At 42.8% G+C, this 141,577-nt stretch overlaps 14 protein-coding genes across 18 annotated transcripts; 3 read left to right on the forward strand and 11 right to left on the reverse strand.

Annotated features, from left to right (window-relative positions):
• LOC8079445 (protein STRUBBELIG-RECEPTOR FAMILY 8) lies at nt 26,228-32,860 on the forward strand. Its single transcript, XM_002451651.2, has 16 exons — nt 26,228-26,941; nt 27,085-27,217; nt 27,750-27,821; nt 27,904-27,969; nt 28,042-28,113; nt 28,218-28,289; nt 29,323-29,394; nt 29,482-29,547; nt 29,621-29,686; nt 29,768-30,096; nt 30,582-30,832; nt 31,140-31,411; nt 31,485-31,620; nt 31,727-31,866; nt 31,947-32,103; nt 32,345-32,860. Exons 1-16 carry the CDS (start codon nt 26,854-26,856, stop codon nt 32,501-32,503), a joined length of 2,151 nt encoding a protein of 716 aa, XP_002451696.1. The 5' UTR covers nt 26,228-26,853; the 3' UTR covers nt 32,504-32,860.
• Nucleotides 33,093-34,999, reverse strand: LOC8077659 (lycopene beta cyclase, chloroplastic). Its single transcript, XM_002453403.2, has one exon. The coding sequence runs from the start codon at nt 34,832-34,834 to the stop codon at nt 33,356-33,358; it is 1,479 nt and encodes a 492-aa protein (XP_002453448.1). The 5' UTR covers nt 34,835-34,999; the 3' UTR covers nt 33,093-33,355.
• Nucleotides 36,774-38,675, reverse strand: LOC110434583. The gene is made up of 2 exons (XM_021458885.1): nt 38,282-38,675; nt 36,774-38,176 (listed from the first exon to the last, which is right to left on the reverse strand). The coding sequence occupies exons 1-2, from the start codon at nt 38,370-38,372 to the stop codon at nt 37,896-37,898; spliced, it is 372 nt and encodes a 123-aa protein (XP_021314560.1). The 5' UTR covers nt 38,373-38,675; the 3' UTR covers nt 36,774-37,895.
• Nucleotides 40,761-46,544, reverse strand: LOC8079446 (protein ABHD17C). Its single transcript, XM_002453404.2, has 7 exons — nt 45,937-46,544; nt 43,824-43,860; nt 43,495-43,731; nt 43,376-43,423; nt 41,887-42,338; nt 41,623-41,740; nt 40,761-41,298 (listed from the first exon to the last, which is right to left on the reverse strand). Exons 1-6 carry the CDS (start codon nt 46,314-46,316, stop codon nt 41,665-41,667), a joined length of 1,230 nt encoding a protein of 409 aa, XP_002453449.1. The 5' UTR covers nt 46,317-46,544; the 3' UTR covers nt 40,761-41,298; nt 41,623-41,664.
• On the reverse strand, nt 48,213-51,714 carry LOC8079447 (biogenesis of lysosome-related organelles complex 1 subunit 2). The gene is made up of 2 exons (XM_002453405.2): nt 51,515-51,714; nt 48,213-49,109 (listed from the first exon to the last, which is right to left on the reverse strand). The coding sequence occupies exons 1-2, from the start codon at nt 51,626-51,628 to the stop codon at nt 48,840-48,842; spliced, it is 384 nt and encodes a 127-aa protein (XP_002453450.1). The 5' UTR covers nt 51,629-51,714; the 3' UTR covers nt 48,213-48,839.
• LOC8079448 (disease resistance protein RPM1) lies at nt 52,294-55,692 on the reverse strand. The gene has a single exon (XM_002453406.2). It carries the CDS (start codon nt 55,683-55,685, stop codon nt 52,992-52,994), a length of 2,694 nt encoding a protein of 897 aa, XP_002453451.2. The 5' UTR covers nt 55,686-55,692; the 3' UTR covers nt 52,294-52,991.
• Nucleotides 57,635-61,397, reverse strand: LOC110434582 (sodium-coupled neutral amino acid transporter 1-like). Its single transcript, XM_021458884.1, has 6 exons — nt 60,620-61,397; nt 59,699-60,123; nt 59,051-59,203; nt 58,765-58,968; nt 58,216-58,681; nt 57,635-58,098 (listed from the first exon to the last, which is right to left on the reverse strand). The coding sequence occupies exons 2-6, from the start codon at nt 60,108-60,110 to the stop codon at nt 57,966-57,968; spliced, it is 1,368 nt and encodes a 455-aa protein (XP_021314559.1). The 5' UTR covers nt 60,111-60,123; nt 60,620-61,397; the 3' UTR covers nt 57,635-57,965.
• On the forward strand, nt 63,060-66,089 carry LOC8079449 (E3 ubiquitin-protein ligase AIP2). Its single transcript, XM_002451652.2, has 2 exons — nt 63,060-64,198; nt 65,549-66,089. Exons 1-2 carry the CDS (start codon nt 63,134-63,136, stop codon nt 65,645-65,647), a joined length of 1,164 nt encoding a protein of 387 aa, XP_002451697.1. The 5' UTR covers nt 63,060-63,133; the 3' UTR covers nt 65,648-66,089.
• LOC8071063 (basic leucine zipper 8) lies at nt 67,423-68,378 on the reverse strand. The gene has a single exon (XM_002453407.2). The coding sequence runs from the start codon at nt 68,148-68,150 to the stop codon at nt 67,617-67,619; it is 534 nt and encodes a 177-aa protein (XP_002453452.1). The 5' UTR covers nt 68,151-68,378; the 3' UTR covers nt 67,423-67,616.
• Nucleotides 72,919-77,950, reverse strand: LOC8079450 (serine/threonine protein phosphatase 2A regulatory subunit B''beta). 2 transcript variants are annotated; one of them, XM_002453408.2, is made up of 11 exons: nt 76,720-77,382; nt 76,496-76,601; nt 76,192-76,291; nt 76,005-76,110; nt 75,777-75,867; nt 75,544-75,685; nt 75,259-75,406; nt 75,048-75,157; nt 73,980-74,136; nt 73,776-73,901; nt 72,919-73,676 (listed from the first exon to the last, which is right to left on the reverse strand). In XM_002453408.2, exons 1-11 carry the CDS (start codon nt 77,122-77,124, stop codon nt 73,536-73,538), a joined length of 1,632 nt encoding a protein of 543 aa, XP_002453453.1. In that variant the 5' UTR covers nt 77,125-77,382; the 3' UTR covers nt 72,919-73,535. The 2 variants fall into 2 exon arrangements, with proteins under 2 accessions (XP_002453453.1, XP_021316251.1); XM_021460576.1 differs by lacking the exons at nt 72,919-73,676; nt 73,776-73,901 and adding an exon at nt 77,887-77,950 and having other exon boundaries at nt 73,929-74,136.
• Nucleotides 82,312-83,224, reverse strand: LOC8079451 (protein GLUTAMINE DUMPER 2). Its single transcript, XM_002453409.2, has one exon. The coding sequence runs from the start codon at nt 83,106-83,108 to the stop codon at nt 82,611-82,613; it is 498 nt and encodes a 165-aa protein (XP_002453454.1). The 5' UTR covers nt 83,109-83,224; the 3' UTR covers nt 82,312-82,610.
• Nucleotides 102,761-103,496, reverse strand: LOC110435032. The gene has a single exon (XM_021460321.1). It carries the CDS (start codon nt 103,349-103,351, stop codon nt 103,106-103,108), a length of 246 nt encoding a protein of 81 aa, XP_021315996.1. The 5' UTR covers nt 103,352-103,496; the 3' UTR covers nt 102,761-103,105.
• LOC8079453 (protein FLX-like 2) lies at nt 108,657-112,706 on the reverse strand. 2 transcript variants are annotated; one of them, XM_002453411.2, is made up of 5 exons: nt 112,498-112,706; nt 111,618-112,386; nt 111,379-111,521; nt 111,166-111,263; nt 108,724-109,522 (listed from the first exon to the last, which is right to left on the reverse strand). In XM_002453411.2, the coding sequence occupies exons 2-5, from the start codon at nt 112,250-112,252 to the stop codon at nt 108,899-108,901; spliced, it is 1,500 nt and encodes a 499-aa protein (XP_002453456.1). In that variant the 5' UTR covers nt 112,253-112,386; nt 112,498-112,706; the 3' UTR covers nt 108,724-108,898. The 2 variants fall into 2 exon arrangements, with proteins under 2 accessions (XP_021315812.1, XP_002453456.1); XM_021460137.1 differs by lacking the exon at nt 112,498-112,706 and having other exon boundaries at nt 108,657-109,522; nt 111,618-112,363.
• On the forward strand, nt 120,484-122,176 carry LOC110434530 (zinc finger MYM-type protein 1-like). 3 transcript variants are annotated; one of them, XM_021458699.1, is made up of 4 exons: nt 120,484-120,820; nt 120,937-121,099; nt 121,192-121,335; nt 121,894-122,176. In XM_021458699.1, the coding sequence occupies exons 1-4, from the start codon at nt 120,545-120,547 to the stop codon at nt 122,115-122,117; spliced, it is 807 nt and encodes a 268-aa protein (XP_021314374.1). In that variant the 5' UTR covers nt 120,484-120,544; the 3' UTR covers nt 122,118-122,176. The 3 variants fall into 3 exon arrangements, with proteins under 3 accessions (XP_021314374.1, XP_021314372.1, XP_021314373.1); XM_021458697.1 differs by having other exon boundaries at nt 120,496-120,820; nt 121,192-122,176; XM_021458698.1 differs by having other exon boundaries at nt 120,680-120,820; nt 120,931-121,099; nt 121,192-122,176.

The following is a 141,577-nucleotide window of genomic DNA, read 5'->3' on the forward strand; positions in this document are numbered from 1 at the left end:
TCTTTTTCCTGCTCAAAATTTCATTTGGAAAATTTGGTATAAAAAATAAATGGAAGTTGGAATTCCCCCCTCCCTTTCGGCCTTTGGCCCAGAAACCTCCACCCGCGCCCCTTGCTTCTTCTTGGGCAAGGCCCAGCCGGCCTCCTCCTCCTTCCCCTCTCTCTCACCCGCTGACAGGCCGGGCCTGCCTGTCAGCTTCACCTTCTCCAACCTGCCGCCCCGCTCTCCCCTCTCTCTCTCCCTGGAACCACCCAAGCCGACGCCCGCTCCCCCACGATCCCCTCTCCCCCCGCGCTTCGGACGTTTTGAAGAGCCCCCGCGTGCGAGCCGCCTCTCTTCTCCCCATTTCCCATCTCTCCTCGGCTCTGCTCTCGCCCCTGAGCGCGCAAGAGCTCGCCGAAATCCTCAGTGAACCGCCGCGCGTCGTCCCTTCGATTGAGCCGTTTTCGCCGATCCTTGTCACGTTGGTGAGCTTCCCCTCCCCTCCCGCTCTCTCCCCGTCCTTTTTCCGAGAAAAACGAGGTCCCCTAGCATCCCAGCCGCGCTCGCCGGAGAAGTTCTCCGCCGTCGGCCATGGCGCGGCCGCTCGGGCGCTTCCCCGGTCGCTCCGAGGCCGGGAACGTGTTCCCCTCGCCCTCCTCTCCCTCCCTGTGCAAACCGATTTGAAAACCGAGCCTCGTAGCAGCCGCATGAGAAGCGCCGACGAGCTTCTCGCCGCCGACAATGGCCGCCGCCACCCCCTCCTTCAACTCCGGCCGCTGGCGCCCTCTCTCTCCCGTTCCATCTATTCTTGGCCATCGGTTTCGAATCCAACGGTTGAGGATGTCCCGTACCCCTTCGTGGGCCATTTTGCTAAAGAGTCCCCCAAAGATATTGATTTTGCCCCGCAGCCCTCTCGGCCAGAGAGAAAATCAAGAAATTTCTGTATTTATTTAAATTCGTTTAAATCAGGCTTTATTTACAGAATTGCCACTGTATTGTTTTGGCCATAAAATATTCGTTTTAACTCCGATTTGACCCGTTCAAATTGCGTTAGATTAGTAATCACAAGATCTACGTGTTAGTAATCTTGGTTCATCAGTTTGAAACATTTTAATTTAGTGACCCTATTTAATTAATTACTTTTCTAAAGAAAATGTTAGAAAATTCATATCTTCTCCGTTTTAGCTCCGATTCGATCCGTTCAAGTTGCGTTAGTTTTATAATTTCATAAGCTTCGCGTTGGTACCTTTGTTATCTAGGTTCACCACTGTTAGGTTTCCTAGATAAATACAAGTCCGTAGATAGCCTTTGTAGTCCCGTTTAATGCGTAGATTTCGCGTCGTAACTCCGTTTTGCGTGAATTTTGCGTTGACGTGATCGTAGCAGCGTGTAGATAATTTTGGAAAACTTTTATTTACATTTATTTACTGCTGGTATACTGTTCTAATTGTAATCTTGTTTGCTTCGTGTATGTCTGTCTCCGATTGTTTGTGTGTTGATGATCGATGATCGAGAGTAGACGGTGAGCTTTACTTCAGTGATCAAGATCAAAGTCTTGGAAGCAAGTAAGATCAGCAGGACTAGCATGAGCAATTGGATCAAGGCAAGTATAGCATTTGGATTTTAATTCTATGACTATGATCTTGTGACTAGATTAATATAAAGCAACAAATGATAATAATGACTTTTTAGCAACTTGAGGATTTATTCGTAAGTGATAACCGGGATGAAAGTGCAACCATGAGGGCTATAATGGCTCTGGCTTTAGTCAAGTATGAGTAACTTTTCTAGCTTGTTAGAGGTTACCCGTGTGGCGCAAATGGGGGATAGCAGACCGTGGATCCCCTGCGGGGTAGAATCACATGGACTGACTACCGAAACCAAGCGGCCCTAACTTGTTAGACGAACCTTTGAAAGACTTCATAGTGATCCCTACCGACCTACCTTGGTAGTGGGTTACGAGGCTGATCACCTCAGGCGAAAGGGTAAATCATGACTCATGGGTAAAGATGTACAACCTCTGCAGAGTGTTAAAAACTGGTATACTAGCCGTGCTCACGGTCACGAGCGGCCTTGGGAACTCTTACATTAAGGGTGATGAATCTTGTGTTAAGAAACTCATTGATTATTGTTTAATGCTCTATATTATTTATGTCACATTGATCATGAGATTGTGGGATCTATGCAATCTAGTTGTTATACTTGCGGAGTTCGTCATGGATTCACTCTTGCTATCTCCCCTACACCTCAGGAGAAGTATTGGGCTTGTGATCAACCAGTCAGTTGGATCCTGTAGAGTGAGGTTAACACCCGAAGTTTGGAGTTCTATTTCGTGGTTTGCTGTCTAAGGTTGTTTCTGATTTATTATGTACGCTATATAATTTTTGCGTTGTCCTTTGATATTACCCCTTATTTGTAGCTATATGGGAGGTTTGTCTTCTAAAACTCACATATGATGCATATCTGATTTTTGTTACAAAGATGAATGAACAAATTAAACAATCATAAGGCTCCGTTCGGTACAGCTCTACTTTTTCAACTTCACCTCTCTACATTCCTCTGTCACTCTGTGAGAGCATAATAAAAGGCGCTTCATCCATATGAGCTGTTTTGAAAAGAGATGTTACTTTCACGAAAAACAGCTCATAACAGTTGTGACAAACAGGCCATAAATGTTTAAATCCACCTAGGTCGTCTAGCACAAACCATTATTAGCCAATGGATTAAGCAAAAATAACATATCTATAACTCTTATAAAGCTAAACCTCACTAGATGAATTCTCTCTTCATGCAAGGTGTCCACATCATTCCCCACAAAGTCCATGCCATCCCATATTAATTACAAAAAATGACCATGTCATCTATATCATGTGAAATACTTTAAATCTTGAATCTATTAATATACAAGTCATGTACATATATTATTTGTTTCATCACCAATTAATTCCTCTATAATGTAACCACATATTAGTTTTTGTTTTATTAGCTTAGCAATTTTTTACTAGATCTAATACAATAAAATACATGCAAGTCAAATTTATATGTATACATATATAATAGACTGAATATCATATAGTAATGCTATGTATATAATTATTTATTTTTAAGAAAATCCTGCAGAACGCGCGGGGAATTCACCTAGTTACCTACAAAAAGAAAGGACTAACAGTTAGCTGCCAAGGAATATGTACTGCGAGTACCAAACATTATATATTATAATAAATATTCAAAGTTAAAGGCTTTCAATTTGGAAAATGGCATATATTCAAATTCGATGCACAAACTCATGTTCGTGTAGTGTATTAGGCCATGTTTATTTCGTGAAAGAAAAAATTTTGCGACACTGTAGTATTTTCGTTTGTTTGTGTTAATTATTGTCCAACCATGGACTAACTAGGCTCAAAAGATTTGTCTCGTAAATTCCGACCAAACTGTACAATTAGTTTTTATTTTCGTCTATATTTAATACTCTATGCATGCGTCTAAAGATTCGATGTGACGGAAAATCTTGAAAAATTTTGGATTTTGGGTGGAAGTAAACAAGGGCCTAGTGTTTCCCTATTGGGAATATTGTCACAGACTTCCCTGTACTGTAGCATGTTGTCATCATTATGTGTGTGTGGTTTCATATATATACTGTTAGTGTTTGGTCTTTAATTTTATGCGTATTCTTTGCTTTACAATAATAATAGATAGATATATGCTCCAATCAACCTGATATATATATGATCGATTCCTTTCGCACTATATTTTCTTTAGGTTACAACAATTGCTACTCCCTTTAGAACGAATACAATGAATTTTCAGTTGCCATATAAGTTTGATCAAGTTTGTAAAAATGAATAGATAATAAAATTTAGGATAACAAATTTCAGTAATGTCTTGATTACTTCTTTGATGCGATAAATGTTACTACTCTTATCTTTAAAGATTATCAAACTTATTAGGATGACTTGACTTAGGACAAAATCCATTATTATATTATATTATATTTTAATTAGGAATCCAACAATTAGTTCATGGCATTGGCACATGATTCATAAAAGATGAGATTATTCTCATACATAAGGCATAGAATCCGTTGTTGATGTCAATGAAAAAGACCACAGATAGAATTATGATAGTGTGAGGGATTGATTAGAATACACCCTTTTCGCTGAAAATGAATGCCAAAAACCTTTAGAGACTACAAGGTCGTGTGCATTATATTTGTTCGATTGCATCCGTTTGTGACAGAATATATATATGCAATGCTTGTTCAAGCTAGATTACAAAAGGACTTTAGCATCTGATTGTGCTAGGAAACTAATCGAATAATAGGACAATGCATCACCAACTCACAAATTAGCTGCCTCTCTGTCGCGGATCTCCTTTTCGTTTGTTGTTCCAAGAAGATCGCGCGAGTTTAATTAGTTTGAACATGTCTACAATGCAGAAATGGGTTCTTGATTTTCACAATCTCCTATATACATATACAATTTGACAACATTATTTTAAAATGCTACTTATGTTGTAACTAAGCATGCATGATTCACAAATCAGTCAAACTAGCTGTTTTCTAAACGAAGTTCTATATTGCTTCATGTGTAGTGCCGACATCTGTATGGTGCATGTTGTTTATTATTTGATCATCAGATGCACACAGCTGGCTAATCAAACAGATCGACTGAATAACCCTTTTCGATCACATGAACAGTGTATATATACATATCCGTGACACGCCATGCGATGCGTATCCTCGTGATTAGAGGACGAGCAATCATACATTAGCCAACTTATTAATTCCAGAAGCAGAGACAATGCAATCTGTTAATTAACTACACCCGCTGAGTAAAGCCAGTTCGTAGAACATGGATTTGTTGCACCGGTTACAGGGGTAGCAGTAGCACACATGTGTAACCAATCCAACGGGACCATGAAGATTACCGTGCACGTTAGAAGATCGAATATACAGTACTTCCTTCAAGCATGAATAAATTTAATTTCTAGAGCTATTTTTAAGTTATTTTTTAAAGTTCAATGTTAAAATTTGGTTCCACCTGTCCAAAAAATTAGGTATTACCTGTCGAATGGGAACAGTCATGAACGAGACTCTTTCTGAAACAACTAGGCTTTTTTTTGCCTGGCACGTATCAGACCTGGCCAGCAAAATACTCAGGTCTAGTTAACCCCTAATTTATAGAAAGAAGTGCCAAAATTTATAATATTAAATTGGCAAAGGCTTTATGCTGGACGTGTATTCGTTTGATGCAGTGTATCACGCACCCAGCCATCCATGCCCCCACCTTCACCACTTTCTCCTCTCACACACTTTATCCTTTCATGTGGACCATTTTTTCTTCCTTTCGCTCACCCTTCATTTCTCCTCTCTCTCTCTCTCTCTCTCTCTCTCTCTCTCTCTTCTTCCCCAACTCCGACAGCGTTCACTTGTGATGCAGCAACGACAGTGGCATGGCACGGAGGGGTGTAGGATCCATTGTGTTGCCATCTTCCCTCTTGCAGTTAATGGCAATCCACCACCACCGCCCTCAACCCTACCAGGGATGGCAAAATGTGGCGCGCCGTCTTCTCCTCTCTCTCTCTCTCTCTCTCTCTCTCTCTCTCTCTCTTCTTATTCATCTTCATCTTCTTCTTTCTTTTTTTCCAGATTAATACCAGAATATAACATGACAAACTCATAAACTAGCATGTAGAGCCCTAACGTTAGATTGGACCACATTAATAGCAACATAACAAAGATATTTATGATCAACACAGTAGGCAAACGATTGTAATAGATTTAATAACATGGCATGTATCTTTCATTTGCAGTGGAAGACGACATTGCTGGTGATGAAGATGTGAAGGGGATCACTGCTGGTGATGCGAAATCATTGATGAGCGGTGGAGGAAGAGCTTGGAGCAGCTGACGATGAATACGTCGGGACATATCCGCCTATCTTGGATGGAAGATGACCTGTCGTAAATGTTGGGAGCAGTCACGCAAAGAGCACTTCCTAAAAACCTTAATCATCCCCTCCCAATGCAGGGTCGCATGAACGAGGGTTCCATCCTAATCGCCAGTGCACGCAAGCGATTGGAATTGAGAGACTACGGCGGCAGTGCAATAGTGAGAAGAAGCAAAACCCCTAGCTCAATTGAATGTGTTTTGGCATGGCAGGTTTGCTGTTTATATGTCATGTCCAAGCTGATCTCATGTCATGATCACGATTTAAACCATTTAGGACTCGTATTTGCAAAACTTGAAAGCCAAGAAACCAAACTGAAGACTGCGAAAAGAGGTCATGCTCCCGCATTCCACTGGACCATTCACATAGGTGGCGCGCGCCCTCCACCCGGACCGGTGAGGCGAGCGAGTGCGCGTGTGGGATTTCTTTCTCCTCCTCACACTAGACTTAGAGGATGTAGAGAAGACTTCCATATTTAAACGAAGTTACCTCCACTTTCCCAAGTAAGGTGGGACCAAAAGTTCTCATAATGTGTTCATTTGTTGTAAATATTTGCATTTTTTCTTAAATGTGGTAAGATATAAAAGAAGTATAACTTAAGACAATTTTAGAAACTAGTTTACTCAGACACTGAGGTAGTACTTTTTTCAAAGAATAACAGCAAGTCTCAGCAAATATGCTTAACACTACAGGATTCTGAGACTTTGTCGAGTACTCGGGCACTCGGCAAAGGCTTTGCCGAGCACGACAAAGGGATTCTTTGCCGAGTGCCATGTGTCAGACACTCGGCAAAGCCTTTGCTGAGTGCCACATCAGTACTTGGCAAAGACAAAAATAAAAAAAAAACCCAAAATAGGGAAAAAATTGTTTTTAGGGGGAGGGCTGCCATCAGCTATAGCACCTCCCCACTTTTTTGTCAACGTTTTTCCAACAAAATTTTTAACTTTGCCGCAGCCAAGATTCAAACCTAGAACATCTCTCACGAGCACCTTAGTCCTTATCCACTGCACTACACCATCACTTGTGTCTATATTCCGTTTTGTTTCCTCATATATTATACCAAATCACATGTAAATTGATTATTTGAGCCTCTAAACGATTTTAAATCAAAAAGTTGTTAACTACAAAGTTTCATAAATTTTTGAGATCTATAATTTTCATTTAGGAAGTTTCTCCATCTGAGGTCGTTTATAAAATTTGAATTTCAAATTTGAGAAATTTAAACGTAGTTTTTGCATGATAAGATGATTTCAAATCAAAAAGTTATCAATTATAAAGTTTCATAACTTTTCAAGACCTACAAAGTTTATTTAGGCAGTTTTTTCATCTGAGGTAATTACAGAAAATCAAATTTAAAAATTTTCAAATAAAGACGCAGTTTGGAATGACAAGATAAACTCAAATCAAAAAGTTGTTAACTATAAAATTTCATAACTTGACAAGATCTTCAAAGTTTATTTTTGTTGTTTGGTCATTTGCTCATCTGACACGGTAATTCTAATATTTTTTCATAAATCTTATATATCTCTGTAAAATTTATGAACAAATTTATTTTCATTTTGACAAATGAAGAAATGGCCAAAATAAATAATATAGATCTTGAGAAGTTATACAACTTTGTAGTTCAAAACTTTTTAATTTGAATTTGTTTAGGGTTTCAAAAAAAGCACTCGGCAAAGAAAGTTTTTGACGAGTGTCTGACGCGGCACTCGGCAAAGGCCAGTCTTTGCCGAGTGCCTATCCCCTGGCACTCGACAAAGGGTCGGGTGCTCGGCAAAGCGCGAGTTTCATGTAGTGTAAGCTAGCAGTTCGCTACTATATGGGATCCAATGTTGCCGACTTTTACTAGCTATCTCCCTATATTCATACGTGAACTGGAGTTAACCAAAGTGGTTTTGTTTCTTGTGATGGAATTTAATCACCTAGGCTTAAGTTCTCGAATGGAAGTGGGTGCTCATATTTTTTAATTGATTTTAGAACATAACAATGTTGTTTTTTTTCCAGTGACAGGCAATATGCCTATCGATGTCTATGGTGACTTTTCCAACTTTAAGAGATATGTTGGTCCATTGTTTCGAAGTTCCCATAAGTGTAAGGTGGTGCTCATAGGGGTCTATGTCTCTACTATATTTCGAAATATTCTTCTTATATTCAATATAACTATATAATGGAAATAGAAAATGTTAATGCTTTTATCATTTTTTTGTTGCATGGGGGGAGATATATATTGTTTTAGAAATACTGGTAAATCAAATACAAGACTTGGATATAACAACAAAATATTATCAAAGTGCAACAATGTTTATCAAAGTACAAGACTTGATTACAAAGGCCGCTCTAGCCCCAAAGCTACGACTATGGACGGCAGGTGCTGCATGCATATATAGTCGTGGACCGTGACTTGATTACAAAGACCGCTCTAGTCCCTCTCCTCTCCATGACTCCATGATCATATACATACTAGCTCCCCAAGTGAGCCTCCTACCTGCGTGCCATGTTTATTTTAAGGTACAGCCTCACTTGAAAACAGTGCACACAGTTTAGTAAGTGCATCATTTTAAAAACAAGTGGCAGCTGGGAATGCATGATGTATATGCGTTGACATGTCTAGAAGTTTAGATGCAGACCACTGAATATAAATATCACTACAGATTAACTTACATACGTAGCAAATAAAGAAATTTAACCAAATAAACAACTAGCATGAGACAACTAGCTAGCGGCTATGAGCGTCTGCAGCCTGTATGCGGTTTTACAGTATGTGTATATCATGGATATATTATATACTCCAGACGCAGTGTCATGCATGACATAAGTCGACATCCTACTATATTGACTTGTCCTTCTAGAAACATCTATATATCGACCTGTCCTAAATGATCCTCGCATGCCATTACCTTTTATTTTATTTTATTTGAGCAATCGCAAAGCCATTATCTGTTAAACAAAATATATATAAGATGCAACTTGATTGTGTTGATTCCAAGATTACACTTTAACCGCTAATTTTTCTTATATAATATAGTTTATCTATAGCAACAAAAAGTTTGATCATTAGAAAGTATTTCTAAATAGACATATAATTTAGCCACCTTTGTAGCTAGTATAAACTTTTCATATGATTAGATTACTTATTCATAAAAGATAACAAATTAAAATTTGAAATATGCGTGTGTCTATATTTTCAGACGGAGAGAGTATCACAATAATCAATACACCAACTTACACTACACTAAAAAGCATCATTCCTCGTCCCCGAGCAGTGTCCATCCGTAGATAGATCATCCATGCATGCTGGGCTCATATATGAAGGGGAGTGTGGTGGAGTGGCAAGAATAATAATATGTCCATGCCGGCTACAAATAACATCAATACTAACTATTTAAGCTATGAGTACCATGTTTTGAAAAAAAGAAAGGGTATATACATAGGCAAATTCTCAAGCTATATAGCTGGTAGTATATAAACTTAATTTATTTTTTAAAATAAACCGAGCATGAGAGTTGTCGATTATATTAATAAACAAGAAGATTTAAAAGTAGTACTTAGGCATCTTTCATGTTAAATTTAGTCTAGAAAAAACATAGCAAATTGGTGACAACATGTATGTGCCACATATGTGATATTACTACTTGCATTAGTAGTAGATATGAACATGAACAACATACAAACCATAGCGAAAGAGATATTGAATTTAACAAATTCAAGGAAAGGATTATACCCAGCAGAGAGACCCATGTTCAAGGCATGGGTGGCCCCATTCACATGAGACATTAATTGTGTGTTGCTTGAAGCAGTGGATCACAATTCATATAAGAAGAGGTTCGCAGTGCTGCCCCTCGAGCGTCCACCAGAAAGAAGACGCACCGAGGAGGAGGAAGATGAAGACGTCGGCACCCACCAAGAAGAAGATGATCCTAGGAAGTTAGCAAGTGGTCGCGAAGATGATCCTAGCTAGTTAGCAAGCAAGTGTCGCTACGTGGATGGCAGTTCCGGGGTCCTGCTCATCCAACTCTCCATACACACGTAGAGGATTGGTTCATGTGCGTGAGAGACTAGAGAAAGACTAAATGTTGAAGCGGGTCTTGCTTTTATCACGTAGACAGGAAGCCAAGCGCGGGTGCATAGGAGATCAAGAGTCAGGAGTAGAAGAGACGCTCACGAAAGAAACTTTTGTCATTATAAGCGAAAACTTAATTAGGTGTAGAGAAACTCTTGGAACTCCATCATTTAGGAAATGAAACTCATGTAACTCTCGCTCACATTTAGGAATAGAAACTCCTGCCCATAATTGGCTTGAGTGGCAAAAGCAATTCATGCACTGCACCACATTGCGTCATGTCGGGCTTAGAACAGTCACGGTGACGACGGTCGTGTACATCATGTGGCTCACTCTTATCTTTTCTCAATTTGTCAATATAGGCAAACATAGTCCGTATATATAAGTTGAGTCATATCTATTCAAAATTTCATAGAGAATTAAACTATGCACCGTAGCATATAATATGGTCCTAGAATTTATTTGATTTAATTAAGTTAAATATGAGTCAAGCGCATGCTAAATATAAACATAAACTGAGCAAAGGATAACCCGAGAAAGCCGCTGACAACATGAACAAAAACAATCACAACAACGCAAACTCCTATGGCACCTAACGAAGAGGCAAAGAGGGCACAATCACAAAGTCCAAAAGGCAGGAACCTTTTATATCGTGGAGACTATTCTGGCTAGCGCCGCATCTGAAATTCCAAAAATGAGAAAATAAGGATTATATACTCTCTCTCCATGTTTCTATTCTCTGGAGGGTAGGACACAATAGCTTGCCGATCGATGAAAACCAATATAAAGCGGCGGAACATTGATCTTGTCACATCATGCCCGGTTTGTAGACGCTTTGATGAGGATGGTGGTCATTGCTTTCTGAAGTGTAAGGGTGTACGCCAATGTTGGCGAGGTTTACAGCTAGAGGAGGTCCGCTTAAGTTTATTGGCAGGCCGAACATCAATAGAGTTCATAAGGGAGGTGCTGAATCTGAAACCCAAGATACGCATGACCGTGGTCTTGCTGCTGTGGAAATGGTGGGATGTCCGCAACAAAGTGAATGCTGGTGAGAAAATCTTGACGACTGATTCAGTGCTACGGGTTGCCATTAGCATGTCTGAAAATTGTCAGAAGGAGCACTCACCGAGAGAAGCAGTCCTAGTGTCCTCCTGTGCAACAAGCAGTGAAGTTAAATATCGACGAAGCGTTCTCACCATCTTCGAATGTGGGGGCATGGAGGTTCATAATCCGTGATGAAGATGGAGGTGTCGCATTAGCTGGAGCTGGAAATATGGGACAGGCGTATGACGCTCTAATGGTTGAAGCAACAGCCTGTCTCAAGGCGCTGGAACTTGCTGATCAATATGACATCTTTCGTATTGAGTTGGAACTTGCTGATTCAAAACAGTTGGAGGAAGCTATCAGAACTCCTTCTAGAAATCTTGGCCCTAGCGGAATGATCTTCAAAGCCATTCGTCAGCTCCTATTTTTGCGTTTTAATTTTTTGTCCTTAAAGCATGTTCCTCGCTTGTGTAACTCGTCTGCGCACGAGGCTGCTCAGTTAGCTAGAGTATGGGATCCGGGTCGGGTGCATGTATGGATGGATGACCTTCCTACTCGTGTAAGTGTTGCTGTAGCTCACGATTTAGTTGAGCTATCGTTGATTAATATAAGGCCATAGAGTCGAGGAGTGTGATAAAAAAAATCGTTTTGACAAGACTTGGGAATATAGATCATGAATAGCATTTAAGTTGTTGAGTTTGAAGATGTGAAAACTATATAGATAAATTTATCTTGAAAAAATATTTATATAAAAATATACATATATCTCTTTTCAATAATTTCTTTTTTATAAAAATAAAAAGTCAAAATTATGTCCTGGGGATCATGTCGTGGTACAAAACGACTTCTTTTAAAACCTAGAGTATATATCTAGCAATTGCGTCTGAATCTGAATGGTATCTGGTGTGTTTGTTAACTGGGGCGCCGATACGGAGGTTGACACCTGTGGTCCTGAGGATGAAATAAAGCACGCACAAGCTCGGCACAACACGGCACAAGCATGCATGAATAATGCTGCGCCGCCGCGCGCTTTTGGCAATTGCAGGCCTGCCTACCACCACCACTGCAGACAGAGAGGCCCTTGCAGCTTGCTAGGCAGTCCAAAGAGATGGGATGGGGCAGAGGCTGACCTGAAAGCAGTGGCACACACCCGGACACCATGATTGCATGCGATCTCCATCGGCATGCTGCATGCATGCGGCCGGCCGGCTTGCCGACCCACAACGCATGCAAGTGATGTCCCTCTCTTTAGATGCGCATCTATCTTCCTTCTTGCAGTGTGCACTAGCTAGCTGCGCGAGATGCGTTGTATTGACGTTGGTCCAATGCAAGATGGCGATCGATGTTGTCGAGATCGAACACAGAGAGGAGCACTGATATGATAGTGACCTATCCATAGGGTTAGGACCTCTGCCGGTCATTCCGTAATATTTTTTTCTCTTATAATAAATTAACGAACAATATTTTTAATTATAATTTTTTAGACAAGTGAACAAACTCATCACACCCGTTGACCACTATCCCGGCCTGTCTGACTCCGCCGGCCGCCGCCCCGCCGGAGCTATCGCGCGCCACCGACGACCACTGCCTCCGCGGTCCCCCTGCGGCCTTTTCGTCCGGCCGCCCCGCCAGGGCTGCCATCACCATGAGGTTGTGTTCGAGAGCTAGAGCGGGCGAGGAGGGGAAGAGAAGGTGCTTGCACCGTTGCACGGCGCACTTCACTTGGGGAGGATACGGAAAAACTTCAGGTGCTTTGCTTTCGTTGCACACGATTGATTCACTTCAGTGCCGGTGGCGAATGAGACCCATTAGTTCAGTGCCGACGTTTGCGAACGTGATGTCCTCATACCTGGGCCGGGCTACATTCCGTGTAATATTGTTTTTCTTTTAGGGAAGGGAATTCCGTGTAATGTGGGATAGTTGGCCCAGTTGTGCGTCGGTGTAACAAAAAGGGCTTCAGTGTCAATCGAATCCCAAGTTCTGCGTTTGCGAACGTGATGGCTAACTACCAGAACCCTTGTGCCTAGTTAAATTTAGCGCTAAATGGGATACGAAGAAAGAAAGAAAGAAAGAAAGAAAGAAAGAAACCTAAAATGTGGTCTAGTAGCTAGCTAGTATAAATCCATAATAATAATCAACAGTGCTTCAGCTCCTAATTAACAACTATGATCTCTGTACTTTATATGCGCATGAGAAAAAGAACAAAAAAATAAGAGTCATTTACCTAAAAAATACATCTTCCTTACATGGCTCCTTTTGTTTTGAACTTTACCTATATGGCTCTAAAATGAAATTTTCTTTTTTCTATGGTCTTCCATCCGTTTTTGGTATTTGACAATGTTAAGTCAAGAGTAAAATAATTATTTTACCCCTAACAAAAAATAAAATATAGAGTTTTATTTGTCTATTGGAGATGTGAATTGGACTTTTTCCTTGTGGTTTTGGCAGCGTCTTTTGCTCACGTTCGCATTTTGGGCTCATATGTATACAAAGGCACCCGTTGATTATGTCGGATTTGAGAGAGAAATTCTTATGCATTTTCTATTAGATATGGCTTCTATAGTTTACAACATTTGATCAATATAGCAGCAATATAAGATGGACAGGCGAGATGGTATGGGGACGCAAACCAACCAGCCATACGCATGATACATGATAAAATTTAATAGTTTAGATATCGTCTCCCACCTCGTCGTGTCCTCCGCGCAGGAGCCGGTGGTGCGGGATCTCCACTGCAGGCGCTGCATCGCTGTAAGCGAGAACTTGGTGCAGTACGTGGAGATCACCCTCAGCCCCAACAAAGCGGCGACTGTTAACATGTGGTATCGAGACTTGGAGGAAAATTTATGGTGATGGCAAACAAACTATAGCGAAAGCTTCGAGGACATCTAGGAACACGAAAGATACACCTAGACCGCACTGCCACTGAACCCTCTCATGCTCGTGAGCATCTCCCCGTGAACTCCAATGTGGTCTACTTCTCCCTCAACCAGCGACTCTTCTGTGTCAATGTGCCGGAGCACATGGTGGTAGACTATGAGCAATATGATCCGCTGAGAAGGTGCTTGCATGATGATGGAGAATGCAGTTATCTACTTATCTTGGTGGTTCTCTGTTGATTAGTAGTGGTGTCCATTTTTTTCTCTGTGAATACAGTTTGTGATCACATTTATGTTTATGCAAATAACTTGATTGTGCCAATGTTAGTGTGATCTTATTTGCTTATCGGAATCCCGAACTTATTATTGTCGATAAATATTTCACATTCAGATAATGTTAGATAGTTCAGTGCTACAACACACATTCTCTGAATAGTTAGTTTCTTTACGGTCCATACTTTATTTATCCAAAATTAGATATTCTATCAATTCAATTAGGTGCCTACTACATCATTTACAGTTTTACTCAAATGATCAAATGGTACACTATAATTCTCTAAACTCCACATTCTCAAGAGAGTTAGGCTAGGAGTGACACCACAAAGAGAAATGACCTCCTAGATGGGGTTGGGGTGCCCTTATATAGGCCAAGGTGGAGTAGAAGCCAATGAACTGCCACATTATCGATCTGTGTCATCTCCCTTGATCACTGTTGGATACACCGACTTAAAACTGCCTTAAATCAATGGTGTAGATCTAAAGAAACATGTACGAGGCGGCGGAGGGCGACTGGGCTTTGTGGCAGGGTAGGCCGTCCTAGGGCATGGACCGGTTGGACCACTATTTTGGCCAATGGGCCTCCCATTCAGTGAGTTGTTTTATGGATGCTTGAGTATTCCTACGTTGGTTTCGTCGTGGATTTGATGTTTTTTGATTTCAGACTCTAAATATAGCAAACAATATATTTATTTTGATTGTCTCGACGAGCTCTTCATGATGGTGCTTCCCAATTCATCATTTGAGATAGTTTTATTCGGTGAAAAATTAAATATCCTGCAAAACATATGAAAACACCAAAACTCATGGAACTTGTTATTAGTTCAAAACACTTTACCTACATTGGTGACAGTATTTAAGCATGTGTGTATAGTAAAATGATGGTTTATGTTTGACATTCACGACCATCAACATATATCTATCTCTACTCTATCTACACTAAAAAAACCTATTGTTATCGTCGTATTGTCCCGCTAATCGCTCCGTGCGCAAACTAATCGCCCTACTCGCCCCGCTCCGTTAGCCCGCTCTATGTTCGAAGAGGATTGATCTCTCCATCCCAAATTGTAAGTCATTTCAAGAATCTTGAAGAGTCAAAGCATCTCAAGTTTGACCAAATTTATATAGTAGGATAATAACATTTATGATATAAATTAAGTATTATTAAATTCTTAGTATATCTATTTGATGCCATAAAATTTTATAATTTTTTATATAAATTTGGTTAAACTTGAGATACTTTGACTCTCCAAAATTCTTAGACGAGGGAGCAGTATGTATCAACCAACCGCAACCTGGTGAGTGGTGACTGCTAGGCTGCCTTCTGCGACGAGCACATTGTTCATGATATCCACGACCACCTCCACGGCAGCGACCCGCGACAGCTCATTCAACGCGCATCGCTTCAAAGGTGCGGCACCACCTTCAATTCACTATCGCCCCTAGTCCGCATTAGCTCATCTGACGAGGCATCCAGGTCCATGCATCAACAACAACATATGACCTCGTGCGTATAGTAGACTCCAGCAACAAGCTCGGCAAGTACTAGGCATTGGTGACCTGGTGCGTGGTGGCCGACGTCCATGCATACATGGCCACGTTGACGTGAGGATATGTGACGTCAACGTAGCGACTCATTTTCCGTTACAAAATAACTGAACAAATATGACCGTATACGTACATATGTACCTATAGAAAATACTGGAGTCAGCTCATTGTCTCGTTCAATTTGTGACCCCGTTCAAACAGATATATATATCAAGTATTCAAAATTTTTGAAGTAGTACATTTTATCAAGATGTTGAAATATGTTTGAAATGTTGAAATACTTTCTTAGTCATGATATCTTCTAGTGTACCTAAATAGGACAACCCCATTAGCATATTTTTTTTCTACGATTTTATAAAGCCATATCACGCCAAAGAAGTTCTTCTGCACTGTTTCCAAAATATAGTTATGTTAAAAACTGGGTCATGAAACCCCATTGAGGATGACCTAACTAATATGGCTTCATTGAATTCCTCCCGCCCCTAGCATCCTCATCAAATCATCGAACCAAATGAGTTGGGTTGTTAGCCTTTCACTTGCAAAAGGTACATACTACTTCAACATCGATCCATCTACTTATTTCCTTGGTTAATCAATTTATTTTGTATATATAAAAAAATATCTCCCTATATACCATATAAATACTCAACAACAAAAGTTACTGCTTTCCTCCTACTTCCATGCGTATGTGTACTTTTTATACTTCACCATTTTTAGATGTCTTGATGTTAGCAATGATGTTTAGTTCAATTTGTCTAAGGTTCTTGGTGAACCAGTTACTCACAACAAGCAGGCTCATCAGGGAATGGTGAAAGGTCCTAATATGGCTAGAGGGGGGGTGAATAGCCTATTTAAAAAATTCTACAAACTCACTAGAGCAAAAGGTTAGTAAATAACAAAGCGAAGCTTTTTGCTCTAGCTCTAAAGGGGTGTTTGCAAGCCACCTACCCAACAATTCTAGTTGCTAAGATCTCTATGCACACAAGAACTAAGACTTTACAAGTTACACTAGAGAACTAAGCTACACAAGTCAAAGTAAACAACTAAACTAATTACACTAGTTTGCAGTAAGTAAAGATAAGATGAGATATTTATACCGCCGTGTAGGGGATGAACCAATCACCAATATAAACAATTAAGCACCAGGAGAATGCCAATCAAATACAATTGAGACACCGATTTTTCTCCCGAGGTTCACGTGCTTGCCGGCACGCTACGTCCCCGTTGTGTCGACCAACACTTGGTGGTTCGGTGGCTAAGAGGTGTAGCACGAACCTCGTCCTCACTAGGACACCACAAGTGAGGTAGCTCAATGACACGAGCAATCCACTAATGTTGCCTTTGGCTCTCCGCCGAGGTAGGCACAAACCTCTCACAATCACCGGGAGATGGCCACGAACAATCACCAACTCGTGCCAATCCTCCTCCGCTGCTCCAAGCCGTCTAGGTGGCGGCAACCACCAAGAGTAACAAGAAAACCGCAGCCAAATCGATCCCCAAGTGCCACTAGATGCAATCACTCAAGCAAATGCACTTGGAACCACTCCCAATCTCACAAAGATGTATAATCTAAGAAGGAGATGAGTGGGAGGTGTTTGCTTAGGCTCACAAGGATGTCAAGTATGTTAGAATGCCAAGAGTGTGAGCCCCAAGCCAGCCAAACACGTATTTATAGCCCCTCAAACAAATAGAGCCATTGGCTCTTTCACTGGGCAAAACTCGGGGTCACCGGACGCTCTTAAAGGGGCACCGGACGCTCAACACCAGCGTCCGGTGCTCCAACAACAGCCGCGTGTCAGAGTCTAACGGTAACCTGCAGAGCACCGAACGATGGGCACCGGACGGTCCGGTGCTCACCGGACTCGTGCGCAGAGAGTTTGTCAAACTCGCGACCTCACCGCACGCTAGGCACCGGACGGTCCGGTGCTCACCGGACTCGTGCGCAGAGAGGGTTGCAAAAACCCCTCACACCGGACGCTAACCACCGGACGCTCTCAGAGTGCGTCCGGTGCTTAACCCTAGCAGGGTCAAGCTCACCGGACGCTGAGGCCAGCGTCCGGTGCCTCCGCACTCAGCGTCCGGTGAGTGTTTCTCAGTGAGAAAACACTCCCACGACTTCTCTAAATTTCCCACCGGCGCAATAGAAAATATGCACTTCATTTTCTCGAAAAGCGCCGAATCCCGCCTCGCAAGCTCGGCGGGAGGGAGAGAGGAACCCATCCTCTCTCAACCCTTCAAACTTCAACCCCTTCTCAAAGTGTGCCAACACCACAATGTGTAAACCAACATGTGCACGAGTGTTAGCATTTTCACAATCATTTTCTTCGAAGGAGTTAAGTTAGCTCACTAGGTTCTAAATGCATGCACATGAACAATGACACCTAGTGGCACTTGATAACCGCTTAGCCAAAGAATTCCCCTCTTTATAGTACGGCTATCTATCCTAAATGTGATCACACCCTCTATGGTGTATTGATCACTAAAACCAAAACCCTAAGCAATACCTTTGCCTTGATCTTCATAGGGTTTGTTTTTCTCTTTCTTCTTTTCTAAGTTGAGCACTTGATCATCTTGTGGTCATCAAAATTATCACCATGATCATCACTTGCTCCATCACTTGGCATGTACCAACCTTATTAAGTCTACACACACTTAGTATAGAGGTTAGTACTTAGGGTTTCATCAATTATCCAAAACCAAACTAGGGCTTTCAAATGGGAATGGAGAGACAATGCAACAATTGCTGCATGGAAGGCTCTAACAAAAATAAGAGATTTTCTTTCATGATTTCACTATTTGTGACTTTAACTAACTCAAGTCAACGCACGGGTTATCATCTAGTGACTATAATGGCGGAGTGAGCAGGGGAAGGGGAACATTTTTTTTACCTTAACATATCATCAGTTGGATTGATTATCAATAGGCCGAAGAAGAAGGGGCCATGTAGCTTGTTTAATTTGTTACCAGTTCCTCATTTCTAAACTATAGTTTAGTGTTGATCTAAGTCAAATATCTGTGTAACTTTGACAATTTTAGGAAAAATATATTAACCCTACAAGTTCAAATAAAATGCACTATCAAAATATTTTCATTGAGAATTCAATGAAACTAATTCGACATCATATATGATTTTGGTGCATTTTTTATAAAATTAGATAAAGTTAAAGAAGTTTGATAAAATAAAAGTAATCTATGATTTGAAATGGAGGGAGTAATTTACTACTACTTCTATGTAACCCATTGAAACATGTATTGTCTGAGTTGCAGCTGGCATGCATCCAACTTTAACTTGGACTAAAGTGGTTTATTTGGATGCTCTTTTTATTAGTTCCGTTTGGTTTTCAGAAAACTGCATGCTTTTTTTAAGATAAAGACAGGAGCTCTACCGCTCAGTTAAGAAGGAAACAAAGTTTTATGTACAATGGCGGCACCTTCGGTTCTGAAAACTGCATGTTGCTGCAGTTCTGAAAATGATGTGAGCTGAACTTAATTTGCATTGTGCCTGTATTATTTTTTCTGTTCCAGTAATTTTCATGTGACCCAAGTGTTGTTGATAGCATGCTGTGAATATTCTAAGCATGTAGCTTCTATACATTCTTCTAAAAACTGATTGTCACTGCTCAAGCTGTGACTTGACTGTGCAAATCTCAGTCTGAACTTACTTGCTTCCGTGCATCCCAAACTTATTCTTGTTGGAAAATGTTTCACAATTAGCCTACATATTGCCATTCAGCCTTATGTATCCTTCATCCCAGCCTTATGTTTTACAATTTTATTGAAATGATCAGATCATACACTATAATTCTATGAACTACATATTATTTTTTTTGAAATAATAGCAGGAGCTCTGCCTTTCAATTCTGAGCTACACATTCTCAAAAATAATTTTCTGAACTTCACATTAGAATTTAGAGAATTGATACATACAATTATGTCACCTCTACTGCGTGTGATCTGGCAACAGCAACGACTTCAGAGGAGCAACAGAGAAGCAGGGGAACTGCTCGCTCCGGTACTCCTCCTAAAAATGTTCCGATTTTGCTTTTCCCATGGTTACTGGATTCTTGCTCAAAACTACAACAGATTTGTTATCCACCAACAGTTTTACCTCAGGCACCTTCCTTCCAAGCATTTCACTGAGTAGTCTACTAAGCCAAATGCCCCTGACATGTTGCATTTGCACTTGCAATATATTCAGCTTCACATGATTTGGGTGCAAGCTCCCATGTTCTGTTGGACTGAATGGACTCCATTTTAGTCTTCACTGCCTCATGCTAACACTGTTCTTCCAGTGCATAGAAACACAACCCACTGCAAACGAATTCCTAAACTTCACCACTTGTGTCGTTCAGATTCTACATGGTGCACAACCTGAGCGGCGCTCCTTCTGAATCAATGGCTTCTTCAGTCGGCGGTGTAGCATGTTCTATTGCTGGAGTAGCTTGTATTGGACAAGGGTTAATGGAGAGGATTTGTGATGATGGCGGTATTGATGAAGTACCTTCTGGATTTGCCAGAAAGCACGGCGAAGACTGATCCAAGCCTGTTCACGAGTGTGCTGGAGGATCTTCAGTTACTGTACCCAGCCCGGCAATGGTGTAAAACTCGAGCACCGCTGCAGGGACCATGGCGTTGCGTTGCTTTCATGTGAGATGTTCATCAAACACACACCACATGGCGTGTGACTTGCAGCTTCTTGGCCACCTTTCGTACCTGACTGGATTTTATATGATTATAAACCAAATTTTAGAATTTTTTAAATTGTATTATTTTTCATGAAAAAATATTTGGATATGTTCTTAAAAACTTATTATTATGCTTTTTGGATTTGTTAAAAATATTCTTAGTCCGGTTTATACTTTCCTGAACTTCCAGTTCAGTTGTAGCCTCTCTGAGTCTGACTGGTACCACATCAACAAAACCACCGAAAGTTGCAGAAGCAAACGTATTTAAATAGAAGGTTGGAAAGGGTAGGAAAACTTTTTTTTTTTGAATCCGGGTACCTCTTTCATTACTCCGCTAACAAATCGTTAGCAACAATAACAGCAATGTTTTCGGGCACAGAGCTGGATATCAACTCTTCACCCTCATTACACAGATTACCCAACACAGCCAGCTCATGAGCGGCTCTATTACAAATTCTACTGATGAACACACACTTCCAGGAAAGAAAATTTGAAGCAAGCAAGAACTTAGTCTCGTCTATCAGGTGTCCTACCACAGAATCATCATATGTGCAGGACTTTAGGGCCTTCACCACCTCTTGAGCCTTAGTCTCGTCTATCAGGTGTCCTACCACAGAAAACTTTTTTTGTTGTGAAGGATAAATCAGAATTTTTTCCCTATCGCAAAAGGCACGGCCCTTGCGTGGCCAATGCTTGCGAACGTGATGCCTCCTAGTCCTACCTGGGCCGGGCTATTCCCTTCGTAAATTTGTTGTACATAGACATGGGGCTGTACGATAGTTGGGCCCAGCTCCGCGTTGGGGTAACAAATGGGCTTGTGTTAGTCCGATCGGACATCTTATTTGTTTAGAAAAGGAAAAGGTCCAATTTAGATCCCTTAACTTTCACAAAAGTCTGATTTTTATCTCTAAACTATAAAATCAGATAAAATACATCTCTCAACTTTTAAAACTGTGCACATTACATCTCTGACCTGTTTTAGTATAAAGTTTTTTTGTTGTAGCTTTAGATATATGGTTTTTGTAATTAATTTATAGCTGCAGTTTCTATTGTCTAAGTGTGGTGAAATTTTATGGTGGTCTAATTACTGTATGATTTAGCTGTAGTAAAAAAATTATACTCGCTTATATTTTACATATTTTTAACTATTTTGAAACTATTTAACAAGCATAAAAATAAATAAAATCTATAACTCAGTTATATATGATCCAATGAACAATGAAGTTTTTATTGCAATTCAACCATATAATATTTAGCCCACCATAAAAGGTTCACCATAATTGGACTATAGAACTCAGGATTTGAATTAAAAACTAAAAATCATAGAAATAAAACTATAGCAAAAACTTTATACTAAAGTATACCATATTTATATTCACTATATATCTACTCACGTGGACAAGAGTTCTTATTTAACGATTTTCTGTGATTTACTATACTTTTTCAAAAAAAAACAACCGAAATAAATAAAAAAGACAAAAGACAGAACCGCCTTTGAAAATCAACTATAATCGGGTCAGCGAGATAAAATGAACGGTTTTAAAAGTTAAGAAAGATAGTTTATCTAGTTTTGAAGTTCAGGGAGGAAAACTATAGTTCATGGAGGTAAAATTGACTTTTTTTCCTATTTGTTTTAGGGAAGTCATCTGGGCTCTATTACAACCTCAGTAGAGCAAATAATAAAATTACAAAAAATGGAAACGTCGATTTGCCTAGGCAAATGGCATTCAGCATGTCTGCACAGCTGCACTGCACGAGCACATGCGCGCTCAATGGATTCTCGATTTTGGCTTGACATCCTTGACCTCGCATTCCCGCGGTCCCGCCCATGCTAAGGCCCTTGTTTACTTCCACCGAAAAACCTAAAATTTTCTAAGATTTTTCGTCACATCGAATATTTAGACGCATGCATGAAGTATTAAATATAGACAAAAATAAAAACTAATTGCACAGTTTGATCGAAATTTACGAGATGAATCTTTTGAGCCTAGTTAGTCTATAATTGGACAATAATTACCACAAACAAATGAAAGTACTACAGTGTCATAAATTTTTTTTCATTCGGGAAGTAAACACGGCCTAACCTTTGGGCTTGGGGCCACCTGTCTCTGACTGATTGGCCTTCTTGATCCATGGGCATCCCGTGGAGTAGTACTACCTCCATACCTTCCTGCTACTCCAAAGGATCCTCTGCTCAAAAAAAAAAAAAAAAAAAAAAAACCCACACACACCTCCATACCTTCGTAGCTGCTACAAGGATCCTCTGCTCAAAACACACACAGGCACGCACGCACGCAGCAGCAGCTAGTTTAGTTTCCAAAATATTTTGCAAAATTTTTCATATTCTTCGTCACATCGATTCTTATGTCACATGCATAAAGCACTAAATATACATACAAGAAATAATTAATTACACAGTTTATCTGTAATTTACGAGACGAATCTTTTGAACTTAGTTCATAATTGGACAATATTTACCAAATACAAACGAAAGTGCTATTATTCTTATTTTGGCCTTGTTTAGTTTGTAAAAATTTTCGAGATTCCCCGTCAAATCAAATCTTTGGTCGCATGCATGGAGCATTAAATATAGATAAAAATAAAAACTAATTATACAGTTTACCTGTAATTTGTGAGATAAATCTTTTGAGCCTAGTTACTCCTTAATCGGACAATGTTTGTCAAATAAAAACGAAAGTGCTACAGTAGCCAAAATCCAAAAATTTTACGAACTAAACAAGGTCTTTGCAAAAAAAAATTAAAAGTAAACAAGGCCTGTCCGGCGCAAAATTGAGATAGCAGCGGGTTGGAATGGTTTTGATACGATACGTTGGCCAGGCCGTGCAGTTGTTTGTTACCACAGTCCACACGTCGCCACCGTGTATCATGTATCGCATCAACAGACTCGTACGTTTGCACTCCCCATATGTCTCCATGTGCATGGGACGTCCATGCATGATGGTACAATATAAACCAACAACAAGGTGTCAGTGCTGGATCATATCGGCCATTGGATCCGCAGAGGGACCAGCACTGAGCATCGTGGATCGGGTTCATCTCATGAACAACCCCAGATGCCCATCCGATCCCCAGTTGCATCGCATGCATGTTGGACTGTTGCTGTTGCTGTTGCTCCGTGTCTGGATCCATGTTCATCTCAATAACTGCCCTACCATCTGCGTGCCAGTGTAGTCCAGTACCATCATCACCATCATCATCATGATGGATGAGGATGATCTCCAGCTCCAATCTCATTTGTATCGCTTGCATACACACTTGCAGTCTTAATTATCCCAACTGCACCGGAACTGAACATAATGATCGAGGGATTCAGAAACAACGACGATCACCTGCTGGACCTGGTACAACCAAAAACAAAAAAAAAGGTAGGTGAGCGTTGCATCTGCATCTGCATCTTGCGTCCCTTCTTATTGGCTTCCAGCATCCAAATGATCCAAATGAGACTTCTGAGGTGAGAGTTATCTGCACATCTCAAGTGATCGATTACCATGCATCAATGCATGCATGCACTATAGAAAAACTGAGCTTTGACGACTGCTAAAATCCTTTGCCACCTGCCAAAAGAAGGGCAGTCGGCAAACATTTTCTTTGCCGACCGCTCCCAATTATCCTAGCAGGTGGCAAAGAAAAGCAGTCGATAAAGACGTCCTTTGCCGAGCACAAACTGGCTGCCTGGACACCGTACGTAGGCTGGATATGCATGCATGAAGGAGAGAAGGTTGCAGCTGCAGAGCGAGCAGCTGGACCTGGACTGGACGACTCGCCAGTCTGGAAAACACTACTAGCGGAGTACGTAGTACACAGTCTAGCTGCGTGCGAACGCACGAACGAGCCGAAAGAGAGCACGGCAGCAGAACAGATCGAGCACACACTAGTTGTTGGTTGGTGAGCAGATCGAGCAGGAGGGTCCAGCCTCTGGATCGATCGATCACCAGCTCCCTCCATGCATCATGGAAGCCACGGCGTCACATCATCACATGCTGCTCGTGCTCCCTGGCGTAGTGGAACTGCATGCATGCATGCAGACGATCGATCCGCTTTGTTTGTTTGCTCGTTATTATCAACACATGAATCTGTGCAAAAACTGAGCCATGTCAGCTTTGAGTACTGGACTGCAATTACATAGGCCTTGTTTAGTCTTTTAGCACATGCATGAAGCATTAAATATAGACGAAAAAAACTAATTACACTTGATCTTAGTTATTCTATAATTGGACAATATTTGCCACAAACAAACGAAAGTGCTACAGTAGCGAAATCCAAATTTTTTTCCTATCTTTAGTTTAAAAAAATTATATAATTTTTCAAATTCTGTCACATCGAATCGTGTGGCACATGCATAAAATATTAAATATAGATAAAAATAATTAATCGCATAATTTGTCTGTAATTTAACAAATGAATCTTTTGAGCCTAATTAGGTCATAATTGGACAATATTTGTCAAATACAAACGAAAGTGTTACAGTATCTATTTTGCAAAAAAAATTGGAAGTAAATAAGAACTACATACAGTGTACAACAACTTAAGAATGATGACAAGCTAGCGGTCCAGCATGAATGCATGATCCATTTATTCGCCAAAAAAAAGAAAGAAAATAATGCATGATCCATTATTCCAGTGGTACGTCAACCGTCAATGAAAAACATGCTGACGACGCCTCGTTGACTTACTCAGATCGCCTTTGACTTTCAATTTCTCCCCCACCCCCATTCCATGTAGGCAATGTCAATGTAGCTGTCGAAGGCCGTATCATGCTCGTCAGCAAATTCCCATTAATCCCCTGGACTGAAGGAGATGGACCGAGCTAGATCGAGTACAAATCTAGTGCGGTACTACTTCATCAGCCCAGCCCCAGCACAGCAGCACGGCGTCCTACGTACACCCTTGAATCAATCCCAACCACATGAAATCAATCACTCACCACATGCATTCCTGCAGCAGGCAAGACCTCTGACTAGTTTAGTGCTTCTATGCTACTCGCACACATGCATGTTCGTTAAGTGCCACGGGAACAGGCCAGCCTGATCACGGATTAGGAGCATCATAAATTTTAAAATACGGTTAGATCGGTTCTACTACTACTACTACAGTACTGTATTTACCAATTTGTAACGGGCAGCTCAGATGCTAGTAGTAGTAGTAGTAGTAGTAGTAGTAGTAGTAGTAGTAGTAGTAGTAGTAGTAGTAGTAGTAGTAGTAGTAGTTATTTAACTAGTTGTGTTTAGGCTTAGTCAACGCCCAACTCGCCGTTCGATTGGCGTGACCCATGAATGATCTGCCAAACCAAGCAGAAACAGATTTGCAAAGCACAGATAAGTCAAAGACACATGTCCTGAGCATGAACGTTAGCCTAATTTTGATCTGCCGATTTGCCGGGGGTAGCACAGCTGCATCTGCATGCAGGTTTGTAGTAGTGGCCACAATTATTCCAACTTTCCAAGGTAGCTGATGTGACATGTAACGAAGTGCTATTCTGCTATAGTACCTGGATCTGGATCTTAAACAAGCTTAATTAATACTCAGAAAGACAAAAGGGGACGCGCGCGTCCCTGGTTCTAGAATACAACTTCTTGCAAAAGGAAACGCGTCTGAACGTTAATCAGATCTACTATTTTCATGCCTCCATGGCATCCAATCCAGCAATAAAAAATAGTTTATACTTTAGGGAATGTAGCACTAGCTAGATTAGAAACATGAAACTAGTGGAAAGTTAGAATCAAGTAAAGTAGTGTGTTTCAGGTGAGGAGGAAGATGGAACATGCAATGCAATGGTGAAAACTTTGTCTTGCTCAGTCAAACAACAGCTCATCGTTGGTTGACTGTACTGGTACAAACCTTTGTCCACAGTCCACCATTAGCAAAAGCATCAATCAGCGTAGTATCTTTCTTGCTGCTGGCCTCTGCAGGTTCTGCTCGGCCTTCATCACACTTTCACCTACTCCCATTGCTCCCCCATTAATTTTTTACCGGATCAAAAGCAACTTCCTTCCTGTCCTGTGCATCGAGGAGGAGAGAGAGAGAAAGAGTGTGTGAGAGAGAGCGAGAGTCAAGAACAGCAAGCAGCCCTGAACCCAACAAACATTTAAGAGGGGGGAGCTAAAAAAAGTTGCAGTCTTTACCGGCACCATCCCTACAACGCCGCATCCAAGCAGCCGTGGCATCCGCCCGTTTCTTGCGTGCTTCCTTACTAGTAGCTGTCATCCTTGGTAGTGAACCAGCGGAGAAGAGAGAGAGAGAGAGAGAGGTGAACCGGCCGCCGTGCGGTCGACCCATGGTGATCCCCGTGCTGGACACCATGGCCGTGTCCTCCTGGTAGGGGATAAGCGGCCGAGGAAAGCAGCAATCTTCCGCTGCGCGGAGGGAGAAGGGTCAAGAGGGAGGGAGAGTGTGTGGGGACCAGACCAAGCATGGAGGCACTGGCCGCCGCATTCGCCGCCGGCCTTCTCCTTGCCCTCGCGGCGGCGCCAGCGGGGGCCGAAACCGACTCCGCCGACGGTAAGTAAGAGCCCTGGGTGGGCGGCGCTCCCGGCTCCGGACGGCTGGGGTTCTTGGCTTCTTGGGGGTGGCGTGGTGTGGGTTTTCCTTTCGTTCTTGTTTTGCTTGTGTGCGATTAATAATGGTTTGGTTCCTTGTTGCAGCCGCGGCGCTGGGGAATCTCTACACCTCCTGGAACAGCCCGTCCCAGCTGGCTGGGTGGTCGGCCAGCGGCGGCGACCCCTGCGGCGCGGCGTGGCAGGGCGTCACCTGCTCCGGCGCCGGCGTCACCGAAATGTAAGATCCCGTGAACGCCCACATCCAAGGAACCTTGTTGATAGGTATCTTGCATCACCGTGTTGTAGATTGATTGCCTTTTCATTTCCATGATGATGATGGGTTTAGTGATGTAAATGACCATAGCTTTTTGGCTGGCTTCCAAGTCTTCGATCCTTGGTGTACTTTTAAGTTTTTGGCTTGTGGGAGTTGGTAGGGATGGGAGCACCTGATGTAATGATGTTGTCTGCGCTAGTCTGAAGTAGTTTAGAGGGTACTGCAAGACAATCGAACTACTAGCATTATGATGTTTTTACAACTTTATTTGTTCGTCTCTGCATTCATGCTATGTAGACAATTTGGGATTAGTAAGCTGTGATACAATCCAAATTGATGTTTCTCAACATCTTTGCTACTTCACTTGCTTCTTTCTTCGATTTTTTCGTTCATTGGTGTCTCGACTCATTTATTTACCTGTGTGGCTATGGAGATTCCTAGACATGAAAAGACATCATGCTCATCAATTCTGCATTTCTTCTGTCATAATATGCAGCAAGCTTCCAGGGGTAGGGCTGGATGGTTCTCTGGGATACCAACTCTCCAACCTGTTCTCTTTGAAAACACTGTGAGAGCTACAACTTGTCTGTAGTATTTTTTCCCTATATAGGAGTAATCACCATTTTGATCCACAATTTCATAACATGCAGAGATTTGAGCAATAACAACTTGCATGGTTCAATACCTTACCAGCTGCCACCTAATCTCACTAATCTGTATGTGCCTTATGTCCCTCCTAGTATATTTGTTCTGTAGTATCTGTTGTTTGACTGTGATTGGTGATGCAGGAATCTGGGTGGCAACAATTTCAATGGCAACCTTCCATACTCTATATCAAATATGGCTTCGATTCAATACCTGTAAGCTGCTAACCAGCGCAACCTTACCTTGTTGCGTTTTTATTTGCACAATATACTGTTAGATCATGCTGGAAAAGTGTAATTCACTGGAACTTTTGATGCAGCAATCTCAGCCACAACTCACTTTCTCAGCAACTGGGTGATCTATTTGGAAGTCTCAATTCACTTTCAGAGTTGTAAGATTTTCTGACCCTTTCTTCATTACAAGACTTAACTTTACCTCATGAATTTCTGACACCACCCCTCTTTCATCCCAATGCCCATGAGCAGATGAATTGTGTTCTGTAAAACGTAGCATTAGGAATGACATCGCCTTTTATTGAAATCCTAAGACATTGACTAAGAATGAATGTGCTTACCATATGGAAACACAGAATGGAAAGAACTGAGTGTACACTAGTGCATCCACAGTGGTTGCATACTTGCATCGGACAATTGTTCACCCACATGACATGTATACCTAAAGTTCCTTATACAGCCAAACTGATTCATCCCTCCTGCAGCGAATGAGTAGACTAACAGACCAAGAACAAATAAAAGAAATTGGTTGCAGGGACCACACCCATGATGTGCACTGCTGCAGCTCTGCCAGCCAGTGAATGGATCCATTCCACGGTTTAATGTCCTCTAGTGATTGAATTGACTCATTGCCTTGCCACACAGGATGATATATCGCTTTACACTCCTCACTGGAGATGGCCTTAGGCAATCTTGCCATTATCACACTTTTGAGATACCTTTTGCAACATTAATTTTTGACTTGCTTTCATATAAACCATCTGGTGCAACTTTTTTCTTCTTCAGATCTTTGTGTAAACTCCATAGAATGCAAGTTTGCTTCGCAGTCCATATGGAGAACTAAGATGTAGAAGTTGATCAGTAGATGAAAACATGACCAATTTACATGGCTGTTAGAACTGGAGTTTCAGATAGTTTCATGTTTCTTGTACCGCACAAAATCAACATCCCTATATCAGATGGATCATATTCTTTTTTTCATAACTTGAAATTTTTGAAGGATCTGAATTACTTTGTAAAGTATAAAGACAGTCTCCCAATAAAGACTTAAGACTAGGAGTAAATGCAATTGTTCCTTGAAAAATTTAACATTTATAATGGTCATAAGAAGGACATTTTACTTGACACAATAAAACGTACTGTCCACTTGGTTTCTATAATCTATCTTATACAATTTGTACTCCTTGACAGAGATGTGTCTTTCAACAAATTGACAGGGAATCTTCCCAATTCTATTGGTTCTTTATCAAATCTTTCAAGTCTGTAAGTATTAAACAATCTCTTCAAAGAAAGCTTCTAATTTGCATTAGCTTTTCAATGATGATCGATTCATGTTTACCCACTTTGCAGTTATATACAAAACAATCAGTTAACGGGTTCTGTCAATGTTCTCCGTGGGCTAAGCCTTACTACATTGTAAGTGAACTGTCAGACAATAGTTCGACTTCTATTCATGCTTGCTTGATAACTAATAACTTTTTTTAAACAGAAACATAGCAAACAACAATTTCAGTGGTTGGATACCAAAAGAATTCAGCTCCATTCCAGATCTAACGTATGTTCCAAGTCTTACTTAACTTCTCTATGGAAATTGTCATTGCTGGGCTCTAATGACTTGCTGTACATGCAATCGCAGACTTGACGGAAACTCATTTGCCAATGGACCTGCTCCTCCACCTCCACCTTTTATGCCACCGCCCCCTCAAAGGCCACGGAATCGTCCTAAGCAACCTCAGGGGCCAGGAGATGCACCTAAAGCTTCAGAAAGCCCCACCATTCAAAGTAACAAGAAGCAAGGCCTTGGGACAGGTCCGCTTGTGGGCATAATTGCTGGATCGATAGTTGCTGTTTTATGTGTGTTTTTGCTTTTGGTATGCTGCATGTGCAATGCTCGGAAAAGAACTGATGATGCCAGCAGTGAATCAAAAGATTTTGTTGGACCTCTAACAGTAAACATTGAGAGAGGTATGACACTGTTTATGCTGTAGATTGTCATGTTGCAGTACACTTCTTGATTGATGCTAGATAAATATAGATTATTCAGTTAACTAAGATGCTATTTTGTTAGAGGTACCTTTGACTGGACCACTGCTTGATTGATCTGGAAACCACTAATTGAAGACACTGGTGATGATTAAGCATTTATTGTAGTTGAATTATGACCAGAGCTTGAACAATTGAAATTCGCTCCCTTTGCATGCACTCTTCAATCTCAAGATCAGTATAGCTGTGTAATATAGTTTGGTAGTTAGGACAGACATAATACAATGGCAGAAAATGGGAAAACATAGGATTTTTATGAATATATCTAATGGCCTCATTTAGCTATAACTATATCAGGTTTCTTGTTCAGAAGATTACAACGAGAAGAGAGCACAATTACATAACTCTGATATTCCGGTCCCTTGATAGTTGATATCCTCACTATTCACTTTGTTTTTGTTTCTTAGCTTCTAGCAGGGAAATCCCAGAGCAGATTGAAGATACGTCTATAGCAACTGCGAAATTCCCACCTGAGAAAATGACTCCTGAGAGAGTTTACGGTAAAAATGGTTCTATGAGAAAGACAAAAGTGCCCATAACCGCAACACCTTATACTGTTGCTTCTCTCCAAGTTGCTACTAATAGTTTCTGCCAAGATTCTCTTCTGGGTGAGGGTTCACTTGGTCGTGTTTATAAGGCTGATTTCCCAAATGGAAAGGTACAGTGTGCTTCTAGTAAAATCAAAATCTATATATTTGGTGTATTTTATCGCAACCCTTCTTGCTATTACTCGACTACAGACTATTCTACTGCATTATATGAATCTGTGTATTGTCATTTATCAATAGATTAGGCTTGTTACATTCTTTATAAATGATATAGCTATGAGGCGAAGTCCTCGTGCTTTTGTTGTTTATTTAGGTAGTGGTCTATGAAATACATGGTTTTTCAAACCCTCTGCACGACAGTTGTTTGTTATCTTGTGTACTGCACCTGAGTTGTGTGTTACTGTGTTATGATTACAGGTTCTCGCTGTTAAAAAGATAGATAGCGCCGCGCTTTCTTTACAGGAAGAAGACAATTTCCTTGAGGCTGTATCGAGCATGTCACGGCTAAGGCATCCAAACATCGTGCCATTGACAGGATATTGTGCTGAACATGGACAAAGGCTTCTTGTCTATGAGTACATTGGAAATGGAACACTGCATGATATGTTGCACTTCTCTGATGAAATGAGCAGGAAGCTTACATGGAACATCCGTGTAAGGATAGCACTAGGCACTGCTCGAGCACTTGAGTAAGTTTGAACCATACTGCCCTCTGTCGGATATGGCAGAGGATGCATATAATGTCTGCATATTTTCTTGTAGGTACCTGCATGAGGTGTGCTTGCCATCTGTTGTTCATAGAAATTTTAAGTCTTCAAACATTCTACTAGATGAGGAGCATAATCCACACCTATCTGACTGTGGACTTGCTGCCTTGACTCCAAATACTGAAAGACAGGCAAGTAACACACATCTTTCTACTGAATTTGTTTTCAAATACCCATTTTTTGGAATCTATAGTTTCTACTTGGTCCATGGATTAACTAATTGGCATGTCACTACAGGTTTCAACTGAAGTATTTGGATCATTTGGCTATAGTGCCCCAGAGTTTGCCATGTCTGGCATTTATACTGTAAAGAGTGATGTGTACAGTTTTGGAGTGGTAATGTTAGAGCTATTGACAGGGCGGAAGCCACTAGACAGGTATGTGATCTAGCTTATGTGCAATCCTGGTTCATTGCATCTTGTAAGAAATTGAAATAGCTTTCGGATGGTTATTGCAGTTCCAGAGAGAGGTCCGAACAGTCTCTTGTTAGATGGGCTACCCCTCAGCTTCATGATATTGATGCACTTGCTAGGATGGTTGATCCAGCATTAAATGGAATGTACCCAGCTAAATCACTCTCTCGTTTTGCAGACATAATTGCACTCTGTGTTCAGGTACATTCTTGCTTTGTGAATTGTGACACATGTTTAGTATTGATCTGTACTGGCCAAGCTCTCATGGTGGCCTTAGAAACTTCGAAAAACCATTCGTGGAGAACTGTCTCGCAGACTAGTGCCAAATTTGTTAATATTTCAAGTCTGCTACTGTGACCATAAAGTTTTATTGGTTTATTTGGGCTCCTATTTTCCCTTATGGAGACATACTAAGAACGTTTTTTGTCTTTTGTTTCTGCAGCCTGAACCAGAGTTCCGTCCACCAATGTCAGAGGTTGTCCAGCAACTTGTGCGCTTGATGCAGAGGGCTAGCATAGTAAGGCGGCAATCAGGAGAAGAGCTAGGGTTTTCATACAGAGCTCCAGAACGAGAAGGAGACCTGAGAGACCTTTCCTTCTAAGCAAGTGCTTCCATGATACAAGCGCAAAGCAGTTGGGAGGCTCAATTTGCAAGGAAAATATCCAAAACACTCGTATAGTCATATGACTTGGAGGTCTTGGGGAACTCGAGCTGATCGCAACAATTCAGGATCGAATGAGTTTGAGAAGATAGTTTTGGTACCTATTGTTCAACTTTGTTCATTCTTCTACATTCGTCCCATTTTCCAGTCAGTATACTTGCTGCTGTATCAAAACTGAGGGTCTGAGGCTCAAATCTTTGGTGGTGTATAGCTGATTATTGGTAGAAAAGAAGGAACAGAAATGTAACATGATTGATGCTCTGTTAAGTTTTAATGACATAAATATCTTAGACCCCACTACAGCCATTCACATATACTGGATAGATTGCTTTGGTTTCCAACCAATATGGTATAAAGCCTCTCAGTCCAGTCCGGTTCCTACCTCATATTCTTAGGTTTGTCCCTGGAACAAGAACAGTGTGCCCAATTCCTATCTCCCGTTCTTCCTATGTTCCTGAAACATGAAGAACGGGGTATCATAATGCACAAATGCCAGTTTCATGTTTTGTCGGAAATTTGGCCCTTTATATGAAGACCATGATAATGTGGATTGTCACAACATCCCTCAATGCGCAATTGCAACTATACAGCTCTCAAGTATGACTGTAATCACCATACTAAAGTAGCGTTGCAGCAGCAATTCCTACATCTGACAGGTGGTCCTAAACTGCTGTTGCTAACTGTTGTGTGTTTGTGAATCCATGTTTGCAAATCGTAAATACACTGAGCATCATCGATGCCAAAATCAGAGATCAGATCTTCAGGTGAGAAATGCAGGCATACATACCCTCCTCACCCATCTCTGTCCTGTATCAAGTTGCCAATCATCTTGCCAAGAGGCACGGTGCCCTTGGCCATGATCTCCAGCCTCGACGTGTTGGAGGCGTTCCCGAACAGTGCGAGGCCGAACATCAAGAGCTCCGGCAGGAACAGTCTGGATGACAGGAAACCGTGCCAGTAGTGCGGCTCCAGGTCGAAGAAGGCGTCGAAGAACCGGCGCGTTCCCTCGAGGTCCAGCTTGAGCAGGATGTCCATGCCGAAGCAGAAGAACTCCCTCTGCCGCCGCCTGTTGGCTGGCCACAGCTGCTTCCACACCTCGGCGGAGAGCGCGTCCCCTGCCAGGCCGCCCATGCCGTTGCCGGTGTCGAGGAACCTCACGATGGCGTCCGCCACGATGGGCGCGGTGGCAAGCGTGCGCGCCACCATGTAGCCCGTTGACGGGTGCACCATCCCGGCCGTGCCGCCGATGCCGACCACCCTCTGCGGCAGGACGGGCAGCGGCCCTCCCATCGGGATGACGCAGCGCTCGTCCTCCTCGACGCTCCGGACGCGTATCCCCAGGTGCCTGAGGCGCGCGGCCATGCGCTCCTGGATGTCGTCCATGGCGAGCCCCGGGCGCGCGACCAGGGACGTCTCCTCGAGGAAGATCCTGGTGGGGGAGAAGGGCATGGCGTAGAGGAACGTGGGGATGCGGCGGTTGCGCTCCCTGATCTCCGTCCCCTCGGGGAGGTGGGAGTCGCGCCAGTCCATGAAGAGCATCTTGTCGATGTCGAACGGGTGGCCGTCCACCTCGGCGAGGATGCCGTAGGCGACCTGGTACCCCGGGTTGTACGGCTTGTCGTACTGCACGAGGCAGCGCGAGAAGCCCGTGGCGTCGAGCACGACGCTGGCCGGGACGGCGACGCCGTCGTCGCAGATGAGGAGGGAGGAGGCGTCGTAGTGGACGGCCTTGGCGACCTTGGCCTGGTGGAAGACGACGCCGTTGGCGACGCAGCGGTCCATCATGGTGGACTTGAGCTTGCGGCGCGCGACGCGGGCGTAGGGGCGGTCGAGCGACTTGGCGCGGCCGTCGCCGATGAAGACGGAGGCGGAGGGCCAGACGGTGTCGAGGCAGTGGGAGAGGCCCATGGCCTCGAACTCGTCCACCCACACGCCGTAGTTGTTGGGCCACACCACCGCGGGTGACGGGTCGATGGCGCACACCGACAGGCCCGCCTCCGCCACGCGCTGCGCCACGGCGAGGCCCGCGGGCCCGCCGCCCACCACGGCGAGGTCCACGGGGCGGGCGCGCGCCGGGTCGTAGCGGGGCAGGTCGAGGGACAGCAGCTCCGGCCGCGTGGGCGGGGCCAGGGACCGCAGCGCCGCCGCCGACGCCGGCCCCGCCGTCCCCGCCGCGGCGCGGCAGAGTACGGATGCGCGCGGCACGGGCGGCGGCGGCGGCTTGCAGGGCTGGTGGTGGGTGCGGAGGAATTCGAGCGCGGTGGCGGCCATGGTGGTGGTGGTGGGAGGTGGGGGGAATTCGAGCGCGGTGGAGCCGTGCAATCCTGAGCCTGAGGCGGTGGTGATAAGCCGCAGCTACTTTCAGTGGGGGCACCACTGTCGAAGTGTCGATGTGGCATTCTTCACCCCAGCACCTCAAATGTTTTGTGAATGTTATGTTTAGCCTTAAATGTGGTACATCTTCCATATGCGTAACCTATTGTAGACGGTACCATAAATAAATGCACATATCATTTTTTAAAAAGTCAATTTTTTTTAAGTTTAACTAGAAATATATTAAATAATATTAATGTTTGTATCTACAAATAAGTATATTATAAAAATATATTTCATGATCAAACTAATGATACATATTATATATGATAAATATCAGTATATTTTTATATATATTTGGTCAAACTTAAAAAGTTTTGACTTCTAAGAAAACGAGATGTGCATTTATTCGTGGACGGATGGAGTAATTCTACACCTCACTAAGGGTGTGTTTGGTTGTGTGGTTCTAGTTAGCCTGGCTAGAAAGATAAGCCAGGTTTAAGTTAGCCTGTCCAAGTTAAGCCACCCTAGTAGTGTTTGGTTGTCATGTGCTAGCTAAGCCTGGCTAAGTAAGTTTTTGTTTGGTTGGTTGGATTAGCTGGTACTACTACATCTTTCTCTACAATGGTGATCTTACCTCCTTTACCTTGTTCATCTCGACGGCAACGAGCGCAGCGCATCCCCACCGAGAGCGCCTCCACCCCACCAACCCCCTGCGGCCACCGCACTGCGCCGTCATCGTCCCCAGCCGGTGCGTACCGCGCCGTCATCCGCACCGCGTCGTCATCCGCAGCGCGCCGCCATCCGCACCTCCGAATCCCAGCGCCGGTGCGCGCAGGCACCGCAAGGCGCGGCGCAAACATGGGCGTGGAGTGCATCTCCCTCCGGCGAAGTCATGGGTGCGGCGCAGGCAACGCAGGACGCGGCGCAGACCACGGCCATCTCGCCTCCCGCTCCACCCCGCCCACCTCCCATCCTCGGCCGCGCGTTCCCCAAGGTGAATGTCGGGGGCGGCGGGACGGGCCCGGCGGGAACGGGAGCGGCGGGGGCATCCTCGGCCGCGCGTTCCCCAAGGTGAATGTCGGGGGCGGCGTGACGGGCCCGGTGGGAACGGGAGCGGCGGGGGCAGCGAGCGCAGCAGGAGCAGGCGGGGGGCCGCCGGCGACCAGCGTGCACGAGCGCAGCAGGAGCAGGCGGCGGCGGAAGAGGGCGAGCGCGACGATTCAGGAGGTGACGAGAACTTTGGTCGGAGCTTAGCCAAGCCAGGCCAGCAAAAAACTGACCCCCACCTCGTTTTCCTGGAGCCAGGCTAGGACCTCTAAAGTGGCTTATTTGGGTCTGGCTATGGGCTGTTTACAAGGAACCAAACAGCTAGAAAGGTGGCTATCTAGAGCCTGGTTGGGAGTTAGCCACCCAACCAAACAGACCCTAAGTGTTGGAACACTCGATTCGTCTTCTTCTCAGCCTTAGAAGAAATTTTTGTGGAGGGAGGCAAGCAGACCAAGTGGTGGGGCTGGGGGAGGCATCGACGAGGTGGAGGCTGCGGTGACGTTGTGTCAGAGCGGGCGACAGAGGAGGTGGCTGGGGCAAGTTAGGGCGGACGGGGGGAGGAGGTCGTTGTGGACGTGGTAGGGTAGTGGATAGTAGGCGGCGTCGGCGGCAACGCATCAGGAGGAGGAAGAAGAACTTTTGAAGGAGCTTTTGCTCTATCTAACCCCATTTGACAAGAAACAACTTTTGAAAGGTGTCGGAGAAGCCGTGTCAAACATAGTGTTACCATTATGTTCGATCAATCCATGCAATATTTAAATGTCGCAAAATGGTTTCGTAAAATCTGATCAAGAACCGTTCTTTATAAATGCTACCTAACCTGAAACTACAAAATTATGCTCCCTCTATTTTAAATTGTAATAAATCGTTCCAGCTAGATACATAATTTTTGTCGTAACGTATGTGAAAACTCAAAACCACTCAGTTTGGAACTTAGCTATTCAAATTGTGTAGCTAGGGACGTTCTCATTGTGCCATTCATGGAACTGGATCACACCGGCCGTTACATGAATACAAGGAAAGGTGAAGGGCAAGTCCGCGAAAGCGTTGTGTTGCCGATTCTACCGATAGATCCTGCGCCGGCCTTCGCAGGTAAGAGACAAAGACAACACAATAACAGGTGGAGCGAAGGAAGACATGGATGGGTTCCACAACCACCACGAGCACAGCATCGAAGCTTACCCCCACTACTTGTCACCTTCCAAACCGTCCAAATTCGAGTAGCAATATACCGTATTGCCAATGTCCCCCATGTTTATTCAGGCCTGACGTCTCACGAGGAGACGTGTCCTGTCTGTGTGTGGGACTATATACCGTATTGCTAAACTGGCCAGCAGTCGGTGTCAAGAACATGAAGGCAGGCATCGGCATCAACATATAGACGGCAGCAAAGAATAATCTTCACATCATTCACAAATAGTATGTGCAAATTGCATGTAAAGTCGACATATAATTAACAACAACGCGACCATGAGCTAGCTAGAGAGAACAAGAGAGCATGGTGTCATAAACCCCACTTGTCAGTACACACATACAGAAGATGAGGGAAGCCGAAGAGAACATCCATCCATCATCAGCAATGGTCCCTGCTGTCCCTCTGACGAGAGCTCACACTGATGACTACATGTTCAGACAAAATGGCCCCAACATATACAATACAGCTTGCGTACCTATTATACTAGCTATATATCGTTGCTAATTAAAGAAGTAACTAAACCTAAAAAAATTTAGAGTAAAATACAGCTTCCACACGTAGTATATATGCCACTACTACTAAAGATCCAAACCTAAAAATAAAAGCTATAAAAAACTAATAAACTGGTGCTACTATTCAGTAATATTCAGAGACAGACAGGAGAACTCTTTTTTTCCTTTTCTTTTCTTTGACGAAGACAGGTAGGAGAACTCCTTACGGCGGTTATTAGTTGCTGAACAGGAAGGAGGCTGGCGTGCTAGCTACCTGCCAGTTCTAGTTGTGCGTGGGCGGGTGCCTGTGGACGGAGTGGTAGTCGGCGGTGAAGGGTATCCGGCCACCACCGAAGTTGAACTGCGGCGAAGCAGCAGGCATCTGCTTCCCGCTGCTGCTGCTGCTGCTGGTTCTTCTGAAACGGCGCCTGCTGTTCTTCACCGCCTCCTCGTCCCTCCTCCTGACGATCACCACCTCCGCCCCTCCCTCTGCCGTCGCAGTTCCTGATGAGCTGCTCACGTCTTGCCGCCCTTCGTCGCCGGTGGCCGCCATTAGCGGCAGCTCTGCAAAAATGGAAGAGGTGTGCATGCATATATCAAGCACCAGCCACATTGTGCAAACAAAAAGAACTGTCTGAACTCTGAAGTGCGTGTGTTTGTTTGGTTTACCTCTGCGCGCGGTGGCGACGACGACGACGACGGGGCTGAGCGCCGCCAGGAGGAGGCTCAGCAGGACGACGCACTTCAACTGCCGCCGCATAACTGCCCTGTTGCTACCTCTGCCTGCTGCGAACCGGCCTCTGAAAGAAGGTAGCGTGAATACGACCGACTGACTGACTCAACACTGAAGTCTGAAAGGGAAAGGAGAGGAGAACAAATTGGAAAGGCTGGCATGCAGAGATGTTTTAAAGGGGGGGGGGGTTAGTTCAGGTTCAGAGGCTCGCACACGTACACACACACACCATTGGTCAAAGCTTTGGACTCCATGCCGCCATGCATGCAAGCAATGGTGTGCTGTCTGTCCCTGTAGTACTTTTAAACCCCTTGGTGCATGGGGCTCAGCGACCTGATTAACCGAGCTGGTCATTGGGCCTGATGGCCAGTTTTTGTCCCCTGTCCCTTGTCAAGCTGCTTGCTTCTTCCGATGGTGCGTCTGAGTTGTTGTAAAAAAGTATAAAACAACTTGGATCGAGGCCTCCGCCATTGCTTGGGGTTGAAGGTCGATGTTGATGCCGTGCATGCATGGGCCCAGTGCAAGCCAACGTGAGCGTCCGTGCGTCCAAGACGACGACGACGACGCCGTGCGCGCGCCCGTGCCGCTGCCGCGCCATGGTATTGCGTGAGCGGCGACACGGGCGGATGGCTTTGGTGGCCTCCTCGTCTTCAGACTAGCTTGCAGGCGTGGCTCTTCGCGCCAATCATGGCGGCATGATTTCCGAAAGCTGCGACGACCTGCGTGCCATGGCTTCGACAACCGACACCGGAGACGTGCTGCGTGTTTATTCCTGCTGGTTACGAGGAGAGGGTGTCCATCTCCGTCCTCCACCGGATCTATCTGCTCCCAAACTGAACGGCTACTACACTAGTATTACAACGAACCGCGCGCCAGATTTTTTTTTGTTTTGTTTAAAAAAAAAGATCCAATCAGACAGTCAACTCGGTCTTTTTTGAAGGGAGATCCCGGTCTCATGCATCTTTGCTTCATGCTGCCGTGGCAATGTCATGCATGGGGGCTGTGTATCCTCCACTGCGAAAGGGCATGATCTCGCTCTCAAACTCGGAGCCGCCCAAAAGTTCTTTAATAATTGATCGTTCTGCATTAATAATTTTGCTAAACTTTATTTTTTTTCTTCTTTCGTTAGTTTTGTTGCACTCTTGTAAGAAACTCTTAAGAAATATGCACCGTCGATTTTGATGTCAATTTATATTATCTCCTCAGAAGTAATATGACAAATACAGAAAATATCTTGATATTATATATATTGTGTATTTTTACGCGCTATAGGCACTGTGATAGCACTGTGCACATGCACATATACACCCGGCCTATTTCTATAAACACCTTTAAAAGGTTGGGTCGGTAGGTCTCAAGATTAGGCCTCAAGATTGATGAAGTTGTCGTAGAAGTGCATATACAATGATTCAGAAATTGTACACAAATAAGGGGTTTTAGGGGACATATAAAACCAATATTCACCTAAATGCTAAATGATAAACAGCTGGACACCTAGTGTTTATCATTTATTTGAGCTACACAACCAGTTAAACAGGCTACACGATCAATTAAAAAGGATAAATATCCAATTAAATGGACACAGTAAGGTGCATAGAACTCTATCTTGAAGGTGCTTAGATCTAACAAAAGGGCGAAAGGTGTGTAGTTATTCACAGTTCTGATGATGACTTGGAGGTAGGAATGAAATTGGCATACTTTTTTTAAAACTTTTTTTTGTCATATCCTTTACTTTAGTATTCAAACTTATTTTAAGTGAGAGCAACAAGAAATATTTATCCACGTGCAAACCTATGTGCACTCACATCACGGGGACCAAACAAAGTAGGGGTAGGGGGGATTCTTTTTATTTACATATACAATCGTGTCAATGCAAACAAGGAAGGCAGGGACAAAAAGTTTTTTTTTTTAGAAAATTATTGGCGTGAGGAATGATGGGATCCTAGAAATTTCTTTATTCAGAGTATATAATCGTTTCATCTTTAAAGGATGTGATTTCTTTAAGATCTTTATATCTTAGAATGAAACTGAAGTTACCATAGCAAGGCCCACACTCTATAGGACAATAAACAACCGTTGAACCTGTTTGGATCCAATAGCAATAACAGTTAACTGCTAATGAAATTTTATGTGCATCTAAACAAACACAGATTACCATTTGGAAACATCTCATTAGCTGACCAAATATAGCTAATGGCAACTAATAGATTGTCAAAATGAATACCCTCCTTCCACTACTCCCATATCCCTTTCTAACAGTCTCACTAGACAATAAAGGCATGTACATTCTAGAGAAATTCAACATTTCAACCATTTGTTGCCCGATGGGCGATGGGGTCCAAATACTATAGTAAGCTATTATATATTCTATTAACCAGCTAGCTATTTCTAGCTCCTAACGAATCCCAACAGGCCACAGGACGCCTAGTTTTTATTTTAATAATAAAATTTCATGCCTAAGTTGTAAACTTATCTTGCATATAACTATTTATGGACAAATCTATCATGACAACTTCTCAACATGACTTGTTCGTTACAACTTTTACGGGAGAAAGCGTTGTCATGGTTAAACTGTGTTTTAGATCAGAGTCGCTAGCTGTTACCCGGCTCACGACTCGGACCGACACAGCAACGAGCAGCAAAGGGGGAGAAGGCAGCGGGCAGGGTAGGAGCGGGACCGCCGCAACGCAGGCCACCCGGACCCGGGCGTGTGAAGGCGCGCCCCGCCAGGAACAGGAGTGCGTGCGTGCGCGACTGCGATCTGCGCGACGTGTTCGTCCTCCGCTCGACGTGCGGTGCTCGGGGGACACGAGGGCGTGCGCGGCGACCCAAAAGTCCGCTCGGTTTCCCCACACCTCACGTCCTCGCCGTCGGTCGCCGCGCTCGAGGCCTGCGGCGGTGTCCATGTCCGCCCGCCACCACCATAAAACGTCGTGAAAACACAGACACGGGCCTGCAAAAAAAAAAAAAAAATCACCAAGCTGCACCTACGTGCCTCCATTGCAGCTCGCAAGCATTCAGCTGAAACCGTCTCTTTATCAACAAAATTATTATTATTATTATTATTTCATCTCATGTTAAAAAAAAAGAACAATCCAACGGAAACATCACAGAGCCCAGCCCCTCATTGTATTGTATATGAGGCAGAAAAAAAGAAAGAAAACAAAAACACGCCTCCTACTACAGCCAAACCAATCACCCAATTGAATAAGTTACACAAAGGGAAGAAGAAGAAGAAGAAGAAGAAGAATACATACAGACGGCTCCCAACACTAACCTTTCCTGTTATTACTATCCATATCCTTTCCTTTAATTCTCTTCAGCTCCCAGAGGTTGCTGTCACTTTGAAGCAGTCGATATTGCACAGCCTCACCGACTTCATCATGCCTCCAAACCTGTTTTGTACACAAAAGTCACAACAACACACGCCATTTCATCAACAAAACCTTTACGGTGATCGTGCGCAATATATATAATACAATGCATCCTACTGATGACTTGAAAAAAATATGGCAGGTTGGTAAAGGGTAAACGGCGGTACCGGTCGATGCTTTTCCTCGGCCGATCCGACTGATCGACGCTAGCCCGCGGCTTGTCGGGATGGTCCACGCTCTTCCTCGTCTTGTCCCGCCTATCCGTGCTGCCCCTCGGCTTCTCCCGCCGGTCCGTGCTGTGTCTCTGGTCGATGCTCGGCCGTGTTTTGTCCCTGCAGTCCGTGCTCTTCCTTGATGAGTCCTCCGATGAATTACATTCGGGCTCCGTCGTCACGGTGCGGCCCGACGGGCCTGAACTCTCTGTGGACTCATCGATTGGAGGTGGGGGTGGCGATCTCTCTATGGCTCCGACAAACTTCTTCAGGTGTTTGATGTATTCCGGGTACAGTTCTAGGTTGCAGTGGTTTCCGCCTTTGATCCACAGCGGCTCGTACTTCACTTCCGCGAGCTCCCACAGTGACCGCCCGTGGGAACAGTCAACAACCTCATCAGCTGTACCCTGAGATAAGATATCGTATTAAAATCTCGAGCATGTGCATGCTGCTTCTACATCTTGACTAGAATGAACAGGCTGGACATCTGGAAAAAACTTTTAGCAACTTTATTCCAACGATGACTACATGTATAGTAGGAAATTGTAGTATAAATCATGACAAAGTTGATCCTACTAACAAACTAATCGTCCCATGTTTCCATAAAACACTTAGCATTCAATTGTGATTCATCTTTCTAGTCACCAAACCTAGAAAACTTTTACCATCTAATTAAGACTTCATGCCAGAAACTATAGCTTTGATGATGTCTACGAAAGTCTTCCTGCCAGAAATTATAGCTTCGATGATGTCTATGCAAGTAAGTCTTCCTGCCAGAAACTATAGCTTTGATAGCCCTACGTATAGTGCTCACATGAGGATTGTTTCACTAGAAGGTTAACCAAAACTTAATTAACATGATGCATTGCCAAAAAGTAATCATACATTTATAAGCAAGCGATTACACTTGGTAAAGCCCCAATTGGATAGTGTGAACTGCTCGCGGTAATGTGTGATACAACTGTAGATGTCATAAAGGATAATGTGCAGTGTATCATATAGTAAATACTGATAACACTTTTTTCAGAAACTAAAATGTAACAAATTCTGGTGAAAAAAAGAACAGGTCTTAAAACAAATACACAATACCTAAACCAGAAATGTAGGTTCGTGTAAACAGGGGCCTGTTTAGACAGCGAGTTTGGGTCAAATTCTTCCTAAAATTTCCTGGAGCTATCCCCTCATTACAACCCCCAGGTAGGACTGGAGTCTAGGGCTTGCCATAAATTAACCACAACAAACATTCCAAATAATGGATGTTTATGGACATTCCCTCCATTATAAGAAGCCTAAATGCCATAACGCTTATCTACAAGTTCATGGAAGTAACATTAAAGTGCATCAAAGCAACAAAAAATCCACATGCATGTGCTAATGAAAAATTCAAGAAAGAGTGAAAACATGCATGTCCTTATAAGGTTTGCTATAGAAGAAGAATACTCACATGTATCACTAGCACGGGACACCTGACTAATGGAATTTTGTCGATGTTCTGCGAATACAAGGCAAATTTAGATGTGGTTAAGCGATTAATAAGATCAAGGACATCGGCATATTAATTACCTTGTATATGTCAAACCAGTATGTATGTTTTACAGGATACATAACTCTTAATCCAGACAAAATTGGGCTATGTAGAACAACCGCTCTCAAACGAGTTAATCGGGATGCTAAATCCAAAGTAGGACCACTGCCCACTGATTGACCATAAAGAATGATATTATCCTCAGCAGCTCCATAGGTTTCTATGAGGCATCTGTATACAGCTTCTATGTCAGCATAAGTGTTTTGTTCACTAGGCTGCAGTATCAGATAAAGATAAAGGTTTAGCATTATGAACATTAATGATACTAAGAAAAAGTTAGAAGTTACCAACAAATAAAGGTGTGTACCTTCCCAGTGGATTGCCCATAACCAGAATAGTCATAGCTGCATAGTAATGGTAGACAAGGTATTAATACTTCATATGGATTAAACAATCACTTTGAAGTTCTGCACACCTATAGTATTATCCAGCAGCTAATGGTTAGGATAGGTTAATAAGCATGAACATGTTTCTCTATAAGACAACCTGGCCCTTAATGTGGTTATTCATTACTTGCTCTTTGGTCAAAAAAAGCTAGTTCTCTGAGTCACTTTCAGCTGTTAGTCTTGGAATCACAACTCATATTCGTCCGCTTTTTCAATTGATGAGAAAAAAATGAAAGTCAGCTGATAGCGTATCTAGGTTGCAAAGACATTTCAGTTTGCTAAGTTGTATTCTGGGAACATGCATCAGTAGTCACAGGTAATGAAAACTGATGCCTGAGTTATGAATGGTATCTAGTAATCATGCAAGAAATTTAAGTATAACAGAGGTCCCAAGGTAGCGACAAAAGCCCTATGGACCATGTCAGAAGCAGTCCTAAGTGATGTTGAAGTTACATTACTCAACCAAACACAATCAACTAGTTAAAGTAACCACACAGCATGATGGTATGTGGCAAAATGCATGGCTACGGAGACAAAAAGTAGGTTCAAAGGACAGAGCAATAAGAAAAAGGATGAAAGGAATGCCGATTATATTAGCAAACAACATAACAAAAGCAAGAAAAAGCTTGGCTTAAAGAAAAGGAGCAGAGGACAAACCAACAGACAATTCTTTCTAACCAGAGAATTTTAAATTGGCTACAGCTGCTAGATTCACTGGATCAATCAATGATTCTCACTTCAACAATCAACCACCAGACCACCAATCACCAGGCACATTCGACCAAGAATTGCTTTAATAGCTTTATTTCCCCCCTGAAACATGGAACTTAAAGTAGGGTAGAATGGAAATTTAAAAACAAAGTTTCCTCATTTCCTGAGCTATTTCACCAAACCAAACACGGAGAGCAAGAACAAATGGGCTAAAAAGAATCTTTAAAGGAAGAGTGCTCAAAAGAAAGTGCCAGAACGGTCGAGCTAGAAAGCTACACAATTTCTATTTAAAGAACAATAATACTAAGAATTGTGTTTCCTAACTTCCACTTATGGAGAGTTACCAACTGCCAATAATTAATTTAACCATTTGAACACTTCCTCGGATAGTAAATAACAGAAGATTTGAAAAATTATTCCCCAACTGAAGCTTTTGACCAGCAATTTTTGGTATTAGAACTTTACAAGCACTACCAAACAGACAAACTGCATGAATCTATGTATCAATTTCATGCTCCTGCAAGCACGTGCTATTTCAGCGCACTGCTACCAAAAAAAAATATTTTGTTTGCACCACACTCCATTGGTGAACAGTTCCAATTGAACCATGAAATGTAGTAACATCTAACAATCAAAATCTATGCAAACAAACAAGAACCAAGCACCATGCCACCTCACATAGAATCAAGTCAGTCACAAAATAACCTATAGCAATTAGGAACTAAAAATCTTAATGTTGTTTTTGCTATCTAAGATTAAGTAAATTACATAGATTGAAGAGCAATCGCCACCCAAACAGACATGGCCAGGTTTATTGCAATCATAAAATGAATCAGCCTCACAGAAAAATCAAAATGATGACAACCACAAATCAGCTAACGTAACAGTGTCAAACATAGGATTTCAGTGCCAAGATAGAGTGTATACAACCACCAGCAAACAAGGTCAGGGATCAACACTTATACGAAGATAGTGAACTTGGAGTATTAAAAAAAAAGTGAACTTGTAGTTAGTAAGGTTGCATATGTCATCCAAGCTAGGAGGCAGCAACCCCACTGATCCGCCCCCGAGTCCAACATTTCTTCCGAACGAACACGAGCGGCATTCTAACTCGAGATAAGATTGCAGTGGTAGCTCCGATCCAGAGACACACGATCAGGAAGATCCAATCCAAGGCTACACTTGAAACCCACGGTGGTCCCAATGGCACACAGAATTGCAAGGAGGGGGAGCACCGAATCGCATCGCAACCTGAGCCAATGCAACTCAATCGGGGCGAGAGAGAGCGCGTGGAAGTGGAACGGAACGGAACGGGACGCGTACCCCATGAGGTTGACGTTGAGGTGGGCGCTGAGCTCGACGAAGAGCTCGTACATCTGGCCGAGGTCGGCGGCGTTGCCGTGGGAGTAGAGCAGCGTGAGCTTGGCCCCCGCCTGGCGCACGTGCATCGCGACCACCTCCGTGCCCCGCTTCGTCCGCAGCCGCCGCGCCTCCACGTTGCCCCTCCGCGGGACGCCCGTCAGCTCCACCACCGCGCCTCCTCCGCCCTTCTCCTCCCCCGCCTTCGGCGCCGGCTCGGGGGCGGCAGAGGCCGGGGCCGGCGCCGGCGGTTGTGGCGGCTGCGGCAGCTCCACCCCGTACGACGGCGGGCTCGGCGGGAAGAAGGCGAAGCGCGCCGCGACCGTCGAGGTGACGGCGCCCATCTAGGGTTAGGGTTTGCCGCTGCCCGCTGGGCTGGGAGGCGGGAGCGGAGGGGGAGGGGGAAGGGGAGGGTGGACGGAGCGCGTCGATGGTTTTCAGTTTCGTCTGGCGTTGCCGTGGAACGAGGGGAGGGAGGGGACGCAGAGACAGGAGAGGAGCGGAGAGGAAACTTGGAATTGTCAATTCTGGGTGTGAATTGAATTGTGATGGTGATTTGGGTGGTTTTTGCACGGCAGGCAAGGGGGAGGCTCGGCAAGGCACGGCAGTTGTTTGAAGGAGAAGAGGTCTGCAACAACCTCGGTTGAGCAGTTTGGGGGAAAAGAGAAAATTTTAAAAAGGAACGATAGTGACGTGCAAATACCATTATGATTTTTTGGCGAATATGTACTAATTTGATTGATAGGAGTACTATATATTTGGATAGTATTGGCAGTACTTTGATACAAGTCTTCGACCTATATTTGGATAGTATTGTGATGAAATTTGGGCAATTGGCGGGACATGGACCTTTGTGTGGTGGTTACGTTGTCAAATCTATCTATATAGTACAATGCTACATGTTGACACGTACAATTATCACATGTATAGAACACCACTGTTATGATGGTACTTTATTTATTTTGATTTTGATTTTTTTTTCTATTTTTACTTACTTGGAACATATGCGTCAATAATTGTTTTTTTGCAATCTTTCTAAGCAATCATTTAGTACAAACAGAGTTGTTTTAAATTCGTGACATCTCTAATCTATAGTTAAGATAACATGTGTTGCTTCAAACACGAATTAAACACTGATCCATCGGTACCTTTTTTTCATTTAACAATCCATTGGTTTAATCTATTCCCATTTTCTTGCCCTCCATATGTCATACCAAAGTCTTTGGCGTTAGTAAAATCAGAAATAAAGCATGTTTGTTTGTCTGAAAAACCATGACTGAAAATATTATTTGCTAATTTGTTGTGAGAAAAAAATACTATTAAATAGCTGACAGATTCGTCATATAAGCTCAAGCAAACATGCCCAAAAACATTTCAAACGATAAAACACATAAACTTGTACCACCCTCAGCATATACAACCAATTCTTGCCATCAAAAGAAAAGGGGGTTAATTAAATCATAATTTTTGCATTTTAGAAGCCATTTATGTGGCCATACGCATCAGCAAAAAGGCCGACATCACCATGAACCATCACGCAATATCCCAAAAGTCCAGGAACCGGTGCCTGCCCTGCAGCAACCAAACCAGCCTTGAACTCGACGGCGACGAGCTGGATGGAAGCTTAAAACCAGCCGAGGTCATATGGGCCCATGCCACAACGAAATGAGGACGCCATTATTTTGGACTGACAGGTGCTCTCCCATCTCTCGCTCACTGCCACCGCTGCCCTGCACCCTCTGACTGTGGGCCCGGCCCCACCGCACAGTGGCTGCGGGCGCATGCAGGATCTGATGATACCCAGCGTGGCAGCTGCCGATGGAGCTGTCACGTACATTAGGCGGCTAAACCAAACCAATCGCTGTCCTCTTTGTTGACTAATAGCTTAATTTAACTTGTCGCGAGGGCAAGTGTCGCTGTTCCAAGAATGGTCACTCTCATCACTCTCACTGCGTTCTCAAGGAAAACCTGTTCGAATCGAATATATAAAAAGTCCCTTTTGCAACTTGTGACGTCTGGGCAGGGAGCACGAGGTCAAGTCCACGGGTTTCCCGGTGCAATGCAAACGGTGGTCAAATCTGCCTGTGTCCCACTGAGACGTCATTGATCCCATCAAGGCAAAAGACGGCCAGATTTTGCTCGAAATTCATGCAGTTTGAAAAGGCATCCGAACGATCAAATTCCGCTGAAAAAAAAAGGAAGTGTAGTTCAGCACCATGTACTAGTAGAAGAGCATGAACTGAGAACCAACACAAAACCAGCAACTTTTTTTTTTTATCAAACAAAACCAGCAATTGGTAGTCAGTACAGGCAGCACGACGGCAATGATAAGTATATATAAAAGAAGCATGAGATGCCAAGCTGCATCTGCATGTGAAATCATCCAGCTCAAGAATTTTTGGTACCAGAGGATTCAGCTCCAGAGCCTCCACATGTCATTGACCAGTCTCCTGCAGCCTACTATTTCATAGACCGAAGATCTGCAGGAATCTTGGTAGCATGCGCGTACACTGCAAGATGCAGTTCGCCCATTGATCCAGAAATTACTATACACAACAGGGACATGTTTCTTGTGCAACAGTAGGCAATGATTTAAGGCCCCGTGAATCCGGCACCCATGCATCAATTTCCTGGCACTAATACCCTACTACTACTGTGAGGGACAAAACCCCAACTGCTGGCTAATCTGTCTGAAAGTTACTACAGCAGTAAAGCACAACTTGCAATCTGATTGCATCATTGCAATGGTGGAAACTTAGCAACTACAGCGCTGTCTGTTCATTCATCCAGAATATAATATGTTCCTTGGATAAGCTCAAGTGTCGGCAAAAGAAACTGCGTAGACCATAGTGGTTTGTGGATGGGAATCATTGGGTAGAAGAAATGTGATAGGCCGATTTTACTTTCTTTTCCAAGAGGGCAACGTGCTTGTCGAGCATGGACACCACTGCCTCGAACTCAGTCACCTGTTGGTCTATCGCATCGATCTGCGACACGTAATCATCGAAGCCTCGGCTTTTCTCGTTCAGCTGCTCTACAAAGACTCGCAGGCCAGCGGCAATGTCACCATAGTTGCTGTATTCCTGCGCTACGCGGTCATTCATCTTCTCAAGCAGAGCCATCTGATTGTTAGTCCCCTGAAAGCAATGGCAACAATGACAGACATTTTAATTAAATTAAATTAAATAAGAAAGTTGCTTGTAACTGCAAATGTCAGCTTACAACATAACCAATACCCTCTCTATTCCAAATTATAGTTCACTTTCCTATCAACAAAAAAAAATTATAGTTCACTTCAGCTTTGGCCTACATCAAACATCTCAAACATTGACTAGCTTTTTGGAAAATATATTAACATCTAAAAGTTCAAATCAATGCATTATGAATACATATTTCATGGAGAATTTTAATGAAACTAAAGTTTGACTTAGGACAAAGCTCAAGTGGACTATAATTTGGTACAGAGGGAGTACATGCTACTTAACCTTACCAAGGAACATTAATAAGGGTTCAACTTTAATACCACATAGGAAAACAAACTGCCTTTCACTTCAAGGGCCAGATTCTCCTAAATTTTAATGACTATATTTATTTTAGAGTTATTTTTACCCTAATCTGCCCAGAATGTTCTTTTATCACAAGCCTAAATTTTTATCGCTCAAAAGGACGGAGCAGTTTCTCGGCAAATTTGAAAATAATAATATCAGTACTCGGTAGCCACAAAAGGAAGTGTCATATATAGACCAGTACTCATGCCAATAACAGAACACACCATGATAACAAGTTAGCCTCCATGCCAATAATACTGTGCATCCACTTATGTTTTTTTGAACTTACGATCTAGCATAGTAGCATGTCAATAAAAAGAAAATCAATGTTTAGTGAATGGTGACAATCTAGTGTAGCCACTGAGCTACTCACACAGTTATTAGCCGTTCCTTGCCATGTCAAGGGAAATGATTAGCCTCCTGTTGTGTAAAGTACTACTAAAGTTGTAACTAGTGAGCTAGGTCAATGTAAGGATCTGTTGCAATTTCAATCTACAAAAGTTGGGTGTGGACCACATGTCCTAGTTTCCCAAATCCCAAATCCATACTCGTGCAGTCGTGCTCAGTAGTCAGTACTCACCACCTTAACCTGGTATCCTTTTCAGGCCAATTTCAAGCAAAAAATGGGGGTGAGATAATTGAGCTGTTTTCTTCTTTTCTGTAAATATAAATCAATGCTAGAAACTACTCAGTAATCAGTGCTCACAACTCACAACTCAGAACTAGCTGCTACAACTACTGGTCTGAAGAAATTCATTCACCAGGAGTTCATTTAGATACAGCAGCACTGCAAATAGCATAGCATCTTTAACATCTAAACTGTAGATACTTCCATTTGCAACAGATGTTTGAGGAGAAATTTGCTATTATAGGATCCCAAACGTGTAGGTTTCGCTATAATAGGATTTCAAATATCTGCTTCGCTATAACGACTCTCGAAACATTGACACTTTACTATTATAACATCATGGCCTTCAAATAAACAAATTAAACTCAAATCTCTTTAAATTCAAATATTTTCATTTAATCACAGATCATGATGTTATAATAGATTTTAATTAGAAGTGAAAGGTCCCGTCTTATAATAGCAGTGACTAATTTTCTTTGATTTGCGTGCATGATAATGGTGGTGCAAACCGTGAGCTCAAGTGCTGCTACAAGGCCACCGTGGACGGCTTCAGCGCAACGGACTTCCACCGGCGGTGCGACTTCAAGGCCCCTGCGTCGTCGTCACCTACACCGGCGGTGGCTTCTGGTTTGGCGGGTTCAGCCCGGAGGGGTACCACAGCACCCAGCACGGACGACTACTACGACAAGCTGGACGCTTTCCTCTTCTACTGGCCCGACCAGCTTGCTGCGCCGGCGGAAGCTGCCACGGAGGCTTCACCGCCGCCGCCCGTGGTGCTGCCGAAGGTGGGCGAGAGCGGCGCGACGCTGTTCGACTATTTGAATTTGAAGAGATTTGAGTTTAATTTGTTTATTTGAAGGTCATGATGTTATAATAGCAAAGTGTCAATGTTTCGAGAGTCATTATAGCGAAGCAGATATTTGAAATCCTATTATAGCGAAACCCACACGTTTGCAATCCTACAATAGCAAATTTCTCATGTTTGAGAGGTTTGGAGAAGCAGAGCTACTACTACCACCCCATCATGTGAACCCAACATATGGGAGCACAGCAAATGGAAAAAGAAAAAAAAAACTGAATGCATCGAAATTCAGCAAACATCCAGCTAGAGAAATACACGCAATCATCTTCCTAACTACTACGAATTTGAAGCTAGGGTTACGGCGTGATTTGCCGCCTTGCCTTACCAAATCATCACCAAGAATTAGCAGTTGACTACGCGCACTTAACATCACTCCCCTCGTAGAATCGATAACCGGGAATGGAGCATAATCATCCAGCTCATCTAAATTCAGGAAAGTGAGCACGCGGCTGTAATAGCGCGACCGACCTTCGAAGGCTTCGAATTAGAGTCGAGAGAAGAAACCTGGAGCTCGCCGCGGACCATGAGGGAGACGTTGGTGAAGAGCTCAGCCAGCGACTCCGACAGCTCGTCCCGCCGCCCCGCCGCCTCCGCCTCCGCCGGGTTCGCACTCGCCATCGCCGGCGCTGGGCTTCCTCCGAACAGCCGAGTCGCTGACCGCTCCGTGCTGCCGCCTTGGATCGCAACGACGCCTAGCCTCTTTTGGTCTGATGCCGTGGCAAGGATCAGCCCACGATATTAGGCCCATAAGGCCCACTACGTGGTTGGTGGTGATGGGCCGATGGCGTCTGGTTCTCTGGGTTCCTCCGCCTCTGCGGTTTAACGGCGCTGCTATTGTTAGAAAAACAGTAGCTACCGAGAACCGAGCAGATCAGCAGAGGACATCTTCCGGCGGCGGCCGGCTGGTAGAAGCTCCGAAGGACGCAGCAGGAGGCAGCCCGGGGACCCCCTGCAGCCGCAACCGGGAGGGGGGGGGGGGGGGGGGGCGCCGCCCAGGTTGGCCGATGGGTAGCTCCTCCAGTGTGGCTAGGTATTAGTTTTATTTCTGTTTCCAATAGCCTCTTCTCCATCTGAGCGCTTATTCCACTTTGCGACTACGGTTTTAGTAGTCTTCCTTTTAATCCATTGCTATGCTTAGCCATTTTCTTATGAAAGTTGGCTAAATAGCTGGCCCTTAATCTATTCTTTTTTAAGATAATAAAGGAGCATAATCCTTTTTCTTTTTATTGATATTTCTTTGGCTTAATGGGTAATTATTTGTTATCATTGGGGGCATTGCTTCTTCCAATCTAGAGGGTTGAATTTGCACCAAAGGAAACCATAAATTTCATATACAATAGAAATCATTGTCAAGCAAGGAAATGCAATGTGGTTGGGTGTTTGGATCTGTGGCAACGGCAACTCTGTGATGGCAAGAATTTTCCTTGCTATATGAGGCTAGCCAATTTGGCTCTCCCACCCTGGCAAGGTAATGCTAGCCTGGCGAGGCGAGGCAAGCTAAGGAACTAAACTGGGCCTTATTATCTTGGAAATATTTGGGGGAAAGACAATGGTATGGTAAGGTTAGCAAGATTGATGAAAATTGACTTGTGGAGATAAAATTTTATAATGTGAATGCTACATTATAGTTTTCCTGTGGGAAACTCAAGTGGCATGGACATTGAGCAGGTTCTCTTTAGGGATTGGGATGAGATGTTTCATACTTACAGCAAATGAACAACTACTACAATATACTGTATATAGACAAACAATATTCTCACAACAAATGCACAGCTATAATATACTGTGGTAACAAACAATATTTTGGCACCTCATTGTCAGCACTACATGAACAAACTATATAAAACAAAATTCCTGTATATATGAGCATTGAGATTTGGAGGAAACATAACAGACAAGAATAAGTACATATCTTAGCTGGTAAATATCAGTAATACCATGACTAGCAGTAACTAATGACTGATCAACCAATTACTTTTTCTCACACGCGTATTTCTTTGACATGGTGCAGCTTCATCCTCCAATTGTCTCTTTCCCACTCTACCTTGAATTCAGGGGGCTGCATCGAGACATTAAGCTTTCTGAGGGATGAAACAAGCTCCAAACCTTTAGGAACTTCCTTGAGAGACGTTAGAGACAAGAGAAGCAGCACTTCAAGCCTGACAAGCGCACCTTCCTCAATAAATAGCCTCTTTACTCGATCCAGGTTCTCCATGTAAAGGGTTTTTAGCTGAGGAAACCATCCCGCATGTAGTATTATATCCTCAGCCCAGCATTCCTTGCGGATGCTCAAGAATATCAGATTTGGCATGCTCAAGGAGATTGAGGACAGTGGATCGGCATTATTTTTGCAGAAGCTTAGTGTCAGATATTTGATGTTGATACCATACTCACAGAACACGGGTCCCCTGAAGGCCTCATTGTCCCAGCATCCTCTGATAATGAGTTTTTCTAATTGTGTATGTCTAGGATTGAAAGCATCAAAATTCAGAGGTTCATCTAGATTGTTGGCGCTGATGAGCAAGTTATACAGGTGGTGCATGTTTGAGATAGATGCAAACAGTGTTGCACAGTCAGCACGCCGCACATTCTCAACACATAGAAGCCTCAACTCAGGTAGTTGTTTCAATAGCTCCACTGATTTCTTGGTTGCTTCAACAGTCTTGAGAGTTTGCAGCTCTACCAAATCAAAAATTCCGTCTGGAAACTTCACACCTTGAAAGTAGCGTAAATGCTGCTGTTTTGTATCAGCCAATTTCTCAGCAAATATGTGCCTCAGTTTCTTGAGCCTGGATACTTCTCTTGGCAGAGTTTCAATGCCAGTTGACTTCAGGTCCAGAGTTTCCAAATTCGAAAGCCTTTTAATTGATCTTGGAAGGGACTTAACACGCGTTCTCCTCAGGCAAAGGTAGCGCAAGTTGAACAAATCCCCAATATTATCTGGGATCTTGTCAATGTGTGAGTCTCGCATCTCCAGAACAGAAAGGTATTTATACTTGGAAATCAGTAAGCACAGCAACTGGTCATTTGCTACTGCACTGGTTGCGATGAATGTTCGAAGGTGTGGAAGATCCATTCTTGATCTAATCAGCTGATTCACCTGATTTGAGTTTGACAATAATAATCGACGAACATCGTCCTTGTTCTCATGTACCAGATTGGTTATTTCTGCCAGACCAAATCTTTCCTTCCTAGAAAATGAGAGAGCCAATTCTCGCACAATGCCATGCATCCTGCAGGTTACTACTCTGCCAATCTCATCGTTCTCCACAAGTTGCAGCATGCTTTGATGGATCAACTCAGTGAAGTAGCCATCTGCAACCTCCTCCAATGTACTTTGCCCTCTGTGTGAAACAAAACCCTCGACTATCCATAGCTTGACAAGCTGCTCACGTGTGAAAAGATAATCTTGTGGGAACATGCTGCAATACAAAAAACAGTTCTTGAGGTGTCTTGGCAGGTACGTGAAGCTTATGCTTAGTGCACTTCTTACTTTGCCTAGGCTAGGGTTGTCCTCCAACTCACATTTAAACTGATTATCCATTCTTCTCCATGTTATCTCGTCTGGTTCTTGTACAGTTAGTACATTTCCTATTGCATTAATTGCAAGTGGCAAGCCTCCACACTTGCTCACAATCTGCCTAGATAATTCATTGAGATGAGAAGGGCACTCCATGTTGCTATTCTGAAAAGTCCTTCTACAAAATAGTTCAAATGCATCATCACTGCTGAGTGGCTTAAGCTTCATCTTGTACATTTCTTGAGCCAGTGAAGCAACATCATTATTCCTAGTTGTGATAATTATCCGACTGCCTTTGTGGTCATCCATTAATAGGTCAGACAACTCGTTAAAAGCTCTTGTATCCCAAACATCATCGAGTACAATCAAGTACCTCTTATTTGACAACACTCCCCTTAATGTATCATTGAGCTTGTTATAGTGCATAGTGCCAAGGTCGGCAGGAATTTTGCCTTGGTCCTCATTTAACTCCTGAATCAACTGCCTCAATGTAACAATAATGCCATAGTTATGTGATATTGCAATCCATGCATAACAATCAAAACTTTTTCGTTCCATCTCCAAATCATATACCTTCCTGACAAGGGTAGTTTTGCCTAGTCCACCAAAACCCCACACTGATATTACTACAAGATTGGTTTCCTTGGGATCTAGCCATTCGCGCAGCAGTTCCATGTCTTCCTTCATGCCAACAATGCCCTCTACTTTAATGGCATGAGGGTTCTCACTATTTGTTGGGGATTGAACTTGAGTGTTGTTACTTGTGTTATCAAGTAACTCATTGAACATTTCTCTGTAGTCTCTTTTGAGCTGTGACAGGTGTTTGATCTCTTCCTCAATGTCTTTCATTCCTGAAGCAATGCCGTGAAAAATATTTGCATAGTAGGTTGTGTGTACCACCCTCTTGAAATAGCCTTCTTCCTGTAAGAGAGTGATGTTATAACAGTAGTCATCTATTATGTCCTCAACACAATATGCAACCTTCCGCACCCTCACTATCCAGCCTTCAAGAACTTTATTGCTGTAGATTTTTGACCCAACTTGGCTTAAGAAATGATGAATCATGTCCAATTCCCTCTCGATGCGTTTTGCAGTCCGTGTTAAATCTGGCGATGGTGTGGCTTCTTTCTTTACGAGAGACTGCAGTGATGCCATTCCAAAAGAGGTAACAAGTTTGCTAAGAGCTAGGACTACTGCTGCCTCTGCCATATTTTGTCTTCTTCACTAATGATGTGGTCTTTTGGATATGCTAGTTTACTCAACCAGATTTCACCTTCATTTATGTTCTTCACTGATCCTGTCGAATACAATATAAATTTCAGCTTTTGAGTGCATTAGTGACCGACTATCCATATTGAATGTATGTTATCACTTATTCCAACTTACCCCCAGCTAGATATCCATATTGAATGTATTTTATCACTTATTCTAACTTACCCCACGCCATATGTAATATATCATAAGCTTGTTAGATGAACTTTAGATCTTCAGGTGAAGGAAGGACACTAAATTGTGTCTATTATAAATTCACATAGCATGCTACATAATGATATGCATGCGATACATAACTTAACATGTGAGTTGCCATCAACATTAGGAGATATAGAATAATTTTAACTTGTTAAACATGGTAGTGTTTGTAAATCTTGTAGGAGTAAAGCTCTACTCTGGAATAATTCAGGGTCATGTTTAGTTCCATTCAAAATGCAGAATTTATTGCCCTCATGAGGGCCTCATGAGGCTCTTTTGGGTTTTTTTGGCCTCTTGAGGCCAAAATCCAAAATGGAGAATAACTACCTTTTTGCCAAAAAAAATTGCATGGTGTTTAGTTCCATTTTGCAAAATAATGAACCAAAACCTAATTTTTTTTTGGAATATGAAGGGAACTAAACACCCACTATGTTTACTGCAAAGTTTTGTTTTCGCATAAGTAACTTGATGCTACAACTATATCAAAGCAAGGTACCTGGTGATAGCATTTCAGTTATATAATGCCTTAGCTGCTTTTATTTTGTATTTATCGATGATGATATCTTCAATGCATTTGCAAAAGCGAAGGCAGATGAACTAAAATCATGTTGTATGCCTCACACACAGATTGAGATGTTCCCCGCGACCACGAAATAAATAGACAAGGAACACAACTGAATCCTGCATACATCTTGAATGAGATTGCGCACCTTACGTGATGGAAGATCCCGAAGGGAAGAGCACAGAGCTAAAGACGAAATTCAGTGGCGTGTTGTGAATTTTCGAGTTCAGTACTGGACCCATGAAGAAATATATACAAGCATCAGGTATTCAAGTCAAGGCATCCTTCTATGCGTTGGAGGTTCGGAACAGAAGAAAAAAAAACGTGTTACGTGTTTACAGATACAGAATGATCGAACCAACATAGACTCAGTCAATCAGGACCGTTTGGAAACTTTGAACGGTTATTTATTCCTTCCGTCGTGACGTTTGGGCAGGAAACACGAGGTCTAAGGTCAAATTTGCGTGTTCTGTAGGACACGGCGACGTCTGAAAAGAGGCCTTTCCATCAAGGGGGTGAGTCACGACCAGATTTTGCATAAATCATTTTTGGAAGAGATGGTTGATTAGCAACGATTGAAGAAAAAAAAAATGAAATTGAGTTAGGGCTCGTTCGGTTAGAATGGAACAGTATGGGCTGAGCCTTTACAGGTGCCACCGAACCAACAACTTAGCAACATCGTGTTCGTCCTCTCAAAACAACAGATTCTTAAATCACTTTATTCTTGCCCACTGCGAATTCCATTCTTTGCAAGAATCTGCCAAACACACGCAAGTAGGTAACTTTGATTAGCTAAATGGTCCCTCCCGGCAGATATAAAAGTCTCCATGTTAAAGTTAGACCCTGAGACATTCTTGCTTCAAAGCTATTCAGATGCAGGATTACACGTTTATGATCGTCTGACCATCCAGTTGATGTCTCCAAATTGACGTGAGTTTCAGTTTTATATATATATCGGGAGTACTTGTTTCAGTTTGCTACTGCATCAGCTGATATAAAGCTGGATGATAGTGTCGCCAGCTGTTAGGACATTTTCTTCTCCATCTACCATGATCAACATAGTAAATTTAAATAGAAAAACAAAACACAAAAGCAGGGAACTATCCGTTATATATATACAGCATTTTTAGTCATCCATTACAAGATGACTGAATGAACAACCACGTGAAAAAAAAAATGTTCCACAGGTGATCATAGCACAAGTGGGCCATCCAGATGTGGAGGCGGTTTATGTTCAGAAGACTAACAAATATTTGCAACAAACCAGGTTTCTTTCAAGTGACCAAACAAAAAATATTGACCACCATGAAATCTCGTGGCACTGCTGCTCAGTAGTAGCTTAAAAAGGTCAACAATCACTCTAGACCTGTATAAAGAACTTTTCCCCTGAGGTATGATGGACTCTAGGCCTCCTGCTTCCTGTAGAAGATGTTGAGCGCATCGCTGTACAGGGCCACAGAATTGGACACCACAGCAAGCACAATCATTGTTACCGCCAAAACCTTGTCACGCTTGGTGGAAACACCATATGGATCCCTATAGAAATAAAGTAAATCAGCAAAAATACTATTAGGTCTTAAACAGCATAACTCAAGTATACCCAAAAAGCAGGGATACATAGTTATATATCACTCGATGAGGATAGCAAGTTACCTGAGTATAATCATGGCAGGAAAGATGAAACCAATAAGCACAGCAGCTGTGGCGCCAGTGAATTGGAACGCATCCCAGATGCTCGGTACGAAGATAGCAGCAAGATAAATTACAGCAATGAGCGAGATGGTGATAATGGTGAACCTCTTGTTGTCATGGGAAATGTGCCTTGCGGTGGGAAAGAGTAATCCATCCAGGTTGAGCCTAAGGGCAAAGAAGACTATAGGAAAGACAAGCATGATATGGACAACATAGCTCACTCTCACTATGTCATTGAAGACAGAGCTGAATGGAATGCGAAGGTCAGAATCGAAATTGGCAAGCACATCAGCCAAGGTAGCCTCGCCGAAGAGGAGATATGCAAAGAAGCTTGTTGCAATGTAAACACTTGAGCAGAGTCCCAGTGAAGTTTGTACAATTGGTTTAATTTGGGTCTTGTCCTCCAGCTCATTATCAATGCTGTGAACTGTAAAATCACAAAAAACATACATTTAGTAATACAGAAACAAATGACAAACAGAAAACCAAGTGGACAGTAGGAGGACGCACCATTGTAGTGGCAGATGTAGGCAGTGACAAGAACAGGCACAGCTGTAAACAGTTTCCAGACAGAACTAACTCCATCTATCTCAGGAAAGAGTTTGGGGATCTCCACAGTTCCTTGGATGAGTCTGACAATAGCAACCCCAGCAGTGATTACAACAAAAACCACAGCAAGAGCAACTGATAGTGCAGATGTGTATCTCAATGAATCTGTGGCCAAAGAAGTAACAGTAAGTAAAGGGGTCCCATAAGTAAAAATGGCATATTTTTGGTCAATGGACAACATGCTTACCCAGACGCTTAAAGCTCACCAATGGAGCAAATACAACAAGAGTTGTAGTGAGGAGTACAATGGGACGAGAATTCCACATATGAGGTCCAAACCACCCCTCAAATACACCACTGTGATGAACACCTGTTGATGATGTTCCTGATAGGACATCGCCTAGATAAAAAAATGAACGAACAGTATCAGTAGTAGTCCACATGGTCTGATCCAGGGGATAATAAGTAATTCCTAAAGGAACAGTGGCCACTTCATACACTTTATTCTCATGAGCATAATCATGAAAATCAGATCGTTACAACGTTTGGAGATATAAATGAACAATTATATTAGCATGGTATAAACAAAGAAAACCAAACTCAACAGAGAAAAAGGTAACTTAAAAATTAAGCCAAACGAAGATGAAGAATAGATTGTAATATATTTTCATTTCAAAGCAGGGGATCAACCTAATAAACATAGTTATTGTCATAACTCATAAGCTTTTTGTTCAACATGCATAGCTGTGGAACTCATGAGATTTCAAATAATTCTAGATTACACACGTTTGAGTAGCAACTTGTAGTAGTACCGAAACATACACTCCCAGGCACCGGCATTTAATATTCGAGACCACACCAAAGTAAGCATAAATGATTATGTTCAGATGCATACCAATAATAATCATGTATACAATCAATACGCCGACATTGTTTATCACCACTGATGCTTGTAGGGCAATTCTCCCCCACTGACCAAAAGTGTCACCCATCAACCACCCGTAGGATGTAATCTTGCCCTGGTGGCTGCACCTGACCAGCATGTCAATGGATGCCTCGGTGAGCAACGCCACAAGGATGATCATTAGAATACCAGGGATAAGGCCTAGCATCTTGATACTCGCAGGCAGAGCCATGATTCCAGCCCCTACAATGGTCGTCGACAGATTGAAGACCGCACCAGAGAAAGAAGCTCCATCGAACTCGTGAACCACGTCCTCCTCAGCTTTGATCGGGAGAAGCGGCGTGGTCTCATCTTGCATCGCTTTGTGCGACACATTGCTTGATGATCCATTCCCAATACCCATTTGTTTCACTCACCTGTATGTGATAAACTTCAATTAGCACATTAGAACCTTGACCTCGAATTGACATATCCTTTGCTAGTCATCTTCAACCATTATTCCTTGACTAGTTCTACATTAGATGATCAACTCCGATGTGATTTCCTATGGATTAGGGAACAGTAGTAACAATCACACAGGAAGTTTCAGTGATTTTCACATCACTATGGAGTGCTAATTTGACCTTAGAGCCATGCACATGATAACTCACAGAATTAAGGTGTGCTAAAATCTAGCTTTTCTAATTCATACAGCCACTTGCTAATAAGACATTGCTACACATCATCTAGAAATGATCTTATTATCCCCTTAACCCAAACAGGTTCACTAAATTTCTCTTCCGCAAAAAGGAAAATGCTGGGATCGGCTCTTAGGCAGATAACCCAAATGCCAAGCAGCGAATTCCAACAGTAGCACGATTTCACATCAAGCGCTCTAATAGATGGACACACGAGAGGGAGGAAAGAACATACCTTTCAAGAACCCCAAATCTTTTTTCCTCAACTCAAGACCAAAAGCCTGAACAAATCCAGCAGCGCAAACTAAACTAAACCAAAGAGAGGACAACTTGTACTTGCACAGAGAGGAAGCTCCCTCCTCCTCGCCTCCGGTCTTCTTATAGGCGAACGCCGGACCGGGTAGGTGAATGATATCAGACAGTATTATTATTATGATACAATATCTCTCCTCCGCCTTGCCGCCCCGGTTCGCCGCGGCCCCGTCCCTTTCCGAGGAAAAGGCCCAACTTTCCAGCTCAGGTTGCGTCCCTGTCTTGGCTTCCTTCCTTCCCTCCGCAGGGCAGGATCAATGCCGCCGCCGCGGTGCCGGTTGACGCGGCCGGTCTTTACTTGCCCTTTTCTATTAATTTCCTTTTGCTTGCCGGATTGGATTGCTCCTGGCTGGCCGGTTGCGTGCGGCGCTGCCTTTCTTGGACGGAAAAAAAATGCCTGTCCGGCCGGACTGGCCTGGCCTTATCCACGGTGAGAGGCGGGCGGCGGCGGTGGGCGACCGGTGGCCTAGATAACGACGAGCGCGGTATGTGGTGTGGCTGAGAGCGATGGATCTGCGGCAGAGGTCGGTGGAGACTGTTGTTGAGGATGATGGTGATTATGGGTGGATGATTCTGTTGGCGGTGGGTTTTATCCCAAGAGAGACGAAACGGGAGCGATGGGGATTCTGTTTGAGAATTCACCGGAGTCGGAGCCATTATTCCAAAGCAGTCCGTGGATGGTGGAACCGTGGAACGGTGCAAGTAAATAATAATCCCATGGAAATCTGTAATGACATCTCACCTTCACGTACTAGCCCATGCGTCTTCTTCGGCTTTCATCGAGTACAAATGCTTATTGATAAAATGATTCTCCTCTGTTATTATCCTCCGCGGGCGTTTGGGATCCGAGTGTTTCTCCTCAGCCTCCTTGCGTGCACGCTGAAATGACGATTGAATTATTTATCTATTATTAAAAAATTATTTAAAGCGCAGTCAATATTAGACACAATTGTTAATAATAAAGTCCTAATAAACACTAATTGTATTTGGTCTAGCAAGCCAAGCAAACCTATACTAAACTACCCCCTCCGTCCACAAAAGAATATAATTCTTGCTTTTTGAGAAATCAAACAATTCGAACTTTGATTTTAAATTTATAAGAAAAAATAATAATCTTTACAATACAAAATAAGTATTGTTATATTAGTTATCGAATATTTTTTTTGTAATAAATTCATTTGAATATAGAAATATTAATACTATTTATTATCAGTTAAACTTGAGTCAATTTGACTAACATGTATCTCATAATTGTATTCTTTTTGCGTAAGAAAAAAGGTAGAATTTAAGCTAACAAACAAAGCACCCTAAAGCATAACAAGAACGGCGCGACAAGCAAGCTACTACACAGTCTAGAAAGTAGAAGCTAGAACATCTAAACTACTCACTAACACTAGCAATTAACAAAACTAGGAGCACAAGAGATACTCAACACACACAAAGGCAAACGATCTAGAGAGCTGAGTAACTTACACAAGCATCTCACCTAGAGTGACGTAACAAACTTTTTCCCCATGGTTTGGTTGTTTGCTAGCAACCAGTGCGCGGAGCATGGGGATTAAACAAGTAGGGGCTAGATTGTTTTGTACAAATTAATGTATAGGAAAATTTTTGTTGCTTTAGTTTGTTTTATTATTATCTTGTCTTACTTAAAATTAGTGGTTGCGTATAGCAAAGAAAAGATTAGCATTCTATCAAATATCAACCTTTGTTTCTACTTTAATTAGCATATCTATATTGTAGAATAACTACTGCATGGTAAAGTGTTGCAAATAGGGGGGGGCAATGGCCCAGTTTCGCCTCTGAGGCGCTCCGCCAGTGCTAGCAACCTAACTTACATACCTGTTGTGGCATGTTTAATGATCGCTGCTCCTCCACTAACTCAATACATCCTTTGAAATCGGTTCTGATGTGGGTGCAAGTATATAAACCGTCTCGATCGCGAGGTACACTAACATCCACGAATCCATTATAATCACTCTTTGCTAATCTTCGATGTGATGAGTGTAAGAACCCCTCACAAATCCTCCATCGGAGTTCCAATACAACCTCCACGCGATGCTCGATAGTGCAACCAACCGATCTAGGTGACGGCAACCACCTATAGTTAATAGTAACGGTTAAAGATAAAACAAACACCTATCCAAGCACCAATATGCACGTCTTGCACGACCGTAGGTAGGCCAGGCGGCAAACGACCGATTTTTTTTTCGGCGTATCATTCTCTGCAGGCTGACTCGCTCGCTCCTTTTGCGTCACCGGGGCCAAGCACAAATGGGCTCGAGTCGGCCCACTTACCAAGGCCAGGCGGCCCAGGCCCATTCCAACTTTCCTATGTCTCAAAAGCAACCGGTTCTCACACCCTTTTTCATCTCAAGAGAGAGAGAGAGAGAAAAAACTAACAAAAAAGGTCTCTTCCGCCATCGCCTCCTTGCCAATGGCGGGTTTCACCGGCGACGACCCCTTCGGCTTCGACTACGACTTCGGGGACGACGGCGACAACGGCCCGTTCTGCTACGACCCATTCGAAGACTACGGTGTCGGTGGGGACGAAGGCGAGGGGCTAATCGGCGGCCCCTTCGCGCTCGACTACGGAGACGGCGGGGAGTACTGCATCTCAGGTTTCGCCTTACGCGACGGCGATGAAGACGACGGAGGCCACGTCCTCGTGGGAGAGGAACAGGGGCAGGCGCGCCTGTCCTCCCACGACGAACCCATTCTCGAAACCCTAGGCCGCTCATTCGACTCCGACGGAGGCCTCAGCCAATTCTACCCCCACCTTGTTTCCGCATTGGAACTCGTCGAGGATACCTCCGAGGAGGAGGAGGAGGAGGCGATGATCTCCGGAAATGCCCGGGGCGGTGGAGGGTCTGAATTCGAGCGGGGGGCGGTCGTTGAGGAGCCTGCCGACGACGACGACGGTGGGATCGGGCTCGTGCTTGGCCGCCTGGGCGGGTTGACCCTCGATCCGCGGCCGGTCGTTGGTGGCTTCGAGGGCCTGGTGGACGCCGTTGAGGAGGCCACCAGCGAGGACGACATGGGCGAGGTGGGTCATGTGGGTGGGCTCATGCTCAGCGGGTTCGACCTCGTCGCGCCACAGGCCGTCACGCGGCCCTTCCGGATGGTGGTGGGTGGCGAGGACACCGACTCTGACGACGCCGACTGGAACCTCGTCGATGTGCTCGCGGGGCGCGTCGGGGAGGCTGCACGGCGGCTGCCGGCATCCCGTGCGGTGGTGGACGGCTTACCGGAGGTTGCGCTCAGCGATGAGGAGGCCTCGCACGGCTGCGCTGTGTGCAAGGATGGCATTGCTGCGGGGCAGAGTGTCCTCAGGCTCCCCTGCAGGCACTACTTCCATGGAGAGTGCATCCGCCCGTGGCTTGCCATCAGGAACACTTGCCCTGTGTGCCGATTTGAGCTCCCAACGGGTGATGCTGATCATGATTGGCGACGGAGCAGGACTGGTGTGGTGTCTGTGGCGCAACAGAGCGCACCAGCGCAGGTATGTTCGTAAGTCATGCATTTCTTAGTAATATGATCTACTGACTCACTTATTGGCTTGCTTGTTCCAAACGAATGCTTCTAGTTCAGGAAGTAACTATCCACTAAAAAACGGAGGGGGCAACAATATGGTCATATGGATTCTGATTATTTCCATGTCCAAAATTAAAATGTACAAGCTATGACCTTTTCATAGCAGTGCAGTGCGTATAAGGCCACCAAAAGCTCATATAGGAACTGGGTAAAGCACAAAAAAGAACTTTATAAGGAACCAAGGATTCAGAAAGCTTATGCATGAGCAGCAAAACCACAATTGTTATCAAACCACCTAGCAAAAGGTGAGCATGAGTTCCTGTGGTGGTTACTGTATGCTTGCAGGCAGACTTTTCTACAGTGCGTCTTGTAATTGAAAGGGGGTTTGAAGGAACGGGTGACAATTTGTATGCCTATGCAGTTGGAAACTCATGGTTGCTGCATCTGCTAGAGAAACAATCATTACTGTTGTTTCAAGCTCCATCTGCTTGAGAGCATCCTAAAGTCTTAACTTAAATCACCTAGCTTTTAGGTTGAAAATTATCACATCACCAAACAGTCACTTTTGATTTATCTATTCAGCTTCAGCAGCTTTTTTGAGGTCCTCAATGCCATCAGTGCTATCTTTATTGGGATATGATGAGCCTTTTAGTTCCCTTTGTACTGTTCTCTGCTTTCCCAATGGACCAATTTTGAATAATTAGATCATGTACCATGTTAAGGACTGTGGTCAATAGTTTATTCTCCCATCATTTTATCCCTTGATTTCTAGCGGTATGACCCAAGAAGCAGAGACAACTGAGCATCACTTATTTGCATGTCGGTACTGTCACGGTGCTATTTCAAGAGACGTGGAATCATGATCGCATCATGTCAGCCGATCCCATTTGGCTTTTCTGCATCAGGATTCTGCATTGACACTCTGCAGCAAAATATCAGCATTGTGCATTTTCTAATTTTGTACATATCTAATTGTTGTAATACATATTTATCTTATTTGGATTTCATCTTGCAAGTTTTGAAATGGCTAGAGTTGAATATGTGCAGACAGTCAAACATGATGTGGTGTGTCGTGTTACAGGGAATTTTTTGTTAGGCATTTAGTGTTTTTTTTGGGCTAAATCTTACCAAGGCGAGTATTTTGCTGCTCCCTTGCAGCACTGGGGTAGATTTCAAAATATTCTATCCAATATGGTGCCTATGTTGATTTCATCACTTGTAGTCAGTTCTGTCTTCCACATTTGCTAAGGCTCCTTTGATGATTTAATTAATTAATTTTTACTACGGTGCTGTGATCTGACGAATCTTATATTGATAGAGTGGAGGCCCAGGCGCTGGCAGTGGATCCACAGTAGGTGCAGGAGATGATGCAACTGAATGCTCGGGAGAAAATCGACCTGAGCAAGGCACATCTTGATGAGGCGGCAGACTGACTGATGCCGGCAAACAGGATTGCAAACTAACCAACTGAAGGCGACTTCCTGTCAGCGGCACTAAGAAGATAACGTGCCAGTGTTTAACATCTGGCCACTGATCATTAACTTGTTTTTATGGCAGTGTTGTGAATTTGTTCAACCTCTGTAGCTTTGATCTACTCAGTTTCTAGTCCAAATTCAGTAGCCTTTTCACCTTCTCTTAATTTATGTTTGGAATGCTGTGCTCTAATGGGATGGGATGGGATCCCCCGGTGATGCCAGTGCCCAGTAGGCTCTGCAGAACTGAGTGAGAGATCTCTCATAAGGGAGTAGGAGCCTCCCATCATCTCAGACTCTTCATGGCATCCAATGAACTGATAAATTTCTGGAGTTTCAATTGTATAAACTCAGCCCATTCAGGTTTTGCATGCTTTTTTTTCCACATCTTTTTTCTTGTGTGAAATGTATCCGTTCACCCTTTGCCAATGTACAATAACTTGGAAACAAGAAGCATGTTATGCTGAGGAATGGCCGAATGGGAATAAAGAAAAAGCGCCGGACCAGGATGACCAGGCGCTTTTCCTCGTACTGACTCTATACAGCCCCACACAGCTTTATCTGGCCAGTGACCACGGTCAAAAGCATATGGCGGGCACATCCTAATCATCACGGGTAACCCGCGGCTTCCCAGGGCGGCGCCGCCGCCAGTGCTCGCCGGCATCGGCATCTGTGCAGCCGATTTCGCCGTGGGAGAAGCAACTGCACGGTGAACTTTGGACCTCTGGACCATGGCGCACTCGTTCCCTTCAGTTGGTGAGTTGCGGGACTAGAGTGATGACATTGGGTCTTCCTGAGGCCTGTTTGGTTCCCTTGCTAAATTTTATAGCTAAATTATTTTAGCTACTCTTGGGTGATTAAACTATTTTAGCTTCTTTTAGTCGACGTGTTTGGAACTTTAGCTACTAAAGCAACTAAAGTTTAGCTAGCTAAAATTTAGTAAAAGGAACCAAACAAAGCCTTAGGCCCTGTTTGGTTCCACCAACTAAATATTAGCTAGCTAAATTTTAGTCACTTTAGTAGCTAAAGTTCCAAACACATTGACTAAAAAAAGCTAAAATAGTTTAGTTCTATTAGTCACCCAAGAGTAGCTAAAATAATTTTAGCTAGCTAAACTTTAGTCACTTTAGTAGCTAAAGTTCCAAACACATTGACTAAAAGGAGCTAAAATAGTTTAGTTCCATTAGTCATCCAAGAGTAGCTAAAATAATTTTAGCTAGCTAAAATTTAGCAAGGGGAACCAAACAGGCCCTTAGTAGGTAAACTTTCATTTTAGTAGCTAAACTTTCAAATACACTGACTAAAAATAAACTAAAATAGTTTAGTCCTACTGATCATTCAAGAGTAGCTAAAATAATTTTAGTTAATTAAAATTTAGTAAGGGAAACCAAACAAGCCTATAATTTCTTGGTTTTCCAAATGATTTTTAGTCATATTGCCCATTTGGACTAAGAGATTGTAATGCTGAGTGGTTGAGCAGGGCCTTTCTTTCTATCGTGGGCTTATCCGTTATTTGTAACTGCACTATGCACACCAACACAGACAAAGATTGAATCGGCAGAAATTCTGGTAAACAGGCCACCCTGTCGACAAAGCTACCCAATGATGCCCAGTGAAAGTGCTGTTAGGAACTGCCTTGAAATGCCCCAAATCAACTCGCCAGATTTATACTAAAGGACAAAAAAAAAACATTCTTTGCCATGTTGCAGCTAGAGCTCCATTTTAGATTTTACCAACTCATATTAGTAAAAGAAAAGGCTCCATGAAAGAATATGGATACAGCAAGTAATAATCTCCTATGTACTCATATGCTCCTTCTTGCACAAATGGAGTACCGTAATTAGTAAGTAGTATTTATCTACGTATACTCAACAGTACTATACTACAAGGCTACTAGGCACGGTATTTCTCAAACTAAGCCATCTCAGGTGTCCCTGCTCCAGCTCCAGCTCCAGCTTCAGCTTCTCCCACTCCTCCCACTTCCATCTCGCTGAGCTTTCTCTGCAGGCCAGCAGCTTCGTCTCTGAGCTTGGCGTTCTCACGAACCACGGCAGCATGCTTGGCGATCACGTGGTTGAGCTCAACAAGAAGCCTGTGGTTGGTGCCCAGGAGCTCGGCGACCTGCAATGAGAGCTCGTCCAGGCGCCTCTGCTTCCTCACGCGCGACCTCCGCGCGGACTCACGGTTCGACGCTAGCCGTCTCTTCTTCCTCTCGTCGTTGCCACGCCTCTCCTGGTGGTCGTCCGCCGCCGCCGCCGCGGCAGAAACCGAGCTCACGGTGGTGGCGACGCTGCCATTGCAGCTGTATGTGTATGGGTATGGATCGAGATCGACCATGTCGAACGAGCTGAAATCATAGATAGGATCATTCTGAATCTGTGGTAGGAAAAGGCTGGCCAAGTCGAAGCCAGGGAGGCATGCTAAATTGGCTGCACAGTTTTGCTGCATGTCTGATGAAACTCTGAAGGAGTAGGCGTAGGCTTGGATGCTTGTTTCTTGGTGGTTTGCAATGTGGAGAAGGAAGGAGACAGTGGTGGTTTTACTGCAATTGCGAAAGAGTGTGTTGGTTGGATGAATGGAGGGGGAAGGATGAGCAGGGAAGTGTTCCTTTTAAATCGCCAAGAAAACCAGCCCAGCCCCTAAAGGAGAAGACACTGACCCACCTGTGCTGTTGTAAGCAAAATGTGCTTTTCTAACTTTGTGGCTGTTTGAGATTATCATCTTCATTTATCAGATACAGAGCCATTTGGCATTTTGTTGTAAATGTGTCAGCGTCATGAGGAAAGGCTAGGACTTTCTCAGAAACGCCTTTGCGATGCGGAAATTCTGTCGAAAGTTACAACTATTTTGCCCTGTTGTAGTTCTAGGTACAATATGCAAAGCACCAGCAGTTAAATCTTCCTGTGGGATCATGTCATGACGTCAAACATTGCCTGTAATGAAAAAAGCAAATGGCTAGGTTAGAAGTATTACATGAACACATACTTTGTTCATGCATTTGCAAATCTAAACACAGGGAGCTTAAATTCTGAATCGAAAAGAACCGCGGCAACCATTTAGGACTTCTATGCCCTTTCATGAATATATACATCGATATCCTCTGTTAATGCATTTACAGTGAACAATAATGTATTGCAATCATACAGCCATGTATTGCGTGCTTTGGCCAATCTGTTTCTTGTGACCAAGTAAAGGCGCGATTGCCTCCTATGCCCTTTCAAGTCGAGATTGTGACAACAATATCTTTGGCAAGGCAGCTAACGAGTTAAATGAGGAGCAATTGTTTCGTCCACTACAGCGCATTGTTGCGTATGACTTGAGAACTGTAGCTTTTTCTAGATTCACAGCGAGCTGTTGCTTAAAACTGTAGGGGAGACGTGCTGTCATTTCTGAATGCCATAATTGATATCACGCTTTTACTAAGCAGTTGTGATTCTTTGGTAAGCTCTAGAATGGAGTTACAAAGCAGTTTTAGTTTTGTTGGACACAACCACATATGGACAGTTGCCTAAAAAACAAACACACACATATGGACCCAATCTTATTCTATACATAATATGGTATGGATATACTAGGTAGCCTTGGAATATTATTGAAAGCTTTTCATACTAATAAACCACTTAAAGTGGCAATGATTGTTTCATCAGAACATTTCAAATTCTTACGAAAACATGCGTGTGTGTCTAATTGTCGATAGCAGAACTAGTTTTTATTCGGACCGACTATAACAGTCATATATATTATGTTGCTGTCAACCAAAAGGCAATGATTAGTGACTTTTGTTGACCATCTTCTTTTGGTGCACCATTCTTTTCTTTTCATATAGCTATCAGGAACACGGAAGATTAGCTGCATTTCTCTCCTGATAAAACACTCTGCTTCATATGCTCTTCATATAAACAAGCGGTACTTAATTTTGTCTTCATGCAGAAAACAACAGCAGTGAATTATGTTCATTAACTTTGATCCTGAATGTCTGTTTTGCATATGTATATATACCTTGTCACTGTCTATTCTGTTACTTTTGTTTTGGTTGTGGTGACATCTTTAGGTTTAGGTTGTTCTCCTTGAAATGAAAGTATACTTTTACCGCACTGGAATTTGTTGGCCAGAACAGGGACTTGGATTGGTCAGGTCCTAGTCGGCTAGTGCACATCTCCTACAAGGCTAAGCATCTTGCTTCTTGCGTGAGGAAACTAGAGACCATTAGCATACGCAAGGCCTGTCCTCACATTGCAATTTTTGAGCACCTCAGCGCCCTAAAGGAGGCGACTAAAAGCGCTTTTACGATGACGCCACTAGGTCCTTTAAGCTATTTGCACAATCATTTAATTATACAATGATATTGGAGGATAGGGATGTGATTTGTGGGCTACGTACCTTTGCCACCACAGTAGTTAGTGCCTTGAACTTTAGATGCACCTGTCTCTTTGCTACAATTGCAAATTAGTATATATGTAACTCGAATGTGCAACATTTTGTTCCCTCAGAAAAAAGTGCAGCATTTTGTATTGTTGTATACCACCATTACACCATACAATGGTTTTGATTTGTGGATTCTAGAAAAGGAACGGGATGCATATATAATCGCTGATAGGATCGCGATGCTGAATACTGTCATTGTCCTTATGATTAATTTAACTAAAGTATCACTTTAGTGAAAAAAATGTTGGTGGGTACTTGAAGGCAGTGAGCCTTGGATGCAGTCCAAAGCAGTATATTTTTCCACAAGCTTCTTATTTTCTGGTAGCCAGTAATGGTTCAAGAGCCCCAAATAAAAGGATCAGTAGGTTGACTCCATTCTTTGTTTTTAAAAAATTCTATGTGCATGTGAGAGAGGAGCCCTTTATTCTTTAACTTAAAAAGAGAATTCTTTAATTGGGATCTGTATCAACTCCACATGATGTTTAGTTTGGATTCATACAATCTGTCATAGAGGACAAATACGATGCATGTGCTTGTTTGTAGCTGATCAACTTTGGATCTCCAGGAACCCATGAGTGACATTCAGTCAGTGTACAAGAAGATATTACCCACATTTTTATTTGGTCCCACCTAGCGTACTGGCATTGTTTTGATACGGTTCTTAGCACCATGGCCCATGGGAGATCGAAGTGCTAGACTGTTCACATCAGCCAAAGCATATTGTGTATCTTGATTCTCATCAGCCCTGTTGTTCCATCTCAGTAGGTAGTGTTTTGCTGTCCATGGCCCTTATCTTCCTAGCTAGAGCCATAGAGGGTGCCTAGTAGTTGTATAAACCTAGCTCCCTTCCACCGTTGTCGGAAAGATGACTGAATGATCCGTCCTTTATTTTGCTTAGAAAGAAGGCCAGGAGGACAGTATGCTCTTCCTTTCCATGCTTCCCTCTCTTGCCCCGGATGTTCATTCCAGCGGTAGGCAATCATTGGTGGAGCAACCAAAGCAAAGGCATGATCTTTGCAGGTAGCCCAGCCTATCAGACCGCCCGGCGTCTTTTTCGACATCGGTCCTTCTCCCTGAAAATACAATGAACCACTGATGTAAAGATGCAAAATGTCTACAAATTAATAAGCCATCTAGCAAAAGCTTTGCTTAGGCTAAGGCTGATAATGTGTCTACTAAAGGAGGAGGTAGTTAAGAAAAGCTTTTGATTCTGCCCAAAAGCTGGTCAAGATGTACCGCTTGATTTGCCTGCTGGTCAAAATGTACCGGTTGATTTGCCTACTCCAGTGCTGCTGGATGTAGCATTGCTTTAGCCTAGACTATCAGAGACAGTTTTGCACTTTTGATTCGAAGTTCCATTTTTGTTCCTACACGATTCCACATCCTTTCAGCTGAAAAAATGGTTTGAAATTGCGTTGATCTCATATGTATGTTACTATTCAGTATTAATATCATAGTACTAACATTTGCACAAGATCATTCTATTTGAATCCTTTAAGGACGTCCGATTAATCACGACTAATCGTCCTGGACGGTTGGAGCTACTCGACCAAAGCTCTAACTCGGCCAGACCGACTAGGAAACTGGTCGTCCGATTAATCATCGTCCAATTGTGATTAATCGTCCGTCCAGGTTGTTTAGGCGTCCAAGTCAGTTAGGTGGGCTACATCTTAAAGTTGGGCTTAGCTAACTGCCTTATATTTTTGCCCAAGCCCATTAGGGTTTATGTTATTTTCTATCCCTCACTCACTCATTTCATTTCAGCAGAACACACTCACTCTCACCTCTCCCGTCCACTCACTCTCACCTCTCTCGTCCAGCAGCAGCCGCCACCTCCATTGTTGCCCTCCCCTCCTCTCCTCTCCTCTCCTCTCTTTCGGTTCCCAGCTGCTCCTCCCTTGTAGCTGCCCTCCTCTCTTCCTTGCGGCTGCTGCTACAAGCGCGCAGACCTGCAGATCTAGTAGGTGCACATGTCCAACTGTGCAAGGGAGGAGGACTGCACGACAAAGATGAGTTCGTCCTCCTTAGTTCAGTCATCAGTCGTCACCTCCTCGCTCAAGCTTGATGCTCTCCCTGTGCTTGAGCTTGATGCTATGTTTCTCTGTGTACTTGTGTAGATCTAGATCGACAATGGAAGCGTGCAGTGGGAGTGTACATGCCTAAGGTCATTCAAGGAGAAGTTGGTTCTGCTCCAACCTCCTCAGTTGCATTAGGTTCACCTGTTGCTTGTTCAGCATCCGTAGGTGCTCCAGATCGGGCTACAGGGGGTGATTCAAGAGGAGGTTGAAGCCTGGTGCTTGGCTGGCTATAGGCAGCTGACGGCGCTTGTCGTGTCCTTCTAGGTGTGCTGCCTGCGTCACGTTTTACACTGTTGTTTTATGTAATCACAACCACATGTCTGCTTCTTTTGGAGTTTCGTGGGATTACCGTCACCCCAACGCTATGTAACAAAACTCCATTCTACTTAATGAAAAACATGCTTAGGCATGATCGCTAAAAAAAGTTGCTCCAGATCTTGCATCTCTTGTTGAGAAGGTCCTATCGAAGCTACCTCCAGAAATGGCTGCTGAAGGCAAAGATCCCAAGAGTAAGGGATAATATGTGATAAAATGTATATTGTATATAACTACATAATATATATGATATATATCAGTCCCATACCCATATGTAGGGGACGACCAAGGGACTCGTCCAGGGTCGATTAATCGTCTTGGACGACGACTAATCATCCTAGATGTCCTGGACGGTCCCCCGACATCCAGGCACGACCAGCCGTCTTGAAAATATTGTGTATTACATCTAAATACAATAGTGTGTGTGAAAAATGACAACAAACCTGTGATATATAGTATTTCAGCTCATTGTTCATGTGACTACAAACTAAATAAAGTACAGAATACACAAGTAAATGGCCGGCCTTCTTGATGACCTTATTCAACAAAGAAAGAATACTTTGACAGATAGCTAATCGAGACACTATGAGAATAAAAATTGTGGATGCCAACTATTCACTATCCACCATATGAAGATTGCATCCGCTGCAAGGACCCCTGCTCATCTTCTTATTGTCTGCCTTTGGAATAATCACAAGGTGCTGTTCTCTTGTTGCTGCCATGAATCAATCAGTTGAAGTTTTGGCAGCAAAACTAGACCATATCATGGATGCAATGACAAAACCTCTCAATGTCACCAAGAACAAAATGGACTCTGCAGCAAACTAGGTGGACGTATCTGTTTTTGCTTCCATGTGAAAATTTGGATGGTGCCAGCAAGCATGCAGCTGCCTCAACTATAGTTTCTGTAAAGATAAGAATCAAATAACTGTTCATGCTTTGCTGCGATCATGATTTGACTTGATTATTAGGGCTGCATGTGAATGTCTGATGTCTTCACAGTGTATTTTTCAATCTAGAAAGGAGATTCAAGTGACTCATCCCAAACATCTCCACTTGCATTGGAAGCATCTTCACCATCTTCTTCCATCGCCAATCTTACATACTCTCTTCGTGCAAAACGATCCCAGTCTGTTAATGATGGCTCTTCACGCATCTGCACTTGGATTGGGGGAAAGCAGAGGTGTTACAAGTGAAAAACAGTTCATGTGAGATTATCAATGGATGTTATAACATGAATAGCAATTCGACTCACTTGGCGGATGAGGAATGGATCCCTAGCTTCAAATGCCATAAATTTGTTCAGATTAAAGAGAATGTTGAAGAAATGCCCAGACAGTTTGCACCTTCGGAAGTCTTTCAATGTCAAATATTTATCATTCTGGAACAAAATTAATGCATAACTAACTCAGCATAAAACGTTTATAACTTGGCAATGCACAAAAGTAATAAAGGCAACCTCAGGTCCAATCATATCAATGAGCTGACACAAGATGTCCTCAAATAGAACAGGTTCCTGGGCCATGCACTCCATGCGATGAAGTTGCTCCTCAAAAAAGAACTGTAGTTCAATGTGTGTAAGTATGCCATTGCCATCCAAATCTATACATTTGAACCTGAAGAGATGATGTCACAAAGCAAAAATATGAGAACTTTTGGATGTTATAGGCATGGTTGGAACTTGGAAGATAAGGTATGATCAAGGAATTTTTAGGATTTAGTTGAAGCTTGTACTGAATGCTAGAACCATCTTTCCAAAAAGGCAAGCAAATCAAATGTTTTTCTTGAACAAGCAAGCAAATCAAGTTCACATGACAGTTTAGACTGATGTGTTTTAGGTTGAGGATCAAAGGCTACCCTGAACAGATATAGATAAATCTTCTCCTTTTAGAATTGATCTCCTAGTCAGGATTTTTTTTTGTACTTTTTTTTATCCATTCTCACTTCTTAATGTTAATAGAGGGTCAAGTTGACTAAGGCCCTACCAAAATTAGATGAATGTCTCAAAAACCACACATTCATTTCTTAATTCAATCTGTAGAAAAGGGAACCTTTGCTTCAAGGACAATTAATGAAGAATTCTACCCCGATGGGATGACAATGAGAGTATGAGACCAACAGCCAGTATAGCTGTTGACATTTATTTCAATTGAAGTTGCTCTGTTCAAAGTAAGGGACTTTTTCATGCCACTGCGCTTTTTCTTTGTGTTGACTAGTTTATAATGAGCTCATCAATTAAACACTTTTCTTTCCCCAATATCACTTGAACAAAGATAGATAGTTCTAGTTAATAAAAACACTATCCACCATATGTTTTTCTCTATCCCCTAGAAAGGATGTTCTAGAAATGTTATACAGAGATGGTTCCGATGGTTGAATGAGACAAATATACATTGAAATCATAACATCGTAAGTGATGCATAAGCACTCATGATAGGAAGTTCAATAAACATAAACACTGTAGTACACTGAAGATGGAGCATCGATTGATTTTTAAAAGGTATTAAACCAAACATTAGCAACATACCAATATTCTTGGCTTGGCGCTGATGATTTGTCCTCTTCAGACAATATAAAATGGACGAAATCTTCATAGCCCATTTTCCCTTCAACCTTACTTGTAAATTTCCTAGGAACCTACCATATATCCATTTAAAACTATCAACATACACTCAATAAAATGAACCTGAAGATAACTCGAAGAAAATGAAATTGGTAGGGCCAAAAGGGAAACTAACCTCTGAAAAAATTCTATCTACAATCCTATATGTCAGTGCATGATTTCCATACTTAATAAGATTTTCTTTGTCAATAAAGAAGTCGTGGTCTGTGTCCAGCTCCCAGAACTTGCAATATATCACATAGAAATGCTCATATGAAAAATACCTACAGGGGAAAACAAACAAGAAGTTCAATGTATTGCATAATGGAAGCTTAGGGTTCCTTTGAAGAAAAACTGCACTTGAGAAAATTCTGTAAATACAAAGGATGAGAATTGTTAGAACTTGATTTGAAGGTGTCACCTTAAAACTTTATTGATATCCTCTTCATCATCAGCATGCCTGAGTGCATTGAGTAGATTTCCACGCTTCAGCTCCCTGAGTGTCAGATGTCCACTCCCAATTCGATTCAAGGAATAGAATATTCTATATACGACAGTCTCAGCTGACAAACAATGTTGTATATAAGCCAAAGAAGACAGAAGATGGGATTTGATATAATCCACAAATATCATAGCATAGCAAAGATAGTTTACCATATCTTTCTTGAAATTCAGGTGTACTCTTTAAGAACTCCAGACCAGGATGGTTGTCCAAAAGATCTTTCAGAATCGGTTTAAAATCCTCCTAAATGAATCCAACCAATCATTATGAAGCATTGATTAGAGAAGAGCAACATTGATCAATCACAAACATGCTCTGATGAAATAATCCTTTGCTAGAGTCTTTCACTGTATGATGTTTAGGGAAACAAAGCTGGATACCTTTGTGAGGTAATTGCGGTTCTGTTGCTTCAGAATTGTGAACACTTGGGTTGCACTATCCATACTCATCAAATTGCTATTCACCCAGAAATCAATGAAGGCATCCCTGAAACAGTCGAAGTAATGCCATGTCTATCATACATTAATTTTGTAATAATGCGGACAATCAAATTTTGCCAACAACTACCTTGTCACGAATCCCGTGCTCTCCTTGTCTATCTTATCGAAGATAACAGTGGTAAAGAATGTCGGTAGTTTGCAGAGTTCCCTGGTAACCATCCGAAATTCTATCGTGCAACCAAAAGAGGCAACGAAAGAAAATTATTAGATGAATACCTGACCACAAACTACTGTGATCAAGACAATGGCCAGTACGCTTCAATTGATTTGAGAGGGGATGCATGAAACTGTGTTATCATCAGCATCACCACTAGTCAACAGATGATTTCACGAATTAAATTGAACAAAAATGCAGGTCGAATTTGGCGCACCTGGAGCCCGAAGACCATTTGAGTGGCCGGCGAAGAGCTGATCAACTGTCGATATGCATTGCTTCTTCACCTCGTACGGCGGTGGCCGTCCATCTTGAAAATAAAACTGGCAAACATAACAAAAGAATTTTCGATTGCTAACTCGCCCATGGCAATCACCAATACCATTCCATGCAGAATGGACAAAAATGAGAAGGCAAGTCTGATCCGATCGCGAGCAGTACCTGCGGTATGACCTCCTTGGCGGGGCGCGCGGCTGGCGGGCGGAGCGGCGACGCGGAGCGGTTGGGCTGGCCGGCGCCGAGGCTGCTGGGCCTCCGCGAGAGGCGCGGGGACCTCGGTGAGAGCGGCGGCACGGCGGCTCCCCCCTGCAGCATCATGGAGGGCAGCATCGCGGCCGCGGCGCCACCGCCGCCGCTGGCCTTGGCCTTGTGCACGAGGCTGGCGAGCAGCGCGGCGGTGTCCGGGAGCGAGAGCCAGTGCGCGAAGAGGCGGTCGAGGACGCCGCGCAGCGCGGGGGCACCCGGGGCCGGCACCTCCGGCGGCAGCTGCAGGAGATCCACCTGCAGCGGCAGCGCGGGCACCTGCGCCGCCGCGCTCAGATCCGCCGGCGCCGGCGCCTCCACCATCCCGTGTACCGTACGTCCTCGGGCGGACTCGGCGAGCTCTACCTTCTCCTGCGGGCCGCCGATCGATCCGGCTCCGGCTCCGGCGCGCGATCCCGTGCGGAGGCGCGGGGCGAGCTGGCTGGCGTCGCCTGGTTGAAAACGGAAGGCGAGGCCGAGCGCGTGGGCGTGGCGCGACGCGGTGGCGGGGGGTGGGGGCTAGTTACCCGCTGGCACCACGGATCTCGACGCAGTCTGCGCCGTCCGATCATCCATCATCGCCTGCGTGGCAAGCAAGACGTGTTGCCCGGGTCAACGGCGTAGAGCATGCGCAGTGGATGCAGATGCAGTGCAGACTTCGACAACCACACATGAGAGCATGATGGCATGCATTACGTTGCTGTTTATATATATCTATATATATTTATAAACTTGTTAGATCTGCCACCTTTGAATATTCGTACCACATCTAATTTGTGTTCACTCTGAAAAAAAACTATGAATGTATGATATTTATTACATAGAATGTTGCTGAATACCTAGACATTGCAAATGCGTGCAGTGAAAAATTGAGTTTTTAATGTGTTTTATTTTACTTAGGGTTGTAGCAAGGGGAATAGTACTGACAACCCATCGTGTGTTTCCATGAACCAAAATCAGGATATACATGTAGAAATGGAAAAGGAAAAAGGAAGAGAAAACATTGCATGCAAGATTTGATCTTCTTGCATATTTCAGTACAAAAGTTCAATGAAATGAAATGAAATGATGAGATGAGATACATACCATATGAAAAGCGGGATGAACTAGATGTAGGAAGAAGAATGGGATTGAGGAAAGAACCTTGAAGGATCACTTAGTCTCAACAAAACAAGGGGCAAAGAAAGAAGTAGCAATGGAGGCGAAAATTGACCATAAATAGAGTTAGTGTGTTTGGGCTGAGAAACGGAATAGGTGGATGCCAAGGAAAGGAGGGGAGACGAAGTAGGGCTCAAGGAGCACCGGGAAGCTCTCGGACCACAGGTCCTCCTCGTCCCAATTCACCAATGTTAAAACGAACAACACATTCTTCACTTGAACTTTTGTAGGGCAAATTACTCGATTACTACCCTCCGTTATAAAACTTTGATATTGTTTCTTTTTGTTTGATAAAACTTGTCACCTAACTTTTTAATTTTTTTTTCTCTTTCTAGCTAGAACCCATGTAAAAATCTAACTTGTACCTGTTCATTACAAATTTCTAGAGCTTCCACTTCCCCTTTCTATATGTGCATTTAGAATGTGCTTATGTGTACCAACAATAGAACAAAAACATATTATGATAATTGTGAATAAGACAATTCATGCATTGGTTTGAATGTTCAGGTCATGGGGAATTTGTGTGACTGGTGGGTTCACCTCACATTCACCTATGTTCCTGTTTATTTTCCGTAGAAGATGGGAATTTGATTAACGTGAATATTGTACTATAATCCATTTAAGTATGCATTTGTTATTTTTGTTTTTAACAACCTAAGGGGGTGTTTGGATTCAAACTGGATTAATAGTAACAGGGATAAAAAATTCTAAAGGTAATCCAAACACTGTAGCTTATGGGTCGGAACCACTGGATTATAATAATCGTATTATGGCCTTGTTTGGAATCGCTTGTCCGATAACTCATTTTCTGGTAAGATACAGTATGAAGAACCTATAGTTTAGAGAATCAGAGTGTGTGTTAACATTCCTTATTTCTACCCACAAATTCTCTATCTTGATTGCAAAATGACCAATATGCCTCGTGCATGAGGATAGTTCATTTGTTGACTCTATGAGTTCATATTGGCATGGCAATAGTACCTTTGTCCGGTCAAAAACACTTGTTTTAGGGCCCGTCCGATGAAATGGACCTCTTTCTCGCTCGCTCTACTTGGGCTGTGGAACTTTGTGGGTGATGTCGTCTGCTCGTCGTTGAGTTGGCCCAGTGCTGCTCTTGTGGTGCCCACCGGCCAGAGGCCAGGCCCGGCCCCAAATAGTGCCCCTAAGCAGCTATAGGCAGCTAGCGGGATATCCAGATGGGCTTTGTCGAACGTTGCGGCTGGTCAAAAAAAAAAAAAAAAAAGACCCCACGCGACGACCGGACCGGCGATCGGCTCCGGCAGCAGAAAGGCGCGTGCGCTCGTGGCCCGCCGGCGGCCGTGGACCGTGGTCATCGCCGCCACATAGTTCTTCGTTCGGTACGCGGCGGCGCGGACAACGGAAGCCGCACGTACAGGTCTCTGGTTTTGACATGTGCCCACGGCTTGTCGTCAGCGGTCCGCGGCGCCGTCGTCGTCGTCCCGGCCAACGGCCTGCATGCTCGCGACCTCCTCTCCCCCATGCATGTTTTCATGACGCCTTCGGCAGTTCCGGCCGGCCGGCCTCCATTTGCCGCGCGCGTCCTTCGATCGACCGAGGATGCTGCAGTGCAGGTGCGCGCATTGCAGGCGCGTGAATAACGTAAGTACGTAACGCATGCGTGCAGCCGGCGCAAATGCATGCACACCCTACGACCTATGTATACCTTACACATTTCTGTTAGTCAAAAGTATTTTTTTTCTTACAATAAATTAACAAACAATATTTTCAGCTATGACTTTTTATATAGCTAGCGAATAGGCTCTTTGTTTATAGTACGCAGACACAAAATAAGTACTGCATGCAATGATGGAAGGGCATAATGTGTGCAAATCTCTCTAGCACTAGCTAGATGTGTCAGCAAATAATGCAAGTAAAGATCGAACATGAGACACACATTTTTTACGTGGGAAACTCTTGTGGGAAAAAAACTACAGACATCAAATGACGATATTCTCACTATATGACGAGAGTTTACAAAAACATAAAGAATATAATGAGTCATCTCGACTCTTCCCGTGTAGCTTATAAGATGTATTATAGGACAGATAGTCCAGCCAAATACGAAAACAAACCCGCGCGGCTCCTCCCAGCGTCCCCATAGACTCATGCATGTTAGGCTTCAGATCATATTCCAACAAGATACAGATAAAAAACTACCAGCCGACAAGCCTTGTTTCCGGATTTTTAATTTCTTTTGCTATTCGCTATATTATTGTCGCTATGAAATGGACAGTATATACATGTAGGATATAACCTACATGAAGGGATGAATATATAGACATGCGCATGTAAGGCCCTGTTTGGTTCCTAGGAATAAACTTATCGCATTGAATGTTTAGACATATGTATTATAAGTATTAAATATAGACTATTTATAAAATTAAAAAGACAGTTAAAGAATAATTTGTGACATGATTTTTAGGCCTTATTTAGTTTTCAAAAAGTTTTGCCAAAAAATTTAGATTCCCCGTCACATCGAATCTTGTGGCACATGCATGTAGTATTAAATATAGACAAAAACTAATTACACAGTTTATCTGTAATTTATGAGACGAATCTTTTAAACCTAGTTAGTTCATAATTGGACAACATTTGTCAAATACAAACAAAAGTGCTATAGTACCCGAAATCCTAAAATTTTGCCAACTGAACAAGGCCTTAGTCTATGATTGGACATTAATTTTTTTATAGTTATAAATATACTACCGTACTTATTAAACTTTAGTTCCTCCAACTAAACACACTCTAATATAGACACGAAGCACAGCACGTACACATGCATGGATACAAGTTGATGGAATGATGAGACGGAAACCATGGAGGATATTGTTCCATTCCATGCGAATCTCACTTCTGCTCGCATCGCGCAGCTGGTTTTGAAGCGCTGCACTGCGATGCATGCATGCATATATAGGTCTCTTTTGCTCAACGAATAGAAGAAAGGAAAGCGCGGGCGGGCGCGAATGATTCCGTTTGCAACTGGTGCGTGGCCACATATATATAAGTATTTTGGAGTAGTGTATTAGTGGCCCTCTGACCTCATCAGCAGCACAAATATATGCAAACTGATCATTCAGCTAACACTATACTTATAGCTAAAATAGCTAGTACACTGATCGATGAGCTCCGTATATTCTGAGCACTAGAGAATTATTCAGTCCGATCCATTGGGTTTGTATCTCCATGCAAGAGTTCAATAGCCTTTTTTGGGGCACTACTTAATTAGTTCAATGGAGGCATTACTTCAAATTCAAAGTGATCAATTCGAACCCGAGAACAATTCTTAATTTCTTATTAGCTAGGCCTCCTTTGGCAGTGATTCAGTTCCTCGAAGAAACCATTTCTGGTCTACCTATATGACCATGAGAAACCGAGAATCCTGTTTTTCCTGGTTACTGGTGTCAAGTAAATCTACCTAGCTCTGGTCTTTCAATCGAGATATATGCACCTTCCATTATTAATTGGAAGGGGTTCTTTTGTTTCTCTGCAGAGACCGCCACCTTTTGGTAGGGTCCGTTTCCTGACACTATGCATTGTAGAAAACTAGGCATAGCATAGCCAATTGATCGATCGACAACAGAAAAAAAAATGAGGAAAAAAAACAAAATATGCAGTTCTATGCTCGATCGTATGAGGCAAACAAAACATGGTGCGCTTAGCTAAGCAAGCCTTTATTTGGCAGCAGTTTCAACTCATCACTAGTCAGTAGTGCATGATGATGATGATGGCCATCATCAAATTCATATCATGGCTGGGTTTGTTTTCTCTTTTCGGATACGGAGTTCCGGATAAGGACGGACGCTGCCCCGTAGTGCTCCCTGACTACTCTCTCGTTAGGCAGAGGCAGATAGATGCAGAGAAGCTAATTTTACCTTTATTTTCCTTCCTGCTTCTTTTCTTTATTTGATTTGGAAAGCAAATTAATGGGCCCCCGGATTAAAGCTGAAAGTGACTGGTATTGGTGTGATGATCTACTTATTTATGATCATACTGTACTACTGAATTATCTGAGATATAGATGAAGACAATAATAATCCACACTCAATTACAAGAACTGTTAAGATTATGTATATGCATGTAGAATATATAGAGGGAATCAACGTCGTTCTTTTTTCTTTCGTATTGTAGGTTCTTCGTTTAGGCCTTGTATTAGCGCGGAAGATTTCCAGGCCTTAAGTAAAAATTGTAAGGTTTTTGGATAAAACCCGGCTGAGGCCACTTATCCAAACAGACAAAGTGACATCATATATATATTCGTGCTGTTTCGCAACCTCGAAAAAACCTCCTTTTTATATATATATATATGATGATGATGAGATCAAAAACAGGAAATGATGCAATCACCAGGTGATTAATTAATTAGCTTGGAAATTTTCTGGCCTCAAGCTCAACACACATCTTCTCATTTTACATGCAGAAGCTATGCAGATCAGCATTGCACGTACGTCACAGAACTGCACTAATACGAAAGCAAAACAAAAAAAAAAGTCAGAACAAAATCGCTTCTCCGATGATCATCCAGCTTAGTCTATTTTTTTTTTCACGTCCATGCGCGGGCGCTCTCGTTCGATCGATCTCTTGCACACGGCCGGCAGGTCGATCGGGGGGCGCCGAGCGGCAGGGAAAGGCTACTACACGGCGGCGAAGGCGGCGTCCTTGCCGTCCTTGCCGCCGCTGCCGTGCTGCTGCGGCGGCTTGGCGGCCCCGTCGGCGGCGGCGTGAGTAGTGAAGCTGGTGGCAAACGGCGCGGCGCTGGCGAGGAACGACGGCGCGCTGTGCCCGGCCATGACGACGAGCACCTTGGGCATGGCGTCCTCCCTGTCGAGCGGCGTGAGCACGCGCACGACAGACATGACGCCCGGCTCCGCGCCGGTGCCGCGGCGGCCTGCCGCTTCCTCCTCCTCCTTGCGGCGGGAGCAGAGGAGCACGGCCAGCGCCACGGCGATGAGCGCCATCACCACCGCGAAGCCGATGAAGAGGTACGGCGTCGGCGTCGACCAGAACGGTGGCGGCTGCACGCGCCCCGCGTACGCCATGGCGGCCGGCATCTGCTGCTGCATCGACGACGACGACGACGACGCGCCGCCGCCGTCCTCCATGGCGGCCATCGCGATTCTTGCGAGCCTCATGTCCTCGATCTCGACCGTGTCTGTCTGTGCTTTTGTGCTGATGATGATGAATCCAAAGTTGTTATGGTATTGGTATGCTATTTTGTGTGTGTTGGGAATGAAGATGAGGTGAGGTGCAAGGATCCGAGGCCGGCTTTTTATAGGCGCGAGATTGGAAATGCATGGAGGTGGGGCCCGCTACTGCCAAACTGTGTGCCCCGGCCCAGGGGTTCCATTGGTTAACCTGACCCTGATGGTGGGATCAAACTATACTGGGCTCATGGGTTTGGTAATGGTATTTTGGTAGGGCTGGATTATGCTTGGTGTTTCTTCTCCTTTGTCCTTTCAAGGAGTGGGGGGGATCTAATTTAATTATTTCATGTATTCATAATATTCGGAGGTAAAGGCTACTAGGCTACTAGTAGCTAGCTACTAGAGTTATTGGTGGTTTGGTGCGGGATCCTGTAAGGTATTGTGATGTTACATTTCTATGCTTTATATTATTTAACATGGAGTCTGATTCTCTTGTTTCGCACTAAAGATGTAAATGATATGGATATATATAGATGTAAATTACTTCTAGATACTTACGTTGGATATATTAAGATATGTCGATGTTGATTCATATCTTATCTGATATAGCTAACAAGTCATGGTAGAAAGTACTATTGGCTGATTTATTGATTTATTGTGAGGAAAAAACACTGTTGAATGGCTGATAGATTCGGCTGATAAGCTCAAGCGAACAAAGAGAAGATAATGTTGCTATTTGTATCCATATATGTACATAAATGTTTGTATCCGAATCATTTACACCCCTAGCTAGTTTGCATCCAAATTAGACTAATTCATATTGTCACTTGGCTTGCTAACCGTGTTCATATTTTTACTTAGCTTGATCGATCTATAGAGAGTTTAGATTCACTTAGCTAGATTATATTAATTGGCCGGCCTGGGTGGCAAATGTTCACTCAACTTGCTGGTGGATCGAGTGCATGATTTTACTCGGTTTGGTCAACTGAGTAGGGTTTACTGGGCATAGTTGGCCCATGTGCATGAATTTATTCGACTTAGATGGCCGCCGGATGCATATATACGTGCTGCCTAATAACAAGAGTGTCCACTCCATAATATAAAGGGTCATATGGCCGAGCGAGTTCAATTGCACAAAAAATAAATTTATTATTGCTTTACCCTTAATTTCCTATTCCAATCCCATGATGCTATCCATCATCCTCTGATCTCGAGCAATCCGCCGACATCGTCCTCACCCTAATGTGGCCTCTCTCGGATGATAGTTTTGACGGTTCATTTACTAGTTAATTTGACTGATTGTCGTGTCATGCAAGTGCGATAGAAATCTTTTGCTTTGTGGCTAGGCTTCCTTCCCGTAGTTATTCAACAATTATTAAGTAGAGTCTAACAAATTAAACCGACCTAACCGGTTTTACAAACCAGCCAAGCCAATTTCCACACAGCGCAGCGCGAAGAAAACACCACTACGGCCGGGTTGCATGTGGCGTGTGCAGTGTGCTCAGGTGTTTGGCACGTTTCAACCACAGCCGCGCGTGGAGATTCGGAAGAGCAGGCCTGATGGAACCTACATATATACAAAAATGTTGGGTGAAGAGACTGAAAGATGCATAGGCTTTCATAGATGCCCAAATTAAACTAAAGTAGTGGAATTCTGGAATTAACGTATATATATATCCTCTTTCTCATGAGTCCGCAAATGAGAGGATGTAACGTACGCATCTTGTAGTACGCGACGTCTATAGCACGTAACGGATTCTGCGAAAAATTCCAGCTTGCAGAGCCAATGCGGTTCACATCTATATGTCCATCGATGGCGAGATGCACAAACGCCAAGTGCTGCAATATATATAATTTTTTTATGAAAGTAATATACTCGATCCATCCTAAATTATAAGACATTTAACTTTTTAACATCAAGTTTGACCGCTCGTCTTATTCAAAAATTTGTGTAAAATATCACTTATCTTGTCGTGGCTTGGTATATTAATTAAAATTCTTTAAAAATAACTTAAATTTGATTCTTGTAATTTGAGACGGAGAGAGTATATTTTTAATTAACGCAAGTCAAGTCACTCGAAACAATTCTTTCCACACGTAAGCCTCAAGACTCGAGACTAACTAGAAGCAAGCATTGTGCAATGGTCTCCGCGTCAGCCCCCAACACACACGTCAATGCCATACATGAAGGCACGCACTAGCTATAAATAATCAGTGTTGGCGGTGCCGTAGTAGGGCTGGCCAACACAAGCCCCAAAAGAGAGTACTGTACTGTACGCGTGATGAAACGGGCCGGATAGATAAGAACGCATGGTTAATAAAGCAAGGATTAGCATGGATGCTTATGCGATTCTTAACCACTAACCAGTAATGACGATCGTCAAGGAATATTAGGCCTAAGCAACCCTAAAAAAACATGTAGCTTAGGGCATGTACAGTCCACAGACGGGTTATTGTCTGTAAGTTATTATCATATGAGATATAGACAGATAAATAGACAACTCATACAGTGGACCGTCTATTTGACTGTCTATGAACTATTTAATGTGATTACACATCTAGGATTCATCGTGAATAAGCTCTACGTGTGCTCTCTTGTTGTTTGTTTATAACAACTAGTCAAGCAAATAATTTTCATTTCAACCGAACAGAACAAATAATGTATGTGCAACCGAACAGAACAAGCTAAGGCCTTGTTTACATACACTCAAAAACCCAAAACTTTACAAGATTCCCCATCACATCGAATCTTGCGGCACATGCATGAAACATTAAATATAGATAAAAAAGATAACTAATTGCACAGTTCATCTGTAAATCACGAGACGAATCTTTTAAGCCTATTTGCTCTATGATTGGATAATGTTTGTCAAATAAAAACGAAAGTGCTACAGTGTCAAAATCCAAAAAGTTTTTGGATCTAAACAAGGCCTAACTTATTTTTGTTTTTTGAGCATGTGTGTGCGCTCTCCGAGTACTGAACAAGCTAACTGACAAATACGACACGGACTGAGTGTACTGAAAGTCTAAATCATGGCAGCGCGTGTGTGTGCTCATGGCAGTGCCCAGCGTGACTTCCTCCGCGCACGACCATCCTGGATCCGCCCAGCCGTCGACTCGTCGTACAGCGCAGCTCTCTGTAGACAAGAGCTCCTTGGGCCACGAGCCGCACTCGTCCTCTCGTGAAGCGACGGAGAGGGGTCATCTGCTCGTGCGCAGTGTCTGTTTTGCAAAATAAACAACATACAGACGGGGCTTACAGCCGCGCTGTACATGCCCTTAGTGCCTTTCCTTTCGGCTCTTTAGAACAAGCTTTTGCCTCGGGAGCCAGGAGCAACAATATGTGCTTGCAACTTTGCAAGACCAACACGAGTCTCACGGCTATGCTAATGGGCTATCCTCGGAAGTCGGAACTATGAATCTGTTTGCTATAACTTATAAGTTGTTTGTGACTCAAATAAGTTGAAACTAAAAGCCCGATAATATACTTTTAGCTTTTTTTTTTCTATAGCCATGCTGCTCTCTATAGCAACACCAATTTATTTACTAAAATATAGAAGCTGGGTCAGACCAGTTTGTTTTCACCATACTAATAAGTGTTTTTTCTGATCGCTCTATCATCAGCTTGTTTAGCACAGCTACCGGATATTCCTATCCTATATATATAGCTCCAAGTTTTTATGAACAAGAGCTTGCATTATACATCTTTTTTTTGGAATTTGAACTCAAAAAACATAGTTAAACAACTTTAAGTTTGTAAAAGATAAGTGCTAGATTTGTGCCAAATAATGAGAAATTGAAGATTATTCCAACAATATATTCTTACCTACCATGCAATCCGCTCGACCCTGACACAACTACAAACAAAGGCTCAATGAAAATATCTCATTTCTCCATTATTATATATATTTCTATGAGTGTACGCCATATAAGAAATTCATGATCAATCCTGTTTGCCTCCTCTCAGTATGACCGTATGGATCACCTACGTACACATATCACATGCTCCCTCCATACGCATAAGAAAAAGTCGTTTTGTACAAGGTTTAGGTCAAACATTGAAAATATAAGTTATGAATAACTTTTAAGTTATTAAGTTTGAAAATATGATAATTATATGAATAAATTTGTAAACATAGTTGCCGCGCCACTTTTCGATAAAATATTTTTATAAAAATAAGGAGTTAAAGTTAGGCTTTGGAGATCGTGTTATTGTCCTAAATAACTTTCTTTATGGTTATGAAGATATATTGGACATGATCCATTCCAGGGTGCGTGGTCGACAGCATAATTTTATGGTGGCCCTTGACGCTGACATACACTATAGTAGCTGATGCAAGCGACGCACCATAAATCCATAATTTGGTGCATAATAATATAACATATAGTGCAGGTTGCTTGCTTGTTGGGTTGCGCTATATATACTAGTGGCGCCAATAATTCCTCTTCCTGGGCCTTGCTTTTGCAGATTTATTATATTGGCGCGGCAACTTCCGGTGCGCCTGCGGTTCTGGACGAACCCAACCAACGCCCGTCGTTTTCTGGCCCCCTGTCCGTAGGTGGGCGATTCGATCGATCAACTGTCACAGCGCGGTATGCGGCGACCCTGCATCAACTCCATCGGAAGCCAGGCTCGGCCGCTAGCATCCGTATCAACTGCAATTATATACTCCCTCCATATCCATCAAGGAGTGCTTAATTAGGGGGGTTAATCTTCCTGTTTTGCCCCTATTAAATTTCTTCGCGGGTGCACCTATACAGACATTCTTTCTAGCCCGATTGGTGAAGCCACCACGATGCGAGGCTGCAGGTTTGGGGATTGAGCCCTGGACGCTCTGTTGGTTTTTGCGCAAATATTTTTGCATGGGCTTGCATGGCACTCGCGAGGATTAAAGACGTGTTTGGTTGGAGGTATTAAAGTTTAATATGTATTAGAATATTTTCATTTTATTTGATAATTAGTATTTAATTATGTATTAATTAGATTTAAAAAATTTATCTTACAAATTATTTTTAGCTATATTTTTAATTTCGTAAATAGTTTATATTTAATACTTTATTCATGTATCAAACATTCAATGGATAGAATTTAAAGTTTAATAGGGCCATCCTCGTAAACAGACGGAGAGAGAGTTGGGTAGCAGAATGATGATGGCATCTCTCGTAGCTGTGGTCCATTAGCCCATATATGTTGGCCACCTTTCCTCACCTTTCCGTGGCGGACGTGGGGATGACGAAATGCCGCATTTCACCTGCTCTCTGCTTCGTGACAACACAACAGTAGAAGCTACCAATGGCAGCTGCCGCTCGCGGATATACACGAACGACGACGGGGCCGAGAGGCTCTTTGAGTGCCCTCTAAATTTGCTCTAGGACTTGTTTAAATGTGAAAAGATTTTAGATTTCGCTAATGTAGCACTTTTGTTTATTTGTGGTAAATATTGTCCAATTATAGACTAACTAGAATTAAAAGATTCGTCTCATGATTTACTGGTAATCTGTGCAATTAGTTTTTATTTTCGTTTATATTTAATGCTTTATGTATATGCCGAAAGATTCGATGTGACGAAAAATTTTGAAAATTTTTGATTTTCGGGTGAACAAAACAAGGCCCTAGCTTCTCTCACTTGTCGTCAGCACTCAGCAGGACAGCGACACGTACCTCTCTGCGGTCGGCGTGGACTTGCTTGTGGCTGGACTTGGGGCCCGGGCCTGCGGGGGCTTCTGTGCTAGGAGTGCGAGAGGAGGCAAAAATCACTATTATCGCTTGATTTTGGTGAAAGTCTGTTTTTATTTATACTTTAAAATAAGATAAAATATATCTGTCAACTTTTAAAACTGTTTACTTTTACTTAGTCTGGTTATAAACGGTTTTCAAGATGGTTTTATCTTTATCTTTTTTATTTAATTTAATTGAATCTTAAAAAAATAATAGTAAATCATAGAAAAGTTATAGAATAAAAAATCTATTTTTTTAGACTCTACAGGAGTAGATCTACACAGTGAATATATAATATGGTATACCTTAGATGAAGTTTTTCTGTAATTGAATGAAATAATTCATAGCTACAGTTTCTATATTCAATTATGGTGAATTTTTTGTGGTGGTCTAGTATGTTTAAAGTATAGTAAAAATTTCATACTCGTTCGATCATGCATAATTTAGTTATAGATTTTATATAGGTTTATGCTTGTTAAATATAAATAAATCTATAACTAAGTATAAATTTTTTACTACAGTTCAATCTATGATTCTGACTTTAGTGTATTTTTTATTGGAAGTTATCCTGACCTACTGGAAAAATTATAGATAGTGACTTCATATCTCAAGGAACCACAACATGCTGAAATTGTGTGCTCATGTGCTAGCTATGGCCTTGTTTACATGTGAAAATTTTTGAGTTTTTGCTACTGTAGCATATTCGTTTGTTTGTGACAAATATTATCTAATCATAGACTAACTAGGATCAAAAGGTTCGTCTCGCGATTTACAGTCAAACTATGTAATTAGTTTTTATTTTTGTCTAAATTTAGTGCTTCATGCATGTGCCGCAAGATTCGATATGATGGGGAATCTTGAAAACTTTTTAGATTTTCTTGAGGACTAAACATGGCCTATATCTGCGCCGTGGAGTGGCCTTTGTTGCTTGACAACACTCTTCCCATATTGCCACTTCATGCAATCAACATATGTTTGAGAGCAGGTTCAGGCCAATACACTCAACAGACATTTTCGTTTGCAATGACACAACAAAATAAGGCATATGATAAAATCAAATACCATTTTACTGCACAATTGACACACTCCATTCACTTCTAAGCACTTGCCCCAACTCTGTTTGCAGTTGGCATTACAACAAGTAGAAAGCCAGTGCTATCTTTGTTGCAAGACAGACAGGATATTCCTCCGTGTCCTAAGAAACCATCATCTGCTTTTGTTGCTTCCTAGCTAGCAGGTTGCCAGCATGTGCTGCTTAGCTTCTTTAGTGACAGCTGCAAAAACTACATATACTTCTATGGTTGCAGGTGGATAGTGCCCTACGTCTCTGTGTATTTCGTATGTTGACCACCACCAGTGTTCTACTAAAAACTACTAATTAAGACAGAACCTATATATATCAATGTACTCAGATGATACATAAATATGTGCTACCTCCTTCGGCACCGATGCCCCTAACATATACACTACCCTGCACTTTTGTATTCATCGTAAATATGTACTCCCTTTGTCTCTTTATATGAGTCGCTTTTAGCATCTGACAAGGTAACAACAGGGATTAAATGGAGGTGGATAGAGGGAGAGTCTGTCTAGGTACATACTATATTGTACACAGCATAAGCACTGAACGTGGACAGAGGTACCAGCTGCCACAACGACACACAAAAGCGGGACAGAGGTATGCGAATGGCCACGACTGTGACATCTCTACATCACATGTTAATAAATAAAACCTCGCCATGCATGGTCCCTTAGCCCTCTAGCAAGTAGCAAGTAGCAACACATGGTGTGGCGCATGCAGGAGCCGGACGTGTGTGGTATATAGGAATTCCCAGGCTGTGCATCTTGTGAGCAACCGTCAAATGGGCTAAAAGGAAGGAAAGCAGTCGTTGATTTTGAATCACCAAGGCCCCATCAAACAAAGTCAGGCTTGTGGGCCGTGCGTCGACAAAGTCAGGGGAGAGGCCTGTGTCTGTGTGCGTGGGTTTTTTTTTTCGGCCCAGTAGGGAGGACGGCGTCCTGGACCGGTGGGCACGGCGTGGGTCGGGCCCGGCTTGTGGGCCGCCACCAGGCGACAGCTTGCCGGAGGAGACGGCGAGGATTCCCATCGCCGGCGTGGTCGGCTGCTCAGCACTCAGCAGCCAGCTCAGCTCTGGGATGGGAACCTGCGTGTGCTCTACCGACCGGCGACCACCAGTCCAGCGGGCGGTGATATTCCACGCATCAGTCGTCGCTGCAAAGCCAATGCAATTGCTTGCTTCGTTTTGTATGATGTGATGGTGACATGGTGCACGTGGGAGGAGGAGCGAATGTTTTTGGATAGGCTCGGACCGGACGTGGAACTGGAAATATATACTGTACTCAAGAAGCCATGCCAACATTGCGACGGATCGAATCCTGTGTGGGCGGTGGAGTCGAGAATTGGAGATCGAGATCGTGTTAATAAGTCCATTATGACTCTCGTCAATGGGATCAGGCAAATAATTTAATATAGGTCCCATGCATTAAGCACATTTCAGCTTTAAGAATGAAACTGCTAAAATAATATTTGTGAAGCTAAGTTGTTTTCTTTATCATGTTTGGTAAAATAGCTTCACATGATGGACTGAAAAATCAAAGGACTAAAAAAAATGTCCTTCGCTTTTTTCTCTTCTCTGTTTCGATCTCCACGCCCCCCCTGTGCTCATCTTCTTCCCGATGCAAGTAAGCGACATGGTTCGTCTTCGTCTCCACCCTTGGCGAGCCATGGTTCGGCGACCGCGCCCTTAGCAAGCCGCATCATGGCGGACATGCCCTAGAGAGTCACGCCCCTGCGGTCGTATCCCTCGGTAGGTTGCGCCCCGGTGACCATGGGGCGCGCTAGGGTCTAGGCATTTGGATGGAAGCCGTGCGCCGATGACCCTGTTCATCTTCTCGCCTCGTCTTTTCTTACTCGGGCCACTCCTTGGCGGCCTATCTCACGCACGGTACGGTGGCTCTCTTCTTCCTCTCACCCTAGCACATGTCGCCTAGCCGCGGCCCTAGCATGACGAAGCTCTAGTGAGCCCTAGCGGGCCCACGACGACCCCTTCTTCTCCTCCCTGCTCCCACTCCCACTACCGCCACCATGGCCATGCAAATCGGTGACCTCGACGCCCCCGCCCTAGACCTGGCCTAGTCGCTGCAATCACCATCAGCTCCCCTAAACCGTCCGACCACCATCTCCACCGCTTGTCTTCCATGCCTCCCCCAACCCCCTTTCTTCTAAGCCCGCTGGAGATGGAGATGGCGGCCCCGACGAGCTTGGGTGGCGGCGCATGTTGATGGGCTTCTAGGCTGCGTCACCACGGGCCGCATCATGGGCTAGTGAGTGCAAAGAGGAGGCGTGGGGAAGAGAAACAGTGCAGCAGGAGTCGCTTTCCGTGCACTTTTCGAATGGCACATCGGGTCCAAATGTTCGGACCTGACATGGGTGGATCTAGGAGTATTCCTAAGTATAACTAGGAATACCCAACTATTTTGGTTACCTTTTATGTAAATATGTATATATACTTATATATATAAATGCATAATGCTATAATGTATAGTTTTTTCACACATTTGAGCTCAAAACATGTAAAAACCTAGCATTTCAATTAGAAGTCTATATTCTAGAAGTATATTAGTTTAAAGTTGCTGACTTGCAGTATAATTGACTATATTTTAAGTCTATGAATTTGACTTTGTGAGTTTAAAATCCTGGCTCCACTAGTGGGACCTGATGATTTCCCGGCGACCATGCTCCGTCGCCTCCCTCAGCCAGCAAGCGTGCTCTCTTTGTCTCTCTGCTTGGGCAAAAGCTGTCTATTTGCATAGTGGGACCCACCTTGGGGAGATGAAACTAGAAAATATATTTATTTATAAAGTTGATTTAGAAATAAGTGTTTGAGAGAGAAAACAGTTCACCGCCAAACAGGTCCATAGACCCATGATCCGTGGCATCCATAGACGAAGCATATATGGTGTGGCCTTATCCATGCCTGGTTAAAGTTTAAACACCTGCCAACCCCAAGTCTGGATGGCTGGATCGGAGTGTAGACTCTAGCGGGGCAGGAAGACCGACCAGAACAGAGCAGAGCGCGATGAGCACGCGGGACGCCGTGCTGGGCCGTCGTGGAGACGACGTGGGCTTCCGAAGCAGAATGCCGGGACCTGGGCTGTAGTGGGGCGGCGCTGCAGGTCGGTCACCGAGTCGATCCTGTGTTGACGATCGTGCACCACCTGCTGCTGCTGCCGCCGCCGATCAATAATGGATCATGCTACTTTTTATCGGAGGACGACGATCGAATCATCTCTCTCTCTCACACTCAGTCAGAGAGAGAGAGAGAGAGTACAACAGTACACGTCTGGATAAGGAGACAGGTTTATCGGAACGGCATTATTCACACATGGCATAAAATATTGTTGGCTGATTTATTATAAGAGAAAAATATTGCTGAATGACTGACAGTTTATGCTGATAAGCTAAAACGAACAAGGCGGAATAGCATAGATCCTCCGATCTGATCCATGGCAGCAAAGGCTTCAAGGGCACATCCTACGTCCTCATGACCTTATCCTAGGCCTAGCCTGCCTGCCCGCATCACCAGCTAGGGACGTGTCGTCAATACGTCATCGTGCGTACCGACCCGATTGCCCTGCTCGAGTACCCGGCACTCCTGTTGTGCCCTTCCCGATCACTAGGGCCAGGGGACAAGAAGAACCCGGGCATGCTCGATCAGCTCAGTGCCCGGCCGGCCGGAGACTCGGAGAGACACGATAGGAGACCTCTAGCTACCTATTCGACCGATCTATTACTACATACCCAGTGCCCGTCGGGTAGCAAAGCATCGATGCCCGCCCTGCACCCTGCACCCTGCAGGCTACCCACCTTTCGATTTCGTCGTCCTAGTGTCGTACTACAAGGCTACAATTCAAAATCCCCCCCTCACGGCCGGAAATTTTGCGGTGCAAACGTTCGGACCGAATCCACGCGCCGATGGTTTCCCGCGCACAGGATTCCCGTGCCGCTCTCGCTCTATTCCTGCTTCATCTGCACATTTTTCTGCTTGTTCAGAGGCGTCAGCCCATTGCCCAGAGGATTCCCACGCAGATTGACTGCTTCTGTTGGACACAAACTGTGCTGACGCAACTGACTGCAAGCAGACTAGCTGGATGCAGGTTTTTGCTACGAGCAGGTAGGCAGTACGTGTTTTCTTTCTTATTGTATTTTCTTTTTTCTTATGGATTGTTTTTACTTTGTTTATTTTATAATTATTATGCTTTTTCTTTTGCTTCATGCTTTTCATTTTTTTAATCTTTCTTTATTTCTTTATTTTTTATCATTTTTTTATTTTTGTTGTTATTTTATTTTTTCTTATCCTTTTTATTTTTCGTGTTTCAATTCATTTTTATTTTTTTCCTTTCTTTTTTATAATTATAATTATAATTATTATATTGTAATTTTTATAGATTTTTATTTTTTTTGTAATTTATTAATTTGTTTTCCATTTTAATTATGTTCTTATGTTTTTATTCTTTTTCTTTTTGTATTTATATTTTCTATAGGTTTTTGTTTTCAATTTTTACTCTAACTAATTAGTTTTTTCCTTAATTTCTTGTTTCATGTGATTTTTTATTTTTCTTTATTTTTATTTTTACTTCTTTTTATATTTTACTATAATTAGTTATTTGGTTTGTTATTTATATATTTTATTATTTTTATTTTTAATTTGTACTTTTCTCTTTTAACTTTATGTTTTCTATAGATTTTCTATTTTACCTTACTTAGTTATTTTTTTCATGTTTAATTTTTTATTTTCTATATTTTCATGAGATGCTATGTTCATATGGTATAAGTGTATTGATCTATGACGTATTTTATGATGTCCACATGATATATAATTTTATATTCTATGATGTTTTTTTGTGGTTCATGTAATATACATGTGACGTTCTATAATTTTTTTATGATGTTCAAGCGTTATACATATGATGTTCTATAATGTTTTTTGGGTAATGTTCGTGTGATGTACATATAATGTACTATGATATGTTTTTGTGATGTTCGCATAGTATACTTGTGATGTTCACGTAGTATATAATAATGTTCTATGATGTATTACATTAATGTTCACATAGTACACATGTGATGTTCTATTGTATTTTTTTAATGTTTTGATGATATAAATGTGATGTTCTACGATGTAGTATTTGTTGATATTCTATTTCATTTCTTTTATTTACATGTGATATTCACATAATATACATATGATATTCTACGATATAGTATTTGCCCATATTCCATTATTTATATTATACACGTGATGTTCTACTTGTGTAATTTTATTTATTATATAATTATATTTTTTTTTTCTTTTTTTTGATATTATAATACCAATCATTTAAGTCTATAATTTTTTCTCTTAGATATGGAATACTGTTTTTTCTAAATTAAAAACATTTTTCTTGTGAAGGTGGAATATTGTTTTTTAATCTAGAACATCACCTTTATTTAATAATAAAAGTAAATGTCCTATCTTTATGAAATAAACGTTCGTTAAAAAAACTTTACTTAAATATATTCATGTGAGATCTTATTTTGAAGCATTTAGTATAAGAAATATAATGGTGCAATTGGAATTTAATTTGGATACTTGATTTGCTAATTATAACATTTTAAAGGTTACGGAACCATTGATTATATGATGATGTAAACAATTCTGTTTGTTGGTGTTGCCTGTCAGCAATTCTGTGCGCGTGCTGGTGCCGTGGGCATTCAATAGTTTTGTTTAGGCCCTGTTTAGTTTCCCACCTAAAATTTGTTCATCCATCCCATCGAATCTTTGAACACATACATAGAATATTAAATGTACATAAAAAAATAAACTAATTACACAGTTTGGTTGAAAATTACGAGACGAATCTTTTAAGTCTAGTTACTCCATGATTAGCCTTAAGTGCTACAGTAACCCACATGTGCTATGATAGATTAATTATGCTTAATAGATTTGTCTTGCAGTTTCCTGACGAGCTATGTAATTTGTTTTTTTTATTAGTTTCTAAAAACCCCTCCCGACATATCCGACGTGACATCCAAAAAATTTTCATCCCCAATCTAAAAAGGGCCTTAGATTCGAAATTTTTTTGGATTTCGATACTATAACACTTTCGTTTTTATTTGACAAATATTATCTAATCATTGACTAAGTAGTTTCAAAAGATTCATCTCATAATTTACAGGCAAACTGTGCAATTAGTTTTACTTTCGTTTATATTTAATACTCCATACATGTGTCGCAAGATTCGATGTGACAGAAAATCTTAATTTTTTTTTTGGTTTTTGAGGTGAACTAAACCAGGACTTAGCCCGGTCTAAAGAAATAGTAAAAAAAACAGTCAAAGAAACAGTCCAACAAACCGTCAACAAGGCCCATTAAATATATAGCCCACAGTGGCATTCAATATTTCACGTGAAACGGAATGAAGTATCATACGCCATCCACCGAAAATTACTAATGACGCGGACAAATTTAGGCGGAAGTCTGCTGCCGGACGAGGAATTCAGTCCGAACGGCCGGAGGCCAAGAGGCCCCTCACGGCCTCACCCGCTCTAGCTAATCCTCTGTTGGGAAAAGGATTAACTGATGAACAAGATCGATCGATCAACTATTGTTTGTGAATTAAAAAAAAAAGGAAATGAAGGGCTTTCTGTGTCACTGACTTACTTCAAACCGGAACATCCGGACATCCTAAGGCCATTTTTTGGTCTGCCAGGAATGCTTCAGTAAATTGTATATAGCTAAATTTTCACCAGGATTGATTCCTTCAAGGAATAAGGCTGAAACGAACGAGTCCTAAATCTAGGAGTAAGTACATTCAGGCGACGTGGGCCCACCACCCATGGTCCCATGCGATGAGCATAGTTCAGACCTTCGGGTATCTGTAATCTCTGACGGATGGAGGACAGTAATCTACTAGTAATCTTCAAGAGTCAGCCGTCAGGTGAACAAAGCTGATCCAAGGGGAAAACCTCCTTTTAGTCAGTTTCCTCTCCCTCTGTCAGGCTCAGGCTCAGCTCACCCTCTCTTTCTCCTGCATGCCGAGTTGTGGACGCTTTCCAAGATTCCGTGGACAACAGCTTGACACCACTGCAATCTGCATGCACCAACTGTAGGCTAATAGTTGGTTCATTGGCCGCATCCACATCCACCTAGCTAGTGCAAGTTCCCTCGTGGGTGATGCATGGTGGCTTGGTCGCTTCTCCCCATATAGCTAAGGTTAGCTTCCGCCTCAAGATCTTCAGTTACAAGACAATTATTGTATATAGATATATATAGACACAGCTAGTGTGATGTGCATTGCATATATATGCATGCATGTGTTCTAGCTTTCCGGCTGTCTAGCTCTAGCTAGGTTACAACTTAGAAAGCGAGCACTAGTGCTTAGGCTTACTACTCTTCCAAGAATGGCCAAGGTAAAAAAGCAGACACACAACAACTTGAATTGAGGTGATTTGCCCCCAAATTAAAGGTCTATCGCTATCGTGTGCCTTCCGCACTAGCGGAATGTCTTTGTCGAGTGCTCTTTGCCGAGTGCCAAAAGAAAAATACATGACAAAGAAAAACACTCGGCAAAGAGGCTTCTTTGCCGAGTGTAAAAAAAAACACTCGGCAAAAAAGTCTCTTTGTGGAGTGTTTTTTTAACACTCGGCGAAGACCTTCTTTGGCGAGTGTCAAAAAAAACACTCGACAAAGAAAATTTCAAATTGAATTTTGAAGTCCTAAATGAAATAAAATCAAAAAGTTTTCAACTACAAAGTTGTATAACTTCTCAAAATCTACAACATTTATTTTGGTCATTTTTTCATTTGACAATGTCAAAATAAATTTGTTCACAAATTTTACATATGAAACTATAAGAGATATATATAAAATTCATAAAAAAATATTAGAATTACTATATCGGATGAGCAAATGACGAAACAACTAAAATAAACTCTGTAGATCTTGATAAGTTATGAAATTTTATATTTGCCAACTTTTTCATTTGAGTTCATCTTGTCATACAAAACTGCGTCTTTAATTGAAAATTTTAAAATTTGAATTTTTTAAACGACCTCGGATGGAAAAACTCTCTAAATAAACTTTGTAGATCTCAAAAAGTTATAAAACTTTATAGTTGATAACTTTTTGTTTTGAAATCATCTTGTTATGTAAAAACTACGTTTGATTTCTCAAATTTGAAATTTAAATTTTGTAAATGACCTCGGATGGAGAAATTCTCTAAGTGAAAAGTATAGATCTCGAAAAGTTATGAAACTTTGTAATTGATAACGTTTTAATTTAAAATCATTTTGAACCTCAGATAATCAATTTACACTTAATTTGACAATCGTTTAGAACCGGCCGCCGGTCTTCTCTTCTTCTCCGTACAGTGGGATTCTATTTCTCATCTACAATTTAATTTACAGCCATGATCGCAGATTGCTAGTAACGTACACAGTTCGTACCACCACCCACAAAGGTTTGTCCAGGTGCACGGTGGCCATTTTTCAGGGGACAGAAAGAAACAGCCAGTAGTACTTTCCAAAGTACAGAAAAAAGGACCACCTTCTTCCTTGTTGGCAGCGAGCAGAAACCCTCGGTCCTCCTTCACAGTTCACACGGCTGCGCAACAGTTTGCAGCTAGCCCTCTCCCCCCCGTCCAATGCCATCCAAGGCATCCACACAATTCCCTGGAAAGGACGACGCAGCGGCTGTCTGAAACTGAGCCTTGGAAAATCTGTCTCCAAGAACGGGGCCCTGCATGTTGCGATTCTCAAGTCAGGAGCACCAAACATTCTGTGACTAATTAGCTCGCCAGATTCCATAAGCCAAGCTCTACTACTATTAACAGAAGTTACTGGGAAGTTGGGCCTGTAAAAAGTGACAGCAAGCGTGCCTGAACTATATAAAGCAATATTGCAAGTTGTTGATCAAATAGCATGTGCGTAGCAGGAGAACTATTGTGAAAATCTAGCAGCATGTAAAATATTCCGAGACCTGGATGATGCTTCTACATACAGCTCTCAGGAGATAAGATGGAATTATTTAGGCTTATATATGTTAAGTAGCATCATTGGGGTGAGTATCTTATGCAGTAACGCATTGTATTCGCTGGTCGAAAACACTTGCCACTTTGGCCACAATTAGGGTTGGGGAATCGTCACGCCACACATGGTCTGAAATTAAAATCCTGCCATAGTTGCATGCCTTCCTGTGTGCTAGCTTAGCTATGCTCTTCGTTTTATTCAGATGCATTCAGAAGCTTGCAGACAAAATATTTTGCACCTATGTAATTTGCTTGAGAAGCAGTAGAGGAAATAAAGGCATGGCACCAGCATATGCTAGTGGAACCTCCAGATAGAACAGAATTTCGGCAATCTCTCGCAGAACATTTGGATTCGCTAGCTAGCCTTCACTGCTTTGGTACCATGGATTGGACAGTCAGAAAACCTATACAAATCAACCTGAGCAAATAACATCACTAGTGGTGAGGGTCATAAATCTGCTATGAATCCATCCAATCAGTTAACGGGTGTTTTTTTGGAGACAGATTATTCCAAGCAACTGGCGCAATGCGGCGGTCCTTGTTTTTTACTTCTTCTTTATGTAAACACCAGCAGGTCCGGTGAATCCATCTCACACTGAACGATCGATCACTTATCTACCAAAAGTGTCATTTGCCATGAAAGAAAAGGAATGAAAGGGAAGGCTCGTTCGCCAGGAGGATTTGATGCTCTACTCCCACAGGGACTTCTTTTCCACAGAACAAAGAAAGAAAGAAAGGACGAGAGTTCAGAGACAAGTTTGTGTGACCTGTATAATCTGCCGGGAAAATTGAATCTTGCAGGTCACATTAATTGATCACATTTTAGGGATTCATTTCCTTGTAAAAACATTGGGGACTGAGATTCCTTTGATGCCAGTGTAGCCGCGTGGAAGAAGAATTCTAGGTCTTTTACAGCCTTATGTTTTCAAATTAAAATTTGAATTTGAAAAATGAAAAAAAATAGAAAGATCAAAGTTCTGAAAAATACATGTAGCTCAACACTAGCTGGCTGAAATTAGCGACACTTGGGCTAAGTTTTACATTTTTACTTGGATGAAATTTGAATGTTTTACTCGCAAAAAAGAAGAATGTTTGTTTTGTGTGGTAGTAATAAGGTTCATTTCACAGTATATACGCCCTAAAAAACAGTTATGGGTGGTAATCTGCAGAAAAATGACGAGTTGCTGGTATCTCAGCCATCTGTTGCTACTGTGAAAAAGAAAATAATCACCAGGCATGGCACACATTAATTAGTTGGCAATTTGGCATGATGATAGGATGAAGCTGCATATAGTAAAACTAAAGGTAGCATCGCTCTACCTTCTAAGAAACTAAGCAAGATTACTTCAGCATATTTCTGATACGTGCCATTTGTTATGTAGAGTTAGATACCAGCTGTTTGCCTTTTCTTTCCTATTTTTGTCAAAAGAAATCAAGTTAGATAGCAGCTGTTTGCTTTCTTAAAAGAAATAAGAAAGTTAGATGTGCCAACTGTTGATAACCATGCATGAGAACCAAAGGTGATCATATCAGGTGTTGTGCACACAACACTTGTTTTCAGTTTGTATGTGCAATTAAAATTAAGTGTGTGTGTGTGTGTGTGTGTGTGTGTGTGTGTGTGTGTGTGTGTGTGTGTGTGTGTGTGTGTGTGTGTGTGTGTGTGTGTGTGTGTGTGTGTGTGTGTGTATATATATATACTTGGGCTAGAAATTCTTGTTTTCCTTTATCATTTAAAAAAGAAATGCTCATATATCACTAGTATAGAAACTTTCATGGAGGCAGTCGTTTTGGGTTAATGGAGGTAGGCATTGCAACCGCCTCCAATGAAAGGTCACGGTTAATCTATGAACTATGGAGGTGGTTGCTTTTGCTCGCCTCGGTTAATGAATTAAAAAAACAAAAAAAACGAGAGCTCATCACAGTGAGCCCATTTTTTAGCTCACCAGTGAGCCCACTCCTAGCCCTAGATCTAGATCCGCCGTTGTGAACCGTACGTGGTGACAATGCTGTGAGCCGGATCCACCGCTTGGGGAGCGGTGCACCACTAGATCTGTCAGTCCAGGTTGCATCGTTGATCTGTCCGCTCGACGCTCGAAGAACCACACGATGGGTCGGGTAGAGGGGCCACTGCCACTTGAGGACGTGGGGGAGGGGCACCACAGCCACTCGGGGAGGTGATGGAGGAGCGCTCACCTCCTCTCTTCTTAGTTGCTCCGGATATGGTATAGAGGAGAGAGGAGGGCTACCACCATTGAATCGACCATGAGATGGCCCTTGTCGTCGCCACTTGGGAGGTGAGGGAGGGACTACCATCGGATCCGCCACTGCAAGCTTGCTGCACCGCTGAAGGGAGAGGGGCGGCCTTGGGAGGGAGGGAGAAGCCGCCACCACGCCCCCTGCTGAGGGCCGAGCATAGCCATAGCCCTGCGCACGCGCATCGAGCACCGCCACACGAGGGGCACCGTTGCTTGGTCAGTTGTGGAGGAGAGGGCGCTACTGTCATGCTCATCGTTGCTTGGGAGAGTGAGGGGCAGGGGGTCGGGGGGAGAGAGCGCGCGTCCACACTATCGCTCGGGAGAGTGAGGGATGCGGAGGAAGGAGAGGGCTGTCGTGAGGGAGGGAGGGCGTGGGGAGAGATCGAAGGAGAAGTGCGGCTGAGGGAGGGAAGGTTGAGGTGAAACCCTAACTGGCTATATATAAGTCCGATATAGGAGCAATGGATATGGGCTCTGGTGGGCTTGAAGCTAGGCTAGAATTTTCATAGGCAGACCTTATAGTGTGTCCGCCTCCAAAAATGGTTAATGGAGACGGACAGCTTAAGAAGACCACCTTTAAAAATAGGTTATTTTTTAAGGCAGTTATTTTAATGTCTCTGCCTCTATTAATCAATTTTTAGAGGCAGACACAAGTGCTCGCTTCGGTAAATAAAAAGTGTCCACCTCCATTAATCGTAGACATCAACCGAGACGGTTGAATTTTATTACCGTCTTGCAAAATCGTTTGTGTACCAGTGTATATATAATGTTTAATGAGGAACATTTTTTTTTTCTTGAGAAAGAAAATATCTGCAGGCTGATCTAGGTTGGTAGCTTTCTATTGATCAGCAGCGAATCATGATCTTCCAGCATATAGCTAGCGACTCGAGCGGTAGCATGGCATAGGAGGACATGAAAGGACTGATAGAAAGCAGCACGAAATGACACTGCACGAGGGCTGAAAGTTGAAATGACTCATAATCAGCTCTACGAATGAGATTTGTGAAAGGATTTGCAATTGAACTGTCGGATGTGCATGCCTTGGAGCTTTCACTGCACAAGCAGCTACTATAGAAAACTGTGAAGGCTTCTCTATTTCATCTCATTGATCTCCAAATTAAAGTGCCGCTCATGTGCCATGCATGCATCCACCGCAGGGGTGAAGCTACGGCTTGCCATATTGGGGTTCGCTGACCCCGATGAATTTTGAAAAACAAAGAGAGAATCACTGTACATGATTGCTCTTATGACCCTGCCTTGCTTCAGCCAAGACCTCGATGGTCTTCTAGCCTTGCTTCGCCACTGATCCACCGTGCTTCCTGGAAATGAGGAAAGCCACATGTAGCTCACGTATGAACTGAATTATTGTATCATCATATATATCTTGTTTAGTTAGACTTGCATATATGTTCAGAATTCATGCATGTCCTGGTCTGAAACACATAAATATCAGTGGCCGATGAGCCCTTCAGCTTGTGTCAGTGAAAAGATACAGCACCAGTGTAGGTGTAGTGTAGCACCTTCCATGTCCATGCAACAAACACGAGATTCGGAGAAGAGAGGAAGCATTGCAAGAGTTCGATCCAAAAGCAAGCTTATTTATATATACTCTCTTCACAAGTTCACATATGTGTATGGAACAAATTTACATACTGGCTGGACAATCTAGACTAATCCCCTTGATATATATGATTATTCATTAGCAGCTAGCTGTCGATGAACCTACAGAGAGAAATAAACCCAAGGGAAGAGGAAGAAATTTAGTAGTAGACAGAAATTTAAGAAGTGTGGAAGCGATGGCAGGCACAGGCATATAACCGATTGGATCGGATTTGGATCCACCAAAAACAAGACATCACTACTGAACTCTTCATCTCGGATTGATTATATTCCATGCATGCATAAGCAGCCAAGTCGTCTCGTCACTGAGCGGCAGTGGCGGCCGCCGGCGTCTGCTGCTGCTGGTCGGCGGCGCAGTCGGAGCAGACGACGCCGGACTGGTGGCGGTGGAACTTGGCGATGTAGATGGCGGCCCTGTTGTCGACGTCCCACTCGCCGCCGTCGTCGTCGCTGGGCCACACCCTCCTCACCCTCCTCTCGTCGCCGTAGCCTCCGGCAGCGTCGTCGCCCGCCGACCCCGAAGACGAAGAAGAGAAGCAGCTGCCCATCTCGCTCCTCGCTGGCCTGCTCGATCGGGTTCTTGCCACGCACGTACGCCCCTGTGCCCACCGGTCGAGCTAGGCGCCGGAGCTGATGATGATGAGCTGCTGCTGCTGCTGGTTGGTTTGGTTGGCGCTGGTGTTTCCGGCCGGTCGATATGATGCCGGGGGTGGGTTGGCGCGAGCGCGATTTATAGCGGGCGCCGGCCGGCCTCGGCTGAAGGTGCGGTGCAGTTCAGTGGGCACTGGGCAGTGGCTCATTGGCTCAGAGTCTCAGCGCAGCAGCGGGTGGCGTGGCGTGGCAGCTCCGACGACGAGACGACGACGGAATCGGGAAGGATTCCCGCCCGCGCAAGTTGGCGGGCGGTTTGGACGGTGGGGATGGGCCGAGCAGCGAGGCCCAGTGGCCCACGCCGCACCCGCAACCGCACGCGCCATGGGAACGGGGGTGGGGTGGGATGGGGCTGTAGCGCACAGCACCCAGCACCCTGCACCTGAGCTGCACGCGTGCGGCCAGACTTCACGCATCAGACTAGCTCGCCGGTCGCCGCTCACCGCTGGATTCTGCAGGACGACGTACGGGCACGGGTGATGAGCAGCAGAGGCAGAGCAGATGGTGTGTGGTGATCTGGTGGAGCAGCATGCAGCGCTGCTGTCGCAGCCGTTCTTTTTGCGTGAGTTGTGAGCTGTTCCCTGCTGTTTGACCTTTTACATACCCAAGGAGATTTCTGCAGTGAAATCCCTGCGTTTGCTACTGAAATGATAGTTTCATTCTGTTTCATGATCCAGAGTTTTCTAGACTCTTTGTGCATGTTGTGTGGCTCTGATGCTTTGCTTAGGCCTTGTTTAATTCACCTCGAAAACAAAAAAAATTTCAAGATTTCCTGTCACATCGAATCTTGTGGCACATGCATAAAGCATTAAATATTGACGAAAAAAAACTAATCACAACTGTAAATCGCGAGAATCTTTTGACCCTAGTTAGTCTATGACCCTATTTGGATCCATGGGTTAGAGTTAGAATTAGTTATTTGGAGCTCAAATAGCCCTAAAGTATCCGGTTAGATTGGGGTTATTTGCATCTAACCCACCCAAAAAACTATCCCCCCCAAAGAGGTGCTTATTTGGGCTATTTGGGGCTATTTGAGGTGGGGCCCATAGAGAAAGGGATCGGCTGGATCCCCACTCGCGCGATGCTTCCCAGCCACGACCCCTCTCGCTTACCAGCACCGCCGCCTCCCAACTTGCCTCATCGCCGCCTCTCAACCGCGCCGCCACCTCCAAGCCGCGTCGCCACCTCCCAACAATGGCAAAACAGCCCGCAAGGTACCATATGGAGCAATGGCAAAATGGTCCACTGCCAGTAATGGCAAAACGACACGCAAGGTACAATGTGGAGCAATGTCATTTGTGAGCGGGAGGAGGCCACACCAAATCTGGCTGGGAAGGAGCCAAATGAATAGGAAAATATATTTATTGTCAATCTAACCTTTGCATCCAAACACCTCTTTGGCTAGAGTTACTTGAGGGCTAGTCATGAGTTAGAGAATAACTCTAACCTCTAACTTAGAGTATCCAAACAATTTTTCACAAACAAACGAAAGTGCTACAGTAACGAAATTCAAAAATTTTTCACATGTAAACAAGGCCTTATTCACAAACCACTGTCAGTTCAATCACACAGGGGGAAGGCAGGCAGACACCCACAAACCACTGTCAGTTCGATCTGTTCACTCGGCCCCAGGTGTTCCAACTTGTTCACCAAAGAAGCTACCAGATGCATGCATGAATCTTTTCCTGAACCTCCAGCTCCAAGTGTGGGAGATTAATTATTTGTTGGAGGAAAACATTGGATGATCGAATCCATCCCTATCTACTAGCTTATGCATGCACATAGCCTGGTCCTGACAGGATACGACTCACATGAACACAATTTTCACCCCCCCTAATCCCTATTACCTACCACCAGTCTATCACCAGTTACTTTCTCTCTTTTGACTGGCCAATTAGCGGCTCTGAATTATGATTGCCCGTTCATTCAGTGACTGAAAGCAACCTCTTGCAGCTCCAACTGAAAATGTGATGCACGTAGGTAGGTAGATAGACTACATACACTGTAAAAATCTCAGTTGCCAAAAAGGATTCATTCTCCAGTGCTTCTCAGAACAAATCTAGCTGTCCAGCAATGAACCCCCTCTCATTCTCTCAGAAAGAATTTCCATGAATATATTATGATTTTTTTGACTGGAACTGGAGGGGTTTGCACCCCTACAGGAATTTTATTAAAAGCTTAAAAAACCAGGCTCACTTACAGAGAGGGATTAGGGCTACAGAAAGAACAGAAAAAAGCAGAAAGACAGGGAAAAGGGACAGGGAACTCTACGTACACTCTAAGGAACAAAGAATACAACAAAGAAAAGGAAGGTCAAGACTGCTAAGAACCAAGCTAAGATAGATTTGCAATCCATTGTTCAATCTTCGGGAAGTAACTTCTTTTAGCCCTTAGCAGCAGCAATTGGCACTCTGCATTGAAATTCTGCTTTGCTATCGTCAGGTTGGGAACTATCTCCAATCGTAGGAGAACAATACTTACAAGTTGAGCTTTCACAGCAGTGCCTCGTGCATCAGGTAGACCACTGTGTTTCTGAATGAAATAGCTTCAGATAAGGAAATTAAGAAGGAATGGAGGGAGGGGCTGTTCAGATAAGGAAGCTTATGGGGATAAGCCAGCATCTCATCAGAGTCAGTGAGTCACTAGTACGTTCAGTCACCTCATTCGTTCATGGCCATTATTCTAAGCAGGCCCTCGCCAAGATCTTTTTACCTCGTTTCCTCAAAAAAAGATCTTTTTACCTCAGGATGCATTCATTCTATTCTACAGCTTCCTGTACAAGAGAAGCCCGGAGAAGCAAATCGTGATTTGCACGCAATTCCGTGATCTTGCATTGCATTGCGCCCTTAATCAGAATTCCACAAAAACAATTCATGCATGTCATGATAAAAAGTAGCATTCACACGGCTCCAATAATCTACCATTTTTCGGTGCCGAACAAGTAGACTCGCACGCACAAGTTTGTTTCTTTCTTTCTTTCACCAGATCATTCCAACTCCCTTTAGCTACAAGCCTATATACACACGTATGTGTGCGCGTATCTAACTATCTGTATATAGTACAGTATATAACAATTCAAGATTACTGACTAATGAGGACCAGTCAAAAAGGGCACTTTTATGCTATGTAAAAGTGATTATATTCTACTCGATCACATAAAAAGATCAGTTCAAGCTGTACTGTGTGCTGCTGCCTACAGGCTACAGCTCCCACTACCCACAGCTGGGCTTGCCTTGCCATCTCTAGAGGAGGAGGAGGAGGGAAGCTGCAAGATCTCTCTTCATTTTTGTGGCCCTGTCTCCAAACTTAGTTTAGTCCCTGCCGTACATGTAATGCGCTCTTGCTGTAATCACAACGTGGCGTCGATCATAACAACGAATTTTAGGCAGAATCCTAATGATGGGCAATTGGGCAGAGGTTCAGGGCTGTTAGGCTGCTAGGAGGAGCTACGAATTTAGATGTAAAGATATGTTTGGGTCCTAATCGCTGCTAAACTAATTTGATTCTCGGTGCAGTAAAGCTGCATGTCAGTTCTTTTATATGTGTTTATTATGTGTCCATCACCAATGTCTTTTGTGTATGTTTTGTGTCCAAGTGTCATTGGGAGATTTTGCCAGAATATGAATCCTGGCACAGGAGGGGGGCTACACGGCTTCTAAAGGAAGGCATCAGCCGTACGTACAGAAAAGAGTGTGTGTGTGTTAAGATAATCCTAGCTCGACCTTGCGGCTGAGATTTTCATATGCTAAAGATTTACCTCTTTTGATCAAGCTAATATTAGTTTATGACCTATTTCCCTTTCATGTGAGCCAAGCAAACAAATTAAGAATAACAGAATCAGACAAATGGTAACTACTTATATATAGAACCTAGCTAGAAAGCATGTCATATATCCATTTAAAGAGATGTCTCGGCTCGATAGTGCGGGCAGAAGATAGTGATATGATCGATAAAGCAGATTATGGTTACCAAGTTTTAATCTGCTCAAGATTTATTTTTTGATCCGATCTGTTGCTACAGCATCAACGTGGAACCTAATTATATACTATGTAAAACACCTAAATGTAGGCAGGCAACATCAATGTTGAATGGCATATATAAATCATAAAAGGCAAAACAGTGGTATTTTTTTTTCCACAGCTATATATATATATCATCAGTTGGTTTAATGGATAAGCTCTTATTAAAGCTATATACATATGTCGCGCTAGCAAACATACCGCATGAGTGATCTGACACAAGTTGAATAAACTCTTGCCATGGCCCTGCTTCATACTACTGCAAGAAGATTGCCTTTTGTAAAGATAGAGCACTCCTGAGATAAAAGAGCGTTTATTCAGTGAGCCTTTTCCGGCTGGCCAGTTATGCCTTACGAGCTTCATTTCTACTGCTCCTGTAAAGCCTCCTCCCTTTTCCGCTTTATACCCATCCATCAAATCAACGGCAGCTTTCTTACACTAATTGCAAGTTTAACCTTGGGGCAGGCAGTATAGGGCCTAACATATTCCCCTGTGCGTAGAGCTAGAGTTGGAACCGTTTTGGGTCTTTTTTCTGTCCTGCTTTCTGCAAAGGTAGGTCGCATGGATTTATTCTGCTGGAGTCCGGTTAGAGGTTTAGAGCCATCGACACAAGAGTGCGGCCACCAAGAACTACGGCTGGAATTTCTGCTAGAGGTTTAGAGCCATCGATGTAGTAGTGGTGTAGTGCGGCCACCAAGAACTACGGCTGTGGTGCGGCACCAACAACCAAGGCTGGAATTTCAACGACTAATTTCTGTTAATCCGTGACCACTGAAATGCAGATTCAGAAGACATCAATTCACCATGGATTTTTCGTGCACCTTTTTTTTTTGTTCCTGATAAACTGCATGAAATGTACCCTGATGTACTGTAAACAATCATGGGTGTAAAATGATGTGTTTCAGTCTGTCTGTCATTCTGTTGCAAATTCTGGATGTAAAATTATGCGGATTCACGCTTCCTCCGGATACTTAGAAGGTCAAGCTTTCAGGCAGGACGCAGGCATCTCCTGATCTTTTGCCTGCAGCTTCTTCCCAACTCAGATGCTTGCTACAAAGTTGCAGCAACAAGCTACGTAGCCTACCCCCAGTACGGAGTACTTGCAGTGTGTACTTCATATCGTACATGCAGCATTTCATAGTTGCCAGCATTTCAGCCAGGCATAACTTGGTGAAGCCAGATATAAAACCAATAGCGCACAACTCAAATCTAAGTTCCCAACTGGCCTACTCTATGGAACAAAAAAAAAATGCATCAGAAGCATCACGATACATGTTTACAGATTTTTATCGATTGTAACAGATTCCTCTGGCATCTCCAAACAGTTAAACAACAAGGTTTCAGTAGCTACAGAAAGGATTTTAACTCAGTGTACAAAAAACTCTCTTTTGAAAGCAGCCAAGTATTATAAATTTGCCTGCAAATTTATTTACGTCCATGAGAAGCTTCATAGTTGCCAGCATTAGTGCCTGCTCGCCCAGATCCATATGCTGGAGGCTGTGCAGCCAGCCCATAGGGAGAGGACCCCTGTGCAGCAGTGAAGGGAGATTGTGACTGTGCTAGACTAAAGGATGATGGTAGCTGTGTGTGCCCATACGCAGATGGTGCCTGTGTTTGTCCATATGATGGTTGCGCCTGAGCTGAGCCATAGGGGCGCACTGCTGCTGCGCCGTAGGATGTGTTTGACCCTGATGCGTAAGATGGTGGCACTTGTACAGATCCATAGGTCGATGCAGATTGTCCCCATGCATATGGAGCCGATGTTGCCTGATTGGACCCGTAGTAACCAGCAAGGCCCCCATGAGCCGCTGTAGCTGATGCCTGTCCAATTAGATGTGCCTTTGAAGCATCATACCCAGAACCCTTCAGAGCGTCAAAGCCAGTGGCACCCCTTGATCCATCATGGGTCCCAGTTTTTGAAGAACTGAAATTGGCAACATGAGAACCATCATATGCATTGCCTCTTGATGGATCAAATCCAGAATGAAGACCAGTCCCTCCAGGGCTTCCACTTAAAGGGTCTGCCAGACCGGTAGGAGTTGTCCTTGCCTGAATTAACATAAAAACCATATTGTTATCACTAGATAAAGATGAATCCAAACAGAGTTAAAATAAGCTGAAGGCGGAAATCAGATTATGAGTGCTTTGAAATGGTAGACTAATCACTTGGCGATCCATTTTCTACACAGCAAGATAGCACCCATTAACTTCATGCCAGAAAAAAAGGAAGAAAGAAAAGAGAGAATTGAGGGACAAACTTAAAATAACCAACTATATAGTCTAGCATCAGTGCAAGTTATTCTGCATTTGTTATCAGCAACTGCTCATGGGCCCATGACTACCCAATATGAGAACATGGGGGCATCCAGATCACTGATTCAATCATTCAATAGTAGCAGTAACATGCTATGTACTATGCACAGTAGAATCTTGACATGGCGGGTATGTGCCATCTTTAAACTATCTGGCATATTTTTGTATAGCTCTATCAAATGTTATACATGCAAAGCAAGATGATCAGATCAGGCAAATTTTGCTGATTTAACAAACTATGACAGCTGAAAATTTTGAGCATCCGTCATATAAAGCATTGTCCATACAGAGCAAGTAACTGCATGTTAAGGTGACACAAGAATTTCCGTAAAAATTATTAGGTTCTAGGTTGCCTCAATTACATGTTGAGGTGGCACGGGTGGCAGGAGCAGAACGCCCAGGAGACGGCGGAGAGGATCTAGTATTGAGGCTGAATGCCTGAATGGGGAATGGTATGGAATAAATGAACAGAGAAATGAGGCATTGAAATCAGATGAGGCCATTGTTCATTTGTTGGAAAGTTGGCATTGTTAGACGACAAGGAAGAGAACAATGAGTGGGTGGACTGCTAGGTTGAGGATGAACCCTCTTGAATTCATGTCCTGAAGTGTGGATCAGGACACCTCAACTTCGATTTAAGCATGCACTGTGATACTAAACCCATCAAGGTAGAAACTAAATTATGAAAGAATCCTTACAACAAAAGAGCTCAATTGCAATTTGATGAACAGATTTTCTGTTATTGAGGAAACACTTAAGTAAATGCTGTCTTGTAGTGGCAGATAATCACAAATTCATGATCACAACGGTAGGACATATTTATCGTTTGTTTGGTAGGGATCCAGATTCTCCAAGAAATGTTTCAGATTAGTTTCTCCTCAGAAACGTTTATCCATGAATCGGAAATTCGGAATAACTTTTTAAACAGTTTGGCAGGTTGCCCAGATTCAGATTCTCTGAAGAGAGGATGTTGGTTAAATTGATCGATGTACCCCTTTACATATGCTTCCAATAATGTCACAAATAAAATATATATGCACACACTAACCAAACCCTATCAGATTAGATTAATTGGATCATCTTCGGAAGAAGTGAGAATCAGTGGACTTTATTTTAATAGTGGAAAAAAAGCAGTAAATATGAGTGAAGCTAAGGAGGAGGTGGGAACAGAGGGACTGTTTCTCATGTGAAACCAGCTTTGGTCTTTTTCTTGGTGCTTTGTGAAATGAAACGTCCAGTAGAAAACCGTTTGGCAGAGATTCTGGCGTTTCTAGAATGAAACGGGCTTCAGAACTGCTGCCAAATGGCCTCTTTAAGCAAACAGACATTTAACAACTTTTAAGCTAGGAAATAAAGAACTAAAGATGCTCACGGCTCACCTGTGCACTTCCATAGCCACTATCATAAGAAATTTGTCCAACAGAAAGTTGGCTAGATATACCATCAGCATTTTGGGTGGTATTATTGTAGAAAAAACCTACACATACAAATGTTTCATGGTGAAAAAACCTGAAATAAAAAATCTAGTCCCTATAGATGCTAAGATATACAGAGTAATAAGGAAATGACTGACAAACGACAAAACTCCATACCACTTCTGTCAAGATTAGACGTGTCCCTCAACTCAGCACGAAGTTTTTCAAGCTCCGTAACCATGGACTCATAATTCCTCTTCATTGTCTGCAAAGACTCAGAGTGATCCACCCTGAGTTTCCTTTCGTAATCATACGTATTCCTGAAATATAAATAGTGCATACAAAGGTGTAGGCAATCACATATTGAACAATATACATGCTAATGCTAAAGGATAAACGCAGCATCCACCACAGACCTGAGGTGCTGATTTTCTTGCCTTGCAGCATCCCGTTCAGCCACGAGTGCCCGAAGCTGCTGCGCCTCACCGAGGTTCCTCTGCAGGTCCTTGCTCAGCTTCTGCACATTGGCCATCATGCTCTGCCTCACAGCCACAAGGTTCTGCGCCTCAGCGTGCGCCTGCTGCAGCTCCACCTTCACGTTCTCACAGGCCTTCAGGTCGGCCTCCATCTTCCCAACCTTATCAAGGAGGCCCCTCATCTCCTGCTCCTCGGCGGCTTTCGCAGCCTCCCCCTGCGCCTGCAGCCTCTGCAGCTCCTGCTGCGCCGCAGCCAGCTCCTTCCTCAGCGAGGCGTGGCTCGCAGCAAGCCGGTCGTTCTCCACGGCCAGCTTCTGCATCTCCCCGCGCTGCGCCACAAGCTTCTGCTCCAGGACCTCCGGCGGGGGCAGCATGTCGTAGGGGAACGGACCAGGCCCCTGACCCGGCGGCGGTAGGTGCATCCCCGGCCCCGGTGGCCCGTACGGGTCACGGACCTCCCGGTGCATCATCCCATGCGCCGTGGGAACTGGACCTTGCCCATGGCCGGGTCCAGGACCGGGGAGCGCCCGGTGGTGGTAAGGGGGCAGGCCGGCGGCAGGCTTAAAGCGGGACATAGGGTTCGACTCGATCCCCAAATCTTCTGCGCGAAGGGACCTGCGCGAACAGCTAGGGCACCGATTCTCTTCTGGCGTCAACTTGGGTTGAGCTTCCGCGATGGAGAAGACGAACCTAGTCCAACCATGGATGGCTGGAAAAGTAGTAAATAGGGCACGAATCCGCAAATGCGGAGTGAGATTTGGATTCGGCCGAGAACGAAACAAACTCGTTTGTAGAGCAAAAAAAAATCAGGGTTACTTACAAGCAAAGGAAGGAATGGACGAGGCCCGGATGGATGCCCGCTCCACGGTGGTCCAGTACCCGCAGAGGCGAGAGGAGGAGGGCGGGGAGGGACAGATTCCGGCGAAAGGAGAACTGGCCTCCTGTTCCCCGTCGCCGGCGGTGAGTTTGGGGAAATAAAAAACAGGGACGATGAAGAATTGTCAATCCGCAATGTCTTTTGTCAAATCTTTGAGACTAGTTATTAATCCGAGGACTTGTTTAGTTTTTGAAAAAAAAAAGTTTTGGTACTCTAGCACATTTATAACTACTAGGATAATGCCCGTGCTAACGCCACAGTTTTTTTAGAGAATGCTATAGTAATTTGTTTAGAGTTTTAATTTTGGGTAATTGTTTTTAAGTCTATATATATTTTATGAATCATCAGTACATAAAGATATCTTTACATTTTCTCTAACTTTTTAATCAAATATTGGATATCTTCAGGGATGTTGTCGTAGCACTCGTTTGCGCGACTCGCCAAAATTTCAGCCAAGAACTCCGTCCTTAGTGACCTTGATAGCTGTGAATGACAGATAATATTTTGTCAATATTTAATCGTTCATTGACGCAAATATAGTTGGAGACTGCATGTGCTTACATTATTGAAATTGTATACAAGAAAGCCTCACAAGTTCCTGTACAAGTTCAGTTGTTTATTTGGCGTACAAATCTGAAATATTTGTTACAACTACAACAAACTTGAACCAAATGACAAGTGATTACCGGTCTTTATGTTTTGATGTAACCTTTGTTCACATGAAGGGTATTCTTGCCGCCATGAAGATATACGGTGGTTCCTCCTTGATTTTAGTCCCATGGCGAGCATGAACATTCTAGCAATAGCTTGAAATATAGTTGTATATGTCATATCTTGACTAAAACCAAAGAAGTTTGTTCTTGTAGTGGATCCATAATACGAATATTTTTGTTCTGCATGTCTATTATGAATAAAATGTACAGTCCGTTCTGATAATAGGGTAGTAGAATCTAAGACACATAAAGAGAATATTTGATTGGTAAGTACAAAAAAATAATTAAACAAAGTATATAGTAAATAAAACATAACTTATATCGCTACAGTCATTTATGTGATATTGCATGCCAGGCCAACACTCAAGTACTTTTTTTAATTTTTCTTGATATACTTTGTTAACAGGTCCACAACATCGTGGATCTCGTCAAAATTTAGTTCTTTCCTGTTGAATTTGTAGTAATTAGCAATCTTTGATGAATTATACTATTTTATAATTATAATTATTTATAAATTTGAACTTAGATCCATGAGGTGGTATTTTTGTTTTGTCAGCTTCATGCCTTGGTTCTTCACGAGCATCCGAATACTCATATTAAATGATTCATGATCCAACTCTTTTTCCTCTTGTAAAATATTAATAATATTTCTATGACTCAAAGAAATTGGATGTGGTTTTGTACTTCGTACCCACTCTTTGTTGAGAACACGAAAAAGGATAAAATTATTTATTGTAGCAATTACATAGGTAAAACTTCGAAAGACTTACTCTAAGATTTTATCGTTAGCAAAAAACCGGATGATTGTGGAAATGGCCTGCAATAGTTCTTCTTTGCTTGCCCACCTCAGTGTACTTATCATCTTGGGATCTCCCGAGTATAAAATTTGTGCTTCATCGAGCTCTTCCACATCATCAAATTGTTGATTTGGGGTTTCGTATTGTAGCTCATTATCTATTTTCCCTCTTTTCTTATTTATCGGGGAGTTGTATAATATTGCAGGTAGCTTGACCCTAAAGTTATCTATGTCAGCTTGAAAACATGAGTAAGTCATTGTATATTACTATTAATCAATTAATCTACTTATTACATATTAGCAATTAGTCATGTAGGAATTACCTGTGTGACATGATCAGATAAAGTTGTCCCAGTCCAATACTCCATAAAATTAAGCATCCATAATCCACGACTTTAGCAAGAATGTTTGAGCCCACCTCGACGAGGCCTTATCTTTAACAAGAATTTTCAAATTTGGATTAGATTACAAAATTAGAAAAAACACCCAATTATTAAAAGCATATTGTGACGTTGGTGATGTCGCTTAGCGCATCGCGTATATGTCAGGTGCAGACATTGAAGCCTCCTGAATGAAGAAAAGGAACTGCAAAAGGGCATTCATGAATTTTATCATTAGACGTTGCATGATTAGTCAAAGACTCATACTATGACCTCATACACTTTTATTAGTTACTTACTACAGAAATATGCAACCATTCAGATGTACATGCATATAGGTTCAGAAATCACCCATCACCCACCTGAACCTATATCTAAAACCATGGAACCATTTAGTATTCATCTAAAACCATGGAACCATTTAGTGTTCATCTAAAACCATGAGCGGTATTATCACTGAGATCAAGCATCTGAAGGCAACGGAATTTTCTTCTTGCTATTTTAGATTCTGTCCTTGTATTTGTAATAAGCTAGCACATGAATTTGCTTCTCTAGGTTGTAAATTGCCCTGTGGTATGCAAACTACCTGGGACATTGTACCTCAATCACTGGAGGATTTGGTGTCCAACGATTAAGCTGTGACAAGAGAGTAATGAAATACACTCCAATTCAAAAAAACCATGGAACCATTTAGATCAGAATACTCCTACTCGTTTGAGGTTGCCAATGTTGTCAATGCAAAGTGCATTGGCAATTATCAGTAGACAAGGATGGATAATTTTTCAGGTAATTATCATGAGTTATGTTATTGAGGTGACCTCATGAGAGGACGTGCTGAAGGCCAGCCGTGGCTGGATGTCGAGTCCCGCCGTCAAGAGACAGTCGAGGTGCGTGCTGCCGCTGGGATTAGAATTATGTATGGGTACATACTAACATGAATATGCACAAATCATGCTAACGGAAATATGCACAAATCTCTTCTATGCACAAATCATGCTAATGGGAATATGCACATCATGCTAACGGGAATCATCAAGCGGCGGTACGATGGACATCTCTACTATGCACAAATCATGCTAACGGGCACAAATCTTGCTAACGGGAATCATCGAGCGACGGTACGATGGACACGGTCGATGACGCAGGCGGCCTCGTAGGTCCTGGGTGCCCTTCCCGTCGCTCCCGTCGTGCACGCAGGCGGCCTCGTAGGTCTCGGTCCTTGGTGCCCTTCCTGTCGTTCCTGCTTGGTCCGGTAGATCCGGCAGCAGGCGCGGCACACCGTCTCTCTGCCGTCCGTCGTGTCGTTGTGGGCTCGTTGATCAGACCGTCTCCCTGCCGTCCGCCGATGGTGCCGCGTCACAGGCATTTTTTCGCCCTTGAGGAAGGGAGATGTAGATTGATTAACCGTGATTGACCTAGTTATGGTGGAGATTAGTGGGCCGAATTAGTGGGCTGCAGTGGAGATGAGTTTATTGGGGCGTGAGTTTGTCTGGTCTAACGGCCCAAAAAGTTTTCAATTATAGTGGAGATATCAATTAGTGTTCAATCATAGACTAATTAAACTTAAAAGATTTATCTCGTAAAATACATATAAACTGTACAATTAGTTATTTTTAATCTATATTTAGACCCTATTTGGTAGAGCTTAGCATCATTAGTGAAGTTTTTTTAACAAAAGAGCTTCATGAGCAATTTTCTAAGTAAAGCTGAGCTCTTTTTAAAAAAGTTGTTTGGCAAAACAATTTCACCAATAACTTCGTACATAGATGAATGAAAGAAATAGAAGAGAGAGAGCTGGGATTAGCTATTTTTTCATCTTTATCTCAACTTATGTCTTTGTGAGAGAAAAGAAATAGCTTCACCTATAAATCTGTTTTGAAAAAAGATAAGCTGTTATGAGTTGTGCCAAACAAGCCCTTAATGCTCTATATATGTATCCAAACATTCCATATGATAGACGAAAAGTTTTTAGGTGAAAACTAAACAGAGCTTGAAAAGCAATTTTTCCCCAAAAATGGAAAACAAGTTTATTGACAAAGTTCCATTTATATTTATAGCTGCGTATATACTTTGATACTCCCTCTATTCCAATTCCAAATTATAAGTCACTGTAATCTTTTTTTAGTCAAAATACCTCAAGGTTGACTAAAACTACACAAAAAATTACTAAGATTTATAATATTAAATAGATATACCGTGAAAAATATAATTAACAAAATCTATGACACCTTAAATGTTATTATTTTATTATATAAATATAAATTTATTTAAACTGAAGATACTTTAATTCTCTAAAGAAATTGTAACAATAACATAATGTGCGATGAGATCATCGATTAATGACTCTCCAATCTGGAATTTCCTCTCCGTGACCATCATCATGAGATCAATCTCCCGGACTAACTGTCTTCGTTGGGAGCGCTCAGGAGGAGCAGGGATGGAAAATGCAAATAGATATCCAAATTATTCGATATATGTATCCGCTAAAACATGTAACACGAACAGACTAATGGATATATCTGAATATGTTTTTCAGTGTTTTTCTCTATCCGATTCCAGATCCTATTCGATAATATCTCATGGATCCACAAAGAAAACAAAGTATCATGAACTTATATAAAATTTTTCTCTCCATGACTAATTATTTAGTTTCATTGTTATGATGCATTCAAACCATTTAATATTGTATCTATAAATAACTTTTAGTATTAATTGAAAACTATTAGTGACATATAAATATTAAATTAATTTTAGTATTATCTAATTTAGTTTAAACCTAATATATTTATTTGTAAATTATTTTAATATTTTAGTTTATTTATTTATTTATTGATGTAAACTATTTATGTAATTTATAATTTGATGATAAATATTTATATAAATATAATATTGATTGATAAATTGATATATTCAGTTATTAAATATTTATTGATAAATTCATGAGGTATCCTTGTCTATGTTATATATATAAATACTTTAACTTTTACTTGTCTAAATTTTAAAAATATTTATAAAATTGGCTATTTATTTTCTACCATTTTATTTGAATTCCTTCGCTTAACCTATTGTTTATTAAATATTATACATTATGATTTAGTTTGCTTCGCTAAACTTAGTACTAAAGTTCTATTCATGTACGTTGAATTTAGTAATATATATTTGAGTTTAATTGAGTAAACACCTGAATAGAAATCCAAATCTGAGATATCCATTTTGTATTTGAATTCGGAAATATTCGCATATGTATATTTAATAAAAATGTGGTAAAAGGTGATATTTGAATCCAATTGCATGTGAATCTGATCTGTTACGTGTTACGGATCCTCCGCTTACACATAATAACTACAAATTGGTTGTCTGTCGATAAAATCAATGCCCGGGGTGCACGTTGTAAATTCAAGAAGTATCCCTGCCAGGTGCTAAGAAAAGAGGTATCACTGTGGATTCTGCTAGAAATATCACCCAGTAGTGGTATTGATATATCATACTTCATTCGGTGCCAAATTTGGTTCATCTATTTTACCATATATCTAAATATATTATTATACCTAGATGCATAGCAAAATAGATGTACCAAAAAAAGGAAAAATGACTTATAATTTCGAACTGATAGAGTATATAACCACTGGATGGTTTTAAAAATCCAACAACGATAGTATCATCGATAGGTTTTTACATCACCCGACAGTAACATGGGAGCCAGGTCTGGAAAAATATTTCATTAACTCCCCTCGCGCCCAATGTCTCTCTCTCCACTAGTAGGATGTGAACATACATGATGAGCAAATTTCGTCATTGAAGAAGCAACATTCGTCATAAAAGCATTTTTATGACAAATTAGTGTTGAAAATCCGTTTGCCAAAAAAGTGAGTGTCATATTGGTTGGGTTGTGATGAACCCGAGCTATTGGTCATACAGATGGTTTGATCCGTGATGAAAAAATGGCTGCCACAAAACTGTTTTTGCATGCGTCGTGGTAGGGAGCAACCATGCAGGCGGATGCTATGACCTATTCCATTTGTGATGCTTCCACATATAAATGCTATGGCCGGTTACATTGAGGATGTTTCGGTCGGTCACATGCCCTCTCAATCGGTAGATTAGGGAGACGGCTCATTCCTTACTGGTGTCCTTGCTCACCTTTTTGCGGATATTTGGAATCCCTCCTATGGCATGATATCAAATGGGACTGAGCTAGTGGGAAACAGTCAGCACCAGTTATTAGGACCGGACCGGATATCGAACCGGTGAAGCTCTCGGTTTACTGGTTCAACCGTTAAGAACCGGTTGAGCCGCCGGTTCAATTATTTTGGACCAGATGAATTGAACCGGCCACAAATACTTTGAACCGGTGTAATATAATGTTATATATACATTAAGTAATTAGCAACACATGGTTGATCATATATACAAATAAGCTAAAGAACATATTTATATAACCATTTTCGAAATAATCTAGCCACCGTTCCACAACAGCTACTCCAAATTCCAAAATCAATATGTGTATGTTAACAATTCTTAACTCAAATAATCTTTTTTTTCTACGAAAACTTAACTCAAATAACCTGACCGTAGAAAAGCAATAAATGACGACATTTCATAATGCCTTGTAGCAAGAGACTTCAATTTAACGAGTTATACCCTTAAAAGAATTAACATGTTCTAAAAAGAACTTAAATAGTAATTTAAATATTTATTCATGAAAATAATCTCAAATGCTGAGACAAAGTGACCAGTATGAAGGGATCGTCAAGATAATCAAAATAGACACTAGTGTATTATTTATGTATTTTGGAGATGGAATGAAAAAGGTATTAAATTTTGAAATAAAAAAACATCTAAAGTCAAACAAGGAAAGCATCAGCAGTGAGCCTAGCAGCAAGCCAGCAAGTACTGTACGCATGCACATGCCACACTCAAACACGCAGGCAAAAGTTGCAGACAGACCGGGCTCACCAACACTTGCACAAGCAGAAGGCAGCATGTGCACTCGCGCGATGAGATTTTCAGACCGAGACGGTTCAGATAGAACCCGCCAGTTCGCCAATTCTGTAAAAAACCGGTCGGTTTACCGGTTTTTACCAATCCAATTATAGAGACGGTCTTTTAAGTGAGCCAGACCACTATACTCTCTAGTCGGTTTTTTATCAATCGAACCGCGGTCCGGTCCGATCCCAATAACTAGGCCTCCAATGTCATTGTGCGTCTGTTAGGAGTGGTGGGCTCATGGCCCTTAGAACTCGGTCATCAAGCTTAATCCGTGATCAACTTCTCACAATTTTCTCTCCCTGGCACGTTCAGATTTGTGATTTATTATGGCTCCAAAAATCATATTTGGATCGTTTTTATTTTCATCGTCAAAATCCACGACATGTTGGTGGGACAAATCGTATAGGAAAATATGCATTAGTATATATATGTGCTCGAGATAATTCAAATTTATTTTGATCCACAAGTCCAACAACTTCACATTGTAACGAGACAGGTAATCTAATACCGGTAAGTACCACTAGGCAAACGCAAAGTAATGAATGGATTTTTGAAGATGAGGAGCTAATTTGGCATGCCTGTCGAGCACAGTTTTCAAGAAAAAAAAAAACTCCCTGGTTGTTCTTAGAGAAAAGAAAGGTTACTTTCCCCTAATTGAGCAATGGCTAGCTGCCCTTTTGTAATCCTTATGATCTAGCTTCTCTCTCTCTTTTTGTTTCTTCTTGATGCTTGTATTAATTACATCCTTCTCCTTTTAACTCAATATATATATAGCAGGGGTAACCCCTCCTGTTTCTTAAAAAACACTATATATTATTAGTACATAGGAGCCACAGCTAGGAAGGGATAATTTATTATACTGTATTTAAGAAACGCCAGGCTAGGATCATTGCATCATGGCTGGATCGGAGCACTAGCAACTGCTACAATCTCAGAGGAGCATGCGGTATAGCAGTAGCACTTAAATAAACCAGTCACAAGCACCACAAAAGTTGTCGAAGCTTTCATCTTTGCATACTACATCACTGCAACCGTCGTCGCCAATGCAGGGTCCATGAGAATTGCCGCTTAGGTGCCCGCAAAGAGAGGTAGGTTCGGACACGACTGCGTGCATGCAGGCATGGAACCAGTGGCGGAGCCAAGGCCCGGCCACCCTGGGCCATTGGCCGGGCTCCCTCGCTAGTTGCCCTTTAGGCCTAAAGGCCCAGTACGGAGGAAAAGACGCATCGCTGCGGCTTCGACTCCAAAGCGTCACGCAGCGTCGCAATGCAAGCGCTCGAGGGCAGGGCAGCGGCGGCGGACGCACAGTACCGAGGCGCCATTACTCCATGGCGGGGGAGGTCGAAGCAACGCTCTATGCGCCAACCACAACCCCAATCGGATCCCAGGTTAGCCCCAATCCTCATTCATTGTCTCTGTCCTTCCTCTTTTCAAATCCCTAACCCTAAACGAAGCTAATGGATATGACCAATTGACCTTCCCTTGCTACTGCTTCTAGTGACAGCAACTACGGCTGCCGGTGGTCGGAGTCCGGCGAGGCAGAGCCAGCGACTGGAGGCAGCCGCGGACAAGGCACAAGTGCCGCCTGCTACCCTGCTGTCAGTCCAGTGCCTGCTGTATTGGACAACAAAAATTGCAAATGGCAGAGAGGAGACTGAGCCAACCAGGTAATTTGACTAATTTCAGTTATGAGTTATCTAATATGCAGAGGTGAAATTTGATGGATAATCCATGATCTTTCTTTCTTACATTTTTTTAGGGATGAGGCGTTTTTTGGTGGTTGATAGAAGGAACTGTCCTGATGTTGGCGGAAGTAATGAACCTGAAAGACATCCAAACATAGAAGGGCCACGTGAAGCTCCAGTTCATCCGGAATCAGAACCAAACATGGAGAATTTCACCAGTGAGTTTGATCCTAATGAAATCATATGTGATCCAGCTCTTAGAAAACAAATATATGAGTATGCACCTGAAATTCAAGACCAAGTTAGGAGAGCATACATATTGAAAGGTCCATCACAACCAACAAATATATTGAAAGATCCAGGTTCAAGGGGCTTTTCTGTGGGTTGGTATAAGAAATATAATTGGTTAGAATATAGTGAATCCAAAGATGCTGGTTATTGCTTTTACTGCTTCCTTTTCAAGCAGCCGGGGAGGGCACAACATTTTGGTTATGATGTATTTAACAAAACTGGTTGGAGAGATTGGAAACATGCATACAAAGCATTACCTGACCATGTTGGTGGTGTAGGTAGTGCTCACAACAAGTGTGTTCAGAAATATGGTGACTTTAGAAATCAAAGACAGAGTGTGCAGAGAGTATTAAACAGAGCTAGCAAACAATCAGAGGAATTATACCAAACTCGTTTAACTTCTAGTTTAAGATGTTCAAGATATCTCCTAAAGCAAGGACTAGCTTTTCGTGGTCATGATGAATCTTCTTCCTCTTTGAACAAAGGCAATCTTCGAGAGTTGATTGATTTTCTAAAAGACAACAATGAAGAAGTCAGGGATGCCTATGATCGAGGTGGCTTAAATTGTAAAATGACTTCCCCAGATATCCAAAAGGATCTTGCAAGGTGTTGTGCAGAAGAAATAACCGAAGCAATTATGGAAGAGATTGGCAATAGGCCATTCTCTGTTCTCATCGATGAATCACGTGATATTGTAGCTTATCCATGATGTCAAAGCTCAGTTTAACACCATGAGAGAGAGTGGCTGGGATAACTTATTTGATGAGGCAAGACAATTTTGTGATTTGAATGGTATCCCTATTCCAAATATGGCTGAGGAAATACCAGTGAGAGGTCGCTCAAGGCGTGATGGATTTACTGTTACTAATCTTCATCATTATCGTGTTGGGATTTTCTATGTTGTTCTTGATAAAATATGTGCTGAGATGAATCATCGATTCACTGAAGCAACGACAGAGCTATTGATGTGCTTTTCTTGTCTTGATCCGAAGAACTCTTTCTCTAGTTTTGATGTCAACAGTCTTGCTCGGCTTGCTGAAATTTATGCTGAGGATTTCTCAAATCATGATCGTGGAGTCATAAGGGGACAATTGGAGACATATATTCTTCATGTAAGGAGGCATGCTGCCTTTGCTAATTGCAAAGATATTGAAAGTTTGTCCCAGAAAATGGTTGAAACTGAAAAACATTTGCTTTTTCCATTGGTCTACAAGCTCATTGAATTGGCCTTGTTGGTGCCGGTGTCAACAACAACTGTTGAAAGGGCTTTCTCATGTATGAAGACTATCAAGTCTAAATCCCGCAATAGGATTGCTGATGATTGGTTCAACAACTTGATGATCTGCTATATTGAGCGAGAACTATTCAATTCACTTGATGAAGCTACTATTATTCGACGGTTTCAAAACTTGAAGAGTCGGAAGATGCAGCTGCCTCGTAATCATGTTCGCGGTCGTGGCCATCCGTAGTTACCAATTAGCATTTAGATTTATCTTTTCTGTTTCATTATCTAAGTCGTGAACTTGTGTACTGGAAAATTAATTGAATATTTAATTTGAATCTATTATGGTTTCCTAATTTTATATGTATGTTATATAATATATTCACGTGCATTGCTTGTCACTGTTAGCTCGGCGTATTGTCATGCCCAGGCTCTCAAAGATTCCTGGCTCCGCCACTGATTTCTTTGTTCTAGCCCACGTGCTCTCCTCTCTGTGTCACTGCCAGGCAGGCCATCCCCTTCCCTCTCCTCCAGCCGGCCTCAATCCTCTCTCTTCTACGTTCCCATCCATATCCATGGCCGACGGTTGAATCAGGCCAAGGAGCCGTCCATGTGCGACACTCTCCCCTGCAGTCAAGGACGCCATCAAGTGCGCAATCAAAGCCTGCAGTAACACCGTCTTCGTTTTAGGCCTTGTTTAGTTCCAAAAAATTTTGTGAAATCGACACTGTAACACTTTTGTTTGTATTTGAAAAATATTGTCCAATTATAAACTAACTAGGCTCAAAAGATTCGTCTCGTCAATTCCGACCAAACCGTGCAATTAGTTTTTATTTTCGTCTATATTTAATACTCCATACATGCGTCTAAAGATTCGATGTGACAGGAAATATGAAAATTTTTGCAAAATTTTCTGGGAACTAAGGTTTCCCTGCTTATACGTATTGAAAGCTGTTTAGTTCCCACCAAAATCTAAAAAGTTTTCAAGCTCGTCACATCGAATCTTGCGACATATGCATGAAGCACTAAATATAGACGAAAACAAAAACTAATTACACAGTTTGTTTGTAAATTGTGAGACGAATCTTTTGACTCTAGTTAGTCTATGATTGAACAATATTTATCACAAACAAATAAAAGTGCTACAGTAGCGAAATCCAAAAAGATTTCGCATCTGAACAAGGCCTTACCAAGCACGCGCTAAGTTTCAGCGTTTACAGACCCAACACTCAAAGATCACACTAAACAAGAAAGAGAAACGACAAACAAAAGATAGGCTAAAAGCCCAACAGCTTAATTTGTAACTCGAAGTCCACGCTTCTTCAGCATCCTTCAATCACCACGCCCTGATGAGTCCCTCCTGGAGCTCTTGAATGGCGACTTCCATCACCTGTAGGTCCTTCCTCTTGAGCAACATCTTCCACTGTTCCATAAAATCCAGAGCCATATAAGCAACAGATTTAGGCGACTTAATCAAACGGTTATTGAAAACCCAGTAGTTTCTAGTTTTCCAGACGCTCCAGGCCACACAAGCTACACAAAGAAGTTTACATTCCTGCACCTCTCCATCTCACCAGCATTCAGCATATCCTGGAAGTTAGTTAGAGAATCGGTCTTTGAGCCCACCTTAAGCTAACCCTGACCCATACCCAGATAATTTGAGTCACATTGCAATTAAAGAATAATGGATCTAAAGTTTCTAGTTTGCCACAATATTTGCAAAATTCAGATCCTTTCCATTTTCTCCTCTTCAGTTGCTCTCCTATCTACACCCTATCCAGTATACCATAACATCGAGAGAAAAAAAATCCTGATTTTCAACTGCAGTTTCACCTCCCACATGTTCTTCATCCTGATATCTACCTCACCAGGATTAGACATCAGCCTATATAAGGATCTGCTGGAGAATTTTCCAAATGTCTCTAAATCCCATATCAAATTATCAACTGGTCTTTTGATTCTGAGATATCCACTTCTTCTATAAGACTTTCTAATTCGATTAGCTCAGCCACGTCTTCTTCACCTAGGTTCCTCCTAAAATCAAAATACCACTCTTCTTCAAACATTTCTCTTACAGACCTGTCCTGTTGTCTGCATATTCTAAATAATTTTGGAAATCTAACCTTTAAGGGGAACCCATCAATCCACACATCTTGCCAAAAATCTGATCTTTAGACCATTTCCAACCACCCATCTAGTACCTCTTTCATACCACTCTCTAGCTTTCATTAGACCTTGCCAAAACTGAGATCCACCTCTAACTTTGCTTTGGCAAACACTTTGTCCTTTGAGATATTTTTTCCTAAACACCTCCAACGGCATGCTGCTATCACCTCTATCAATCCTATGGCACCATTTGGCAAGAAGCACTGTATTCATGGCTCTGGTATCTGCAAAGCCCAGACCACCAAAGTCCTTTGGAGTGGCAAGAGCCTCCCACTTGATCATATGATACTTCTTGTTGCTCACTCCTTCCCAAAAGAATCTTCCTCTAGCAGTATCAAATCTCTTTTTTGTCCCTTCTTGTAACCAATAGAAACCCATTGAGTACATAGGAATTCTTGTGATATTTGAATCGATGAGAATGCTTTGCCACCATGAGATAACTGGTTACATTTCCATGTTTTCAACCTTTTCTCTACCTTACCTATGGACCCACTTAATTCTTCCTTTATCAACCTCTTAAAACTAATAGGTAGTTTTAAGTACTTCATGGGAAACTTTCCCACTTTGCAGTTAAAGGCATTCACAAGTAGTGTTCAGTTCATCAATATCAATAGTAAACACACCTCCGATTTTTTATAATTAATCTTCATACCCGACATATCTTCAAAGCAAAATAGAAGGAATTTGAGGTTGTCTATGTTGTGTTGGAGTTGTTCCAAATTCACTTCAGGATATTGGCCGGGCTTCTTCAACATATGCCCTTGCTAGGGTTTCATGGAGACTTGATTCTCTTGTAAGCCGCCATAGACGTGTAACCCAAAACTCTTGAGATAGTGAGATTGTTGCCGGTTGGTGCCTGTGGTTTTTTCCCTTCGCATTGAAGGGGTTTTCCACGTAAATCGTGTGTCTTCGCTGTGTTTGATTTTCGTTTACTTCATATTACTATACGTCGTTCATAACATGTTGGTTTTCTGGAATTCCAAGAAAAGGATTGTATCATCAGCGTATTGAAGATGTGTGGGTCCTCCTTCTACAAGGTTAGGGCGTGACCCCACGCAAGACTAGTTGCCCTTTCTAAAATAGTCTACATCTAAATTGAAAAGCAAAGGTGAAAAAGGGTCCCCTTGTCTAAGGCTCTTATAGCTCCTGAATAACTGACCAAGATCTCTATTCAAATTTACTGCAACCCTTCTTCTTCCATAGACAACTTTCATAACCCACTGTATCCACAGACTAGAGAAGCCTTTCTTTGTCATCACCTCTTCCAAAAACCTCCAACTGACCATGTCATAGGCCTTCTCAAAGTCCAGATTTAACATAATCCCACTTTTCTTCTTACTAGCCATCTCATGTAACACCCCATGGATCACCACGCTAGTCCATCTAGAATGTATCTTCCAGGCACAAAAGCAGAATGATTGGCGCTAATGACTTTATTCGCGATCTTATTTAGCCTCAAGTTAAAAGTTTTAGTGATGATTTTATAAACCAACGTTGAGGCGGTTGAGCAAACATATTGGTCTATACTATTTAATATTGTTAGCCCCCTTAACCTTAGGAATGAGTGTTAGGATCCGATAATTGAGCCTAAACAAATCTAAACACCCAGTTCTAAGATCTTGGAGCATTTCAAGCAACACCTCTTTCACTTTATCCCAGAAAATCTTGAAGAAAACAACAGAAAAGCCATAATTGACCCTTTACCACCTACAAAAAACGACCACAATATGAGTACAAAGTACTAGATGTCTAGAATACTATACAAATAATTAATTTGGATTAAAAAATAAACAAGGAAAAAATACCTAAGGACTTGAGCATGAAGTGAAACAACTGATCGGAGATTGCAATTCGTAAGAAGGAGAGAATCAAGATGTCGCCATCGTGGAGACCTGCCAGGTCGCCACCGTCGTGTGCGTCGTGCTCTGGCAGTCCAACTCTCCATGAGTCCGTGGCAACGCGGCTCATCGCCTCTGACTGTGTGTGTGTCGTGAACTCGAGTTGCGGTCCGAGTGCAGCGTGGATCCTTACCTCCTCTCTGCCCGAGGGCCGCGGTGAAAATTGAGAAACAAAGTCGGAAATGCCAACTAGGCTGGCTAGTGGTCTATATATCTGAGCTTGAGTCTCTCCTCCGTTTGGGCCCTCGGCCGTCGGCACCCCTTGCCACCCGGATAGCTGGAGCTCAGGGACATTGGATCAGAATGCCGAATGTGTGGTAGAGCTGGCGAAGCGATCGATAAAAGTTGTCATTGTCATCGCCTGATCCAGATCCATCTAGACGCATCTCGGCTTGTCACGGCGGTGGTGATGTCGAGGTCATTGAGTGTGGCCACATGGTCATAGGCCATCGGTGACGAAGCTAGGGAAGAGCGCCACTGAGGATGCCTGTGAGGGTGTCCAAGGTTTCCTCCACGCTGTGGATGACGGTAGATGAGGAGGCTAGCATGGTCGCTTGAGGCCTTGCCTCAATGACATACAACAAGGGTCGGCGGAGAGAGAGACGGACAAAGAGGAACATCAAATTGACCAACCAGGTGTGTCCACGAGTGAACGTTTTGATAGTGTTGGACCCAAATAACATAGGGAAATAAATTTGAGGCCGTACTGAGACCTAATAAAACTGTAGTGAGACTCTTGTTTAGATATCTAAATGGAAGTTTTGCAAGTTTAGAGACCGAATGATATAGTGATACAAGTTCAAGGATCGGCAGTCGGCGGTGTGCACTTTACTCTATGTTTAACTAGCAAAGGTAACCCATCCTTAAAAGAAACTATATACTCCATCCTCATAAATAAAGTTGTTTTGGACTGAATTTAGCATATAACAAGGAGTGATTAATCGGGGGTGTTTTCCCCTTGTTTGCTCTTATAGGTTAGTGGGTATTCAAGAAACACAGCTTGGTTGGTTAGTTCATTGAGGACTGATGGCCATGATTTGATTTGCTACTTACGCAAATATGGATGTATATACACATGAGACATCTATCTTGATCGAACAAATACTACTCTGATTCAGCGACTTAGCTTTCCGTGTGCGGGGATCTGGTCCAGCGACTTGCCTTTCCAGTACGTTGGCGATGCGTATCTGCATCGGCAACCATGCATGCGCTGTAGTACGGACGGCGACACCGGCGAGGAGGAAGGCATGCAGTGGGTTATATTGGCGAGACGACGACCTACGGCGCGATGGAGTATGCCTCGACGGACTCCGGCACGACGTCCGATCCTGCGCTGCGGCACGATGGAGTCAGGAAGGCGCTGGGTTTTGGTGAGACGCCGTACGTATCCTGCGGCGTGTTGGAGTCTGGCTCGACGGAATTCGCCATGACGTCCTAGGGCGAGCCGGCCTCCGCTGGCTTCCATGCGCGGCGCGAGGGACTCTCTCTATCTGATGGGCGGGACTTGATGACAGTTGACAGGATAAACGATAGGGCCGGCCGGGTAATCTCGTCCAAAATACTTTTCGGTTTGTGCATGTAAAACGACTTCATATCTGAAAACAATCTCACCCTTTAAAATGACTTTTTTTTGAAATCGTGCCTTGCACGTTTTTCATTAAGAGAGGTTGGGAAAAGTATATAGTCTTAGCGTTCAATGGTGAGATGTCATTGAAACGCTAAGTAACACTACACAAAAATTGCCGGCTCAAACGGCGTCGCTATTGAATTGAACCTGGAGCTAAAAATGGATTTGCTACATGCATTGCCCGGACGCGAACTAGAGCAGCGCGCCGAAGGGAGCCAGGCCACGGAAGCCTGCAGCAGCCAAGCGTTCGCCTCCTCCCTGACCTTCGCTAGGATCTGAGTAGACATGCAACTGGTGTTGTCGAAGGTTCTGGCGTTGCGTTCCTTCTAGAATGTCCGAGAGACAAGCACTACGAGCGAGTCGAAGCCTCGCCTGAACTGCTGAGGGAGCAGGACGCGGCTCGCCTGCCACCAGTCCGCCAGCCTTGAATCGCTCAAGGGGTGAAGGTGTTCGAGGCCGAAGGTGGACAGTAGGCGTTGCCAGACCTCCCTCGCGAACACACAAGCCACCAGCAAGTGGTCGGTCGTCTCCGGTTCCTAGTCGCATAGTGCGCATTCGTCAACTGCCTGTAGCCCATGTCGTCGTCTGCGTTCCGCTGTCCAAAGACGCCCGTAGAGAGCTAGCCAAAAAAAGAACTTGGCCTTGGGCGGTGTCGAGGCCGCCCCGACATCCTTGGCCCCGTACAACATCGTTCGTCCTATGAAGAACGCCCTGGCCGAGGCGCTGGAGTAATGTCCATTCGTCGTCCATCTCCACAGCAACTTATCTTGCACCAAGGGTTGTAGATGGACGGTGCTCACCATGTGCCAGATCGCCAAGTACTGGGCGATGAACTCCGTCGTAGACGCGCCCGACGTGTCCCTGGCCCACTGGTGGTTGGCAATGGCATCCCTAACCGAGCGTGCACGTCGCCTGGAAGCCAGTAGATGGGACCGGCCGGAAGCCAGTCGTCCGTCCAAAACCTAACTGAGGCCCCATTGCCAACAACCAACTTCACTGATGCGCGGAACATTCGTTGGACCATTCGTTCCTCGCGGACCGGTAGTGACGCCCATGGCGACTCTGGTTCGGTGCGGCGCATCCACTCCCAGCGGAGGCGAAGCGCGAAGCCGAGCACCGGTAGGTCTGGTAAGCCTAGGCCGCCTAAGTCCCGTGGCGAGCAGACCACTTGCCACACAACTTTGCAGTTGCCTCCGGCCACAGAGTCAGTTTGGGCTCAGAGGAAGCCCCGTCGTCGCTTGTCGATGGCTTGAATGGCCCAGGCTGATAGGGCGCAGCACATCGAAACATGCACGGGATGGCGGAGATGAACGTGGCTCTCCCTGCCGTGGTAAGCAGTCCCGCCTTTAAAATGACTTCATTTGTGAATATCGAGGGAGTGTGTATATTATTACATAAGAGCTAGGAACGGATAATTATTTTTATAAGAAACACCGGACTGGGATCATTGCATCATGGCTGTATCAGATATTCAGATCGCTGGGAACAGCAACAAACTACGACATGCATGTATAGCACCAGCATTTGAAGTCGCAGCCACAATCTCCGTACGCGTTATTCGTGCTTTCAGCTTGGCATACATCAGAGCATGTTTCCCAAATAAAGCCAAGGCACGGTCCCTGATAACTGCCGCTCAGGTGCCGGCATTCCTTCTGCTCGCAGTTATCCCTCGCCATTGAACATAGTGGACATACTAGCACATGCAAGAACGTGTGGTTAATTAGCTGAAAGATTAATCAAAACAACATATTATATTATGTTGCATACACTAGTCAATTCAATGCTAAAACTTAAGTTGTTAGGAGAGGCATTTATATTTCAAACAGTTCATATACATGTGCATATACATACCGGCGGCCACGATGATAATTAGAAGTAAGGTTGCAGAGAGATTTTTTCCTGAAGACGCCATTTTTTTGAAGTTACGTTGAAAAAAAAAGAACGAGAAGCAGGTTGGCGGACCAGTGAGGAGAAGTCTTACAATATATATATAAATCACATGCCTAGTGTGTTCCACCCCAGAAGCATGAACATACGATCCTATCCCCTAGTGTTTTCCAACAGAGGTTGGCCGGCCGGTCGCAAAGCTGGGCTTGCACTAGCCATTATGGTGTCAGGCGATAGCTGGCTTGCCACCAACGTGCCAAAGGTTGCAGCTAGCTGGAGACAAATTTGAATGCCATTTTTGGGCGAGCCATGGAGCTGGAAAGCCGGCCGTAAGCAAGCTGAGTCATTCTGAGCTGGATCGTTAGGTATATCTGGAACTAGATTAGCATCCTCGTCGTCTGATTAATCTAGTCCAAAACAAGTCCAGCAAAAATGAGGCATCTTTCCGATCCAATCCACTGCGACGCATAGAATACCCAGTCCGGTCCAGTCCACTACCATATGAATCTTGTCCAATACTCCAAAATCATCCAATGACAGCGACGGCGTAGACGACCAGCGGGATGGTGAAGTCCTCGATCGGGGCCCTTGAGCCCGAGCTTCCGGAAGAGGTTGGCGACCTCCGCTACCTTGAGGCAGATGCGAAAGTTGGTTTGCAACGCCAACTCAAGGCTAAGGTCAACCGGCGTCGTCGTCCTCGGCGGGGGACAACGAGGAGTGCTTCATCTGTTCGTATAAGTCCGGATACTCAACATTAGATACTGTATCAATATCCAAATACTCAAATAATATATTTTTATAATATTAAATATCTAATTATATTCTATCCGGTATGGTTCACACTATCCGTATTTGAATATAATATACATCCATATATAGTCATAAGCAAGCTGAGTCGTTCTGAGCCAGCCGGACCTTGAGGATCCCATCCCATGAGCTGCTATTAGAGGCCAATATTGTGGTGTCACCTACCGCTGAGCCAAAGCAAAACCGGGTGGAGGGGCCAGCCGGATCCTTGCCTTCTTTTGCAGAGCGAATCGGTGCAGGAGGGGTACCAAATTTGCAGCGAAGAACAGGTCACAAGCACAACGGCGAATATATGTGAGTGTCGACGCCTCGACGGGCCAAATTTGCAGGCCGCGTCACAGGGATGCAGGCAGCCGAGAGTGGTGGGCCAAGATCATCAAAACACAAGGGCAAGGGAATGAGGAGCAGCGAGCAAGCCTAATAACCTACACTGCTTGGAATTTGTGGAAGGAACGATGTCAGCGAGTCTTTGATAACAAGGCACCTACTACACAGGAGCTACTGCAAGACATCAACAATGATATACAGATGTATCGCCTAGCACATGAGGACAACCAATAGCTTTATAGCCTTGTATTTTCTTCAATTTTCACACTTTTTGCTTTTTTGCTCTTTTGTCCATCATGCAAATATTTAGACTTTGCTTCCTACTAAACGAAAAGGCAGCGCACCTGCAAGTTCTTTTCAAAAAATAAGTGTTGTCATTGGCATGTCCAAGAGTTCATTTTCAAAACCAGCTCGATTCGATTAATGTTGCACATCTCATGGCAGCGCAATGACAACGTCGTTCCCAGGCGAAGCGACAGGCTGCTGGCGGCAGAGACAAATATGAGAGTCAAAAAGCTGGAGAAGCAGGCTACAAAAAGTTGTTGCTGAAGAAGTGGGGTCAAAACTCAACAGTCGAAACACTCCTCATAGTTGGAGTTTGCAGAGTGGCTTTCATCGGCTCAGAGTGAGGCGATGAGGGAGTTGTTCTTTGTGCGTCAGCGTGGCATGATGGCCAAGGCCGTGTGAGCTCCTCGTCATCATGGGATAATTTTCTCTCTGGTCTTTTTTCTATTATAATTATGTAATCATGATGAATGACTATTGAAAATAAGTTTGCCCCTTAAGGGCCCGGTTGAAATGATTACAGGCCACCAAAGCCTGGGAACCGAAGGCAGGACTTTGTTCGGTTGCAAATCAATCCAAGGAGATTGAGGGGGGTTTTAATCTCTAGCAAGTTAAAATCTTCTCTAATCCCTCCTAATCCCCTTTAACCCCCATGGATTGGGGAATAATTGAACATAGCCTAAGGTAATTACTGGTATTGAGTTGGGAGATTTCTTATTTTTAGTGGTAGAAGGAAGACAAAAGAACTCAACTCTGCCTGCAGAAATATTGGTTGTTGTCTGTTGGGTATCTGTTCTTAGAGCTTTTGACGAGTATTTTGTCTATGCAGTCATCCACAGAAATCACTATAAATTTTTGGGATTGATATTTGGAGCTATAAAAAGTGTGGTACAAAGTAGATGAAGAACAGTTTCGAGATATACGTATTGTCTTCCAAAGTGCTTGTAACATGATTTAATAAAATTCTTGTTTTGTCTAATAAATAAATAAATAACTAAGAGAAACTAGTTGTTTATAAACTTTTTATTATTTTTTCTTGGAATGATCAAATCAGCTTAAACTTGTAAAATACGTAATACTAAATCACAAAAGTATTAATTGAAAAAGGTGAAACCAATTTCGTTAGGTTTCCAAAAACAAATATGGATATATATATATATATATATATATATATATATAAGTGATAAAGATCATGAAACGAGTTTATATTTTCTATGTAATTAGATTATACAGTTTTTAATATGTTTTTCTAAGTTAGAAGCCATGTGCATCGCCACCGTAGGTGTAGAAAAGAATTATGACTATATATATATATATATATATATATATATATACACACACACACATAGAGCTTGAATGAAAATTTTCAGGTTATTATTGACTTTTACATTTTTCTATTCCGAAATCCACTTTTATGGTCGTTCAACATATTTATTCTGAGCGAACGATCCAGCAGCTCACACTTTTCACATCTGCACAACATATGCGAATGATAGAGCTCAACCCTCTCTCCTGCATTGACGTCAGCGTTGATGATGTCAGGTTGAAAAAAGCAAAACATTTATTTCAAAATGTTATAACTTCTGAATAGTGTATCTATTTTTATTTTCGTCTGCACCACTGTGTTTTATGCAACGAGACGAACAAAACTAACTCAACTTGCATATGTTTTGAAGAATTTTTTATTTATTAATAATTTATGTGTATTATAGAATAATATATAATTTATAGGTTATAATTTATAAGAGTAACTTATAACATGTAACTTAGCATATTTCTACTAATACATTGTAATATTAACTTATACGCCTAACTTTACATCTATGCCATTCATCAAGTTGTATAACTTATAAGTTTTAAATATAATTTATACGTCTAACTTTATATAGTTGTGTTTCGTAACTTTTGTGTTTCTAGATTTTGGTAAGTTATAAGTTAATTCATTCATTTGTATGTTAATAACTTTTGTGTTCGCAGTTTTGTCACAAGTACGATCTCGGCCCTTAGTGTAACACGAGGAGCATGATCTCGAACCCATTGCCTGCTTCCGGACCCGTTGAGGCACAGGTACACCCCAGGCCAGCGTCGGCACGAAGCGTAGCAATCTGAAGCTCGAGGACGTTGGACCGGCATGCCAAATGCATGGTGTAGAGCTAGCAAAGCGACAGAGGCTGTCATTGCTAGCGTCCGGGTCTGTCCCCCTTCGGTGGCAACGTCGAGGTCATTGAGGAGTGTGGCCACAGGGTGGTAGGCCTAGGCCCTTGCTAATGGAGCCAGGGAGCGCGCCCGCCACCAAGTTGCGGGCATCCATGGTGTCCTTCACACTGTGAGGTTTTGTTTGGATGTTGTCGAATTCACTTCAATCCATATGTGTTGGAGTTGTTGTCGTATTCACTTCAATCCATATGTGTTGGAGTTGATTGAGGTGGAATTTAGTTTAAGTCTCACTCCAATCCACTCCAACACATATAAATTAATGCGACTACATCCAAACAAAGTCTGGATGAGCTGCGGCGGGGTGTTGTAAGACGATGAACGACCTGTTGCCTAGCCTCGATGACGTAGGACGGCAGAGAGATGGACAGAGAGAATCAGTGGAACTGACTCGGACTTGTGCCAGTGATCATTTTGATAGTCTTTGGACGCAGATGACATGGCCATGTTTAGTTCACCCAAAAACTAAAAACTTTTCAAAATTCTTCGTCACATCGAATCTTGCGGCACATACATAAAGCATTAAATATAGTCAAAATCAATTATACAGTTTGTCTGTAAATTGCGAGATGAATCTTTTGAACCTAGTTAGTCTATAATTGAACAATATTTGTCACAAACAAACGAAAGAGCTATAGTGACCGATTTTTTTTCGGCAACTGAACAAGGCTAGAAAAATAAATTCAAGGACCATACTGAGTCCCGATAAAACTGTAGTGAGATCCGAACATACATTGTTTAGGTATTTAGATAAAAGTTGTGCAAGTTTAGAGACTAAAATGACATGACGATACAAGTTTAAGGAACAAAAGTACACTTTACTCCATATATATTTAACTGGCAGATAACCCATTGTTTTTTCAAAAAAAAACTATATGTATTGTATTACATAAGAGCCATTAATGGATAATTTATATTTAAGAAACGCTAGGCTGGGATCATTGCAGAGCGCCAGCAACAATAACACTCAGCATGTATAGCAGTAGCATTTGAAGTGGTCACAAGCGCCGTAAATGATCTCGGGTTCTTCAAAAGAGCATGCATTATTGCAAGCGTAGTTACGAAAGCACAGTCCATGATACCTGCCGCTCAGGTGCCGGCATTGACCGCATGCAGGCATTGAACATACTAGCACAGCAAGAAAACGTGGTTAATTAGTTGAAAAATTAATCAAAACAACATATTAAGTACATACACCAGCCAATTAAACGCCAAAACTTAAGTTAAAAAGTTCATACATGTGCACATGCATACATACCAGCGGCCATGATGACAATTATTAGGAGCACGGCTGCAGAGAGATTCTTTCTCGAAGGCGCCATTGATTTTTTTTTTTTTTGGAAGTTTTTGTACGCTGAAGAAAAGAATGGGCGAGCAGAGGTCGGTGGATGATCGAGTGAGCAGAAGTCTGACAATATATATACAATCACATGCATAGAGTGTTCCGCCGTCGAAGCATAAACATATGAATATACGATCATATCACCCTAGTGTTTTCCAACAGAAGCACAAGAGTCCCGAAACATGTTCGTAATCAGCAGTGTTTAATTTATTCACGTCCATCAACCAGATTATTGTCAGCATTTGCTGAACAAGTCCTCCATTTGATGTGGACTGATAGGCAGAAGCTGGCAGAGCCAGTCACAAAGTACTACTTACTGATTTGTTATAAGATAGAAAAACACTGTTATAGTAGATTCAGTAGATAAATTCAAACGAACACGTTAAAAACTATGCCTGCAAGCAAGCTGAGTTGTTAGGAGCAGGCCGGATCGTGACATGCTGGTAGAGGCCAACACTGTGGTGTCGCCTACTGCTGAGCCAAAGCAAAATGGGGTGGAGGGGCCGGCCAGATCCTTGCCTTCTTTTGCAGAAGGAATCGGTGCAGGAGGGGGGCACCAAATTTGCAGGGAAGAACAGGTCACAAGCACAACGGCGAATGCATGCGAGCTCTAAGGGAATGCGCGGGTTGGCACAGTCCAACAGGTCATTAACCAAACCAGCTCAAGGTTGCGGATCTCACGGCAGCGCAATTACATGTTAGTGTGGAACAAATAACATGTTAGTGTGGAACATCCGTTGCCTAAACGGTCGCGCACGTCGTAGCATTGTTAGAGAGTTAATCTTGCAAGAGCAAGCGTTGGCCAGTTGTGTGTGTCTTCATCAAGAGACAAAATTGCAAACTTATCTGTAAGCATCTGTAATAGGGAACTAGGGATGGGACTTAGACTATACTGTGTTGCTTGTGGTGGGTCTTTCCAGGGGTGCCTAGTCCCGTGGAGACGTCATCTCTGGGCTTACTTTGCAGACGAGCGTTGAACACCGGATGATTTGCAGCTGGTTGAGCTACATCTGTTATCATGGAGTAATGAACACAGAAGGCCGACCATCGAGCGAATTGACCGTGCATTCATATCGGTCCAATGGTTAGAAGAGCACCTGGATCACTTGCTAAGGTGCCGTTGACAATATTGGATTGTGATCCAAATCACACACTAGCAAGTGCTAGCACGCTCAGGGTTGCAAAGAACTTTTAGAATCGACTATACCGATCTAGAGATCGGTTAGGCTGATCTAGAGCTCGTCCAACACTGCAAAAGTCTGAAAACACCTCTCATGGACCTGTCAGGGAGGGACACGCCTAGGGTTGTTCTAGACCAGAAAGGCTACCTAGAACACCAATGACTCTCGTTGAGAGATGCAACGAACAGCAGGGAGGTTGGAAAAGGATAAAATTTTGAGTTGTAGATATATTTTCATGATTGGATAGTTGAGAACACAACCAGCTATGATCCTCTAGTTTATATTAGAGGGGTTATAGTCTTATCCCAGTAGAAAACAAGTCCCAAATATAATCTTCAAGTTTCCTACGTCTAAATAGGTATAAAACTGACTTAAATCAGCTTGGAACAGTAGAAAAGTCAGCTTCCTTTCGCTGACTCCTAGGTCAGCTTAGCTGACTTTCATGTGCCCAAAACGTTGTTTTGAGACCCAAAACAAGGGGAGTTTAGGTGACTTCCCTTGTCTGCTAAGCCAACTAGGCACTAAAAATTCTAAGCAAAAAGCTTCCAAAATTCATAATTTATTCTTTCAGACTCCAGAATGAGATGATCCTTTTTCGATCAACTTGACGAGGGGAATGCAATGAGGAAGTCAATTCTTACGTTTGATGGAGTTTGGGAAGTAGACTTAGATAACTTGGGGAGTTGGCTAAGCCAATGGGTCAAGCTATGATTCACTTTCTTCTTCACGAGTTTCTGTTGATGTTTTGCAGCACCAATTGATCTCTGACATGTCCATGACAACTCTAACTTGGTGGTGTCCAAAATCAGCTTGGGATATTTTTTAATGTCAACATATGTCCCTTTGTTCTTAGGTGAATGATGTATAAACCTGAAAACACATTTTAAAACCAAATAGCAATGATACCGAACTCATTGCCTATTCGGCGTTTAAGGGTGATGTATACATCCACTAAATTTGTTTTGAGAGTGATACATATATCAGCCATTGCTCGATCAATAAAACACTTAGGAAGTTTTTTTTTCAAACACCTTATATGCATTGCTCTAGTGAGATGATCACATTGAACATCTCTAGCATATATGAATTTCCGGCCTCAACCTATAAACATCGGCCTAAGCATGAAGCCACCCAAACATAAACTTTTGCTAATGGGTTGACTGACGACATCAATTTCTTGATGACACGATGACATTGAGTCGATTATCAATTGGCTTTAGAGAGACGGGTACAAAACCATCCTTGGTGACACAAATAAACTCAAAATCTATAAGATCATCTACGGATGGACAAGCAATACCATCATGCCCTCGAGCAAAGGAGACATGGAAATGACGTTATCTGCATTGTCGGCATCTTCGCCCCTTCCACGCTTCCTTGAAGCCCCTATGCTGGAACTCATGGCTAAGGCTCGTGGATAAGGCTTATGAATGTTGCGAGTTTGAATGTTGTAAGGAATGGCGTCAGGTTTTGATGGCTACGGAAACTTACTAGTTAAATGGCACTGGTGCCAGTTGTTAAGTGGCGCAATCCAACCAACGTGATGCCCGAACTGAGAGAGGTCTGTTCACACACGGAGTGACGACTAGTTTCATGTCCTACAATATTACCGATAACGAAGTTGAAGATGAACTAATAAGATTCATTCACTCATGGCCCCAAGTGGATACCCAAAGGGGCTATCATCCTAGTCTCTAAATGCTTAATGTGCTTGTATATGTACCTAAACACTATTCAAGTCTTACTCATCCAAACGGGTTTGTACCTGCTGTCGTACCAAAGCCCACTGCACCGCCACTGCTGAATTCTTATAGGGCGCGTGTGCGCCTAATCAAATAGCGATACACACCTCTTCTTTTTAGGCTTTTATCTTTTTTATTATCTAATTCTTTCTATTTTAGTCTATTTTATAAAAGCCTACGGACATATGACGTGGTACATGGGGAGCGGGACGAAAGTGGATGGTGGATGCATGGAAGAGAGCGGGCCACATGGTGTGTGTAAGATCTGTTTCTTTACATTTGCAAATGGTATTGTAACATTAAAATGTGATAACTTTTTTGTTGAGCTTTTATTTTTAATTTCATTTGCACCATTACGCTCGTTATGACGAGATATATAAAAGTAGATTAATGTTGGATATGTTTCGAAACAATTTTCGTGATGATAAAGTTTTATATTTAAAAATATAAAGTTTTAAATGTTACATTACAAAGTTTTACACCTTTGGAGTGTTGCAAAAATTTTAAAGCTTGAAATATAAAATTTAAAAGTGGTAGTATAAAGTTTTAAATGTCACAGCGAACGATAACCAGGTAATCAGCTTCGGGCCAACTGTAGAGTAACCGTATACGTGTTCACCACGTCAGCAAATAATTTAGCTTCATTACGAATTTCTCAAGAGCTTCGTAGTATATATATACTAGCTAGTAAACGAGCTTGTTGTATCACAAATGAATCTAATACACGTATAGAAATCAGAGACCCCTGTGACATGCTGCGTTGCCGCAACCGCTGCATTGCGCCACCTGAGGTGGGGAAGAGAAAAGGAGAAACAAACTGTAAGCTTAGAGTTAGTTTAGACACAGAAACTAAAAAAATTTTGTGAACAGTCAGCAAGTAGACTGTATTATTAAACTTGCTCTAACATGATGATCACGGCCTCAAACCCGCCTAGCTAGCTGCTTGCCCTGCTTCAGGAGACGGCGCGGCACAGGTACACCCGGCCGGGCCAGCCGTCGGCACGAAGCTCACAGCAATGCATATGCTGCTGCTGATGGATGTTTGCACCGCCGGAATATAATGCCGAATGCATGGTAGAGCTAGGCCGTGTTTAGTTCCTAAGCAAAAAATTTTCACAACACTGTAGCACTTTCGTTTGTTTGTGGTAATTATTGTTCAATTATGGACTAACTAACTCAAAAGATTCGTCTCGTAAATTTCGACCAAACTGTGAAATTAGTTTTTATTTTCTTCTATATTTAATATTCTATGCATGCGTCTAAAGATCCGATGTCATAGAGAATCTTGAAAAATTATAAGTTTTGGAGTGGAAGTCAACAAGGCCCTAGCTTGCTAGGCCCATCACGGCGGTGGCGACGTCGAGGTCATTGAGGAGTGCGGCCACAGGGCCTCGCCGGCGGAGCTAGATAGGGAGAGCGACCGCACCTGCCACCGAGCTAGGATGCCTGCGAGGACATCTATGGTGTCCTTCACACTGTGGATGGACTGCGCGCGGCGGCGCGTTGTTTGGTATTATAGTACACAATGGTTGTAGATGAGATGATCGAGGAGGCTAGTGCGGTCGCTTGTGGTCTAGCCTCGACCACAACCACATACAACAAGGGATCAAGATCGATGGAGAGACGGATAGACAGAGGTCATTGACATTGACTGGGTCTGTCCAGGACCAGGAGTGAGCGTTTTAATATTGTGAGACCCGAGTGACATTAAGAAATAAATTTGAGGACCATACTGAGATGCGATGAAAATAAAGTGCAGTGAGATCCGAACATTGTTTAGATATCTGAACGAACATTTTGCAAGTTTTGAGACCAGGATAACATAACGATACAAGTTTAGGGATAGATGGTATATATATTTTACTCTATATTTAAGTAGCAAAGTAACCCCCTCCTGCTTTTAAGAAAACACTATATATGTGTAGTATTACATAATAGCCAGGAAGGGACAATTTATTATATTTAAGAAACGCCAAGCTAGGATCATTGCAACATGGCTAGTTGGATCAGAGTGCTAGCATGTGTAGCACCAGCATTTGAAGTCGCAGTCACAATCGCCGTACATGTTCTCGGAGCTCTCAGCTATGCATGTATCACCGCAACTGTCGTCAAAGCCCCAGCACGGTCCTTTATAATTGCCGCTCAGGTGCCGGCAATCAAGGTGTTCAACCTCGCATGCAAATGCCATTGAACACACGGGACATACTAGCACATGCAAGAAATCTTGTTAATTAGCCGAAAGATTAATCAAACAACAAATTAACTTGCATAAATAAACCAGACAATTCAATGCCAAAACTTAAGTTGTTTGGAGACACTTATATTTCCAATAGTTCAAACATGTGCACGTACGTACCGGCGGCCACGATGACAATTAGAAGCACGACTGCAGCAAGACGATTCTTTCTTGAAGGTGCCATTGGTTTTTTGTGGAAGTTTTTGTACGTTAGAAGAAAAGAATGAGTGAGGAGGCCAGTGGACGATCTGAGTGACGAGAAGCCCGACAATATATATATATAATAAATCACATGCCTAGTATGTTCCGCGCCGTAGAAGCATACATGGGTATTATCGAGAGTCCATGCATGGCGGAGGGAAGGGGGGGCTGAGGGGGGCCTGGCACCCCCCAACCTTCCCATAACTCCCTTAATACACCACATAGATTAGATGTTTAATTATCTAATTAGCTAGTTAATGATATTATCTGTACTAAGATTTTTATTCTTATTTTATATTAATCTCTAATAGTTTCTTATACAAATAGAATCTAGATCTTTCTAATATTTTCTTCATATCTTTTATTTTTATTATTGCCTATCAAACATCAATTTGTCTCCTACCACACACTCTAATTAGCTAGTTAATTGAAAATCACCGTTTTCCTTGTTTAATCCTTCTGATTGATCTCCAACGATGGGATCTATATTATTTAGTATTAGTCTTGCTATTATCTTTCTTATCTCCTGTGCTTCTATCAATATTCGTCTAAACTCTAAACGGTCATTTAGCCCGTTGTACTCAACTTTTAAACACTAACAATGGTATGGTGTTTCTGTTTAACCTTCTATTTAAATAACCGTTTTACCTGTTTAAGTGATCGTTTTGTCTAAGACTAAATGATATGTAACTGATTGTTTGTCATTTGATGTTAGGATCTAGTACTAATTAATTTTGCCCCCATTTAACTACTTGTTTTTATTGTGATTCTTTTCCTGGACAAAGAAATAGAATGATCAGGTGAATGTTAGAGGCTTGAGACTAGTTAAATTTTTCTTTTATTTTTTTAGTTTTTCTGCTTTTTTTGCATCGCAACACAAACGTTTATTTTGGTGCTATGTACACCTTTGTCATGTAATATTTTGACACACATGATTGTTCTTGGTTTGCACGGCCCCCCCTATGTTCAAATCCTGGCTCCGCCCCTGCATGCATCATCCACATTATATTATATTGTCAGCATTTGATGACCGA

This window comes from Sorghum bicolor, chromosome 4, assembly GCF_000003195.3.
Source record: "Sorghum bicolor cultivar BTx623 chromosome 4, Sorghum_bicolor_NCBIv3, whole genome shotgun sequence".
Classification (NCBI taxonomy): Eukaryota; Viridiplantae; Streptophyta; class Magnoliopsida; order Poales; family Poaceae; genus Sorghum; species Sorghum bicolor.

What these genes read in the sequence shown, in the direction of transcription:
- LOC110434582 (XM_021458884.1), bottom strand. Translation starts at nt 60,110, where the DNA reads ATGGGTATTGGGAATGGATCATCAAGCAATGTGTCGCACAAAGCGATG. An exon ending in TGTATACATGATTATTATTG is followed by an intron (nt 59,204 to 59,698) that starts GTATGCATCTGA and finishes TTTTTTATCTAG; the next exon opens with GCGATGTCCTATCAGGAACA. An exon ending in CTACATCTGCCACTACAATG is followed by an intron (nt 58,682 to 58,764) that starts GTGCGTCCTCCT and finishes GTGATTTTACAG; the next exon opens with TTCACAGCATTGATAATGAG.
- LOC8079453 (XM_021460137.1), bottom strand. Translation starts at nt 112,252, where the DNA reads ATGTCCCGCTTTAAGCCTGCCGCCGGCCTGCCCCCTTACCACCACCGG. An exon ending in CAAGAAAATCAGCACCTCAG is followed by an intron (nt 111,522 to 111,617) that starts GTCTGTGGTGGA and finishes TTTATATTTCAG; the next exon opens with GAATACGTATGATTACGAAA. An exon ending in GTCTAATCTTGACAGAAGTG is followed by an intron (nt 111,264 to 111,378) that starts GTATGGAGTTTT and finishes TTGTATGTGTAG; the next exon opens with GTTTTTTCTACAATAATACC.
- LOC8079447 (XM_002453405.2), bottom strand. Translation starts at nt 51,628, where the DNA reads ATGGCGAGTGCGAACCCGGCGGAGGCGGAGGCGGCGGGGCGGCGGGAC. An exon ending in TGGTCCGCGGCGAGCTCCAG is followed by an intron (nt 49,110 to 51,514) that starts GTTTCTTCTCTC and finishes CATTGCTTTCAG; the next exon opens with GGGACTAACAATCAGATGGC.
- LOC8079451 (XM_002453409.2), bottom strand. Translation starts at nt 83,108, where the DNA reads ATGAGGCTCGCAAGAATCGCGATGGCCGCCATGGAGGACGGCGGCGGC.
- LOC8071063 (XM_002453407.2), bottom strand. Translation starts at nt 68,150, where the DNA reads ATGCAGCAAAACTGTGCAGCCAATTTAGCATGCCTCCCTGGCTTCGAC.
- LOC110434583 (XM_021458885.1), bottom strand. Translation starts at nt 38,372, where the DNA reads ATGCGGCGGCAGTTGAAGTGCGTCGTCCTGCTGAGCCTCCTCCTGGCG. An exon ending in CGTCGCCACCGCGCGCAGAG is followed by an intron (nt 38,177 to 38,281) that starts GTAAACCAAACA and finishes CCATTTTTGCAG; the next exon opens with AGCTGCCGCTAATGGCGGCC.
- LOC8079449 (XM_002451652.2), top strand. Translation starts at nt 63,134, where the DNA reads ATGGCGGGTTTCACCGGCGACGACCCCTTCGGCTTCGACTACGACTTC. An exon ending in AACAGAGCGCACCAGCGCAG is followed by an intron (nt 64,199 to 65,548) that starts GTATGTTCGTAA and finishes TTATATTGATAG; the next exon opens with AGTGGAGGCCCAGGCGCTGG.
- LOC8079446 (XM_002453404.2), bottom strand. Translation starts at nt 46,316, where the DNA reads ATGGGCGCCGTCACCTCGACGGTCGCGGCGCGCTTCGCCTTCTTCCCG. An exon ending in ACTGGTTTGACATATACAAG is followed by an intron (nt 43,424 to 43,494) that starts GTAATTAATATG and finishes TTGTATTCGCAG; the next exon opens with AACATCGACAAAATTCCATT. An exon ending in CCGAGGAAAAGCATCGACCG is followed by an intron (nt 41,741 to 41,886) that starts GTACCGCCGTTT and finishes TGTACAAAACAG; the next exon opens with GTTTGGAGGCATGATGAAGT.
- LOC110434530 (XM_021458697.1), top strand. Translation starts at nt 120,545, where the DNA reads ATGCAGGCATGGAACCAGTGGCGGAGCCAAGGCCCGGCCACCCTGGGC. An exon ending in CAACCCCAATCGGATCCCAG is followed by an intron (nt 120,821 to 120,936) that starts GTTAGCCCCAAT and finishes TTCTAGTGACAG; the next exon opens with CAACTACGGCTGCCGGTGGT. An exon ending in GAGGAGACTGAGCCAACCAG is followed by an intron (nt 121,100 to 121,191) that starts GTAATTTGACTA and finishes ACATTTTTTTAG; the next exon opens with GGATGAGGCGTTTTTTGGTG.
- LOC110435032 (XM_021460321.1), bottom strand. Translation starts at nt 103,351, where the DNA reads ATGGGCAGCTGCTTCTCTTCTTCGTCTTCGGGGTCGGCGGGCGACGAC.
- LOC8079448 (XM_002453406.2), bottom strand. Translation starts at nt 55,685, where the DNA reads ATGGCATCACTGCAGTCTCTCGTAAAGAAAGAAGCCACACCATCGCCA.
- LOC8079445 (XM_002451651.2), top strand. Translation starts at nt 26,854, where the DNA reads ATGGAGGCACTGGCCGCCGCATTCGCCGCCGGCCTTCTCCTTGCCCTC. An exon ending in CGAAACCGACTCCGCCGACG is followed by an intron (nt 26,942 to 27,084) that starts GTAAGTAAGAGC and finishes TCCTTGTTGCAG; the next exon opens with CCGCGGCGCTGGGGAATCTC. An exon ending in TTATCAAATCTTTCAAGTCT is followed by an intron (nt 29,395 to 29,481) that starts GTAAGTATTAAA and finishes CCCACTTTGCAG; the next exon opens with TTATATACAAAACAATCAGT.
- LOC8077659 (XM_002453403.2), bottom strand. Translation starts at nt 34,834, where the DNA reads ATGGCCGCCACCGCGCTCGAATTCCTCCGCACCCACCACCAGCCCTGC.
- LOC8079450 (XM_002453408.2), bottom strand. Translation starts at nt 77,124, where the DNA reads ATGGTGGAGGCGCCGGCGCCGGCGGATCTGAGCGCGGCGGCGCAGGTG. An exon ending in TGAATTTCAAGAAAGATATG is followed by an intron (nt 75,686 to 75,776) that starts GTAAACTATCTT and finishes ATTGTTTGTCAG; the next exon opens with CTGAGACTGTCGTATATAGA. An exon ending in TAGATAGAATTTTTTCAGAG is followed by an intron (nt 75,158 to 75,258) that starts GTTAGTTTCCCT and finishes GATATATGGTAG; the next exon opens with GTTCCTAGGAAATTTACAAG.